Genomic DNA, 144,179 nt, shown 5'->3' on the forward strand with positions numbered 1-144,179 from the left:
TCTGGGTCTTCCTCTGGTTCGAAGAATGTTTCTAAAGACGAAGATGAAGAAGTTGTCTACAGACCCCCAACGGTATCCTTTTCACCATCTGAGGGGGCGTCCTCTGCTTCACCTGAGGGGGAGTCATCTGTACTACCTGATAGTCCAAAATCTCCAGTTCAGAATGATACTCCTGATGCTGATGCTACACCTATTACTCCTGTTGAAAGAGAGTCCATGTCTAGAGATGCTTCCGCTGTCACTTCAACTTTTATGGAACTACTCTTTCCTGAAGACATTTCTAATGAGTTTGTAGCAGAGTCATCTAGTGTGGAACAATCAGCAAATGATGGAGGTGTCAGTATTCACAATCTTTCCGTCTCACTTAATGATATCAGCCAGGAGATACCCTCAAGAATTTAACGCGATCATCCGATCGAGAACATCATTGGTCAGCTGGGCGATGGCGTTAAAACCAGAAGTCAGAGTGGAGATGTCAATACATGTCTCTATTCTTGCTTTATCTCTCAAATAGAGCCCAAGAATGTTGAAATGGCTCTGAATGAACCTAACTGGGTAGATGTTATGCATGAAGAGCTAAATCAATTCGAAAAGCTCGGGTTTGGAAATTGGTTGAGTTACCAAAAGGCAAAAAGTCTCTTGACACACGCTGGGTTTATTGAAACAAGCAGGATGATTCTGGAGTTATAGTTAGAAATAAAGCTAGATTGGTGGTTCGCGGGTTTAGACAAATCGAGGGTCTTGACTACACTGTTTATGATCCAGTAGCTCGCTTGGAGGCTATTTGTATCTTCCTTGCTTATGCCTCCTACATGAACTTCACGGTTTACCAAATGGATGTCAAGACAACCTTCTTGTATGGCAAGGTGAAGGAAGAAATCTACGTTGATCAGCCCCCTGGGTTCGTTAACTCGAAGTTTCCTAATCATGTCTACAAGTTGGACAAGGCATTGTATGGGTTACATCAAGCTCCTCGAGTGTGGTATGCGACCCTTACAAAGCACTTGCTTGAGCATGGATACTCTCGTGGCACTATCGATCAAACTTTATTCATCAAGCATGTTGGTAATGATCAGATTCTAGTCCAGATCTATGTTGATGACATTATCTTCGGGTCTACCTGTCCGCAGCTATGCAAAGAGTTTGAAGGCGTTATGAAAAAGAGGTTTGAGATGAGTTCGTTGGGTGAGATGACCATGTTTATAGGGCTTTAGGTCAAACAAATTTCAACCGGAATTCTACTACATGAAGCCAAGTATGTGGAGGATACTCTTGAGAAGTTTGGGTTTCAAGATGCTAAACCTACATCGACGCCGATGGCCGAAAGACCTTTACTGACTCCAGATACTAATGGCGAATCCGTAGATCAGACACACTACAGATCGATGATCGGATCGTTGATGTATCTTACTGCAAGCCGTCCATACATCATGTTTGTAGTTTGTCAATGTGCACTTTATCAGGCTAGCCCTAAATTTTCACATCTTATTGCTGTCAAAAGAATTTTTCGGTATATCAAAGGCAGCCAAAAATTGGGTCTTTGGTATTCGAAAAATTCCGAATTTGATTTATATGCTTTTGTTGACAGTAATTATGGAGGCTGTGAGCTTGATAGAAAATCTACTTTAGGCAGGTGTTAATATCTTGGAGATAGGCTGGTGTCGTGGCAGTGCAAGAAGCAACACAACGTCTCAACTTCAACAGTTGAAGCGGAATACGTTGCTGCATCTGCTTATTGCTCTCAAGTTATCTGGATCAAACATCAGCTGTTGGATTACAGCTTGAATTATCTAGAAACCCCTATTTACTGTGATAATGAGGTTGCGATTCAAATTGCTAAAAATCCTGTCCAACATTCAAAAACCAAGCACATTGATATCAAAATTCATTTTATCAGAGACTGTTATGAACGTTCACTTATCCGGCTGAAACAGGTTCCCACTGCTAATAATGTGGCGGATCTATTCACCAAGCCTTTTAACAAAGCTCGATTCGATGTGCTTCTGGGATTTTTGAAAATGATTCGTTTTGAGGATTAATTTTTTTTTTTATCTTTTTACTTATTTTAATTTTTTCTTTTCTTAATTCTTATCTTCTATTTTATTTTTGGTTAGATTAGTTTAAATTTGCGCATTTTAGTGATTTCATTCTCACCTATGCACAAATTTAGGGGGAGAAATAAACAAAAACCAAACAAAAATTAAAAGATTTCAAAAATCCAAAAACATTAAAAAAAAATCAGAAAATCAATAATATGTTGCTGATAGTCTTGCTTGTAGGTGATGTGTTGGGAAGTGATATTATCAAGTGATAATAGGCAATCCGAATCTGCGTAACGTACCAAAATTAAATTGTCTACGCTCTGTGTTCGATGCTCTGGTAGGCATGAAAGATTCTAAATGGACTTGACTAGGAAGATTTGAACTTAAGGAATTCAAGGACGTGACAAATCTTGAACTAGTTAGATCTATTTAGCCTGACAATACGACACTCGGATAGGTTGAGCAGAGAGATATACATGAGAATCTACTGGTCACATTAAAAGAACCTGTATCTAGAACTGTGGATTAACTTTTCCTCGATGTGCGGATTTTGTCCTTAATTCCGGTATTGATGGGGTGAATGGGGAATTCCGATAAATTAGGTCTGTAGAAAGTTTTTTTTTCTTTCTTTCTGTCTGTTAGTCATATGTTGCCTCTTCTGCGTGATCGAGAGATCCGACCTGGACTGTAACATATGCAATTCTATCTCTCTGCATCGTCTTTCTATCTGTTAGCCATATACTGTATCCTTTGCGTGACGTACAATCTGACCTGGTACACAGTATATGCATCATTCTTTTTCTCAATCTCTCTAAAACTTCAGTTAGTCATATGTTTCATCCTCTGCGTGATTGGAAGAGATCCGACCTGGGTGTATAGCATATGCATTCTAAATCTATCTTCTCTCTTAATAATTGTCTGGTCACCCGATGTAAGGAGTATTCTGGAAATCCTTGATGACTGGAGCATATCAGGAAGCGGGAAACATGTTCTAGTAAAAGTAAAATTGAACATTTACAGACTATCTATAGATCTTGCTGCTCAATTTAGGTGGAAAACGATATCCCTGGTCGTTGTCAGATAAATGGTCCTTAGGAAATTTATTTAAGAATATAGAATCAAAAGGGTCTTGTCTTTATTAGCTTGTCCAAATTTTATCACAATTTTTCGTGTTTAAGTGGACCACAATATCGACGATCGATCTGACATGGACATGAAGGTAGAGGTACTGAAAAGTGGACTAAGGTTGTCTAACAACTTTGATCATAGTGTCACAAAATTACATTAAACATTAGTTAAGATAAATTTAGTCTTATTTTAATTTTAATTTTAATTTTAATTTTATTTTAATTTTAATTTTATTTTTACTTTTAACTTTATTTTTATAATTGTCAGAATTTAAAATTTTGAATTTTTGAAATTACTTTATTTTTATTTATTTATTTTTATTTTATTTTTATTATATTTTTAAAATTGTAAAAGTTTTTAAATTTTCAAATTTTTATTTTTTAATTTTAATGTTAATTTTATTTTTTAAATCCTCAAAAGTTTTATTTTTGAAAAATATTTGAAATTTGGACTATACCTTACACTGTGTGGACAACAAGTAAAATTGTCAAGGGTATAAAAGGGGGGTTTACAGCCGGAAACTCCTCATCTTCTGATTCTATACTCTTTTCGGCCAAAACTCTCTCCACCCTCTCTCCTCTCGAAAAAAATTTCTTCTCTTTTTGCGAAATCGTTTAGTCCATCTCGAAGGTACAGCAAAACCGACCATGGGAATGTGTTTCATTCATCAAATCGATAGATTTTGGGGCTAAAATCGAACAAAATAGAAACTGTCAGCGTTTACGGTCCAAGCTTACGGCCATGAGTTTACGGCTGTAAACTCCGTTTGCGGACATGAGTTTACAGCCGTAAACCCAAAGTTAACCATAAACTCCTTTTGGTCAAAATTATTTTGGGGCACAAATTAAATTGATTAAATAAAGAACCATGAAACCTTAATTGCTTTAATATATTTGTTTTCTCACTTGGTTCGTTTTAGTGCAGATCAAATGGCAAATTTAAAATTCACAGACATGCACAACTTGGCCATTGTACTAGCAGATCCTCCAGTTGCACATGGAGAATTCAGGTAGATGATTCATGGTCTGAGAGAATGCCACCTAGCCTCTGCTATCACCATAAATACTGTGGTCTATCAGAACATCATAAGGGAATTCTGGCAGACTGCTAAGATGAAAAGAGATGACGATGGAGCAGTCACTGTGGATGCTACCGTTAAGGGATGCAAGGTTGTGATCACTGAGCAGTTCATCAGAGAAACGTTGTGGATTAATGATCAACCTGGTTTTCTTACTGAGATCGCGATTGAAGATGCCCAAAAGATTTTGAAGAAGATGGGGTACGAAGGCGACTCTCCTCCTACTGTGATGAAGCTTCTGCCACATTATTGGAGATTCTTAGCTCATGTGTTCGGGAGCTGCATCTCTGGCAGGAGGTCTGGTGCGGATGAAATCTCATTGAGAAACAATGGAGCCATCGTTTCTCTTGCTGCAGGGTTTATCCTGGACGAGTTCATGGTCAACATCAATGCTATAACCAGGGATACCTTCTTGATGTATCCCAGGTTCATTCAACTATTCATCAACCGTCAATTTCCCGAGATGGTCAAGGAGGGAGAAACTCTTGACATGAAGTCCTTAGGTCCTCACACTGTTAAGCTCATCAAGCAAAATTGCAAGGGAAAAGTCGTATTCCAAGGACTGTATCCGCTTTTAAAGTTCGGAAGATTTGCTGAGCCAAATGAGGCATCCGAGTCTCATGGATACTCTGACAAAGTATCCTTTGAGCCTACTTCCTCAGAAAGAGTTATTTCAGAAGAGGATGTGATCACTGTGTCGGACCAAGAAAGAGAAGAGACAGTTGCTCCAAATGTCTCTGTAGCTGAGGAGCATGATTTGTATGAAGGGTCTTCTATGAGTGTGACTGAGACTAATTTGTATGAAGACCTTGATCTTACGGGCTTTGATAAGGATGAAATTATGACAAACTTTGGAAGCAATGAATATTTTTTTGTCAAATGTCAATCTTAACATGCTACTTGACAATATCAATGATGTTGCTCATCCAGCAACAAAGATAAGGGACTTCGATGACGTTCTCGAGTCAACGCCTATTACTACCGATCAAGTGGTTGATACAACAACTCCCATGGTGACAGTGTCAGGGATTCCTCCCCTTGATGTTATTTCACCTACCATTGAACCACTTCAGAGTGATGATGCAACAATCTAGACCTCACAACCTCCTTCAAAGAAAAGAAGACGTGATCCTAGACATGGATTTCTGGATTCTGATTTATCTCAACGCCTGCCAATTACCCCAACAACTACCCCTGCCATTGTCTCATCAGAACTGTTTAGTGAAGGTCCTAGCATCACCTTTGAGGTTGGTGGCTCTTCTGCTCAAGCATGATTTTCTCCTGCTAGGCAAGATCTTGATGATGCCTCTGTACGGCTCGCCATGCATCTAGCTCAGGAACAAACTTCAATACCTTCTCCTAGAGCTAAAGGAATTTCTTTTAGAGAAGGTCATTCAGGAGAAGATGATTCAGTCATTGATGAGCTTCAGAAGAGAGTAAATGTACTTGATCAAAAGAACATAGAGCTCAATATCCATGTTAATGATCTTTTGAGCGAGAATGTAAAGTTGAAGATTCAAGTTTCTGATCTTGAAGAGGACAAAGCTTTGAAGACCAAGCAAATTTTTGCCCTACAAGAGTACTTTAATCTCCTCACTTCAAGTTACTTTGATTTGAAGAAAAATTTAGAATAGGAACTTGGCACTACTAGAAAAACAACCTTTAAGGACGCACAAACAATGACACACAGTGATAAAGGACGCGCATTTGTACGTGCCCTAAAAACTAATGTCAACTTTCCAAAATTTTAAGGATAGACGACATGCATTTATGCGTACCCTAAAATTAGTGTCAGAAATGAAAAAAAAATGCAGAGGCCGCCTTTCATAAAACGTGCGTCATGTAAATATGTAGCTTTATAACTTTTAAGTGAAATACGCGTTTTAGGCGGGAAATGAAATCGATGAAAATTACCCCCCCCCCCCCAAAAAAAAAAAAATAAACCCCCCGCCTCTTCGACTTAGCAAGAAAAAGCCCTAGGGCCTTCATCTTAATCTTCAGAAGTGGGAATACCTAGGTCGATTCTTCTGGGTTCAACAACAGATTTGTAAATAGCAAACATATATGATTTTGGATCTCGGCCATGATTATGGCGCTTTGGAGCCGGCGATGAGAACATCATTCGTGAATATCTGTCATTTCCTTCTTTCAACATTTCCATATTTTAGTCTTCACAAATCGACAAGGGGCCTCCGCAATCAAGTTGTTTCATCTTCATCTTGCTTTGTTGAAGAGAGCGATAGATACAGAAGCGGTTGAGAGAAGAAGAAAAAAAAGGGAAATCTTATCATTTTTGTTTCATCTTCATCTTGTTTAATTATAAACTAGTTAAAAATTAAATGGTGCATCCTTAGGTCAGGCGTGAAGCAACGCGTGTTCACTATTCAGCAGCCTATGAACCTTTTAACGAACAATTGGATTAGGATTTCCTAAAACAACATAAAAATCCGATCTTTCGTTTCCCCTTCAAGACATCTCTTCCCCTCTCCCTCTCTGGTAAACCCACCAATTTCTCGCTGAAAGCTCGCAGCCTTTGAATCAAGCATCTATTTTGAAATTTCTGTTCGAGGAAGAAAGGGCGAGACAAAGATCTGAACTTTGATTTGAAGAGAAGGAGAAAGATGGGCCTAAAACGCCTTCTTACCCAGGTCTATTTTCCTTCATCTTTTATTTCAAAGATTGCTCTATTTCATCTTTCTTGGTTAGATCATGTCAATTATGCATATAGGTGGGTTATTACACTTTAACGCTCCTTTGAAATCAGTTAGGGTTACATACGAAAAGAAAGAAAACCCTAATTTGAAAGAGCTTTTAGGGTTCTTACAGACCTTCTTCAAGTAGCTTCAACATGGTTACGTAGCTGTAGATTAATGCAATTTGTTGGACATTTTTTTGATTGATATATGTATATGTATATTCTTATATATTGAAATTTGTAGTGTTTTCTTGATCAAGGTTTCTTTGGTCTTCTTGTTACATTCATCAGATTTGATGTACTGAAATTGAAGTGTTTTCATGATCATGGTTCTTTTTGGTCTCACTTGTTGTATTATGTTAAGAATCCGTTTTTGTTGGACAACACTGTAGTTGAATTTCTTTATACTTTGCTTAGCCATCAAATGAATACATGCATGTTCTTACTGTATGATTAGGTAAAATTGGTGAAGAAATGATATAATAAGTGTTAGGAATCAGGATAGTTTAATTGTAGGTCCTAAATGTTGTTAAAAGACAAATTATCAATTCTGGGCACACACTTGTCTGTGATTGATTACAACTTTCTTTACTCTTCTTTTCTTTCATCACTTTTTCTTTTTGTTGTTTGATTGAGAACTTTTCCTCAACCACCACAGCCCAAAAAAGAGTCATTCGGTTCGATACTACTTAATAAGTTTGTTCGCCTTCTTCAAAAATTTGTTTCCGGTGCAAAAATAGGCGGGGAAGTCGACAAAGCTTCATTCCGGGAAACATGTTCCCAGGCGGCTGCACTGGTTCTCTCGACTCTCGTATTGTAAACATACTACCGCCTGTGACTAACATGTTGACCAATTTTGACGAAGTAGTTAAATAAATAAATGTTGGATGAACATTTTCGATTTCAGGATGCGGATTCGAAAACAAATGTGGAGAGCTTCTTGCAACTTCTCCGGCTTCTTTGCTGGTGTCCGGCGTACGTTTCTACAATCGAAGCTATGGAGACTGGTATATTCATATGGACGTGGTTAGTTTCTGATGCTCCTCAGCATGGTTATGGACAATCGATACCAAGCGAGGTCTATTTGCCTCTAACATGAGGTTCTCTGGACCAACTGCCAAGTTAAGGCCTCACCTTCAACCTAGTGAGCCCGAATCACCACCTGAGAAGGATCCAGTTGAACAGATTCTATCACATAAGCTATGGATCGAATTTTTCATTGACCGTTTTGAAGTACGTAAACAATTTTCTATTTGAATTATATACTCACTCTTTTCTTCTCTTATCTTTCCTCTTTGCTTTTACAGGTAGTACGACATGATAGTCTGGTACAACTCTTGCTTCTTGGCAGGATGTTATAGGGGACCACCAAACTTCCATGAAAATTTTCACACCATCCAGCTGCTGCTGGTACGTTTTTCACAGTCATGCTGCTTGGACTTAAATTTTGCACATGCCAGTATGAAGGGAGCGTACAAAAAGTTAGATTGGGAATTCAGCTGCTGGAAGATGGGATTTATCGGTATTACATTCAACTCGTCTTTCTTCATAATATAACATTTTTTATTTTAATTTAAATTCTGAAGTGGAAAACTGAAACCAACTGCAGGGCTACATTAGGCTGGTTTGCTTACGAACCTGAATGGTTTGAACATGATCATGGAAATTTTGCACACATCGAGGCTCAATCTGTTAATTCATTTGTTCACTATCTCCAAAACGATCCAAAAGCACTGGGTGGGGAATATGAGGGATCTTTGCTTGACATAGTAAGACAACAATATTGCTAGTTATCCTGTTGTGTTTTATGATTTTTTATTAACAATGAACAATCTCAGAAGGATCATTGTCACCCTGTTTGGGGACCAATGGAGAACTATGCAGCTTGTAGAGATAAGAGGAAGCAGCTACTTTTAATGTTATGCCAACATGAAGCTGACAGGCTTGAAGTTTGGGCACCAACTGTTAACTACAAGTATTTTCATCAACTGCAATTTTGCAACATGTGATCTATTTTATCTTTTATTAGTTATCTAGTCCATTACATGTTCATAATAAAATACTATATTCTCATGATTTGTATTTTAGGGCCCAAAAGGTGTGTGTCTGTTTTCAAAAGGGCCCACATATTGTTTTACATTTATATTTACTATTTTATCCTCTTCTTTTGGTAGACCTCATGACCGAGTCCCTTTGAAAGACATGAAAGCAGATTGGCATTCTTGCCTTGATAATAAAGTCGGATTCAAGGTGAGTTGCATTATTATTACTATGAAGTTTTGTAGCATTTATTAACTTGTGACTTGAATTATTTATAAAAAAACATTTTTTTGCAGGGTTTTGCTGTACCAAAAGAGACACAAGACAAAGTTTCAAAGTTTTCATTTCATGGACACGAAGCCGAACTTAGACATGGGAGTGTTGTGATAAAACAGGTTACCTTTTTTTCTTCCACTAGTGTTGATAAGTGATAACTTCTCTTTAAGTGTTCATAATTCAATAGGCTTCCAGAAACAAATTCATTTTTTTGGATTTTATGTATGATTTTATTCATGATTTGGTTAATAAAATCAAGGATCCTTTTTTCTTTTGGATTTAATTGGGTAATGGTATATTTGATGGCATGGCATCTCAGGAAACTTCAAGCACGAATAAAAGATCTTGAAGATGAAAGAGCAGAACAAGCTAATGAGGTTGGACCCTAAAAGATGGAAAACCATGACATATTTGTTTGTATGATTGATTTGTTGGAATTGTTTTGCAGATGAAGCAATGCAAAAAGTATATATCTGAACTTGTAATCCATGCAGAAGCTCAAGCTTTACAGTAAAAAATGGAAAACCATGACATATCAGGAACTACCATTGGCCAAGGCTCGTCTACATAAGCTAGAATGAGTAGAATCAAGTCGACAAAAAGAGGTTATCATTATCTAATAATTCATATAGATCCTTTCTCATCTGTTTTTTTTGGTGAATAATGGGATTCTAAGTTAGTTGTGTGTGTGATGTGGATGATGCAGAATTTGATAATGCAGCATTTAGAGCATTCAGCAGGGGATTTGATTCATCTGTTTCAAGGACTATTAAGATATGATCCATTAGAGAGGGTAACAACACGTGCAGCATTAAGACATCCTTTCTACACCATGGACAATCTGAGTAGACGATACTAGCTACTGCTAACAATATCAAAACAAAGTATGTGGTGGTCAATCTAAATCTGCACACAGAAGGAAGGAAGGATGTTTTTGCTGTAGATGTTTTTATTACCTGAGGGTATGTTTTGAGTTCCTACTGCACTGCTATGTGGAAACCCCACCCACACATCTCATTGACCACCTTGAAGTCGAATTTATGTTTAAAGTACAAACAAACAAACAAACAAATGTAGAAAAAGAAAAGAGAGATGATTACAAGGTATGTGAAAGAGGAATGGGCATGGTTATGTTCTTTATCCAAGGTATTTTGGTCTTCTCTTTCTCTCTCTCTCTCTCTCTCACACACACACACACACAAACACATGCATACACAGCATGAAGGATCTTTAAGTTTTTAAACATTGAGAATAAAGTGTTCATTGTATTTCAGTTTATGGAGAGACAGCTGGATTGACTGTGAATGATCCTATTTTACAAACACACTAGGTATTAGTGACATACAATTTCATTGGTATGTCACTTTTTTTAATTTAATTTAATTTAATTTAATTTTGTTCTCATTTTCTGTGCATACGTGCTTCATTTTGAGCAGTTTCTGTGTAGTTGAATGCTGGATTTTGATCTCTAGTTTCCCTAATAATGGTTTGGATTGAATGAAAGAAGTAGCAATGTATCATCATGTCACACCCCCAAACCTGAACGGCGGAAACGTTCGGGGGCGGATGACTTCATGTGGTAACGTAACAAATGAATACATAGTAAAGAAAGCAATACAACCATCATATATATAATTGAAAGTTTACATTTGTCAAAAGTTACATGTTCAAAACTCAATTACAATATGATGTCAAAATACGAGATTAAACTGGCGCCGCAGCATCCCTTCATCAAAAGCGAAATGAATACCTGAAATTACTGATTCCCTGGGACATACAAGTAATTTTGAAAGAGTAGATCAGCATTTAAGCTGGTGAATTTCATAAGTATTTAAGTGACAATGTTTGAATGAACTGAAATGTTTTATCTTCGTTTGTTTGTGGTTAGAAAATCCAATATTTTCTACTAGTATAAAAGTAGCCTTCACTCAAGACCAATGTTTGTTTCTAAAATGTATGTAAATGTAAAAGAACCAATGAATTTGAAAACCTTGTAAATCAATGCATTTTAATACCCCTTGTGAGTTTTATAACCATACTATTGACTCTGAATGCCTATACACAACGTTCTTCAGGCGTTGGAATGTTATGACGTTTGTCACCCCAAACGGTGGACTGCAGCTAACAGTCAGGGCGCGGGTTTGTCAAGCCCGTATAGATCTATACACAAACACCATGCTCCCCCTCCAAGGGATTCTGGTATATAATACAGGACTTGAAATGTGTACTCGAACGTACATGAAGTTAGTGTCTCACAAATCCGTGGTATAAAAATAGATCTACTTGTTAAAATGTTACGTTTGTTCTTGTACACGAAAGTGAACTTCTTGAAATATGTGATTCTACTACATAAGAGTTAGAAATTTGTTTCGTAAAACCATACCTATTATAGTTTCCAAAAAGCATGTCTTGTTTGTTTAGAAACATTGAGAAAAGGAATCGCTTGTTTATGAAAGTATAGATTTTTGGGTGTAGAGTCTAGGATAGACAAGAAAAATCTCAGAACAGATTAGTTTATACATGCATTACAACAACATTATATTTTTAAAAGGGAAAATGCTATTGTGACATATGTTATATATATATACATATATACATATATACATAAGTTCCTTTAAATGTTTATAAATCGCATGTGATTTGAATATATAACAGAATATAAAAGAATTTCTTTATGTAACGCACGATAATACTCGTGTGTTTTACTTGTAATCCCCCCCTTTGAAGGCATATAAAAGTATTTAGACTAATTAAAAGGTTGATTTAGGGGTATGAAACTCACTTGAAAGTTTGAAGATAGCGATATGGAAAACCGGGCAGAGTTTCGTCTCGGGAAACGGATTTTCCTCGGGGTTCTCGGGAATCTCGGGAGTAAAATCGACCTTCGGGACTTGAGCCAAAAAGACCAGAGCTTCGGGTTTGAACGGACACGGAAAACGAGGCAAAGTTGGGAGAGAGAGAAGAGAAATGAACCCTTTCTTTGGAAACCCTCGCATTCTATTTATAGGAAGGCTGGTCTGCCTCGGTACGCGGGGTGTACGCTCGTACGCGCTGCGTACGCGTACGTCATGCATGACCGAAGCCTCGACTGCCTCGGTTCGGATGGGACGGGTTGTTGGGTTCTCGGGTCGGATGGGACGGGTTGCTGGGGAGGTGGGTCGGATGGGACGCCGGGTCGGATGGGACGTCGGGTCGGACGGGTCGGGCGGGTCGGATGGATCGGATTCCTCGGATATGGCGACGTGGACGATCCGAGGCCAATCCTCTCGGTTACGCGGGGCGTACAGGAGTACGCAGCGCGTACTTCGGAGGAGGATGCTGACTCCCCTTCGGATAATATCCGAATTTTGAATTAAATAAATAATTAATTTATTTAATAAACTTCAAAAATCCATATCTTCTTCATACGAACTCCGTTTTCGATGGTCTTTATATCCTCGCGTAGGTGAGACTACGCTCTACAACTTTCGTTTAGACTCCGTCGGCAAATTCCAAAATTATATTTTTATTATTTATTAAAAATCCATCGTGTTTAAGGAATTTCTTAGAAAATTCATAACTTCTTTATCTGATGTCGGTTTTTGCCAGACTTTTTACCGCTGGAATACCATTGTCGAGACCTTCGATTCTCATTTAGGTCATTCCGGCCAAAAGTCGCTCGATCTCCGATTCGAGTTTTTAGCTGTCTGTTGCTAAGCCGAACTTGAAAAAAATCACATCTTCGCTATATGAAGTCGGATTTGGGCGTTCTTTTCACGTACGATTATGTTTCAAAGACATTTAATCATAGAAGGAAATTAAGTAGAACTTATTTATACATGTTATTATGAAGGTAACTTTTTATTATTCAGAAGTGGTTACAATACTTGACCCATTTTGGTCGTTACAAAGAGTTGAAATATCGGGTTGTCACATCATCTCCCTGTTAGAGAGAATTTCGTCCCGAAATTTAAAGTAGCAAAGATGCTAGTGAACATGAAAGAGATGAGGGTACTTTTGTTTCATCTGATCTTCGCGTTCCCATGTGAATTCGGGTCCCCGCTTGGCGTTCCAGCGAACCTTCACGATGGGTATGCGACTTTGTTTTGTTTGTTTGACCTCTCGGTCCATGATTTCTACTGGTTCTTCCACAAAGTTGAGGCTCTCGTTGATCTCGATCTCGTCGAGTGGAATAACAAGAGTCTCGTCGGAAAGGCACTTTTTCAAGTTTGAGACGTGGAAGGTTGGATGGATGTTACTAAGTTCGCGCGGTAGGTTTAGCTTGTAAGCCACTGGGCCGATTCTGGCAAGAATCTCGAAAGGCCCTATGTATCTTGGATTTAGTTTCCCACGCTTTCCAAATCGTATTAAACCCTTCCACGGTGAGACCTTTAATAAGACGCGGTCTCCTACCTGGAATTCCAAAGGTTTCCTCCTTTGGTCAGCGTAGCTTTTCTGTCGGTCTCTTGAGGCTTTCAATCGTTCACGAATCTGAACGATTTTCTCTGTTGTTTCACGTATGATCTCCGGACCTGTGAGAGTGCTTTCAGGAACTCTTCCTCTAGCTAACTGGGTATCGCCAACTTCAGTCCAGCACAGAGGGGATCTGCACTTTCGACCATAGAGGGCTTCAAACGGAGCAGCCTTTATGCTTGTATGATAACTATTGTTGTATGAAAATTCGACAAGGGGTAAATGAATATCCCATGCCTTTCCAAAGTCAATCACACAGGCTCTCAGCATGTCTTCTAAAGTTTGTATTGTTCTCTCACTTTGTCCGTCTGTCTGTGGGTGGTAGGCTGTACTCATGTCTAGCCTAGTTCCCAGGGAACTTTGTAGTGACTGCCAGAATCTTGAAGTGAATCTACTATCTCGATCGGAGATAATGGATATCGGAACACCATGCAGTCATACTACTTCCCTTAAGTAAGTTCTTGTAAGCTTCTCCATTTTGCCAGTCTCCTTGATGGGTAGGAAATGTGCGGATTTGGTCAACCTGTCGACAATGACCCATATGGTATCGAGTCCACTTGTCGTCTTGGGTAACTTGGTTATGAAGTCCATAGTAATCCGCTCCCATTTCCATTCCGGTATCTCTGGTTGTTGTAGTAGTCCTGACGGTTTCTGATACTCGACCTTAACCTTAGCGCAAGTAAGACATTTACTCACGAAGGTAGCAATTTCTGCTTTCATGTTAGGCCACCAGTATAGTTTCTTAAGATCCAGATACATTTTATCTGAACCCGGGTGAACGGAATATCTTGAATTGTGAGCCTCGGTCATGACTACGTTTCTGAAACCACCATGATTTGGGGTCCAGATTCGGTCCATGAGATAGTAGGCTCCGCCACCCTTGACTTCTAAATTCTTCTCCATTCCTCGCAGGGATTCACCCGCCACATTTTCAGGTTGCAAAGCTTCCATTTGTGCTTCCTTAATTTGTGTGGATAGGTGGGAATGGATAGTCATGGTCAGAGATTTGACCCTCCGACCAGTGTATTCCTTTCGACTGAGGGTGTCGGCTACTACGTTGGCCTTGCCAGGATGATAACGAATTTCGCATTCGTAGTCATTCAGTAACTCAACCCATCGTCGTTGTCGCATGTTGAGTTCCTTCTGATCGAAAATGTGTTGAAGGCTCTTGTGATCGGTGAATATAGTACTCTTTGTTCCGTATAAGTAGTGCCTCCAGATCTTCAGAGCAAATACCACTGCTCCTAACTCGAGGTCATGTGTCGTATAGTTCACTTCGTGTGTCTTAAGCTGTCGGGAGGCATAAGCGATAACCTTCCCTCTCTGCATAAGAACACAACCAAGTCCTTGATTTGAAGCATCGCAATACACCACGAAGTCTTCTATCCCTTCGGGGAGGGATAGTATCGGTGCGGTGCACAAGGCCTGCTTTAGTGTCTGGAATGCCTTCTCTTGTTTCGCTTCCCAGTCAAAGGCCACACCTTTCTGGGTTAATGAAGTAAGAGGTTTCGCAATGCTCGAAAAGTTCTTTATGAATCTACGATAGTAGCCAGCTAGACCTAGAAATTGACGAATTTCTGTAGGTGTCTTTGGTGCAGACCAGTTCTCAATAGCCTTAATTTTGGAGGGGTCCACGTGTATACCTTTCTCGCTAACAACGTGACCTAAAAATTCGACTCTTCGAATCCAAAATTCGCATTTAGAGAACTTCGCATATAGTTTCTCCGTTCGCAGTGTTTCTAGGACTTTTCGTAGGTGTTGACTATGCTCTTCCTCACTTCGAGAGTAGATAAGTATATCATCGATAAAGACGATGACGAACTGATCCAAGTAAGGGCGACATACCCTATTCATTAGGTCCATAAATACTGATGGTGCATTGGTTAATCCGAACGGCATCACTACGAATTCGTAGTGTCCATAACGAGTTCGGAAGGCTGTCTTTGGAATGTCCCCCTCTAGAACTCGTAATTGATGATATCCGGATCGCAGGTCTATTTTGGAGAAGTAGTTCACCCCTTGAAGTTGATCGAATAGGTCGTCGATACGGGGTAGAGGATAGCGGTTCTTGACAGTAAGTTTGTTCAGCTCTCTGTAGTCGATGCACATACGGAACGATCCGTCTTTCTTCTTTACAAACAAGACTGGTGCTCCCCAAGGTGAGAAACTTGGTCTTATGAATCCTTTGTGAAGGAGTTCATTAAGTTGACTGGAAAGTTCCTGCATCTCTGCTGGTGCAAGACGATAAGGCGACTTCGCTACTGGGGTAGCTCCTGGAATTAAGTCGATTCTGAACTCGACTTGACGTTGCGGTGGTAATCCTGGTAGTTCTTCTGGAAAGATATCGGGAAAGTCGCGTACTACCGAGATGCTCTTGATGTCCTTCAGTTCTTGACTTGTATCGACGATGTGCACTAAGAATGCTCGACAATCCTTCCGCAAGCACTTTCGAGCTTGGATGCACGAAATGATGCGAAGGTTTGTACTAGATTTGTCACCGTAGACAACTAATGTTTCGTTGTTTGGGAGGTTAAGACGGACTGCTTTCTCAAAGCACATGATGTCGGCGCGAAGAAGGCTCAACCAATCCATGCCGATGATGACGTCGAAACTTTTAATTTGAACAGGCATGAGATTGATTGGGAAAGAATGGCCGTCTAATGTTAACGTACAGCCCATGTATATGCAATTTGTGTTTTCGGTTTTTCCATTGGCCATCACTATAGTGAATGAATTTTCTAACTTGCTAGGTTTAGGTTTAAGTAAATGAATAAAATTTTGACTCACGAAGCTTCTCTCCGCTCCACTATCGAATAATATGCATGCGTATGAATTATCGAGAAGAAACGTACCAGCAACTATAGTTGGGTCAGCTACAGCTTCGTCGTGGCCTATTGCCAAAACTCGTCTAACACCTCCGGTGCCTGCTGCCTTAGGACAGTTTCTCTGGTAGTGGCCCACCTCGCCACAACCGTAGCAAGCCTGCCCTACACCCACACCGGGAACTTGAGTGATCGGCTTCGCGGGTTCCTTGCAGAAACGAGCTGTGTGCCCTTTCTGGCTGCAGTTAGCGCACTGCATAGTTCGACAAGGTCCATGGTGGTGGTAATTGCATTTGGTGCATTTTGGGAGGTTTCCTATATAAGGCTTTGTTGGGTAGGTATTTATAGGGGCTGTAGTAGGTACAATGGCAGCATTTACTGACACAAGTTGTTTCTTCGCGGATTCTTGGGAAGATCCACCCTTCCCTTTAATCCATGCTCTCTTCCTGCCATTGTTGTGGTTGTTGTTGTTGTAGTTGTTGTAGTTGTTGTTTGCTTTCTGTGGTGCTGGTGCAGAAGTGATTGAGTTCTGATGACCTCCATAGTCGATCAGAGATTGTGCCAGTTCCTTAGCACTTTCAAAGGTGTCAGGTTTAGAAGCTAACACGCTTGATCGCATTTGGGGCGTCAGTCCCCAGATGTACCTTTCTATCTTCTTGCTCTCGGGAGCAATCATATCTGGACAAAGGATTGCCAGCTCGCAGAATCTGTTGGTATAAGTAGCGATGTCGGTACCCACCATTCCGAGATTCCATAGCTCGTGTTCAAGCTTTTGAATTTCTCCCCGTGGGCAGTATTCTCTCATCATCATGGCCTTCAAGTTCTCCCAGCTTATGGAGTTCGCCACGATTAGGGTAAGTACTTTAACGTGGCCATTCCACCAAGTTAAAGCTTTATCGAGAAGGGTGAAAGTTGCAAATTTGACCTTGCTGTGCTCGGGGCAGGAGCATATTTCAAAGACTGCCTCCGTCCTTTCGATCCACTGCCTCAGGGCCATCACACCACCAGTACCATAAAACATTCGGGGCTTGGCATTAGTGAAGTCCTTATAGGTGCATTCCCGAGGTGGTCCATGACTCTCGCCATGGTTGGATAGGTGTGTGCCAGATCCCGAGCCATTAGTACTCGAGTTATTGATCTGTGACATGGCAGCTGCCACTGCCGCGGTGACTGCTGCTTGAAACATAACAGCATCAAATTGAGGTGGTGGAGGTGGTGGTGGTATAGGTGCTTCCTCACCGTTGTTTCGCCTTGGATTCCTACGCGGAGGCATCCTTCAACTATAGATTGAAAAGACAAGGATAAGAATTTCATAGAATGGAAAAAAATGTATGTGTCTCATGAACTAAATCGCTATAGTTCAACAACAGATGAAAGTATAAGTCTTAAAATAGAAAAATGAAAGTTATTTGTAAGACTGAAGGTATGAAACGAGTGTTTGGGTTCACAAAGACCATTCAATGTTCGAACGAAATACTCTACATAGTAGTAATAGTGCCACTTATATTAATATAAAAGTTGTTACAACGATCATGAAAATTTGACCCCCATAAGGGTCTCCGATTACAAAGTTCGAGAAATTTAAAGACTTTTAGCCGAGGTCCTAAGCTATAACAAAATTTGAGTCCTAGACAAGCACTACTTGCGTCGAAGGTTGCGCTTGGAGCTTGACTCCGTATCTGATTGCTTTGACTCCATTAGACGCCTATCGAAAGCGGCTTGTTGTTCCCTTAGTTCGGCGAGGGCTGCAATCATTTGCGCTTGAAACGATTCAGCTTGGAATTGGGCGTTGTCTTGCATCTTGTCCAGCCTACGGATGTCAGAAGTGTGAACCTGCACTTCCACGTTGATATCCCGGAGTCGACTAGCTTGTACTCCAGACTGATAGGACTGATTGGCTAACTTACCCACCATTACCGGGAGTGCTCGATCAGCCGAACCTCCGCCGCGGACATCATAGAAGTCCTGGCACATGCCGTAGGGAGGGCGTAGGTTTTGCTGTTGGCTCCAATGGTGGAGGTGACTTCCCCAGACGGGAGTCGGTCCTTGAAAGTTCCTTACGAAGACGGGAGGTTGAATGGGTGGTGGATCGATAACTTCCGGCTCTGAGTCGGTACCGGAGTCATCACCCACTTCTATGGGTTCCTCGTCCTCTTCGGGATCATCTTCGATCCATCCTCCGTTGCCTTGGTTGGGAAAGTAGGGGTCGCCAGGGTGGTGAAATCCAGCCATTTGACTGTACGAGAAAAAGGGGTTATAAGAATTGAGTAAAGCCGGAACATGTAAAACATGTAAGTTAAACTAGTTTAGATAGCAAATACTCCTATAGTATTTAAGTGCTTGTGTTTGATTCTTGTAATGGTTTGGTAAGTTTTGACTTGTTGCTTACTACGATCATTCCTCGATATACGTTGGTCCAATCTTGGGCAAATATAGTTGATCACGCTATATTTGTCCAAAATCTGATTACATATATCGAGTCCCAATCGTAGTGTCAACTTGTCTAAATACTTGTATAGTTGTATAACATGAAAATAGTTCGTGGTATGCATGTATTTGTACTTAAATGAACTACCAATTTAAGTTGAACGAAATGCTGCTTAAGTGTAAAAAGAAAATTTGTTTTGTCAGAGAGTATTAGTCCCTTAAGCATTTATAGTTTGTATATCTTATGTGGTTCGATATACTTAGTTCACTATAAACATTGCTCTGATACCAATCTGTCACACCCCCAAACCTGAACGGCGGAAACGTTCGGGGGTGGATGACTTCATGTGGTAACGTAACAAATGAATACATAGTAAAGAAAGCAATACAACCATCATATATATAATTGAAAGTTTACATTTGTCAAAAGTTACATGTTCAAAACTCAATTACAATATGATGTCAAAATACGAGATTAAACTGGCGCCGCAGCATCCCTTCATCAAAAGCGAAATGAATACCTGAAATTACTGATTCCCTGGGACATACAAGTAATTTTGAAAGAGTAGATCAGCATTTAAGCTGGTGAATTTCATAAGTATTTAAGTGACAATGTTTGAATGAACTGAAATGTTTTATCTTCGTTTGTTTGTGGTTAGAAAATCCAATATTTTCTACTAGTATAAAAGTAGCCTTCACTCAAGACCAATGTTTGTTTCTAAAATGTATGTAAATGTAAAAGAACCAATGAATTTGAAAACCTTGTAAATCAATGCATTTTAATACCCCTTGTGAGTTTTATAACCATACTATTGACTCTGAATGCCTATACACAACGTTCTTCAGGCGTTGGAATGTTATGACGTTTGTCACCCCAAATGGTGGACTGCAGCTAACAGTCAGGGCGCGGGTTTGTCAAGCCCGTATAGATCTATACACAAACACCATGCTCCCCCTCCAAGGGATTCTGGTATATAATACAGGACTTGAAATGTGTACTCGAACGTACATGAAGTTAGTGTCTCACAAATCCGTGGTATAAAAACAGATCTACTTGTTAAAATGTTACGTTTGTTCTTGTACACGAAAGTGAACTTCTTGAAATATGTGATTCTACTACATAAGAGTTAGAAATTTGTTTCGTAAAACCATACCTATTATAGTTTCCAAAAAGCATGTCTTGTTTGTTTAGAAACATTGAGAAAAGGAATCGCTTGTTTATGAAAGTATAGATTTTTGGGTGTAGAGTCTAGGATAGACAAGAAAAATCTCAGAACAGATTAGTTTATACATGCATTACAACAACATTATATTTTTAAAAGGGAAAATGCTATTGTGACATATGTTATATATATACATATATACATATATACATAAGTTCCTTTAAATGTTTATAAATCGCATGTGATTTGAATATATAACAGAATATAAAAGAATTTCTTTATGTAACGCACGATAATACTCGTGTGTTTTACTTGTAATCCCCCCCTTTGAAGGCATATAAAAGTATTTAGACTAATTAAAAGGTTGATTTAGGGGTATGAAACTCACTTGAAAGTTTGAAGATAGCGATATGGAAAACCGGGCAGAGTTTCGTCTCGGGAAACGGATTTTCCGCGGGGTTCTCGGGAATCTCGGGAGTAAAATCGACCTTCGGGACTTGAGCCAAAAAGACCAGAGCTTCGGGTTTGAACGGACACGGAAAACGAGGCAAAGTTGGGAGAGAGAGAAGAGAAATGAACCCTTTCTTTGGAAACCCTCGCATTCTATTTATAGGAAGGCTGGTCTGCCTCGGTACGCGGGGCGTACGCTCGTACGCGCTGCGTACGCGTACGTCATGCATGACCGAAGCCTCGACTGCCTCGGTTCGGATGGGACGGGTTGTTGGGTTCTCGGGTCGGATGAGACGGGTTGCTGGGGAGGTGGGTCGGATGGGACGCCGGGTCGGATGGGACGTCGGGTCGGACGGGTCGGGCGGGTCGGATGGATCGGATTCCTCGGATATGGCGACGTGGACGATCCGAGGCCAATCCTCTCGGTTACGCGGGGCGTACAGGAGTACGCAGCGCGTACTTCGGAGGAGGATGCTGACTCCCCTTCGGATAATATCCGAATTTTGAATTAAATAAATAATTAATTTATTTAATAAACTTCAAAAATCCATATCTTCTTCATACGAACTCTGTTTTCGATGGTCTTTATATCCTCGCGTAGGTGAGACTACGCTCTACAACTTTCGTTTAGACTCCGTCGGCAAATTCCAAAATTATATTTTTATTATTTATTAAAAATCCATCGTGTTTAAGGAATTTCTTAGAAAATTCATAACTTCTTTATCTGATGTCGGTTTTTGCCAGACTTTTTACCGCTGGAATACCATTGTCGAGACCTTCGATTCTCGTTTAGGTCATTCCGGCCAAAAGTCGCTCGATCTCCGATTCGAGTTTTTAGCTGTCTGTTGCTAAGCCGAACTTGAAAAAAATCACATCTTCGCTATATGAAGTTGGATTTGGGCGTTCTTTTCACGTACGATTATGTTTCAAAGACATTTAATCATAGAAGGAAATTAAGTAGAACTTATTTATACATGTTATTATGAAGGTAACTTTTTATTATTCAGAAGTGGTTACAATACTTGACCCATTTTGGTCGTTACAAAGAGTTGAAATATCGGGTTGTCACACATCACTGATCATGACACAACACCGAGAGGTCATCTTTAACAAAATTATCTTTACTATATGTGAATTACATGACAAAAATGTCAAATAACTTATAAAGTTTTTCTTTTTTCAGAAAATCAGCTTATAAAGACTGATCAAGTGAACATACTGATTAGATCACTTATCCTTAAGCAACAACAAAAGTCTGGAACAACTTCAAAGAATGCAAAGGGTGCAGGCACAAATTAGGGTTCAAGAAAAAGGTATTTAACTTTTTTTTTTGTTACACATACTTGTTTTTTATGCTCGCATTCTTGGGATTTAGTATTTATATATTTTTGGGAACGAAACATTACCATTTTCTCCCTAGGGCCCCAGAAAGAGCTGCAGATGGTAGGGTTTCTACTAAGAGGGCATCTGATGAGATCACTTCTCCTTAATTTACCTATTTATATTTGAAATTGAAATGAACCTATTGATCATAAGAAGTTAGTTGAAGAGATGAATTCAAATGCAATGAAGACTTTGGTTGTAGAAGGTCAACAAGTGTTGTTGACCATGGAAGGTGAGGATTTGACTCTAGAACAACAGAAAGAGCTTAATGAAATCAGGAAAAAGAAAAGTATATTAATCTGTGAACCTCAAGAAAAGCACAGCTGAAAGCAGACCAATTGTTCAAAGAAAATTTGATAAGACAAGAGATTTACATCTGAGAGAAATGGTCATCATTAGGGCTTGATCCATCAAAAGCAATGTAAAGGGTGAGAAGTGAGTCAAGGGTTAGAAAGAGGGAGAGGTCATCTAAATCGTTTGTAAATTTTTTTTACAGCTTCTATTGATTTGTTTTATCTTTCCATGGAACGATTATTTATATGAAATTAAATTTATGCAATGGATTCTATTTTTTCTATATGATATTTTATTTTCTATTATGAAACATTAAATACAAATTTAATTTGAAAAATAAGTAAATGTATAAATAATATTTTTTCTAAACATTTAAAATTATGATACGCAAAAATGTGTGTCGTCTTCATTTATGACATGGCCTTTCTTGAAGGGGGGCTTTCTTGATACGCATTGCGTGTCATTAACATGTGCGTCGTAAGGTTATGACACGCGAATGCGTGTCGTCTTCCTTTATGACAGGTCCTTCTTTGATATGCATTGCGTGTCATAAACGTGCGTCGTAAATGCGTGTCGTAAATGAGCGTCGTAAATGCACGTCGTCTCTCTTTATGACAGGGCCTTCCTTGACCCGCATTTGCGCGTCGTCTGTGCCTTTTACGACATGCAATGAGAGTCGTAAAAGGCTGTTTTTCTAGTAGTGTGGTGACAAGTTCAAGACATCCGCTGATGAGTCAAGGATCAATCTGCACATCCAAGCTCACCCCATTGCGACATCTGCTCAAACATCATGTATTGTTGATAGATTTGAAGAAGAGCCAGCTCAAGCTCCAAGTGTTGTAGCCTTAAAACGTGCCAAACTAGCCAAATCTACTGAGAAAGGTCAATACTTGTTTAAAAGGAGCTCAGATCAGAATGCTCCTGCGGATCAACCCATCGTCACCTTTACAGATCTTGAAGGGAATCGTTTTAAAGATATATATGGTGATAGGTCAGGGATCATTTCATGGGGATTTCACGAAACTCTGAACATGTGGATCATGAAACGGAAAAGGGGCAACACTGAATTATATAAAGATGCTCATGACTACAACTCCTGGACCAGGGTTGATCTTTCGGAGTTGTCAAAGGCCCCTTTTGCAAATCCCTCTCAAAACTCCATGGCCACACAGTTCAAGCATTTCTTAGAAGATCAAGTACTCAAGGGTTTTCCTTCAATGAAGACTGCATAGTCAATTATTACGGTATACCCAAGTGTAATTGATCCTAAAACCAATCATCCTCTTCGAACTGTGATATGGCCAGCTACCAATCAAGTGAAGTAGATTCCTATCCTTCAGGATAATTCAGATGGATCTCTGCGAACCATGCAGTATTGGGTGTTTGATGAAAGTACTGCATCTACTATCATCAAACTTAAGAAGGGAGGCATCCGCTTGTATGACAAAAGAGACCTGCTTCAGTTTGGAAAGTGGGATATACATCAGCTGAGCCATCATCTTATTAAAGTTGCACAAGACATCTTTGAGCCAGCGGCCAAAGAGTTTACAACTATGGTTGTGGAGATCATTAATAAACGGATATGGAACGGAGCAATGGGGAAGTCAGATGTGCTGGTGGTCTACAAAGACTGAACTCAAGCTAGCACCAAACCAAGGGGGAGATTGAAGGGTCCAGTTAGTGGTTTGGTCTAGGCTTTCATTGTAATATGTTCTTTTGAGTCTTTATCGTGTTTTGGTAGGTTGATTGTGTGTTTATGGCCCAAGTCCACTATATATATATATATATATATATATATATATATATATATATATATATATATATATATATATATGGGTTGTTTAGGTCATTAATGGTTGTTGATGCCACAAGAGTTCACAGTCACAGAGAGCAAGTTGTACCAGACGTTTACGCAATATAAGCGTGTGCAAGCTTGTTTCAATTCTTTTTCTACTTCGTTTCTTATTCTATTTTATTGTGTGATTGCTTGATCATTGGTAAAGATCCGCTTTCAGGACCTTACAAAATCACATAGATTCAAACAACTTCCTTTTAATTATTAACGTAAATATTACAATTTTTGACCAACATTGGTTACATATTCTATTAATGCCTAACAAGAAACGTAGACGTTACAAAGAAAGTGCATTTTAATAAAGTATTTAAGAAAAGCATAAGATATTCTTGGAATCAAGATCTATAGAGATAGACATAGCCGACTTATTGGTCTAGTAAAAATGCATACACTAACATGATCTTGAAACATTTGAAGATGTAGGATTCAGAGCATGGGACCATGCTAATGCAATATGACCTTATTCTGAACAAGTCTTATTGTTCTGCGATACCTATGATTCGAGATGCATGAAGATTATTTCACATGCTTCTAGTATATGATATATCATGCATGCCATATTATGTACTAGAAGCTACGTGATAAATGCCATTTTATGCATCTTTTAGGGTAGTTTTTAATAGCACTTAGCATCATATTTACGCATTAGCATGTGAATTAGTTTAACAAATATTCGACTCATGTTTACTGTCAAAATTCTCTTACTACTCGCATTTTATTTCTTTATCAGGTATTTCGAGTGGAGCAGAGTTTTGGAAGCAGCTTGGATGCATATTTAGAGCTATAACACCTAAGGAATGTAATGCCAGTGTTCCAGGTATTTTTCATTTTATCATTGATTCCTTAAAAAGATTGCAAAATTGGTCCCTATGTTGGGCGTACGAGATGGGTACGCCGGGCGTAGGTCCTTAACGATGGCCGTGGTATCCCTCGTGTATGTTGGGCGTACGTGTGTGTATGCAGGGTGTACTCAACCAGAGGGAGAACACTAATTTTTAGTGTTTCAACCCTATCAAAAGCACATTATGGCCTTAAATCCTTTCTTACCTCCAACCTCCATCTCTCTTAGACCCCATCTCAAAACCCTAATTCTTGTGTGTTAGTTTTGAAGCTTTAGAGTGACATTTTGGTGTTCTTGGTGGTGAAGGAAGACATTTGGAGTTGTGGTGTTGTTCTCAAGCTTTTGGATCCAGATTCTTCTCATCTTTGTGCAAATTTTGGAGGTATAAAGTTCATACCATGGAGCTTTCTTTGATATATATATTGTTTAAGCTTAGATTTATGTTCTTTTGTCCCAAAACCCCGATCTTTGTGAGTATGGAATACTTAAGAGCTTTTGTGTTGTCCTACTAGACGCTTTCGGGTGTATAGTGTCATAAAAATGCAAGCTTGATCCTTGGTATTCATCCATGCAAGAGTTATGGAAGTGTAGATGATAATATAAGTTAGGGTTTTGGTTTTGAGCTTCCTTTTTCCATGTAAAGGCATAAAGGTTGCAACTTTGTGGCTTTAGATATTTATTAGGCTTAGATATGAAGATTGGACGTTAAGTCTTAAAGTATTAAGACATCAAAAGAGAGTTTGGGCTTTAGGACATTACGCGGGGTATAATCCGGCGTACGCTAAGCGTAATGGGCTGAGGCCCCATAAAGCCCTCTTGTGAGATCGTGTTGTACGCTGGACGTATGGTGGGAATGTCGGGCGTACTTCCAGAAAACCCATTGGGATTTTCTTATTCCTAGGGTCATTATTAGTTTTGGGATTTGATTAGTTGGGTTATGTATGAGAAGGGCAAAATGGTCTTTTTCCCTTAATATGATAAAGGATGATTTGGACAATTGATTATGGGTTAAAACCCTGATTTTAATTAGTACTGTCTTTAGGTTTTGTTTAGTGTGAGGAGTCGTGTTTGTAACAGAGTGTGTGATTTAGTTACCTTCAGTTAGAGTTGAGTTTTCTTACCATACTAGTGGGTCGAAGGCACCAAGGCCAACCCACTGAATTATATGTGTATGATGGATGTATTAGTGTGACTATTACTTATATGATTGTATGGTGTATGCATGGAACCAAATTGGTCTCGGAGTCATTATGGACTCGGGGTTGATACAGACCCCGGGGTTGATTCGGACCTGACACAGTTAATTGCTGTTACACAGGGTTGATACGAACCCATGGGTAGTTACGGGCCTTACTCGACCACGTGCTGTTATATTTATGTGTTTGGTGTATGTGGTATTTTGGGGAAGCTCACTAAGCTTTGTGCTTACAGATATGTTTTTGATTTCAGGTACTTCTGGTACAAAAGGGAAGGGTCCGACGTGATAGTACAACATCTTCCCCCTCATGATTTCCAAACTTGGTGATCTATATTACTATGATATTTTGCGATATTTGAATGTTGTATGTTTTCGAGAAATGTGATGTTTAGAATGATGAGTTGAAAAATGAAAATTTTACTTATGGATTTTGGGTCGTTACAAGGAAGCTGGAAGTTGGGTCAGATTTTGTGAAGCTGAAGAATTCGCGTTCGAAACACACATTTTTAAGTTTAGATGATCGTATTTTTCACCATGCGATCATTCTTTTGATCGTGTTTTATCTTCACAACTTTCCAAGCCAGAATCAAGTTTGAGGACCTCAGTGTGTTTATTCGATCGTGGTTGGACATATAACACGATAGTGTTTTTCATATTTCTTGCTCCAGAAGTCACTGGCTTGTATATAAATTTGACCACTCTAATAAGTTTGAAGGCTAGATGTTCCCAGACGATGAAAAACCCTTCTTAGACGATTTTTTTGAGGCAATTTCTGCTCGTTTTCATCAATTTCAAAAGATCTGAAGGCCGTAGATCATCTGAATTAGTTAGATTAGTAAGAATTAGTAGTTTAATCTTTCTTTTCGTTAGTTTATATCATATTTTTATCATGTCTGGCTAAAACCTCGATTTCAGTTCTGCATAGATTAATACTTTTCATGTAATCAATCGTTAGACATGGTTTTTGATTTATGATTCTATCTAGTGATTTCAGTTTTAATCTTAATGAATGTTTGATTTTAGTTCTTTCTAGCATGATCAACTAATTATGGTTTAATCATTCTAGTTAATCAGTTAATATAATCCATAATTGTTCTAAGCAACTGGTAATAACTAACAAGTATCAGATTGGTTCCATTATGGGGTTTAACTTTGATATAAACCTGAATTTCATATTTTTACGCTTTCGAGCTTGTGAGAAGTATTAAATATTGCTGAGAATTTTACACATATCATAATGCTACTTTTTTGAATTTGATTAAGAGCTAGTTTTACTAGATCGATAAAAAGTTAAGTTTAAATGAAGAGATTGTTTTGGTTAACTAATTAGGTAAAAAGAACTTACTAGAGCTTGTTAGTAGTTTGCAGTACTAATTTAGATAGAACACATCTTAAATAACCATGTTTGTGTTGATTGCATGATTAGGAAAGTCGTGGTAGATCTAAATTCGCTTTTTATTACTACATTTTAATTAGTTATTTTCATTTCTATTTACTTTTTAATTGATTATCAAAACCCCCCTTTTTGTATTTATTTGCTTTTGACTAGTATGTGTCTTACGCAAAGAGACGTTGAACATTAGGCTGTGTCCCTGATGATTCGACCCTGCTTCCCTATGCTATCCTTTAGTGCATTCGAGCAGTGAAATATTATTTGTTTAAGACGCTTGTGTCAGCATGTTAAAGCTACATGTCATATGCTTTGAGCATGTCGATTCATTTTTAGTAGAGTATGGGTGAGAAACACTAGATAGAAGTGAAAAACAATAGAAAGTACTTGAGATGGAGCATGGAGAGGATCCTAGTTTATGGAGGCCTAGATAACAAGATTATTGTTAAGTTAACGTGACTTGATGATTCTCTCTCTCTCTCTCTCTCTCTCTCTCTCTCTCTCTCTCTCTCTCTCAGTTAGGCTATATATCTATTATAAATATAGGTGAATTCGATTGGTAGAGTTCAAAGATGAACATGTATGGTTGCACAATGGATGACATATTTAGAGTATATCGTCACATTAGACGTAGCTCAAGAAGACACCTGGATGTACAGATATATTACACAAAAGAACCGGCATAATACGTTTAATCGATTGGAGTTGAAGAAGTTTATTATAAACTTAAGAGTAGCGCCCAATATTCAAGATCCTTTGGAGATATACTGTGATAGTATATAAGATATAACGAATAACAAAGGATGCAAGAGCAATCAGAGGTATCATTACATTTGTGAGGTCAATCGTGTCTAAGAAGGTTACAATCATGAAAGTTCAAATAAACCATAACTTATCAGACCCATTCAGAAAGCTCATGCCAACAACAATGCATGAGAGTAACATCATTAGCATTAGACTTGGTGATAGTTTTTTATTTGTCTTTTGGTATTTGGATATTTGGAACATCTGCAGTCTTTTTTTTGTATGTTTAATAAATTAATCAAAAGTCAAAACTTTGGGTTTTTTTTTTTGACATGATCATTCCATCCATTTTATCAGACGTTTTTTTTTTTTTCTGATATAAGATTATTAAAACAAAAAAGATGCTAAGTATTGATCAAGAAAGAGACCAAATTGTCACACCCCCGAACCAGACGGCGGAAACGTCCGGGGGCCTACGCGTGACTTCATCTTGTAATATCATCACAATTGTATATAATTGAAAGAAGACAACATCATCATCATGCATATAAAATACAACCAACATTGTTTACATCAAGTACAATATTACATGTTCAAAATATTTAATGTATGTTGATAACAAAATATAACAAATTCCACCATTTCCTACTAACCTTTCTTCTTAACGATTCCCTGAGAATACAAGTTATTTTGAAAAAAACGTCAACATCTATAATATTGGTGAGTTCATAAGCATATTTGAATGAAAAGTTTCGTATTGTTTGTAAACATCAGAAAATCCGATATTTTCTGAAAATGGTTTGGACATGATGTATCAAAATCAAGTATTAATGCATGTGTGTTTCCTATATTTGGAATGTATAAAAATGTAATCCAGATAAAACCTTGTATTTTTCTGTAGGACGTAAAAGATATTGTTTAACGGTTATTACCCAGAAAATCTGATATTTTCTGTTTATAAAGTGTTGTGGTCTCAACCCCAAGACCGAATGACAGTATATGTAAGTTTTTGTATCCACAAGATTTTACAGGTATTCTATAAAATTATGTTGGAGAGGATTTCTAAGTGAGCCGTTTTAGCCATACTTTATTTTTGATGAGTTCGCCTGTCGTGGTGTTCTTAGGCGTTGGTTTGATTGACGGTAAGCTTTGTCACCCTAGACTAGCCTAGTCTAGCTGTAGCGAACAACTCAGGTGTGAAGAGTCACCCCGTATAGATCTATACACAAACTCTCGCTCTCCCTCTAAGAGACTCTAGTTATAACTACAGGCTACGATCATACACTCTAAAGGTGTCAACCGGCAAGTCTCACTAGATCATTTATTGTTTTCCATGAGTATTGAAATTTGCTATGTATAATGTTTTCATATATAAATAGTTAAGATTCGCAAAGCCCAAAAAACAGGTATGTGAATGTATAAGGCCTAACAAACATGTAAGGAAGCAGCTATGACCCACTAAGCATGTGATGTATAGACTGGGCCCAATAAGCATGTTAATGGGTCACAAAGACCCAATTTACATGTAATAGATGTATTAGGCCCAACAATCATGTAATTGAGCCACAAAGGCCCAAATAGACATGTAATGGACATGTTAGGCCCAATATTATGAAATTAACGTTTATGGTCCAGATATACATATGTGAATATTTTTGACCCATTTTATAGAACTTGACACTTTTGGCACAAAATATATTAAATATCATTCCTTTGGCTCATTATTGTAAAGATTTACAATTTTAGCCCATTTTAAATCAAATAACACTTTTCGACTCAGGTTTTATAAAAAATGATGTTTTCGGCCCTTTTATTTTGAGAATTTACATTTCAGCCCATTTTTGATAAAAAGAATAATTCCGGCCCAAATTTTATAAAAATAACATATTTGGCCAAAATTGAGGAAAGTAACATTTTCAGCCCCTATATCCGTAATTTCACATTTTTGGCACAATTTGTATAGAATGACATTTTAGTACACAAAAACCAAAAGTTTTACACTTAAAGCATAAGAAAACCGTAAGGCCCATTATGCGAAAAATTTCACTTTTAGCCCCTTGGAAACTATGAATATTATAAAAATCCATTTTATGTAAAAATTGACTCTTTTAGTCCATGTAAGACCGTAAATGCCAAGAACGTCTCATCTTTTTGGTTATTTTTCAAAGATTGTCCTTTTTCAAAAAAAAATTTAGTTTTGTGTGACTCTTCACATTTCTAACACATTTATCCTCATAGTAAGTTATATAAACTGCTGTAGTTCCCAAATATTATCTAGATCTATGAAGTTCTTTACACAATCACAACATACACTTAGAAAACACACATAAACATGCACAAATACATAGATCTAACACATAACAACTTGTATTCTCCCCAAAAAACAAAGTAAAACCGAAATCAAGGGGGTATGAACTCACTTTGGGGTTTGAATTCTATTTGATAAAGAATGAAGTGGAGATCTCGGCCCTAGCAAGCTCTTTGAAGGATTTTCGAACTCTATGAAGCAAAGATGTATAAATCGAAATGTTATGGTTTAAGAGGAGATTTTTTGAAGAAATAAAGAAGCTAAACCATAGATCCAAATGAGAACTTACCAAGGATGATGATCTTGGTGAAAAATCTCTTGAGAATACCCATAAATCTCAAAAATTTTGAGGAAGAAGGAGGAGTTCTTTTGAGAGAGTTTTGAAAGTGCTTGAAATGAGAAATAGAGGTGGGGTGGTGGGAGTCTCGGCTTAAGATAAGATGAGGGGAGGAGAGGAAGTTTGAGGTGATGTTTGCATGGATATCCACCATGCAAACATGAGGTGTCATATACACAAAATCCCTTCATTTCTCTTTTTTTTGTCTAATATGCATAATTATCTCTATTGGGCCGAGATTTGGGCCAAGGAAATAAGAATAAAATGATTTGGGCTCAACCTTGGCCTTGTTCAAATTTTAAGAAGTCTAACCATATTTTTTGGCCCATTGGGCCTTTATGAAAGTTCATGGCCCAATATTGTAAAAAGGAATGGGTTTATGCCCTATTAGGGTTAATTAAATTATTTATGGCCCAATTGGGCCCATTAGGAATAAAATGAACCATTTAAGGCCCACATGGCCAAAAATGTTAAGTTTTATGAATGTGGTCCATTTAGAGCCCAATTAGGATTCATAGGCCCAATATAGTCAAGTTGAAGGTTTATTGGTCCATTAGGTCCAATAAGAGAATCCTAGTTCATAATAAACTTGAACCGGAATTTCTAGGGTTTTCAACACATAATTGACTATAAGAGATGTATTGAGTGAGCATAGAGCATGATATTCATTTAGAGTACCAGTCATTACACTACATGAATGTTTACATGAGAATAGAATTTCCTAGCGAAAATCCTAGTTGTGACATCATCCCCCCGTTAGAGGGAATTTCGTCCCGAAATTCTTTTGTAAGATAGACTTAAGGATTAGAGAATAGGTGAGGGTACTTTTGCTTCATCTGGTCTTCGCGTTCCCATATGAATTCCGATCTACGCTTAGCGTTCTATCGAACCTTCACAATCGGAATGTGGCTCTAGTTCGTACGCTTTACTTCCCTATCCAATATCTCGACTGGTTCTTCGATGAATAGGAGATTCTCGTTTGTTACGATCTCTTCCAAAGGAATGTCAAGAGTTTTGTCTGATAAGCACTTTTTCAAATTTAAAACGTGGAACATGGGGTGTATATTGCTGAGCTCTGAAGGCAGCTGCAACTTATAGGCTTCCGGACCAATTCAGGCAAGAATCTCGCACGGTCCGATGTATCGTGGGTTTAGTTTTCCCTGTTTCCCAAAGAGAATCATTCCTTTCCATGGAGAGACTTTCAATAACACTCGGTCCTCGACTTGGAATTCCAGAGGCTTTTTTCGTTTGTCAACATAGCTCTTCTGTCAGTCTTGCGATGCTTGAAGTCGGGCTTTGATTTGGATTATCTTTTCAGTCATTTCTCGAATGATTTCTGGTCCCGTGAGAGTACTGGTTGGTGATTTCCCTTTTGATAATTGGGTGTCACCCACTTCAGCCCAGCATAGAGACAATTTGCATTTACGACCATAAAGAGCCTCGAAAGGAGCGACCTTGATGTTCGTGTGATAACTGTTGTTGTATGAAAATTCAACCAAGGGAAAGTGGGTATCCCACAATTTTCCGAAGTAAATCACACAGGCTCGCAACATGTCTTCAAGTGTTTGGATAGTCCGTTCGCTTTGGCCATCGATTTGAGGGTGGTAAGCGCTACTCATGTCCAATTGTGTTCCCATTGCCTTCTGAAGTGACTACCAAAACCTTGAGGTAAACCTACTATCCCGATCCGAGATAATAGACCCCGTTACTCCATGAAGTCTTATGATCTCTTGGATGTAGATTCGCATAATCTTTTCCATCTTGTAAGATTCTTTTATTGGCAGGAAATGAGTGGATTTTGTTAACCTATCGACAATTACCCAGATATCATCCAATTCGTCTGCCGTCTTTGGTAATTTGGTCACGAAGTCCATAGTAATCCTTTCCCATTTCCACTTGGGTATCGTTGGCTGTTTCAATTGATGGGTTTTGAGCATTCTAACACCCCTAAGTGTACATGCAACCCTAGAAAACCTTGGATCTAGTTTGTCTAAAATACATGCAAAATATGATTTCCAAGGTTCATAATCCTATCTAGCATACATGGGAACTTTTAATCTAAAAAGATGGCAAGAATTACATACCTTGTAGTTGATTTGATTCCTTGAAAACCTTGAGAGCCTAGCACCCTAATTGTGATGCCTCAAATGCTTCACACAACACCAAATGCTTTTGGAATGACTTTTGAGAGAATACAAACACTCTAAAAATCGGCCTAGCCCTCTCTTGTACTTGAGTAACCGATTTTGGTGGAGAAGGTGTTACTTATAGTGTGTCACATCTAGGGTTACACCATATAAACCCTAATGTGACATGACTCTTCATTTCCATGACCCATGGGTTTGTAACTCCCATGGAGCATCCATGGAGCATCCTATGGGTTTACCCCTAGTTGATAATCCATGGAGCCTTTTAGCTGACCATATAAGTTATGGATGATTTACATAATCAACCCATATATTTAATTAGTTATCTTTTGATCACTTAATTAATTCCAAATTAATTCTTGATCAATACTAATTAAATAATATTATTAATATATTAGAACTTATAATATATTAATAAACCAGAAGTGTTATTTCTCTCATTTAGTCTATCCAAATGCATGATGCCATGCAACCCAAATGGACCATGCCGGGTCGGGTCAAGTACATACCAAAAATATTTATGGACTTAGACACCTTATCCAACAGTCTCCTACTTGGATAAGTCTAATAACTATAACTGCAAGTATGACTTCAGGAACCGATAAACAATCGTAGCTCTTTCAAGGTCTCTTGGAACTGAGAAGATGATGATATGCCATTTAAGATAAGTGATCATATAATCCTCTGTTCTAGATATCAGCCGGACAAATACATGGAACAATGTCTTACTTATTGTCCAGCAGTTTGTTTCCCGATTTCCGATTTGTTTGACATAGAACTTAATTGAACACATCAACTTAGTTCTGACCGTGCCCGGTACATAGGTCAAAACAAAATCATTGAGGGGCCCATATATCAACTTCTAATCCAAGAAGGAACATATAAACTTCGACTCATATGTTTGCTCTACTACTTGTCAAATTATACACAAAAGCACGTTTTATAACATCGAGTTACCAATGTGTTTTCATACAATCAATGCATAACCAACTCATAGGCAACAAATCATATCTCTAGGTTTGAAGACTTATATGATATTACCGTCTCACGATCACTCGAGATAAATTCCATGAAGTGATACCAGTGAGGGTGGGTTGAGTCCAATGCTCAGAACTTATAAACACGCATGAGTGTTGTAGCCATGTCCAACAACTTAGACCTCTGCAACCTCCTCATGACAATCTTGATTCATACCTACTTCCAACATATGACTGACTGTGGAGATTCGAATAATATGATATACCAAACATAATTATTCGGGAAGTCAAAACATGCAAAAGAAATATAGTAAACGATTGACAAAATATAGCAACACTTTACTCATAAATAAACACAACTTTTATTCATCATCAAATGTCAATTACACTTTACAAATTTCAAAATTATCTAACTACTAAAACTAATATCATCCTTCAGCCCTATGCTCCAAGAATGCTGGAGATGCTTAGCCCGAGTCAGTCCCTTCGTGAGGGGATCTGCTGGGTTCTCATCTGATGATACCCTCTTTGCCACAAGGAGTCTTTCTTCTATTTGATGTCTGATGAAATGGTATTTTCTGTCGATGTGTCTGGATCTCCCATGATCTCTTGGTTCCTTGGCTAAGGCAACGACACTTTCACTATCACAGAAAATTTCCATTGGCTCCTTTATAGCTGGTACAACTCCAAGGTCTCCAATGAAGTTCTTAAGCCATATCGCCTCCTTTGCTGCCTCGCTTGCTGCTATATACTTTGATTTGCAATTTGAATCAGCCACTGTCTCTTGCTTGGAACTCTTCCAAGTAATTGCTCCTCCGTTTAAGGTAAAGACCCATCCTGACTGAGAGCGAAAATTATCCCTATCAGTCTGAAAGCTAGCATCACTGTACCCTACAAGTCTCAAGTCATCACTCCCGCCGAGGGTAAGGACCTGGTCCTTAGTCCTCCGTAGGTACTTGAGGATATTCTTTACCGCAGTCCAGTGTGCCTTACTAGGGTTCCCCTGATACCTGCTAACCATGCTTAAAGCAAATGCTACATTAGGTCGAGTACACGTCATAACATACATGATTGATCCTACAACCTAAGTAAAAGGTACTCGACTCATTTCTGCTATCTCAGCCTCAGTACTTAGGCTTTGTGTCTTACTCAATCTGGTGTTACTCTGGATGGGTAACTCTCCTTTCTTGGAGTCCTGGATGATGAACCTTTTCAGTACCTTATCCAAGTAGGTACTCTGACTAAGTCCAATTAGTCTTTTACTCCGTCTCTCAAGATCCGTATCCCTAGAATATAGGCAGCTTCTCCTAGGTCCTTCATAGAGAAACACTTCCTAAGCCAGGACTTAACTTCCTGCAAATTTGGGATGTCATTCCTATGAGTAGTATGTAATCCACATACAATACCAAAAAGCTAACTATACTCCCACTAGCCTTGACATATACACAAGATTCATCTTCACTCGTAGAAAAACCAAACTCTTTGACTTTCTCATCAAAGAAAAGATTCCATCTGCGAGGTTCTTGCTTTAATCCATAAATGGATTTCTCAAGCTTACACACTCTATTAGGGTACTCTGTATTGACAAAAACCTCTGGTTGACTCATGTAAACATCCTCAGCCAACTTTCCATTAAGGAAAGCGGTTTTGACATCCATTTGCCATATTTCATAGTCATGAAATGCAGCTATGGCTAACATAACCCTAGTAGACTTAATCTTGGATACTGGAGAAAAGGTCTCATCATAATCAACTCCCGGAGTTTGAGAGAAACCCTTTGCAACTAGTCGTGCCTTATAAGTGTGTACATTACCATCCATGTCGGTCTTCTTCTTGAAGATCCACTTGCACCCAACTGTCTTACGACCTAGTACATTGTCAAACAAGTTCCAAACTTGATTGTCATACATGGACTGTATCTCGCTGTCCATTGCCTCTTTCCATTTGGCTGACTCAGGGCCTGCCATGGCTTCCGCGTAACTTTTAGGTTCATCCAGACTTACCAATGTCTCATCACTAATAAGTGTCTCACCTTCCATAGTAATATGGAAACCATAATAATGCTCAGGTGCATTCCTAACCCTTGTGGAATGCCTCAGAGGTACAAACTTGTCAATTGGCTCAACAGGAGTTTCCTCCTCAGGTTGAGTGCTAGGGTTTGAAGTTGCTCCACCACTTGACTCTTGAATTTCTTCAAGGTCAACTTGCCTCCCACTGTTTCCTTGGCTTATGAACTCTCTTTATCGAAAGACAGCCCTCCTTGCTACAAAGACCACATTGTCACTAGGTCTGTAGAATAGGTAACCAAAGGATTTCTGCGGGTAGCCGATGGAAATACACCTCTCGCTTCGAGGTTCGAGATTATCATGAGTCTCGCGTCTCACAAAAGCCTCGCAACCCCAAATCTTGATGTGGTCTAGTTTGGGTACTTTACCAGTCCACATCTCATGAGGAGTTTTGGCAACTTTATTTATAGGGACTAAATTAAGGATATGGGTGGCAGTCTCTAAGGCATACCCCCAAAATTAGATTGGTAGCGAAGCTCGACTCATCATGGAACGAACCATATCCAACAAGGTTCGATTACGCCTATCAGCTACACCATTCAACTGCGGTGTCCTAGGAGGTGTCAATTGTGAGACAATCCCACATTCCCTAAGATAGTAGATGTCACACCCCGAAACCGAAGGCGGAAACATTTCCGGGGTTGACTCCACGTTGAGTATCAAATCCAATGTACATAGTAAGTAAAGTAAATCAACCATTAGATTACATATATGAAAGTTATACATGTGATACATATCATATATAAACAATACGAAACGAGTCTTCTACGCACTTCTTCTTCACCAAAAGAGATCGTCGGGTACCTGTCTAATGTGAACCTGAGAATACAAGCGGTTTGAAAATCAGCATAAAGCTGGTGTGTTCATAAGCGGTTTTGTTTTCTGAAAATGTACGAGTTCCCTTAGTTTTCTGAAAACGTGGTTATCCAAGAAAATCCCATATTTTCTTATGTAAAGTTAGTTTCCATATCCGAAAAGTAAAGTAAACGATGTATAATGAAAACACACTTGTTCTTGTGAATTGTAGTTCAGTTATTTAACTTATTACACTTTTCTGATTACATATTACTGTTACTCAGGAAAATCCTATATTTTCCTATATGTGTGTGTGAGCTGGTACTGATTCTGTTTGTACAAACTGTTACCGATTCCGATTATGTTCAATGTTGTCCCCAGGAAAACCCCATGTTTTCCTGACTGTGTGTGTGAACTATTACCAATTCTGATTATGTTCGATGTTCTTCCCAGGAAAACCCCATGTTTCCCTAACTGTGTGTGTATCTTTACCGGTTCTAGTTATATTCAATGTTCTTCTCAGGAAAATCCCATGTTTTCCTAAATGTGTGTGTACTGTTATCAATCCTGTGTATGCTAACTGTTACCGATTCCGAATATGTTCAATGTTATCCCCAGGAAAACCCCATATTCTCCTGACTGTGTGTATGTGTGTGTGCCTGTCATCCTTGAACGTACATTAGTTTTATTACGTACATAAAACTAATAAATACTCGTAAAGTGTTAATAATTCTGATTGTGAGTCCTTAACCATACTCAGACTAGATATGACTCGGACTAGGGCCAATATCCTTTTTATGACTTTCGTCACCCTTGAACCTTTCGGTTCGGCTGTAGCTAGCAGCCAGGTGTGGGATTGTCAGTCCCGTATAGATCTATACACTCAAGCCACGCTCTCCTACATTCGGAGATTCTGGTTACAGGGTTAGTCCTCCACTATCTCGTGCCATGGAAGTGTTACGAGGATGTGTCTCCAATCTTTAAGATTCCTCTTTACTTTTCGACTAGGAAAGTAGTATTTACGACTAGCTATATTCTACGTACCTGTCCTTTACACTCGGGCCTAGGTGTTTTATGAAGGACATTACACTCGAGCCAAGGTGTTATCTAATGATGACTGTCCTTTACACTCGATCCTAGGTGTATTATTAAGGACGTTACAAATGATATATATGTGTTATCTTATGGTGATTGTCCTTTACACTCGATCCTAGGTGTATTATTAAGGACATTACAATTGATTTGTGTATTATGATTGTATTTATCTATCACACTCGAGCCTAGGTGTATTGTTAAAGACATACAGATGTTTTATGTTTTCTGATGGTGTCTGTCTTTTACACTCGAACCTTAGTGTTTTATTACAGACATTACAATGGTTTATGTGTTCTATCAGTTTAAATGTGAACAATCAAATATAAAGTATACAATACGTCAATGTATAATAAGAATTGAAAATCGGGTTAAAACAAACAACTCTACAAGTTAAAACAGTTTGTTAAAAGGTTTTCAATTCTTAAAAATGTACAATTATGAAACCATTTAACTGAAATCATGTGATTTAGTACAAGATATTCTTGTACTTTTGCTTGTATTCCCCCCCTGAAATCATTGAAAAACCATTGAAAAAGGGTAGGGGTATGAACTCACCGGACGCGGAAGTGTGTTGATTTCGGATGCTAAACGTCGAATCGAGGCCTGATAACACGCGAGGTTCCTATGTAATATGAAATGGCATACAAATATATCTAATTAAATTCATAAACTCTAATTAGATATGAAGTCACACTCCAACGAACGAAAACACCTCAAAACGGGTGTTTGGAGTGACCCGGGTGACATCTACGGACGAGAATTGAAGCGAGGGACTTGGGATTTGAGTTTACTCCCCAAGAGTAAACTCCCTAATGAGTTTACGGCCTAAACACTACCCACACATGAGTTCACGGCCGTGAACTCATGTTGGCAAGGGTTATGGAGCTTAATGGGTCACAAATGGCTATTATCACTTGGAAATGCTTGGAATAATTTTACCTAAGGCTTGGAATGAATTAAAATCACCAAATACAACACTTAAGGGAGTTTATGGCCTTGGCATGGAGCCTATGGCCGTAAACTCTCATATTCCCTTGAATATACGTTTTTAAGGTCCCAAAGTTAATCACATGTGATTCTAAAAATTCCTACAAGCCTTGAAATGATTTTTGGGCACAATATGACATGCTTTTAGGATTTTACGGCCATGGAGCACCTTCTATGGCCGTAAACTCTCAAATGAAGAGTTTTGATGTGTTTAAATCCCTTAAACTATTTTTGGTTGGTTCTATGATTTATTCCAAGGCTTTTGGTGGTGTTGGATGGCTTTCTAACACCTTAAAAATGAGTTTACACCCATGATTGAGGAGTTTACGGCCCAAGCACATGCCTTGGCTATAAACTCATACAAACCCCTCAAAATTCATGTTTGAAGTGTTCTAGGTCCATAACCAATATTTTAAAAATCATATCTAAGTCTTGTTTGAGCCATGGAAGGGTTTAAGGGCTTAAAAACCCTTTAAATATGGGTTTACGGCCTAAGCACCATCCTGGGCCGTAAACTCATATATAAGGCTCTAAATCATGGTTTGAGGCATTCTAATTCCATTTCATAAAGTTATCTAGCAATATTCAAGGTCTAATTGTGGTTTGGAAGGGTTTTGTTGCTCCAAAAACCCCATTTATATGAGTTTACGGCCTAGGACTGTTCTAGGGCCGTAAACTCATGATAATGGTCCTAATCCATGGTTTAAACTCGAATTTGAAGGCTCAATATGATGCAAAATGAGTATAGGAAGGTACCTTGAAGATTTGAGACCTTAAACTTGAGATTTGGACCTTTAATTCTAGTTTGAGGAGAGAGGTTGGAGTGAAAGTTGTAGAATGGAGCAAAAGCTTCAAAATGAAGACTTGGATCACTTTAAATAGTGTCCAAGTTCGGGACACGGTAGAATTCTACCCGATACCGGCGTTAGACGGGGCTTTTGGTCGCACCCGGCCAATTTGCCATAACCCGATATGGTTGATTCTAGAAATGTTCCGATCATTAATATGAGACGTTAGAATGAGTTCTAAGGGTATTAAGACACTCATTAAGCCATAAAATAAAATATACATTAATGACTTAATAAAATGTCGGAATCGGAAACGGCGATTGGATGATCGGAACGAGTTGCGAGTAGGGTTACATTTAAGGATATGAATTTCGGGTTGTTACAGTAGAGGAACTCTAAACTAAGATACTCACCACCTCGATCGGATCGAAGCATCTTAATGTTCCTGCCCAATTGATTCTCGACTTCATGTTTAAATTCTGTAAACCTTTCAAAAGTCTCTGACTTATGCTTGATTAAGTAGACATATCCATATCTACTGTAATCATCAGAAAAAGTCAATTAATAACGATTAGCATCCCTTGTGGCATGTTTGTAGGGTCCACACACATCCGTGTGTACGAGATCCAATAAACCTTCACCCCTCTTACAAGTACCAGTGAAGGGAGACTTTTTCATTTTTCCAAGTAAGCATGATTTGCAACTATCATCTGACTTTAGGTCAAATGATTCCATGACTCCATCCTTTTGGAGTTGGCCTATGCGTTTCTGGCTTATATGTCCAAGACGACAATGCCATATTGATGCTTTATCCAAGTTATTATCATTAATAGAATCAATACACAATACATTATTTCCTGTGTTATCTACAACAAATACAGTTTCATACACACCATCACAAGGTAATGCTTTAAAATAAAGAACGTTATTAAAGAAAGCATTAATCGAACCAACTTCATTATCAAATGAAAAGGTAAAACCTTGTTTATACAATGCATGAAAGGAAATAATATTTCTTGCCATTTCTGGTGAGTAACAACATTTATTCAAATCTAAACTAAACCCACTACTTAGTGATAAAGTATAAACTCCAATCTTGGTGACAGGTAAAGCTTTCCTATTCCCCATGATCAAGTTTATTCTTCCATGCTCCACATTCTCACTTCTTCTTAGTCCCTGCAAATCAGAACAGATATGAATACTGCAACCGGTATCAAGGACCCAAGAGTTAGAATAGGGTGAGTTATTAGATAAGATAGTGTAAATACCTGCATGGTTGGGTTTAACTTTCACATCCTTCACATCTTGTTGGTACTTTGGGCAGTTCCGCTTCCAGTGCGACTTTTCATGGCAATAGAAGCACTCAGCCTCTTTTGGGCCAGAAGAAGGAGTGACGAAACCTTTCTTGGTTCCACTTGAAGAAGAGCCATCAAGGGTCCTAGCCTTGGTACCCTTCGAAGACCTCTTCCTCTTCTTCCCTCTATCTTTCTTGATTGCCAAGACAGGGGCAGAGTTTGGAATAGGAGTAGGAGTGTTAACAACCGACTTACCTTTAAGACTTGTTTCTACGGTCTTGAGGAGTCCCTGAAGTTTGTTGAGTGTGACTTCTTCCTTATTCATGTGGAATTGATCATAGCACGAGGGTAAGGAGTGCAAAATGATATCTATTGCAAGCTCCTCAGGGAAGTTCACATTAAGCTTTAGCAAACGATCCACATACCTTTGCATTTTCTGCATGTGGCTCATGACGAAGTCTCTGTCCTTCATCCTGGTTGTTATCATGGAGCAGATTATTTCATACCGCTCTTAACGAGCACTCTGATGGTATCTTTCCATCATATCTTGGTGCATTTCAAAAGGGTAGAAGTCCTCATAGGACTTTTGGAGTTCTGCTGTCATGGTGGCCATCATGATGCATGCCACTTTGGTGGCATCTCTTTCATGAGTCCGGAAGTCAGCGATCTCTTGTGGAGTAGCAGTGGTCTCATCGATATCCTTCAGCTCCTTATCGAGGACATATTCCTAGTCCTCGTAACGAGTCACCATCCTGATGTTCCGGATCCAATCCATGAAGTTGGAACCATCGAAGATGACCCTCCCACATAGGTTCATGAGCGAAAAGGAGCCGGTAGGGTTTGAGCAAGAAGCCGTGTTGTTGGAAGACATCTGAAAGAAGAGAACAAGATTAGTTTAGATATTAAGAGAGTCCTTAATAAAACACCCAAATGTAATATTAAGGCTAGGATCCAATCACAATATATTATAACTTAGAAAAGGTATGCCGTAATCCAAGCTATAACATATTTGAAAGGTAGGTGAATGACGATTCACCAATTTCCACCATGAAAAACGAAATATAAATATTAGGTTTTTAATTGGTTCTTAGAAATTCCTAGATTCTTTTGAGATTCAATGAACTTTTCAAAGGTATGTTTCAATCTCGAGTGTGTCCTCCAAGTTTTGTGACTGTGATACCGAGGATCACAAAACGAGGTGTGAAGTAACCATGCAAATCACTTGGTACCCTTAAAGTTCATCACTCAATCGATGTGCCGGTTAACCACACACTCCACCGATACTATGATAAACCTTAAGTCACCATTTACCTCCCTTATTAAGTCCAAGTTAGTGTGTCGGTTAACCACACACGCTCCACCAACGACTTAAACAAATTGTAAAGTGTAATTTCATGGATTAGCACCTTATTCACATTTTCTTAACGTAACTAAGACTGGGAATTTAATAAAAACATTTAGTTACTTTATACTATTCATTATACTTTTAATGAAAGTTTATAAGTCCTTGTCCTACCCATTCGGCTAACGACCCTCCACCGATCAAGGAAGCAGTGGGTGAGAGTGCACACCTATTAAACTGCCATTTTATAGGCAGCAACCTTATACCCCCTTATAGACCGGCTTCGTGAATGAGGCCTACTAGCGGTAAGACGACTTGCTCTTATACATACATATATATATATATATATATATATATATATATATATATATATATACATATATATATATATATATATATATATATATATATATATATATATATATATATATACATATTATTATTATTAACTTATAATATTATAAAGTATAAGGGTCGATTTTTACCTTTTAAAAATCTAGGGATTGGAACTAAAGTTTATTAATTGACTTTACATGTTCCAAAAGTTGAGGGCAAGTTTTGTAACTTTACAAAACCTTTCACATTCATAACTTATGAGTTATTAAAATGAAGACTTCATTTTATAACTTATGTGTTCTTTTAATGGTTTTTAACACAAATAGACTTTTGGTTATCCATAACTTGAGGACAAGTTATGGACTCCATTAAAACACATAAAGATCATGAATTAACATTTAAACAAGTAATTCCTATGATCTATTAAAAAGTCATAAGAGCATGAATATTCATATCAAAGTTTCAAGAACATATGAACACATATAATCATGAAAAATTGATATTAGCCATTGTGAATGGATTAGAGCAATCATTACACCATCTAAAACAAGTTTTACAGCACAAAAACAGTTTAGGGTAATGTTTCTAGTCCATTTACAGCAACAAAGCTCCAAAAATTGCTCACTAGATGACAAAGTCGTCAAGTTCATGCAATAACACATAAACTCGGAGAGTTTTTGGCTAGAACTCGTCGAGTTTTCTTGTCTAGACAGTTTTTGGCTTTTGAAAAACAAGTTTGCATCAAGTATTTAACAAACAAGCCTAGGCTCTGATACCACTAATTGGTTTTGAGCATTCTAACACCCCTAAGTATACATGCAACCCTAGAAAACCTTGGATCTATGTTTGTCTAAAATACATGCAAAATATGATTTCCAAGGTTCATAATCCTATCTAGCATACATGGGAACTTTTAATCTAAAAAGATGGCTACAATTACATACCTTGTAGTTGATTTGATTCCTTGAAAACCTTGAGAGCCAGCACCCCAAGTGTGATGCCTCAAATGATTTACACAACACCAAATGCTTTTGGAATGACTTTTGAGAGAATACAAACACTCTAAAAATCAGCCTAGCCCTCTCTTGTACTTGAGTAACCGATTTTGGTGGAGAAGGTGTTACTTATATAGTGCGTTACATCTAGGGTTACACCATGTAAACCCTAATGTGACATGACTCTTTATTTCCATGACCCATGGGTTTGTAACTCCCATGGAGCATCTATGGAGCATCCTATGGTTTAAACCAACTTGATAATCCATGGAGCCTTTTAGCCCACCATACAGGTTATGGATGCTTTACATAATCAACCAATATATTTAATTAGTTATCTTTTGATCACTTAATTAATTCCAAATTAATTCTTGATCAATACTAATTAAATAATATTTTTAATATATTAGAACTTATAATATATTAATAAACCACAAGTGTTATTTCTCTCATTTATTCTATCCAAATGCTTGATGCCATGCAACCCAAATCGACCATGCTCGGTCGTGTCAAGTACATACCAGAAATAGTTATGGACTTAGACACCTTATCCAACAACAATAGTCCCGAGGGCTTTTGGTATTCCACTTTCACCTTGGCGCAAGTAAGACACCTGCCCACGTAAGTGGCTATCTTTGCCTTCATATTTGGCCTCCAATAATGTTGCCTTATGTCCAGGTACATCTTATCTGAACCCGGATGGATGGAATATCGTGTCTTGTGGGATTCATTCATGATTATTCCTCTGAATCCCTCAAGTTTAGGGATCCAGATTTTGTTCATGAAATAGTAAGCTCCGTCCTCCTTGACTGCAATGTTCTTGTCCATCCCATGCAGCGTTTCATTTGCAACGTTCTCCGGCTTTAATGCATCTGTTTGGGCTTCCTTGATTTGCACGGTTAGGTGGGATTGGATTGTTATGGTTAAGGTTTTCACCCTGCAACCTAGATATTCTTTTCTGCTTAGGGCATCAGCTACCACATTAGCTTTACGCGGGTGGTACTTGATTTCGCACTCATAATCGTTTAGCAGCTCAACCTATCTTCATTGTCTCATGTTTAATTCTTTCTGATTTAGAATGTGCTGAAGGCTTTTGTGGTCGGTGAAGATGGTGCACTTTGTACCTTAGAGGTAGTGCCTCCAAATCTTTAGAGCGAAGACCACAACTCCCAGCTCGAGATCATGAGTGGTGTAATTTACTTCATGTGTCTTTAGTTGCTTGGATGCGTAAGTGATCACCTTTCCACATTGCATAAGGACACAACCTAACCCTTGATTCGAAGCATCACAGTAGACTACGAAATATTCGGTTCCCTCTGGTAAGGATATCACTGGTTCACTACAAAGGGCTCGCTTCAGGGTTTGGAAGGCGGTTTCTTGCTTTTCGGTCCAGTCGAAAGACACTCCCTTTGGTGTCAATGTGGTAAGGGGTTTGGCTATGTTAGATAAATTCTGGATAAACCTCCGGTAGTAGCCCGCGAGACTTAAGAATTGACAGATTTATTTTGGGGTTCTCGGGATAGCCCAACCTTCAATGGCCTTTATCTTTGAAGGATCTACGTGAATCCCTTCCTTGCTGACTACATGACCCAAAAAGTTTACACTGCGGATCCATAATTCACATTTGGAAAGCTTCGCGTAAAGTTTTTCAGCTCTTAGGGTCTCCAAGATTTGACGGAGATGTTGACCATGCTCTTCTTTTCTTCGAGAATAAATGAGAATATCGTCGATGAAGACAATACGAATTTATCAAGGAAAGGGCGACAAATTTGATTCATGAGGTCAATAATGCAACGGGGGCATTTGTTAGACCGAAGGGCATCACGACAAATTCGTAATGACCGTATCGTGTTCGAAAAGCGGTTTTGGGAATATCCTCTTCCCAAAATCGAAGTTGATGATAACCGAATCTCAGATCTATTTTTGAGAAATAACTAGCTCCTTGAAGCTGATCAAATAGATCGTCGATTTATGGAAGTGGGTACCGATTTTTGATGGTGAGCTTGTTTAATTTTCTATAATCGATGCACATTCTAAAGGATCCTTCCTTTTTCTTGAAAAACAAGACCGGAGCTCCCCAGGGTGAAAAGCTTGGTCGAATGAATCCTTTGCTCAACAACTCGCTTAGTTGGCTGGATAACTCCTGCATTTTGGTGAGAACTAACCTATAAGGTGATTTGGCAATTGGTGTGGCTCCTGGTATTAGGTCGATTCGGAATTCGACTTGTTTTTCTGGGGGTATTCCCAGAAGATCTTCTGGAAATACATCCGGGAAGTCACATGTCACTGGAATGTCTTGAATGTTTACTTCTTCTTTGGTCTTATCCACCACATGAGCGAGGAATGCACAGTTCTTCTTGTGTAGACACTTTTGTGCAGACACTTTTGTGCCTTGATACACGAGATAAGGCGAAGGTTGGCGCCCGGTTTATCGCCATAGATTTTCAGGGTTTCGCGATTGGGTAGATGAAGGCGAACAGCCTTCTCGCAACACATAATATCAGCATGATGGGGGTTTAACCAATCCATGCCGATTATCACATCAAAACTCCTAATATTTACTGGCATCAAGTCTATTTGAAAGGAGTGATTGTTTAGTATTAATGTTCACCCTACATAAATATCTTTGGTTGTTTCAGTTTTCCCATTAGCCATTTCCACCGTGAAGGCTTTGTTGAGCTTCAGGGGTTGTTGATTTAGTAAGTGTTTGAATTTATTACTAACGAAACTTCACTCTGCTCCATTATCAAATAAGATGCATGCGTACAAGTCGTTAAGTAGGAACGTACCAGTAACAATTGTTGGGTCCTGCATTGTTTTGCCTTGACCCATTGTCAACACTCTTCTTGCTGCTCCTGCCCCCTGATTGTTTGGGGCAGTTATGCCAGAAATGGATGATTTTTCCACACCCATAGCTGGTGTAGTTGACATTGTTGTTGTTGTTGTTGCGGATGTTGTTGTTGTTGTTGTTGTTCGATTGTTGGTTTTGTTGCGGATATGTTCTGCAGTACCTTGCGGTGTGACCCCTTCGGTTGCAGCTTGTGCAGTGCATCTCTCTACATTCTCCCCGATGGTGAAAATTGCATTTACTGCACTTAGGAAGGGTCCCTGAGTATTGCTTGGGATTATTTGGTGTGGATGAGGCTGGAGCATGTGGTGTGGTGGTAGCTTGAGTTGCAGCATGGATAGTCACAGTTTGTTGTTTCTTTGACGATTCAAAGTTTTGTTTTCCCTTCCGCTTGTTGTTTTTCCCGTTCTTGATCTCATATTCTTCTTAACTTCCGCTTCTCCTGTTTTGGCACTATTTTTGTTGTCATGATCATACAATTTCTTGGCCAACCTCTTTGCACTATCATATGTCTCAGGGTTTTCCGCAATGACATTCCATTGGATTGGCGCGGTTAATCCCCAAATAAACCTCTTAATCTTCTTCCCTTCAGAGGTGATCATTCTGGGACACAAGAGAGTCAGCTCACTAAATCTGGATATGTATGCATCGATGTCAGAATTTTGAACCGTGAGGTTCCACAGCTCTTGTTCCATCTTCTGAATTTCGCCTCTTGGATAGTATTCAGCCAACATCATTTCCTTAAGCTCTTCCCATGGCATCGCATTCGCCACAAGGAGTGTCATTGCCTCTACGTGACCATTCGACCAGGAGAGAGCTTGATCAATGAATGTGCAGGCCGCAAACTTGACCTTGCACCCATCCGGACACCCGCAAATTTCAAAAATTGATTACACCTTCTCAATCCATCGCTTTAGGGCTATTACACCTCATGCTCCATTGAAGGTTCGAGGTTTGGCGTAGGTGAAGTCCTTGTAGGTGCAGGTTCGTGTGGTTCCGTGGTTTGTTCCTCAAACTCATAGTCTGTTTCTACGTATTCGCCAGGCCCGACACTGGGGGCTGCCTCCACCACGGGGTCTTCCTCAATTTCTCCGTGGGCCACTAGGTTCTAGTAGAAAAGGACCCCCTGATGTGCTCCATCCATGGCGACTGTGCGAGAAACTGGGAGTGAGAAGGGAGTGTGTATATGAAATTTCAAAATACTCCTATAGTATTTTAATTACTCGTGTTTGAATTCCAAAGAAATTTTGGATACGAGGTATGTTTCTAGGTTAATTTCCCGCCATGATTACCCCCAAACACATGTTGGTCATATGTTGAATAAATATAGTTGATCAAGCTATATTTATCCCCAATATGACTATATAACTGCCCGGGTCTAATCACAGTGTTCAATTTCCTATAGAGACTTTTAATGTTATAGTTTTAATGTATGCACTTTATTCAGAGTGTTTTAGTCCCATTGTATTTATAGTTGCATGTCAAGTATGATTAGATATGCAATTCACAATAAACAATGCTCTGATACCAATCTGTCACACCCCCGAACCAGACGACGAAAACGTCCGGGGGCCTGCGTGTGACTTCATCTAGTAATATCATCACAATTGTATATAATTGAAACAAGACAACATCATCATCATGCATATCAAATACAACCAACATTGTTTACATCAAGTACAATATTACATGTTCAAAATATTTAATGTATGTTGATAACAAAATATAATAAATTCCACCATTTCCTGCTAGCGTTTCTTTTTAATGATTCCCTGAGAATACAAGTTATTTTGAAAAAAGCATCAACATCTATAATGTTAGTGAGTTCATAAGCATATTTGAATGAAAAGTTTCGTATTGTTTTTAAACACCAGAAAATCTGATATTTTCTTAAAATGGTTTGGACATGATGTATTAAAATCAAGTATTAATGCATGTGTGTTTCCTATATTTGGAATGTATAAAAATGTAATCCGGATAAAACCATGTATTTTTCTGTAGTACGTAAAAGATATTGTTTAACGGTTATTACCCCAGAAAATCCGATATTTTCTTTTTATAAAGTGTTGTGGTCTCAACCCCAAGCCGAATGATAGTATATGTATGTTTTTGTATCCACAAGATTTTACAGGTATTCTATAAAATTATGTTGGAGAGGATTTCTAATTGAGCCGTTTTAACCATACTTGATTTTTGACGAGTTCGCCTGTCGTGGCGTTCTTAGGCTTCAGTTTGATTGAGAGTAAGGTTTGTCACCCTAGACTGGCCTAGTCTAGCTGTAGCGAACAACTCAGGTGTGGGGAGTCACCCCATATAGATCTATACACAAACTCTCGCTCTCCCTCTAAGAGACTCTAGTTATAACTACAGGCTACGATCATACACTCTAAAGGTGTCAACCGACAAGTCTCACTAGATCATTTATTGTTTTCCACGAGTATTAAAATTTGCTATGTATAATGTTTTCGTATATAAATAGTTAAGATTCACAAAGCCTAGAAAACAGGTATGTGAATGTATAAGGCCCAACACAGATGTAAGGAAGCAGCTATGGCCCATTAAGCATGTGATGTATAGACTTTGCCCAATAAGCATGTTAATAGCCCACAAAGACCTAATTTACATGTAATAGACGTACTAGGCCCAACCATCATGTAATTGAGCCACAAAGGCCAAAATAGACATGTAATGGACTTGTTAGGCCCAATATTAAGAAATGAACGTTTATGGTCCAGATATACATACGTGAATATTTTTGACCCATTTTATAGAACTTGACACTTTTGACCTAAAATATATATATAAAATATTATTCCTTTGGCTTATTATTGTATAGAATTTATTTTTAGCCCATTTTGAAATCAAATGACACTTTTCGACTCACGTTTTATAAAAAAATGATGTTTTTGGCGCTTTTATTATGAAAATTTACATTTCGGCCCATTTTTGATAAAAACGATAATTTCGGCCCAAATTTTATAAAAATAACATTTTTGGCCCAAATTGAGGAAAGTGACATTTTCAGCCCTATATCCGTAATTTCACATTTTTGGCACAATTTGTATAGAACGACATTTTAGTCCACAAAAACCAAAAGTTTTACACTTTAAGCCTAAGAAAACCGTAAGGCCCATTTTATGGCCCATGATGCGAAAATTTTCACTTTTAGCCCCTTGGAAACTATGAATATAATAAAAACCCATTTTATGTAAAAAGTGGCTCTTTTAGTCCTTGTAAGACCGTAAATGCCAAGAAAGTCTCATCTTTTTGGTTATTTGTCAAAAATGGTCATTTTTCAAGATTTTGTTTAGTTTCTTGTGAATCTTCACATGTTTAACACATTTATCCTCATAGTAAGTTATATAAACTGTTGTAGTTCCCAAATATTGTCTAGATCTATGAAGTTCTTTACACAATCACAAGATACACTCAGAAAACATACATAAACATGCACAAATACATAGATCTAACACATAACAACTTGTATTCTCCCCTAAAAACAAAGTAAAACTGAAATCAAGGGGTATGAACTCACTTTGAGGTTTGAATTCTGTTTGATGAAGAATGAAGTGGAGATCTCGTCCCTAGCAAGCTCCTTGATGGATTTTCGAACTCTATGAAGCAAAGATGTATAAATCATGAAATGTTATGGTTTAAGAGGAGATTTTTGAAGAAATCAAGAAGCTAAACCATAGATCCAAATGAGAACTTACCGAGGATGATGATATTGGTGAAAAATCTCTTGAAAATACCCACAAATCTCGAAAATTTAGAGGAAGAAGGAGGAGTTCTTTTGAGAGAGTTTTGAAAGTGCTTGAAATGAGAAATGGAGGTGGGGTGGTGGGAGTCTTGGCCAAAGATAAGAAGAGAGGAAGAGAGGAAGTTTGAGGTGATGTTTGCATGGATATCCACCATGCAAACATGAGGTGTCATATGCACAAAATCCCTTCATTTCTCTTTTTTTTTGTTGTCTAATATTCATAATTATCTCTATTGGGTCGAGATTTGGTCCAAGGAAATAAGAATGAAATGATTTTGGCTCAACCTTGGCCTTGTTCGAATTTTAAGAAGTTCTCACACATCGTTTTTCACTCATTTTCATTCTGACAGAATACGACTAAAAAAAACCATTCTGACAACATTCTGACATAAATGAGAATAATAATAATAAGTTTATAATAACCTTATAGACGATTTAATTAGTGAGAATGTGTGGTAGTGACAATAGTTATGTAAGATTGAACGTATTTATATTATCAAACAAGATATTTTCTTTATCATTCTCAAAGAATAGCATTGTCCACACGTCCGCACAATAATTAGTTATAATAGAATAACCTAAGCCTATATATATATATATATATATATATATATATATATATATATATATATATATATATATATATATATAGGCTTAGGTTATTGTATTCTAACTATTTATTGTGTGAATATATATATATATATATATATATATATATATATATATATATATATATATATATAAAATTCTTGAACCTATTTCTTGATCATGACTTTAAAAACTTGTAGAATGATAAATTCATGAACCATCAATTGAAGAATAAAAAGAAAATTTACATTAATTCTTATAGAATACGGGTAACAATTGCTAATAATTACATTTATTGTTAAAGAATAAAACTAAAAACACTTTCAAATTAGGAAAAAAAACATCAAAATCTAACAAACACAATAATACATTCTAAAAGAATAATGTTGCTAAGAATCACTTTCAATTTTGTGGTCCGTTCTTCAAGCATCAACTTCTATGAAAACAAATCCAAATGTAGTTTAGAATCCAGTAATGCATTATCAAATTAAAAATAAAACACTAAATTCCTTTGGAAAAATATGGGGACTTGTGAATTGCACCAAAACCAATAACCAAGAATTGTAGAACATGCATACATTAGTCAGAAAATATCCATATTCCATTCCAACATAATTTAAATCAGTGGTTCCATTCCGATAGAATTGGAATTCAAGATTCAATTACCGTATGCATTTTGTTGGAGTTACATCATAATTTTTACTTAACCCGGTCATTATTTGAAAAAGAAATAAAAAAATCAAATCCCTAGCTTTCAAATTGCATTTAGTAAGTAAAACAATTGGAATCACCTCATAAGCCTCGTTTTCTCAAAGTCTTCAAACATTTTCAAATTGAACAAATTAAAATAAAAAAAATCAAATCCATCTATTTCAATATGTCTTTCTAGGAACCGAACGATGAAAATGAGAATAGGGAAAAAGAAGTACCTGACATGTGATTCCACTAATTCAGTTGTTGGTATGATCATAAGAAAAATTGAAAAATGTAAATTTTATAGGGAAAATCGAAGTGAAGCTTTTAAATAGAAAACAAAGCAATGAAAACATACCTGATTGATATTGATAAAACTTTACAAAATAATTAGGAAGAGAAAGATGAAGCTGAAATCACTTCAAACATAAAGTAAGAGAAACTGCTTTAAAAGTGTAACTACTCTCTAAGCACCTGAGAAAAAGATACAATTTGACTCTCGCAATTGCCAAGTTCTATTTATATGCTTACAGTTTTCAATCCAAGAATGGATTGTTTGGCTAAATCATATTGTCTTCTTCATGTGATAACAGTGAATATGTGTATTTCTGAGCCCAATGAAGTTCTATTTATATGCTTATATGTTTACAAAATTAATTACTCCATACAACAAACTAAACAATAGGTCTCACGTATTATTTAGAATTTTTGGTGCATACAACAAAATAAACAGCAGAAGAGGTTCAAATCAGCATAACATGTGGCTTTCGAATTGATTTTGCAAGAAAAAGGACTCTACAAACAGAGTCCATGTATAGATTCCAACATTATATAACATTGTAAGGCTCAAATCAACAAAAGAGGTGGATTTCAAACAACATTTGCAAGGAAAAAGCTTAATGTTACCTGATTCGAAGTCCGTCATCGCTACCCTACTGCTTCGGAGTGGAGGATCGAAGTCTGGTAGTGTGCCGTTGCTTTTTACCACCGATTAGTAGCAGTCGGGTTCACGAGATTGCCGACAAGGTTAAGAAAAAGTGTCGTCGCCTGTAAGTCTCATTTTGTATGTGACGATGACGATGAAGAACGAAAGTCGTCGCTAGGGTCTGCCGCTGTCCGCTGCCTTACGCAGTAGAAATCGTCAAGCCGATGGGATCGACGACGATGGAAGCGAGGATGCGTATAAAGGAGAAATAGGGACTGAATGTCATTTGTGCTTGGATATGATGATACTCTGATAGATTGAAGCATACATTCTTAGGGTTAACCCAAGCTTATCACCGACTTTCAATATCTGAAGAGAGAGAGAGAGAGAGAGAGAGAGAGAGAGAGAGAGAGAGAGAGAGAGAAAGAAAAAGAGAGAGAGAGAGAGAGAGAGAGAGAGAGAGAGAAAGAGAGAGAGTAGGGTGGGTTGTTCAAACACTGATGGCCGCGGGGGCTGGTGGAACATGGCCGATGGTTTCAATTTTCCATGGCTGAGAGCGTTGTTGCCGATCCATACGTTGCCGGATCGGTGGTTATGGACAACAGCCAAGATTTGGTTTTTGGAGAAAGAGGGAACAACTGTAGATGTAAATGGGGAGAAATTATGTTAAAAGTCAATCTACCAATACCATGATTATAAGGAGTATTTGTGGAAGTTATTAATCGAATTACTATATTACCCTTATTTATTTATTTAATTATTTATTGAATTTTGATTGGTCTACAATCATTCTTACCTCCACACATTAATTAGTTAAAATACTTGAACCTCTCTCTCTCTCTCTCTCTCTCTCTCTCTATATATATATATATATATATATATATATATATATATATACACACACACACACACACACACACAAGGCGAATGCCCGCACGTTGCACATAAACACATATATAATTGAAGTATTTACAAATATATGTTTTTTAAATATAGGAATAACGTCGTTGTTAAATTTGATATAATAATTCATATACTAAATTGATATAATATATTGATTATTTTGAATTATATGATAATATATACATCTATTATAAATGCACAATCTTAATTGTTTGAATGACTTCTATCTGCGAGTTATACGTAAATAAAATTAAATATAATATATAGTTTAATGTTATTTATAGTTTTTATTGTTAACTATTTTTTTAAAATTTATTTGCTTAATGTTTTAATTTCTATCATTATAATTATTTAAAACATCAAACATTGTTTTTTGACTTTAAAGGTAACAATATAATCATTTATATAGAGTTATTTTTAACTATTGTTAATATAAGTTAGTTTAAGCTATTTATTTGAAAACTTCGGCCGATTACTCGGAATCGGCCCTCCACCAAGGCGAGTAATGTGAACTCGGCAAAAAAACTCGGATTAACTCAAACTCGGTAAACGATCGGTCAAAAATCGGTCAACATCTCTCTAACTCGGGCCTACTTGGTATTACTGGGTCTTACTCGGGCCTACTTGGTCAAACTCGGTCAAACTCGGTCAAAGGGTCAAAATTATCATAAAAAGAGAAAAAAATCAAGACTTTGAAGTTTAATATGTATAATACACTTAATGATTTATTATTTAACACACACATTTGATTATTACTACATATATATCTTAAATTTTCAGTAATTATTTATGAAGTGAGATATTTGTGTGTATTTCAGTTTTTATGTATTCACATGTATCTAATTTTGTTATATATTTCAATCAAATTATGATTTTAACTTATGATTTTGACATATATAATTTTCCTAAAAATATTTCTACATGAATTACCGAATCCGAGTACTCCCCGAGTACTCGCTACTCCCCAGTCGGCCGAGCAGGTACCGAGTAGCGAGATCTACAACCTTGAGTTCAATATTTATTTAATCTTATTAACCAACTTATAATTATTATTAAAAAGAAATTGAAAAGTCATGAGACTTTCAAATGAATGTGGTGAAAGGAAAAATACTCCCTTTATAATATATATATATATATATATATATATATATATATATATATATATATATATATATATATATATATATATATATATATATATATATATATATATATAAAATACTAATTCATCTAAAAGTTGATAAAATTTTGTTATAGTATTTTATTATTAGCTATATATATATATATATATATATATATATATATATATATATATATATATATATATATATATATATATATATATATATATATATATATATATATATATATATATATATAATACTAATTCATCTAAAAGTTGATAAAATTTTGTTATAGTATTTTATTACTAGCGAATAAAATAGAACTAAAAGAAACTAGCTAAAGAGATAAAAACATTGACTTATCATGTGATCGTATCAATTCATTTTTATATTAGAAATTTGATAAAAACATTGACGGGTCAATCGACGTGTTTTAATCCATTAACTTAAAAGCTTTACCCCATCCAACCATATTGACGGGACAATTTTGGCTAAGAATCAAGATAGTTGGTCAAGATTGTTGAGTGGTTTTAAAAACCGGTTTTTTATTTGAACCAGTATAGTGATCGGTTTTTAGTTCAATCAGTTTAATCGGTTCGACCGTCATGTAAACCGGTTTCTATAATTTTTTTTTTTTTTTTTTTTTTTTTTTTTTACATTTTTCTATACATACATACATACATAAATCAAGATTTTGATGTCCACAAGTTCAAACATTATAAATATAGACATGAAAACAAGTTGTACATCAATATAAGTACATTAAAATAATACATGACAATAAGTTTTACATCATCAATGTGCATTTGAAAGAAAATAAAGTCCTAGATAATATAAACACATCAAAAATCTTCATAACATTTATAATATGCTTTTATTTAGAAAAATCTTAATAGATGCGAAAAAACCATCAAAGTTTATTATGCAAAAAGTTTCAATTTCACGTGTTTTTATTCAATTTAATTGGTTCAACCGGTTTAATTAAAGCTGTTCAACCAAATTTTTGTAAAAACCGGTCAATTCATTCCGGTTCTAAAATAAACATAAATTCGATAATAGTTGAACCACTCTATTCGTCGGTTCCCGATCCAACTGGTTCGACCGGCAGACCGGTTTTTAAAACATTGGGTTCAACACAAGGAATTAGAAAGAAAGTGTTTCTTTTCTCATGTGAGCAAAGAAACCAGAAAACCAGAGAACCAAAGGAAAATGTTCTACTATCCAGACAAAATATATGAACAAGTTCCCTTAATGATGATGAGAATCTGGACCTCCGGGAGCCAGTCTTGCCGGGGCATTTTCTAACATCGCCCTCCTCCAGTAATACTTCAAAATTGGTTCATCAAACCCGTGTTTGTTCAGTATATCACGTGTATCTTCTCTAACTTGCATGTCATAGCCATGCAAAACAAACTCCTGTTTTGAACTCGAAGCACAAATCAACAAACTTCCAGCTGCTATACACATCAAGACAAGAGTTAGATTAGTTACTTTAGCCATTCTGTATATAGTTAATAAGAAGAAGACTTCTTTATATAGAGAGAACGATTGAAGAATAGACAAAAACGGTTAGTGGATAGTATGATCATCGATGAGGAGGAATCACAGATAGCTTAATTAAAGGGTGTCATATATATCTTAAAGGCAACCGGCCAATTCAGGAAGTCATCCAAATTGTAGTGGAACATTGTATGGTTTTATCAAATCTAATTAGTATAATATATGATCCATAAATGTGTATCTTTTTAATAATATTAGTTGCTTTAGTTCAAGTTCAACAAGTGTCGAAAGAGAAGCAATTTTTAGTTAATCGTCTAGTCACCCTTTCTGTTTTCTTCTTCTTTTGGTTTATTTTTTTCACATGAAGTTAATACATGAAACATATAATACATAATATATTTTACTCGCGATTTCAAGTTATATTTGTCATTTTCAACTAACATGAATGTATCGAGTTCTTTGTTTTGTCCTCTTTCTGGCTAATGCCAATCTGCATACGCAGCAGCTTAAAGTTCTTTGTTTTTTGACATTTTCCCTTTGTCTAGCTGTGACGATTTTATCTTCTTTGGTTACAAATTTATATTTTAGTTCTGCTTTATATTAATTACACACAGACATATCTTAAGAGAGTTGTAGTAAACTTAGGGGTGTGTATGAGCGGTTTGGTACAGTTATTGGTCAAAACCGAGCCATAACCATTATTATTGGTTAATGCATTTCGGTAGCCATTAGGTATGGTTAATATTGGTTATGGTTAATGGTTTTTGTCGATTAACGATTTTGGTTAATAGTTAATATTGATGTTCAACATAATATAAATGGTGAAAGTATATTGACATAACAAATGAAAAGAGAATACAAAAAAGTCATCAACACCAATGTTTGTAACCTATCATATAGTAATAGAATAAAATATGTACTTTGATACTCATGAGATAACACATAGTCACATCCAAAACAAAAAAACATTCGATAAAAATATAAAACATTAAACAAAATTGACATTAATAATTTCATATATTGATAATTGATATTATCATTAAAATAAAGCCAAACATCCATACACGTTCAATACAATTAAATCAAAAACTATAAAATAAAGTAACCAAACATTCATATAACGTGTTATCAGGATAAAAAAACCAATCACTTATATACATTTAATATGATGAAGTCAAAAATAGTAAATAAAAAAGCCAAAAAATTCAAAAAAAATAACAATACATTCCTAATATAGAACAAAGTCAAGAAGACTAAAAAATTTAAATTACGTAGAAGTCTTGATTATAAAGTGAAAAAAAAAATCCTTCGAACAAGATTATAAAATCAAAATAATCTTCGATTATGATTAACGGTGTGAGAAGCCTCCGATTAGGATTATGAGTGTGAAGATTAAACTAATTGTGAATAATGTTTACAAATTGTAGAATTAACCGATTAGCAATTACAACAGTAATCAATAATCTAACTCAATGCATGATTGAAAGATTATATGTGTTTGCGTGATCAACCTTTGATGGTTTTTTGATTGCTCATTTGTCTCCTGATAAGTGAGGATTAACGAATTATATTTCGAAAATTTAATGGGTCTTAAATAAGTTTAACTATATTATTTTATATATAATCTCTAATTTTTATATATTACAATATAAAGTTAACGGTTCGGTTAATAATGGTTCAGTTAACCTATAAAACTATAATCGAACTGTTAGTTATCGGTTAACAAAAATTGGAAAATGAACCAATGGTTTTTATAATGGTTCGGTTATTATGGTTGAATTATATTGGTTAATTTGGTTTTGGTTCGATTTTTCGGTTATTATGTTCATCCCTAAGTAAACTGCAACCTTCAAGCTAATTAAGACCATTATTCCCCAACAATCACTACCCTTGCTTTAAATGAGTCCTTAAGTAAACTGCAACCTTCAAGGTAATTAAGACCATTATTCCCCAACATTCACTGCCCTTCCTTTAAATGAGTCCTTGTTACATTGTCATCTAGCCTTTCTTAAATGTGTGCATGCGCTTGTATACATGATTAGATTTGACTTGATCTAGAATGTTGGGTGACAACAAAACAAGTTAAGCACTTCAGACAAAAATCAAAACAAACTTCGGTGAACTTGCGAAAATAAACCTTCTCAAAATGTAAATCAAGTGAATACAATATTTAACGTGCTTCGGTCAAGGTGACCTACATCCACAGACGAACGAGAGAGAGAAGATTTTATTAACTTCTAAGAACAAGTACAATCATACATAAATGTTACACCTCTCTTGAACTCTTAAAACAAGAAAATCTCTCTTGCTTACTAACTGCTCCAAATGAGTGCTCTCAACCTCACAATGATTACTCTTTTGAAATTTATGCATACATATAATGATGGAGATATGTGTCTATTTATACTTGAGGAATCAGACCTAAAACCCTAATAGGCCAAGCCCATTGGCCCATGAATGGTGACAACCAATCATATTCCGCCATGCAATATCTTCTGGAATATTCTTCCATCTTTAGCATCATAGAGGACTTCATAACATACTTGGCTAATCAAGGAACAAGACAGTCCATCTTGCGCCATCATGGCGCAAAATGAATATGGATGGCGCAAGTGGCTTTAAGTGTGGTACAAGAACTTCTAGGTTGGAGCAACATCACCATCTTGGAACAATATCATGTATGGCGCAACAACATACTCCATGGCGCAATAGGAGTACCTCATGGCGCAAGAGAGACACCCCATGGCGCAAGAGAGATACCTCATAGCACAAGAGGGAGTAGATTTGGTGCAATAAGGAATGTCCTTGGCACAACAACATCCTTCTTGGCCTAATCCTTCAATAGATGGCGTAATAAGATCTTGTTGCTCCATATCACTCCCAAGTGCTCCAAACCTCTTCTAGGTGATCCAAACCTCCTTCTACATGATCTGTTCCTTTGATACTTGATTCGTTCCTTTGTCAGACGATCCACTCCTTTCTTAGATGATATATTCCTTTATTACATGTTCCATCAACCCCAAGTGCTCCATTGTGATCTAAGTGCCCCAAATGAACTAAAAATGCTCCATCCAACTACTCCACTTGATTCTAAGTGCTCCATGTTGAACAAGACTTGATACCTCAAAAATCTCCCACTTGAAGGATTGAACAACTTTATCTGCCATTCAAAGTCTTCATCATTCTTCTCAATCCCTCTCCGTCTCTACGCCAACCCCCGTCCTTAAAATCTTGGAAGGGTAGTTGAAGCCATGCATGGCTTCGACTCTTCAGTGGTGTGAATACAACTGGGGGTGGATGACTTTCTTGTACAGTATCATGACAATTGAACAATAGAGATCAAAGCATTACAACCATAATATCGATAATTTAATATTTACATTGAGTTCAATTCATTGTCTTTTTACTCAAAAAACATTCGAAAAAAATATAAGACGAAACACTGCCATGCTCCATCTTCACAAAAACCCATGTGGGTACCTGTCTACTGATTCCCTGAGAATACAAGTGGTTTTGAAAAAGTGTCAACATTTAAGTTGGTGAGTTCATAAGCATTTTGTATGAGAAAGGTATGCCATTGTTTCTTGAAAATGATAGTGTGTTCTTCCAGAAAATCCAATATTTTCTTTTAAAGTGAATTGTAGTCTTAGGAACCCTAAGACTTAAAGTGTATAAGTATTTTTGTACTCTGAAGTAGTATAATGTAGTTTTATATCTTTATAAAACCATTTGAATGCATGTTTCCAGAAATGTAAATTGTATTGTATTTGGAAAATAGTGTAATGTAGTTTTATCTAAATAAAACCATTTGAAGATATGTATGTATTCGCAAACCAAACGTATTGTTAATAACCCTTATGCGTTATTATAACCATGCTAATGACCTAGATGGCCTGTACGACGTTCTTCAAACGTCAGAATGGTACGACATTTGTCACCCCAGACCTGCGGGTCCAATTGTAGCTAACAGTTTAGGTGCGAGATTATCAGTCCCGTATAGATCTATACACAAGTGTCACGCTCTCTTACGGGAGAATCTATTTATAATACAAGAACTTTAGTATGTACGGTGAAGGAATGTCTCACAAAGTCGGGTTAACGGTTTACATGCAGTATAATGAAAAGCCATATTGTAATGTGGAAGTATTATCCTTCCATAGTAGTTATGTGGTGTAAAATAATTATGCCTTTAAATAATTATTTTAGTGTTGTATCCCGAAATGGTAAAATAGAGTGTATGTCTCATAAACTATACCTATAGTTTATAGAAACATTTCGTTGTATTGAAGAGTCTTTTGTATGTACATTATCATTTTTACTATGATAATAAAATGGAATGAAATAATTATATATGTATTTTTATATAATTATACCCTTTTGCTCAACATGCTACAAAAGAGCTAAAGTCTTATAAATTATAGAGTAAACTACACGAATGGTCCCTATGGTTTAGGATAAAAAAAAATAAGTTAAGGACCAAACGCGCAAATTACCTCAAACCATAGGGGTCATTCGTGTAATTTACTCTAAATTGTATTTATAAAGTTTATTATTGTAATCAAATTTGTACCCATATATATATATATATATATATATATATATATATATATATATATATATATATATATATATATATATTGTATGGTTCATGTGAGGACTCATTTTAAAGCGAGGACTCGTGAATAAACCTTAAAAAAATTGAAAAAAAAATCTAAAAAAAATACAAATCATAAAATCGAGCATATATCTATGTCCGGGAGAAAGAAAGTTGCATCATTAAAATTGATCCATCATTCAATTTTAATTTTTTATTTTGCATCTTTATGATCCATGATTCAATTTTAATGATCCAATTTTTTTCTCCCGGACATAGATCTATGCTCGTTTTTATGATTTGTATTTTTTTTAAAATATTTTTAAGGTGTCCTTACAAGTCGTCACTTTAAAATGAGTCTTCACCTGATCCTGTTTCTATATATATATATATATATATATATATATATATATATATATATATATATATATATATATATATATATATATATATATATTGTAAAAATAACAAATGTAATGGTTTGAATATTAATACATGATTTATTGTGTTTTACTTGTATCCCCCACCCCCCTAAAACATAGAAAAATTGTGAAAACTGTAGGGGTATGAACTCACCTCGAGTATGTTCTTGGTTGGATAACGAAGTGAGTGGCGATATTCTTCAAGTTAGAACACGTGAAGATAGCCGCATCCTAATAGATTTAAACACATAATAAAATGTGTAAATTAGATGAACTAACAATTTAAGTGTTGTATAACACTAGATTATGTAAGGAATACTTACAAAGATTCCTAAGAATCAATTAAAGAACTAGTTTTCCTAGGAAGTTTGAAAGTGTTTCTTGGTAAAAATATGAAGATTTGAAGATGTTCTTGGGAATAAAGGTATGAACTTGAAGATGTATGAAGTTGAATTCGATTCTTCAAAGCAAATTGAAGAAACTTTGAGGATGTAAATGAGGAATGTGAATGTGATTTTGGCCATATGTATATATATGATGGTAAAGGTGATGTGACATTTGCATTGGATTGTGTATTTTATCACATTAGTAAAAGTGCCACCAGATAAGATGAGTGATTTCGGCCTATCTCCACTAAAATCACCTTGATTTCGGTCCAAGCTCCAACCGAGAACCAAGGTCTTGGTCTAGCATGTTCTCAGTTCAAGGTAGAGATTTCGGTCTCGTATGTTCTCAGCCAAAGAGATTTTGGTCTGTGCATGAGATTCCGGTCCAACTCAACCGAAATCTCATCGCTTTTGATTCCCAAACCGAAAACCCCAAAGTAGGGCATTAATTATACTTTATGTCTTAACTATTTGACTTGCTTTGACTTTTTTTAACCCAAACCAGCCGGTTATTACATTATCCCCCCCCCCCCCGTTAGAGGGAATTTCATATCAAAATTATTTCTAGAGTGCGTACTCATGAAAAGATGTGGGTACTTTTGTTTCATATGGTCTTCTTCTTCCCAAGTGAATTCGGGTCCTCGCTTGGCATTCCAGCGGACCTTCACTATGGGTATATGACTTTGTTTCGTTCTCTTGATCGTCGTGTTTTCACAATTTGATGTTTTGGATCATTGGTTAAAGAATCAACACCTTTTTATTTGTTTTTATTTTCAACAATTGATTTTTCTGTTTCATGGCCCAAACACGTTTTGGTCTATTTTGTAGTTGAAAAGTGTTTGAAGTTTTGTTCAAACCATTTTCGATTGTGTTTTCATTCAAATAGAATCCTTCTCCCTCACACCTTCATTGTTTTTTTTTTACCAATTTCTTCAATTCCGGAGTCATACTATCACTATTTACTTTGGTGACAAAGACTTGATTTGGAAACACAACTTCTTCTGACTCCTTGAACCTAGGATAAACCACTGAATTTGATTCAAGATAATGTTTTCTTTTTATTTTTCAACTACATGAACCTCGGATCTAACAAGAAGTGATACCCTTAATCTCTAGAGTTGCTTTTATTCACAAGAACCAAAACCATGGGACCAAAACATGTCAAATCTAACCCAAAACTAGATCTACATAAAAAGAACCATTAGGATTGAAGCTTTATACCTCTAAAAGCTTGAAACGGTGAAGAGAGTTATGTATCTTCAAGCTCCAAGCTAACCAACACTCCTCCAATGAGTTTTTCTTCTTCAAAATGCACCAAAACACACCAAAATCACTAAAAGGCTCAAGAATCTCTCAAATGGGGTTAGGATTAAGAGGGAACTACTTTAGAGGGTGGAGGCTGAAGGTAAAATTGGTTTTGAAAAGGTTAAGGCCTTTAAATAGGGTCCAAGATCCAAAAATTAGGGTTTTACTCTGTTTCACGTACGCCCTGCGTACTCCTGGTACACCCAACATACGATAATGAACCTTTGCGATCATTTAAGCCTAGTACGCCCAACATATATACCATGTACGTCCAATGTACATGCCTAAACCTATATCTGTCATAACTTCGAATAGTCATAATTCCCGCATCCTTAATCCATTTTCAATGTTCTTTATATGCTTGGAAAGGTAATGAAAAACCCTACAATCCCATCTAATCTCCTTCTACTTAAAACATTTTGAACTTGAATCCTCAATTCAAGAAAAGGTGTGAAACATCATTTTTACCATTATACACTTGGAATCCAAGCACTAATTAAGAGCTTGGGTCACACGACCTATATAATCCACACCCAAATGGGTCTAAAATCCAAAGCCTTGAAGTCTAGGTCAATCACTTGATCCATTAATGCCCATAATTCCAGAAATAGGAAGGTTCTCGAAATCAGATGTTACACCATCACTATCCTGAAGACTCATAACCAACACCACAACGGTCTAAAGGTACTCAACAATCAACCTACCGACTTACATGAACCCAAATCAACATCCCTCTCAGCACAACACGAGCCATAGCTTTCTATAAGGCATGATTCCTTTCACGTCATAGGATACTACGAATGTCAAACTAGAAGAAAACATAGTCGCACACAACTACAAAATGAGATAGGAGGTTGCACTCTTGTTCCAATTCAAGGGCCATTCACCAAATAAGAACCATGCCAATAAATTCGGACCAAGTGTTCCCTTGCAATCTTGTTCAGTCCACATACATCCCTCCCGATAATATCTAATGAACTTACTACAATACATACCTTCAAGAGAACCCAAAAACAAACCTTGGATCCACACATTCCTTTTTCCTCATGACCTAACCTAAAGGGTGAAGTACCAATAGATCTAACAAAATGAAGAACCTCAATCGTTAACAGAAACATCCTGATAAATGTCTGAAACAAGGTCCTACCCATTGAATGAAACTGAAAAGATTCCACCAATACATAATTAGCTTGATAAAACTTCCAAAGTTATCCAGAAATGCTGTTAAAACCATGGTCGGATCAATTCAAATACCAACCCTATTCACATGAAATTCAAAAATTAGATTTCACGTAGATCCAAAGCCACATCTGAAAAAGTAACCAATACCGCAACAACGTCCGAACTCCTAATAACAAAGGAAAACTACCAAACTCGAGCCAACTATTAACAATACTTCCATAACCAACAATTGAGGGTACCCATAGCCATAAACCAAAAGGTACAATGTATAGATTTTGACGATAGGTTGTCGCATGCCTTGAACATCCATTGATACAACTCAAAACTTTCAAGAAACCTTAGCCCTTCATGATGAACCAAATGGCCCACAATCGAGAATGCATTGTCAACTAATCCACTGATCCAATATACTAATGAACAAATCCCATGTGGAAATACACATACCAAACTCTGAAGTTGATTGACAACTCAACAACTGCTCATCCTAGACTATAGATATCAATATATACAACAAGCTAAAAAATCCCTTAACAACCGATACTAAACCAGAGCAACCCAAAGGTCACATGACCTAAACATTGGAAATCCTGAAAGAAACCACTGGATAAACGAGCTCCTTCTCTAACAACTTCTTATCTCAGAGACAGCTCATGCATTTCTGAGCACATACATTTGATGGAAACTTGCCCTGAACCCCGTTTTCAACAAATCTTGAATCAAAATGTCACATACTGTCACACCCCAAAACCGATGGCGGAAACGTTCTCGGGCGGAGGACGTCATGTAAAGTATCACAACCAATGTACATAGTAAGCATAGTAAACACAAAACATTACATTACATATAATCATTACATTTGTTTGAAAGTAAGGTAGTACAGGCTTTATAGATACACTAGTTTAAACAAAAGTAAAGAAGTGACTTCCATATGCTCCATCTTCTGCAAAAGAATGCGGGATACTTGTTTAATGTTGACCTGAGAATACAAGCAGTTTTAAAATATCAGCATATAGCTGGTGAGTTCATAAGCGGTTTGTTTTCTGAAAATGAACAAGTTTCCTTTAGTTTTTCTGAAAATGAACAAATTTCCTTTGGTTTTCTGTAAAAGTTGTTATCCAAGAAAATCCCATATTTTCTTATAAGAAAAGTTTAGTTATCCATTGATCACAAAGCCTGGTAAAAAAATGTCAACTTATCCCAGGAAAAACGCTTATTTTCCTTAAAAGTTGGTTATCGATCCGGAATGAAACGTACAAGTCTCTACCATACTTGTAGTGTTAAGAGAAGTATTCTGAAAGCCCAGTTATCCTTGTAAAGTGTATTAGTTTTAACACGTATATAAAACTAATAAATAGGAAGTAAACTAGTTACTAGGTTCATTATTACTAACAAGTAAATCTCTGTTATCTAAATTGCGAGTTTCATAACCATACGATAGACTAGATATGGAAATAAGAACTCCAGTATCATTTTATGACTTTTGTCACCCATAGACCTACCGATCCCACTGTAGCTAACAACAAGGCGCGGGGTAGTCAGCCCCGTATAGATCTATACACTCAAGTCACACTCTCCATCTAAGAGATCATGGTTACAGAGGCGGTCCTCCACTCGCGTATCTCTGTGGAGTGTTACAGAGGACGTGTCTCCGATCTTAAGAATAACAAATTTACAAGTAATAATGCGGAAAATCTTGTTTTAGATTCTAGTTACAAAGGTGGTCCTCCACTCGCGTATCTCTGTGGAGTGTTACAGAGGACGTGTCTAAAGTTCTAAGAATAATGATTTTTAACAGTAAATAAATATGGAAAATCATTTGTGAGATATAAAATATAACATTTTATAATAAGTTTCGCAATTAGTTTGAAAACTAACTCTGCAAGTCAAACGGTTGGTTAATACAGTTTCCAGTGTTAAAAGCATACGGAATATGAAACATTTCAAATGAAATAATAAGTTGAGTACAATATTTCCTTGTACGTTTGCTTGTATTCCCCCCCCCCTAAAAACATTGAAAAACACGGAAAAAGGTGTAGGGGTATGAACTCACCAAACGAGAAATGTGTCGGCTAGGATGCTAAATGTCAGTTCGGGGCTTGAATACATGCGAGGTTCCTATGTAATATGAAGAGATACATAATTGTATCTAATTAGACTTTGAACTACCAATAAAGTAAGACAATACACTTTGAGGCGCAGAAACACTTCAATTCAAGTGTTAGGAGTGATCCGGGTAGCATCTAAGGAGGTGTAAGGTCTAGATATGGAGTTTTCTCTTCAAGAGTAAACTCCTAAGGGAGATTACGGCCTAATGACCATATCCACATGAGTTTATGGCCGTAAACTCATGGATGGTGTGATCTTGGATGCTTAATGGTCTTATAACACTTGTGGAATTAGGCTAGGATCAATTCTAGGGCATTGGAAAGGATTAAACCAACAAAGGGACCACTTTAAGGAGTTTACGGCCGTAAACTCTCATATACCCTTTCTGATTGTGTTTTGATGATCCTAGGTTAAGCACAAGTGGTTCAAGTCCGAAGTACAAGCCATGGAAGGAAGTTAGGGCACAATTTGACCAATTTATAGGAGTTTACGGCCCAGGAACCATTCCTTGGGGGGTTTACGGCCGTAATCTCCTAAGGAGGTGGTTTCTCTCATGTTTAAGGTCCCTAACACAATGGTGGTTGATTCTAGACATTATTCCAAGGCATAGGAGGTGTTTAAGGGGCATTTTAACACCTTAAATGGTGTTTACGGTCCTTGAAGGGGTGTTTACGGTCCAAGCTTGAATGTTTTAACGTGTTTCAAATGGGTTTGGACACTCACGAGATCATAATAAAGGTCTCAATTTAATTAATTTAACCCAAAAGTTAACGGAAAAATTGGAATACAAATGGTTTTATTAATGGGAACGACTTACAGTGACGGAATAAATTACGGGTTGTCACACATACCTAAACCGCAGATACCTGTGACCTATTAGACCGAAACCATAAACTTGAATAGATCGATGATCCTCCAAGCAGAATATCCATTTATCCCCTACTAGGGTTCGAACCACCACCAATTGACATTGCAAACATACCAAATCTTAGACCGGATTAACCACATAAATAGCATCCTTGACCCTTGGAATGTATAACACAATGCATGATGTTATTCCTGATAAATACCAAGCAACCTCAAAGAGATTCTGGATCTCAGATGGAGACCTTGGAAACTCCCAAATCATGACTTCCCCTAACATCAAGAATCCCATGTAGATGCAAAAACAATACTGATGATAGTCCATTCATAACATCGATTATTTATCAAGAAGAAATGGACTACCACACACCTTGCATATAAATCCACATCCATCAATTCATCATGAGAATCATTCATAAATTTACGATGCATCATTCTCATAGTCGGGATACATTAAGGGCAACAAAAAAAATTCCGTTCCTGATTCACTTCCTTGATTCTTGAAGCAATTAACTAGCACCTGACCTAACTATATTCGAAGAAAATAGACCCTTGACCTCATCTCAAGGAAACCATACTGCAAGTATCCTCTTGTGCATTCCCACACTGCCATACCTGTTACCAAAGAAAACCACAATTGTTAAGACTCATGCTTGGTCTACACCCCAACTTTGGAAATCACATGTCTACTCTCTTTTTTCTCCGAATGCGAAAAGTTGGAAGCACATAATCCCTGTCGAAGATAGTGTTATCCCAATCCATCTGCCAATTATTTAGCCTCTGGCTGCAATCCTTGAGCCAATCATCACAATCACTTCGTTATTCAGTCCTACGACTCGACTGACACTACCTCGAGCAAGGACCTTGAGACCTCAAAATCAACTAACTTACCTAGGTCTACACCATTCAAAACCCATACTGACATGGCCACTAAGGCCCAAGAAATCACTAGACCAATCCCCGGTATGAACAACCATAACTGATAATTCGATAAGGACGGAAACACACTACAGTGAACCATAATGCCAAACCATACACTCTACCCTCCACCAGCTCCTTAGAATCCCCAAAATCCTCCTCGAGTTGAATATAGATCCGGTGCTTTCAGTAGTAAGAGCCAAATACTACTTTCCACACCTATATGTACTTTCCTCAAGAATCATTCTAGATCCACTAAGTAACTACTCATGTCCACTAGCATCCGATCCAACCACATATATCCACTCTCAAATGAGTACACACTGATAATCTTCCTAGATTCTCCTTCTAGGATCCCTCTTCCGAAAATTCTCTCACAAGCACATTCTAACATTATTCCTAGGATTTTCTAGGGCTCCCTTCACACCACTCTCTGTGATCAGATGTAAAAGAGACTCCGTATAATACCTTCTAACTACCTCACTAATATAATTACATGCCATAAGTATTAAATAATTCTTCGACTGCAAGGTCTCACACTATAATGGTTGGACTCAAACAACAGCTGCGCAATAGAGTTAAACCTAACCTTCTAAAATTTTCTAATCCCTGCAACATGTAACCAAACGTATTCACTTAATAGTTAGTTGATATTATTGGAGTTCTCTAAAATCACAAATCAAGCAACATTTGAGCATCGAGTACTCTAAACCATTACATCACCTAAACATGTCATTCTATCCAACATCTGAAATCCATATTAGCATGTGGTTCCAAAAGCTCAATCAATAATCATATAAAGGCATCTCTCATATCATTCTATCATTCAATCCTGATTAGATCCTTAGCCCTAATCTAGCATGGAATTCTCATATACACATACTAGAACAATAAACATAACACATGTATGTGTATTTTCAGAAATACTTACTTGAGCTCGGTTGATTGCATGCATCACAACCCTTTTATTTGTAGAAACATTTCTAGAATTTTTTTTTCTTTTCTGATGTTTACCAATTCCTTAGTTTGAGTTTAGCCACACCCGAGAGTGTGCCCAGATCCCTCAAACCAAGGCTTTGATACCAACCTGTAACGTCCCAAAATTTCTGAGTAAAAACTTCATTTTAAATAAGTTAATACCATTCATTCATTGTTCCAAAAATTGATCAGAGTTAAAGTATCATAAAAACAGCAGAGTAATTCATAAACATTCAGTGTGGAAAAAATCTCCAAGGGATGTAGTGCGATTAAGCCGAACCCTTCCTTTTGAAAACAGAAGTATGTGAAACCATAAACAAAGAGCCGTAAGCGTAAATCTGAGTGTGTTTCCAAAAATACCACAAACCATACATAACACCTCGCAGCTAAACTGGGTCTGTTTCACCCTTGATCCTATTTTACCTCCTTCGATATCTTTCCACCAGTATGGATCTATTTCACCCCTGATTCTATTACAACTCCTACGATATCTTTCAACCGGTATGGGTCTTTTTCACCCATATGTCTATTTCAAGTCCTTCGGTATCTTTCAACTAGTACAAGTCTATTTTGTCCCATTTCTATTTCAACTCCTTCGCTATCTTTCAACCGGTATGAGTCTATTTCACCCCAGAGTCTATTTCAACTCCTTCGGTATCTTTCAACTAGTACAGGTGTATTCCACTCCTACATCTAAACATACAATCATATCAACAAGAGTCACAAATACAACAAGCACATACATGCATATCAACAAGTGTCACAAAGACAACTATCATCCTACAAACATAATCTAATGGGCTGACATTGTGTAACACCGTAAATTTTCAAATAAAATTTTCTTTTAGAATCACACAATTCTCATAACACATTTAACGAAAATCTCATTTATTTAATTTATAAATCGCAACTCCGATATTATTTTATTCAAATCCAGGATCCTCAAACATAACTCTTTCACTGGTGTGTACAATCAATCCGGTGCCTTCCAACGACCCTGAGAAAACCTGAAGCACATAACACATAACATATAACACAGTAAGCACGAAGCTTAGTGAGTTCCCCAAAATACCACACTCAAAATAATTAGCCACTCGTGGCAGCAACTTTGTAAGACCATCCGGTCAATGTGTCTCAGTGGGACCCCCAGTCCCATGGCTCGTTGGACCCTCTGGTCCGGTCTCTGTGAGGACCTTCTGGTCTCACTGCTCGTTGGACCCTTTGGTCCGGTCTGTAAAGCTCCGCATAGCATAAATCACAAAGACATAATGCATAGCATAAAACATAAGGCAGGATAACATAATACTCAATGTAAGCACATAAGACCCTCCGGTTACACATAAGTATCACTCTAGGCAAAGTATAGCGAGAAGACTCACCTCATACGCTGACCAGTATAAATCTCGTACCCAGACATCTCTAACTAGCCTCCTCCTAACACATAGTTTACACATCTCTAAATAATACTTTGATCATACTCAAATACACCAAGGGCCAATCTTTCTCCCTACTTAACTCTTGAAGTGGATAAAAGACCATTTTAACGCTCCATGGTCTCCATTACACATGGTTGACCCAATCCTAAAGTCAATTGTAGTTAAACTCGAGTCCACAGTCCAGATATGACCCAACTCGGTGAGTGCACCCTTGTGACTCATCGAGTCCACTCACGTTCTCTGAATTTTCATGAAGATTCAGCTTAACTCGTCGAGTTGACCCCACAACTAGCCGAGTTAGCACGCGATTCAGCTCGATCGGGAAAACCTTAACCGACTCGTCGAGTCAGCTCATTGACTCGGCGAGTCTATCCAGACTCATTTTCATTCAGACAATTTCAACCGGATCTATCACTCCAAACTATAGATCTATTATCTCAAGGCTTAATAATCACATAAAGCTTCGATCTTTATGTTCATGCATGATGTTATTGCTCCAAAACTCCATTACATTCCCTTCATGAAGGATTTAGCTCAATCAACCCTCATTTGTACAACTAAAGCTGGGGTATCTAGTCTTCAAGGACCTCACAAGGTTCAGATCTATGGTTTCCCCCCTCAGATCATGTCTCAAATAGCTCATAGGTACAAAGAAGGGGAGTAAAACCCTAAAACTCCCAAAATCATGAAATCTAACCAAAATAGATGAAAATGAGGCAAGTTTATAACTTCTATAGCAGTTCCACGCAAAGAAATGCTAGATCCACAACCCCCATCTCATTTCTTGCTTGAATCATGCTCCTTTCCTTCCATAAGAGCCACCAAATTACTTGATTTCATCATAAAAACTGTCTCATGGCTCCAATGGCAATTTAGGGCTTCTCACAAGAGGTATGAGGCACACCTAAGGTCATAAGTTCCCTTGAATAGGCCCCAACCCCGAAAACATAGTGTTTTCTCTGCCTAGGACCTACTCTGCTAGCCAGTCCTCTGACTCATCGAGTCCACTCATTAAATCCACGAGGAGAACTCGACACGACTTGGCGAGTCAGACCTTCGACTCGGCGAGTCCCTCCTTAAACCTCAAAATTGAAACACAAAAATAATGTACCTGAAAATCCGGATGTTACAAATCTCCCCCACTTAATTTGATTTCTCCCTCGAAATCGCTCTAGACATCACACGGCTCAAAACCCAAAAGTACAGGAAGCACTACCCAAAATGACTTCATACCACACAACTATCATCCTTCAATGGTACCTGGTCCCAAGCTCTCAAACCCCGAAAAAGGACAGACTCAACTGCCGCTACGATACTTCTTCTGGCTCCCTGAATCCAGAGACCCTAGTGGTCTGTCACACTACTAAACTACCCCTCCGATTCTTTAATCGGTCCTGGTCGAACTCCAGAAGGACGGAAAGGTCACAACCCATTAAGGACCCACTGCCTGAACAACTGTCAAAACCCTTATGAAGGAATGATCCTTGAAACTCTGACCTCAAACACAAGAAAAGGCCATTCTCGCTTGGGAGTATACTCTGACATCCAAAGACACAGCTTCCTCCCCAAATCTCCCTCCCAACATCGAGCATCAGGTCAACTCCTGACCTAAAAGATGAACCTTCAAAGGTTATTCACTACAAACCAAAACGTCTCCCGACTTCCTTCTCATGATCGCTTTCTCGACTCATTGCGGCACACAAGTCGTGGAATTCGCTTTACCCCAAGAGAATGCTACAACTCATCTGAAATCGTCTCACCTTTGACCTCTGTCATCTATCATCCCCTGATTCCCTGCAGCTCACAGTACTTCTCATATCAATGAAACGGATCCACTCCGGCTTAAGATATCAGATGGAGGTCAATATTTCTCAAAATGAAACCCACCTACAAATCCGGAACCTCATCTCACCTATTCAATTACACTAATGGATCCAGACTTGAGCTCGAGAGTCTGATTCAACAGTAGAATTAGAAATACACATTCCAATCTGGTACTCATTCATGACCCATAATTCGTGGATTATGCACACATCATCCCTCCAATTTCTTCCGATTACGATAATCCACACCTTCGCTTGGTCTATGACGACTCTCGACCATTAGGGAGACCCCAGTCTCTTCATGGCCTGACCACAAATTCCCACAAACTCAAAGATAAGGCTACTCAAGCCTAGGAACTCTTCTGCCTCATATTCTGACTAGCGAGTACTACAGTTCCCCGCGGAACAACATTTACTGTTATCGACTGTTGAGTGCTACGTCCTCCCCCATAGTCTTGCGATACTCTCGGACTTGTGACTGCTACGGCTCCCTGCAATATCACACACACATACTTTCTCTGTAACCAGTGAATACTACAGCTCCTCATAGTATTATTACACTCTCTCGCTGACTAGTGAATACCACGACTCCCCGTAATATCACAGTCTTCTCCCACTACCCAATGAATACTACGGCTCCCTGTATTATCACGACACTCTATTTCGCTAACTCATGGATGCTACAGCTCCCCATAGCCTTACAACACTTCTCTCGCTCATTGACTCACCATAGGCTCATTCCACGGTTCCTTCTGCTAATCCCTAATGAACACTCCCACCAGGATTCACTTGCTCTCTTATCACCTCATAACCTCATCATCAAGCATCACCATACTGAGTTCACTAACTCATGCTCCACAGCTCTACATAGATAGGTGCTTACACACCCATCCAAAAATAAGCATCAATACTCCTGAAGGCAACCTACCATAACAAAACGCCCTTTCTCGCTGCAATTCCCACTCTTAACTAATTTGGCTTGATGTCAATTAGCCGACGGGCTCCCACCGGAACCATAGATACTTGCTACACCACTTGCCATCTCTTAACTCAAAACTCAAAATAATCTGAATCTAGGACATCACACTCGGATATCTCAGAATACCATCACAAAACTTCATGATGCCTTGTCTCTATCACTGATCTTATACTCACAACATCATAATCAGATACCACATTGCTTTATCGGAATCTCGCAACCAATCTTCCTCTTGCACCACTTGTAACCTCAGAGTATTCCCTTCCCAATTGAACATAGAGGCATCGTCACTAACTCATAACTCGTCTATGAAAACCCGAAGCTCCATTCTCTACTGATCACTACTCATACGGAATTACTCATACTGACTCCGAAATTGATTGACAAATCAATTGCCACCTCTCTGGAGTATAGATCACATTCTATTATATACCCACAAACCTCTGCTATTGCTCTCTGCACTCAGTGACCCAACCGCCTCAAATTCGACATTCACAAACCCGAAAATCCCTAGCCACAATAAATTCTCTAACCAACGGCCACCTGCCGCGGATACACCCATCCTTCCTTAAACACATACTCATAAATCTTCCCGTCTCGCACCTTGCCTCATCTACCGATAACCCAGGTCTCATTTTTCCATATCACAGATCTCCATAACCAGTTCTCTAAACGTACTTGAACGGATCGCTGATCCTCTCACTAGAACACCGAGTCCTCCCCCACTCATGGTTCGAACCATCACCAACTGGCATACCAACAATCTATTCCACATATTGTTTTCTCCCGATATATCGCCCTTGACTCTTAGGACATACCACATAATCATTCCATGATCTTCCTGGTGGAAACTAAGCGTCTCCAAATACCCTATAGCTCATACAAGAATCTCAGAATCCTCCTAACTTGACTGCCTCTAGTCATCTCAATGTCTCAGGCTAACACACCACTAGATACCTCACTGTTCCGAATTAACCCTGACCCTCAGTGTGGAAATAATGCAATATCGCACACCTCGTCTCTGACTCATCGAACTTCCTCCCAACACGGGAATCATCATCAAGGCATAAGGCCTCACTCTCATAACCGATGCACAATCCTAACACGAGGACCACCGCCCTGATATATTCCTCGAAATCTCCTAGAACTGCTGATAAAAAGTATGCCTCTCCCAGGAATGTACTTCCTAGTTCTCTTATATCTCAGTCTTCACTAATAACTTTCTCATGGAATGGGACATACGTTGCCGTAGACATGCTGCTCAAATACTCTGGTGAAAATATCACAACCATATGCTACTCCACAGGGTTTACCTCCAACTTTGAAACTGGAAGCTCAATATCTCTTCTGCCCCTCACAGGAAACCGAAATAGCACAACTCTTGGTCACAAAAAGTGACATCTCCACTATCGGCTGATTGCTCAACTCAGACCGGAATCCCTCATAAAGCCTCGTCCCTACTCGTCCCTGAGTCTTGTGAGTGCAACTGGCGTCTCACCGAAATCTATCGGATACTAACTCGATTTCCTTTTCTAGGTATGCTCCATTGAAACTCACTCATCATGGACCTCTGGCCCCACCCTCTATCACATCTAATCTCAATCTAATTAGTCACAACAGAATAATTGGTAAAACCAGGAGCACTAATCGCCACAAATCATGGTACCCGAACCACGTGATTACCTCTTAGTTTGCTACCTAGAACCTCTGGAATTTTCCTTGTTTCGAGTATGGTTCCTCTACTTTCAGTAGTACGGGCCCATACTACCTGCCACATCTACCCATACTTTCCACACAGATCATTCCAGATTTCCTAAGTAGCTGCTCAACCTCCTCAACCCTTAATCTCGTCATACTGGTCGCTTTCCTGTGAATACTCTCCTCTATCAGCCTATTTATCTGAAAAAGGTCACTCCCCAGGCTCTTCCTAAGTTCTCACATCGTTCTGCCATCAGCTGGTGAAGAACTCCTTATGATGCCAGTCGTCTACCTCCTGAATATTGTCATATTCACTTAGTAGCTGACTCCCATCCTCAAGAGTTCCACAAAGCACGAAGCAAGCAACATTCGGGCATCGAATCATCTCCACTAGCACGTAAAATCACTCTAGGTTACAACTCCACTTACTCTACACACACTCAAAGATGTCACCGAACTCAAGCAACTCTACCCCATGCGGGTATCTAACTACTTCCTCAGTTGGCTCATCAAATGCTCATCTAGGTATCTCTCCTAGATTACTCCTCTACTCAAAGCTCTCTCTCTAAAAGATTCCTGCTGGATACTCTTACTCCACACATACTCAAAGCACATCACAGATAGCAACAACCCCTAGGCTAAGCCATCACAAATCAGGCAATTCTAGCCCAAATATATGAAATACCTAGCCTATCTTCTAGCATGCATCTCTAATATCTCAATAATAACACATAACACAATTAAGTAAAGGTATTCACAAATAAGTAAGGGTATTTTAGGAAATCACCGTTCGGGCTCTAGCTGATTGTACACACTGCTCCATCTCAATTTCTCTTAAACTCTTTCTCTTTAACTCGTTTCTTTTGAAATTTTTTCTCAAATCCCCAGTTTGAGTCCACACATACCCGAAGGTGTATCCGAATCCCTCAAACGAAGGCTCTGATATCAACTTGTAACACTGTAAATTTTCAAATAAAATTTTCTTTTAGAATCGCACAATTCTCATAACACATTTCACGAAAATCTCATTTATATAATTTATAAATTGTAACTCCGATATTATTTGATTCAAATCCAGGATCCTCAAACATAACTCTTTCATTGGTGTGTACAATCAAGCCGATGCCTTCCCACAATCCTGAGAAAACCTGAAACACATAACACATAACATAGTAAGCACGAAGCTTAGTGAGTTCCTCCAAAATACCACACACAAAATAATTAGCCACTCGAGGATAAAACTCTATAAGACTCTCCGGTCAATGTGTCTCAATGGGACCCCCCAGTCCTACGGCTGATTGGACCCTCTAGTCCGGTCTCTGCGAGGACCCTCTGGTCTCACTGCTCGTTGGACCCTTCGGTCCGGTCTGTAAAGTTCCACATAGCATAAATCACAAAGACATAATGCACAACATAAAACATAAGGCAGGATAACATAATACTCAATGTAAACACATAAGACCCTCCGGTCACACATAAGTACCACTCTAGGTAAAGTATAGTGAGAAGACTCACCTCATAAGCTGGCCAATATAAATCTCGTACCCGGACATCTCGAACTAGCCTCCTCCCAACACATAGGTTACACATCTCTAAATAATATTTTGATCATAATCAAATACACCAAGCGCCACTCTTTCTCCTTGCTTAACTCTTAAAGTGGATAAAAGACCATTTTACCCCTCTATGGTCTCCATTACAAATGGTTGACCCAACCCTAAAGTCAACTGTAGTCAAACTCGAGTCCACAGTCTAGATCTGACCCGACTCGGTGAGTGCACCCTTCTGACTCATTGAGTCCACTCACTTTCTCCGAAGTTTCGTGAAGATTCAGCTTAACTCATCGAGTTGACCCCACAACTCGCCGAGTTAGCACACGATTCAGCTCGATCAGGAAAACCTTAACCGACTCATCGAGTTAGCTCATAGACTCGGCGAGTCTATCCAGTCTCATTCTCATTCAGGCAATTTCAACCGTATTTATCACTCCAAACTATAGATCTATCATCTCAAGGCTTAATAATCACGTAAAGCTCCGATCTTTACATTTATGCATGATGCTATTGCTCCAAAACACCATTACATGCCCTTCATGAAGGATTTAGCTCAATCAACCCTCATTTGGACAACTAAAGTTGGGGTATCTAGTCTTTAAGGACCTCACAAGGTTCATATATGAGGTTTCCCCCCTCAGATCATGTCTCAAATAGCTTATAGGTACAAAGAAGGAGAGTAAAACCCTAAAACTCCCAAAATCATGAAATTTAACCAAAATAGATGAAATGGATGCAAGTTTATACCTTCTACAATAGTTCCACGCGAAGAAATGCTAGATCCACAACCCCCATCTGGTTTCTTGCTTGAATCATGCTCTTTTCCTTCCATAAGACCCACCAAATTACTTGATTTCTTCATAAGAACTCTCTCATGACTCCAATGGCGATTTAGGGCTTCTTACAGGAGGTATGAGGCGCACCTAAGGTCATAAGTTTCCTTAAATAGGCGCCAACCTTGGAAACTTAGGGTTTCTCTACCCAGGACCTACTCGGCGAGTCATTCCTCTGACTCGTCGAGTCCACTCATTAAATCCACGAGGGCAACTCGACACAACTCGACGAGTCAGGCCTTCGACTCGGCGACTCCCTCCTTAAACCTCAAAATTGAAACACAAAAATAATGTACCTGAAAATCCGGTTGTTACACATTGGTGCCTTCGAACCTGAGTACAATGAATAGACTCACCTAAATTATTCTATAGAAGCCTAACAACTACCTCAGCAACAAAACAGCCAACCCGAGATTCCTAAGGCCAAACCGAAACCAATCCTTAGTCAAATACTCATTTCTACCCAAGTTTGACCAAAAGTCAAACTGGTTAAAAAGTCAACGGTTAAAGCTAAGGTCAGAGTTGCCAACAATAGCTCTCCACGTCATGGCCTTCCTTGGCCACGTCGTGGGCATAAAATGCTAGAATAGTTGTTGATTCCCCATTCACCATGATGTATCAGCCTAAGGCCATGCCGTGGAAAATGGTTTGAACAACTCAAACGAGCTTAATCCATTTTCTTCCAAGTTCAAGAGCTCCAAAGCTCTGATTTGATCATTTCCAAGGTCTTAATGGATAAAGCTTTTTTACTTTATCAATTACGAAAGTCCAAATCACTAATATCTAGACTTTAAGTCTCAACGGGAACAAAATATGCATCTTTCTTAAGTTAGTCCATTAATTCCATGTCTCCAACCTTCATATCTGAGTAAATATGATGTTTACATGGATACATAACAAGGTCACAAACTTTCAAGATCTAAATTTTATGCACTAAAATGACCAAAAAGTGGTAAATATGACAAATGACTAGATCTATGAAACTATTGAGAAAGTTAGATGCTTTTTACTCAGAATGGTCTAGGAATGATGTAATCTTGCTGGATTTGTACTTGAACTCTTCTTCTATACACTTTGCCACCACCTTGATCTTCAAGATTTAACCTTCTAATGGAGAAATAAGCTCATAAATGATTTCAAGGCTAAAAAAGTGAGAAGAGGCTATGGTTTCTCAAGTAATGATCCTAGGTTATGGAGGCTAGCAATGAGAGGATTTCCCATAAGACATAACACTTAAATAGTGCTCAAAACCGAAGATTTAGGGTTTTGATTTGCCCAGATTATGCCTTGGGTAACATAAATACACCATGTGTAACGTAAATTATGCCTTGTGTAATTCATTAAACCCTCGTTACGCCCTGCGTAACATTAAATTACGCCATGCGTAATCAAAAGTCCATATTTTCCTCTTCAACTTCAAACAACCATAACTTCTTATTTTCAAATCCGTTTTTGGCATTCTATATATGAATGAACAAGTTTTGAAGAGCCCCCACACTCCTATCTAATTACTTTTAACTTAAAAAAACACCAAACAAAATCCTTATTTCATGAAAGAAGTCCGAAACATCACTTTTCCCGTTTTACCTTATGACTCCAAAATAAAAACCAAGGGCTTGGATCTCATAACCAATATTATCAACATCGAATATGGTATAAACGCAACTTTCTTGAAGCCCAAATCCTTTATTTGATCCATTTATTGTCCACAATCCCGAAATAAGAAACTTCTTGAAACAGGATGTTACATATAATTTTAACAAAATTCAATCAAATCTCTCTACCATCTTCCTTACATCCTCCATTAGAGCTTATGATAGGCTTTATACATATTTTTTATGGAGTTTTAAATCTTTAATTTTTCATCACAAACTACGTATAAGAAAATATTTCACCAACAACCTATAGGTCTACATATTGAAATTTAATATAGAAAACCATAGTGAAAGATTTATAGTTTTCATTAAAAATCCGAATAAACCTTTTCCCATAACCCATGAAAAAGAATCGTGCACGTATACATAGTGTAGGTGTCAAATGAAATTATGAAGCCCACTAGAGGTCTAATAAAAACAACACATTCGAAATACATAGATGTTTTGGGATACATCATGAAATTAGAAATAATGAGTTCAAAAGCAATTGGAAAAAGCTAACAATGAAAGAAAATTGTAGTTTTTAATCAAAATGAAGTCAGTTTTATTGGTTCTATACCTAATATTACATACATGACAACTCTATATTCACTTTTTCCATATATATATATATATATATATATATATATATATATATATATATATATATATATATATATATATATATATATATATATATATATATATATATATATATATATATAAAAGAAAGCTCATTATTTCTAAAAATAGATTCAATATAATAATATTATTTCTTTAAGGTGTCGAAATCATTAATCTAATATTACAACTAATTATAAATAAAATAATATTAAATTTAAAACCTAATTGTATCTAATGCATAATAGCTCTTATCATACGTATCTAAAACCTAAGATTTAGCTCTCACCTATCTGTTTCCTTAATTATTTCTCTTGTTCTCCTTGACTTGACTTTTTCCAATTGAATTCTAAGATAATCCGCGACTTTGTCATTAAAACACTTACCAAACATGACATAATGGACGTAATACGTCAACCTATAAATCGTCTGCAAAACAAATTACATCGCTTTATAAGAAATATACTCTCGCCCACTCTCTCTTAAGCTCGGGAGAAAACCTAAAAACACAATCACAGGCATCACCAAATTGAATGCCCACACCACCCTCTAAAACATCTAAATGATTTTTAAAAACCCCTATATTTGGTGCATCCTCTCTCTTTAAACCACTTACAACCTCTCCCCTACCCTGCCTTCCTCGAGAAGCACTAGCAAGGTGGTTATAGAAGCGAAATACATAAAGGATATAACGATGAATTTTTGTGCCAAAGTCGTTATTCAAGGCGGAGATGAAGTAACTGATGTTGATACTTGGAGGGTATGTTACGATGTCGAAGAAGAAGCTTTTACAGAAACTGAAAATTTAAAGTGGAATATGGATTAACATATGAGTGAAATCATCGATAGCTTCTTCTTCGACGTCACACCGGAAATCCATTCTACATCTCTCACACTATTTTCTTAAATGATTTTGTTTCTACTGCTTGTTCATGGTTTTTTTTTTTTTTATGGATTTCAGGTTTTTGGTTTGGCCAGTGATTCATCATAGTTAACAGAAGAAGTGAAATCAGAGTAATTTTGACTTAACCATTGCTATACAAATTCACTCAATCATGGTTTAGCTTTCTCAATTTCGAACGAGTGAGCTCTTTTTCTGTTTCACACCCCCCCTTCTCCCTCTTATCTTTTATGAAAATTTTAGTTTTGTTCTTGAGATTACAATTTTAAAGAACTTATGAATGGTGTTATATGTTGTATATGTTAGGACATAATTTGTGGTTTATACTTTACTTTTGATAGTTTTAGAGTTCTCGGTCTAGGACCGAAAACACCATGTTTCCGGTGGTGTTTGGACCAAAATCACCATGTGATTTTGGTGAGCTTAATGATGCTTTCGGTTGGGTTTTGGGATAGGACTTTGTAATTAGGTCTTGGTATATATATAGTATTGTTTCAGCCGTGAATCGAGTTGGTCATTCTAAGAAGCTGATATCGAGTTTAGAGAGAAAGAGAGAACCGATAGTAATTGAGAATCTTATGTGCCAGACTATTGTTCAATATAGTGTGCATTGAAGATTCAATAATTGTGTTCTTAGTTCGATATAATTGTTTTGCATTAATCATTGAATTCGGGTTCCACACCAATTCTAGTGATTTCGATTGATACACTAGATCGGGTTTTACAATTGGTATCAAAGTAAGGATTGGTATCAATTGAATTGGCAAAATATTAAACGTGTCTTAGAGTTTTTTTTCTTGGAGTTTCTAGTATTTTTGAGTTCTTTTTTATGAAACTTTTGTTGTTGTTCTTCGTGTTCTTCACTGCGTTGAAGACTTTGATCGAATTTGGTCTTAATAAATTACCAATTTCGTATTTTTGGGCGTTTTTGGTCAAGCCTCGGAGTTCTTGGTGACAAACTTCAAATTCTCGGTTAGGTTTAGGAGTTTTTGGCGGTTTGCTGATCGAATTCGGTTAAGGTTTTTCATATTTGACTTCACATTTTCTCTACCAGCTCCTCAGACTCAGCTTCGGAGCTCTCGGTCTCAGCCTTGGAATTTTTGTCGACGAACCTACGCTCTCGGCTAGGTCAGCTTCTCTTCTCGGTAATCTCTGAGTCTTCGGTTAACGTCTCCGGTCTGTATTTTTGGTTCCGCATCTTCAGTTCAGCTTCTCAGTTATTGAGATTTCGGGTAACGTTCTCGATCAAGAAAAGCCGTTCTCGGTCAAGTTTGGTGTTTTTGGTCAGAGAACATTTATCTTGGTTTTCGGTCAAAATCAAATTACACAATCTGATTCTTTTCTGTTGGTAAATAATGAGTTCTTACAACAGTGCCAAGGAGGTTAGTGAAGCCTCATGCTCTCAGTCATGTGAAGGTAAACATAAATAAATATCATGAGCAAAATGAGTTGTTAGTTAGATAAGTTTTCAATCTTAAAAATGAAATCTAAGAAATTAAAAAGGTAAACAAGCCTCTTAAATAAAACTAGATGCTCAAAATAAAGTTTTAATTAGGTAGGGAGGAATATAGCACCAAATGTGTTCATTATTGTTATGCTAAAGAGGTAATTGCCAAATTAACTGTCGAACTTGATGCGATAAAAGCTAAATTTTAATGATGCTGAATTTAACTTTAAGAAATTTGATGTGTCAAGTGAGATAGTTGAATCTATGATAGAAAACAATTGAAATGGAAAGATAACCAGAAAGATAGTCTAGGGTATCATAGTGTTCCACCTTCTTTTAATGATAATTATGTTTATGCCTCTGAGACTATAGAAATAGAAAAAACTTGCACAATATGGCTAACCCCCTGTAACTGCCTCAATCAAGAATGAACAGTCTGGCCCAACTAAGAGTATTAATGTGAACGATAATAATGTTTATACTTCATGTGCAGATAAAGTAACAGTGCAAGATGGGTTCGAGCAGAACAAAAATAATTCTAGTTCTGCTGAAATGCTTCAAAAAGTCGTGATGATAATAATTCCACTGTTGAAAAGTTCAAGCCACAAAATATTGTTAAACAGTCTAATAAATGTGCATGTGCTTGTGCTTGTGGAAGTTCTTTGAAACAAACTTCATTTGGACAAGGACCAAGTCACAATCTTATTTAAGTAAAAAAAACAAACTTGTTTTAACTATGGGATTCCCTATTACATTGCTAGAAATTGCCTACAACGTTCATATGTTCCCTACTATGAACAAAGTTTGCAGAACGTGCCAAGGGGGAGATATTGAAAAAGAAATCCTTCGAGGTCACTTTCACGCAATGGTGATTAGAATGCTAAAAAGGCCAAGAATCAAACTCTCAAGGACAAAGGACATGTCAGACAAGAAACCTAATTCGAGAGATGGTTCAGCCAAACCAAATTCGGTGAGGTCGAATTTATCTCAAGGATTGTCCTCTAGCTCACACTTGCGATTCAAGTCTAAATAAAAAGGTAGTTCCATTCCAATGCTTAAACCTAATTACCAATGGGTTCCCAAAGGTCATATTTCAAAATCATCTAAAAGTCCTGTAACTTATTTATGTTCCTTATCTGATAAACAAGATATGTCATGTGAACGAGTATCATGCATAGATTGTAATGGTAAACCTAGTTTCAAAATGGACTGGTTCCCAAAACCACTGAACTCCGCACTCTATGTCGGAGAGCTCTGGAGGAATATCATCAGACTTTGGTATGTTGATAGTGGTTGTTCAAGGCACATGACATGAGACATCTCTCAACTACACGACTTACAGAACTTTAATTGAGGGTATGTGCCCTTTGCGGGAAGGGAGAAAGAAAAGATCACTCAAATGGGGACCGTATTTAACGGCGTGATGAATTTTGAATATGTTAGCTTCGTTCTGGAATTGAAACACAACTGAAATTAAATACGTTGGTGTTTCTAAATATTGTTACTATCAGATTATCTAGATGCATCTTCAATTGTTGAATTACGGTATGAATTTTCTTGATACTACTGAATTTTTTTTTCTAAAAATGATTTGTTTTGAGGACTGACAAATTTTTTTTTGTATATATTGTATTTTATTTTTGTTTTAGTTAAATTTGTTCATATTTTTCCCTCTGTGCACAAATTTAGGGGGTGAACTAAAACCAAACAAAAATCATATAATTCAAAATATATATATATATATATATATATATATATATATATATATATATATATATATATATATATATATATATAAACACACACACACAAAAATATGTTTATTTCTGTTTTATTTCCTTTTTAGAAAAATCAAAAATCCAAAAATATTTTTACTATTTTTGAGCGTATTTTTATTTTATTTTTTATTCTTAGTTATTTTATTATGTGTTAAGTTTATTTTATTTTATTTTTATTTTTATCTCAAATATTTCATTTGTCTTAAAATGTGAATTCAAAAGAAGAAGAGACTTAAGGAAACTTTGTTAGAATTTTTTGTGCAAGAAGAGATCTTGAAAGGAATTGACGGAATTACACTTCACACTACTTTCACAAGGAGATGAAGGCATGAAACTGTACAAATTATAAGTTAGGCAGTTTATCTCTAAGAACTGTCGTATTCACGAAATTGAAGGCATGAAACTTTATAAACTTTCAGTTAGGCAGTTTCTTTCTAAAAACTGTCATATTTAAGGAATTGAATGTTTGAAACCGTGCAGATTGTAAAAATTGGTCTTGTTAGTTATCACTACCTAAGAACTATTATTAGGGATGAGCAACGGGCCAAACCTGGACCAGACCGGCCCGAAGACCGAAAACCCGAAGACCAAAAATCGTGAATTTTCTTACCCGAAAACCGGACCGTTTTAGGATGTATCGGGTTCGGGTTCGGTCCGGTCCGGTCTCGGGTACTAAACCGGGTTTCGGGTTTTGGACTGAACTAGGCTTTGAAATTGGTACAATGCGGGACTTTACTTAGATCACGTGCAAATGAGGTGTCTACAAAAAAAAAAAAAAAAAAAAAAAAAAAAAAAAAAAAAAAAAAACACAAACCTTATTAACATTTGGAACAAATAAAAATTACACTATTTAGCACAAAAACTCCACTTTTTATAAAAAAAAATGCATGTTTTAACAAAAAAGAAACAACATTGTTAATAAAAAAAACTGCATTTTAACAGCTTTTTTTGTGTAAAAAACAACAAAAACAACATTATTTATAAAAAAACTGCATGTTTTTATAAAAAAATTTCCATGTTTTTATAAAAAAATTGCATGTTTGAACAAAAAATAGCATGCTAGATACATTTTTTCTTGTAAAGTGATAGGAACAAACGTTGATCAAGATTTATAAATAATGTTACAATAAAAACATCAAGTTTTATACATAATGTTATATATAACATTAACTAATAATTCAATATCCTTATCTATATATTTTAAGGAGAAATTTTTTTTCGTTCCGGTCCGGGTTAAATCCCGTATTCCGGGTACGGTCCGGTCCAAACCCGAAACCTGATTAGTGGTAAAAATAAAACCCGAAAACCGGTCCATTAATATGTATATCCGGTCCGGTCCGAGTCCGGTCCCGGTTTTTTCCGGTCCGGTCCGGTCCAACGGGTCATATGCTCATCCCTAACTGTTATGACACCAGGGCGATTCACCCAATTAGGATATAGATATCATTGAACATCCTACCCAAGGTCATGACATTCTTTGTGTCATGAAAAACTGCGGAGATTCAAATGTATTCTTGAATACATTCTTCGTAGGTAAGGAGTTAATGGTCATTGGCACTACGGCGTTGCACCTCATAAGGCATGCTTATCGCTGAATGTCCCGCCAAAGGATGTTGACCTCGTTTCATGCTAAACTGTGGAAATATGTCCTCGAATATTTTTGTCACAGGATGGTTTTGTAAGTTATTCCTAATTAACTCTCATTGGCACTAGAATGGTACACTCAGTTGAGATTCAGAAACCATTGAACGTCTTGCCAAGGGCCAAGTTAACTTGTTAACTTGAAAAACTATATTGAGATCTTTGATCGAGGATATGCAGGGGCTAACATCAAAATAGCCATGAGTAGTTCTTCGATACTCAACAAATTTCAGTGCGTTCCTCCATGTTCACACTGATACTACGGGTAGTCTCCATCTGAGCCAAGGTTAGGTCCTTGAACAACTGTGGTGAGAAGGGTCTTTATGACTCTGTGATCCACAAAGACTTTTAGTCATGGTTACTTTTCAAGATGCATTTGTTATCGACAAAATATATTCATTCAAAGGAACAAGAAGTGAAGATTATTTTTCAACACACAACCTTTCAACCCCAAAAGCAAGGTGAAGCTGCATTTGAAGTTATGTGTCGAATTGCATTGAATCCTCCTCAATCAATTTGCTGCTATCTATGAACTTGCTGAAGTGATCCAGAAGAATCGGTCTCTTTGTAATTATCTCTGAAGTTTTTCAAAGCTGAAAGTGCTGATTTTCAAGAACCTATTCAAGAAGCCTTTTTACCCAATGTGCATTCAAAGAAAATTTTAAAGGAAGTCCAACTATTCAAGGTGAAGTCATTCATGTTGAAATTCATATGTTCATCTTGAAGTTGTGAAGAAATCTAAGATAAAGTTGAAAGTCAAGAACAAAGAGATGATTGAAAAGAAAAGAAAGTTATAAACCAAGGGAGAGATTGTTAGAACATAATTTGTAGTTTATACTTTACTTTTGATAGTTTTTAGAGTTCTCGGTCTAGGACCGAAAACACCATGTTTTCGGTGGTGTTTGGATCGAAATCACGATGTGATTTCGGTGGGCTTAATGATGCTTTCGGTTGGGTTTTGGGCTAGGCCTTTGTAAGTATATATATATATATATATATATATATATATATATATATATATATATATATATATATATATATATATATATATATATAGTATTGTTTCAGCCGTTAATCGGGTTGGTCATTCTAAGAAGCTGATATCAAGTTTAGAGAGAGAGAGAGAGAACCGAGAGTAATTGAGAATCTTATGTACTAGACTATTGTTCAACATAGTGTGCATTGAAGATTCGATAATTGTGTTCTTAATTCAATATAACTGTTTTGCATTAATCGTTGAATTGGGATTCCACATCAATTCTAGTGATTTTGATTGATACACTAGATCGAGTTCTACTGTATATATAGCTAACATTGTATTTTTGAACTTGATTGAGCAATAACTTGGAAAGTTTGTACTTTTTCTGGCACCGGATTGTGGTTCTTGAAGAGGTGTTTTGACAATATTTATGCCATGAAGGCTACCCTACAATAGTCTTATGATTCATTAAAGGGTTTCAAGTTTTATATGATTTTTTTACCTATTTTTAGTGTATTGGGTTTTTGGACTCTTTTTTATTTGAATATTAAATTTGTTTTATTTTAATTTGATTTTAGGTTTTTGGTTGAACTTGGTAAATGCATGATTTCGGCAGATGTTGAAACAAATGCATGTTATGGATCGATGTTACTAATACAGTAACCGATAGTAAAGGTTGACACACATTTTAAGCATATAATACATGATCTATGTTGTTGGATTTGTATAGATATTTTTACTTTCACATATTGTTTAGTTCACGATTGGACTGGTAAAAGCTTCGAGACCTCTTCACAACAGGTATCTTGCGATATGATTTCTTAGTTAAGTGTTTAATTTTAGTAAGTTTGAGTTTTCAATCAACATAAAAAGAAGGATGAAGAGTATCTTTTATTAATATGATTTCATTTATTTGATGGCCTTTAAATTAGCTTGTCTTTACTTTCTTTTTGTCACCAGTTATATTCTACAGTTGGGTAATTGACTGATATGATGGTGAATATATTGACGCCCTTCGACTTTTCATTATTATAACGAATTTTGTTGTGCATTAACTTGTATATAAATTTTCCAAAAATACCCTTTTATATTTTAATATTTCTGATAATTTCTCTTTGCTTGCATGTTCTTCTAATAATCATGTTACTATGTGTGCATAAGGAGCATGTGATATTTATTGCATAAAAAGAGCAACTTGATGGTTATTCAGATTTTATATGTTCATGATGCCCGAAAGTCGAGACTCGACTCAATGCATATGGATGCATAGCCCCACAACATGTGATGATCGGTTTGACTTTTTATTTTTTCCACTCATTTTCTCGAATTGTTGTCAACAATTTTGGTACTTATTATGTGAGGCATTTGACCTCAAATCATTAAATTTTATATGAAAGGTTAAAATTATCATTTATTGATATTCAAACATTTCAATTGATTAGAAAAAGAAACAACTTGAAAGGCTTCTGATTTTTGTCTCACATAATTTGTTTAACTAATCTTTTTCCTTCTTGCGGTGTGCTTTTGCTTCTTAATGTGCTTTCTAAGTTCTAATGAGTTAACTCATATACACTTAAGTTCCTTTTTTCTCATTTATTTCATGATTTAACATTGTTCTATTGTTTAGCAGTTTCATGTTCTGATTGCAACATCAATTAGATGAAGAAATCATGGAATGGGGTAGAACAATAGCTTGATTCAACTATCAAAATACAAATGAAGCTTTCAACCAAAGGGAAGAAGTTGGTCAAAGTGAATGAATGTCTATTATATGCATTTTTAATATTATTTGTGGGGTAGTAGCTACTTCCCTAGTTAGTCTATCTAAGGGGTTATGAACCGAAAAGTGTTTGCTTGCATTTTGTATACTTTATTGCTCTTAATGAAAATAATGCTTTACTGTGAAAGAAATAGCAATGTATTAAAAAAACAAGGTTATTTCTAAAATAACAATATATATTGCAAGTACATTGTTATTTTTGTAAAGATGGATAAAATAACTTCTATCTTCTGATTGTTGTAAGATAGTTACTTTCATTTGCATAAACCATTTTTTTTAATTTCTAAAGAATTTGTTAAATTCAAAATACTTTTACCGACTATTATTTTTATTTGTTAAATAAAAATAATTTGAAAATGATACATGTTAACCGAAACTGATTATTTATGATAAAACATAACTAAAAATGACAGGTAACCCCAAATTGAACGGTTTAACCCACAAGTAAAAGAAACATACATTCATCTCTATGTAACATGTGTTTCATCTTTTTTTTTTTATTTGAAATTAGTGATTTATTAATGTTTTGGGTTAATAGTTTTGGGCCAAAGCAAATACGATTTATTCAAATAGTCCAAACAACCATTTTTAAAAGGGAAATTTTTAGAAAAATTCTAATATTTTCGAAAAAGTTTCACTTTAATCATAATTTTTTTTTTAACATATTTTGGCTCAAATTAACAAAAACAAAAAATCTTTTTTTTTTCTTTTAACAGGATATGACATATTACCGTGTAAAACCAAATATTCAGTACTTTTTTGTTCAATTTTTTTGGGACTGAAATGAAACTTTTCCGAAAATATTAGGATTTTTCTAAAAATTTTCCTTTTTAAAACAACAAATGCACCACTACACCATTTTTTGCTATAATTTTCTATGGAATGTTGATTTAGCAAACCACAATTTAATATATATGGAAGAAAATAACAAAAACAATTATTTTAAGCAAGATTAATACTTAGTATTGAATGGGCTAAGAAAAATATTTCTCTAACAAAAAAAAAACATTTTGGATTGACATTTCGGAATTCTGGAGTCCGGACCAATATTCTGGATTTCAGAGTAAAATTTCTTATTTCAGAGAAACAAGCTCCAGATTTTCAAAAACAAATATGAAATTAGATGACCCATTTCAGAATTTAAAGAAAAAAATTTGTTTTTACCTAAGTCTAACAAATGTTTAAACAAACATAATATATGTGACTTATATACGATATTAGTGCATAAAATCATACATTTTATTGAAAAACAGTGACATGTTTTCAAAAGAAAACTATTCGTCGTCGTTCCTTATACAAGAATATGTGTCTACCTATTAAATGAAATTTTCAAAATCGAAACTATTTGTCGAAAAAACCATCTACCAAATGAAACTAATTGTCGATAACAATATTTATATGTCTTGTGTTCAATAAATATAACATGTTCCTGAATAGAACTAATTGCCAAAAAAAACTGCATCCGCCACTTTGCGCTGACACACCATTAATATATATATATATATATATATATATATATATATATAAGAAAACATTTGAATGCTAGTTATACTTTAAGGTCAAACAAAACAAGTGTTAAATGAGACAACAAATTCATCATATTAGGCTAATTATTTAGCTGGTACCCCATACTTATAATCGTTATTATTAAGTGAGTGAAAAAGTTATGTATAAATCTATACGAGATTGACACCCCAAATGCAGTAGCTAGCTACAACCATAGCATGGGGAACTCTCTAAACTTTTTACGATGTCTGATGAAGCGTCGTGTGTGAGAATATATATTTTGTCAAAAACTCGATTATGAGAACTCATTGTAACATTGTGCGAAGTGCCATAAAAAGAATAATAATATGCGTATATGTACTATATACTACCAATATTGATAGGAAACACCTATAATATTAATTATACAACGTACAACGTATGAAGTATGAAGGCTACAATACCTATAAATAGTATAATATCACTTAGGAGTTAAATGTAACATAGTAATGTAAATCAAATTACTTACAGAACTAGATAAAGTTATGTATAAAGGTATTTTCACGATATAATATTCAAACTTGTGAACTCACCAATATTATGTTTACGTTTTGAAAATCGCATGTATTGGTAGGAAATCAAAAGAAGGAAAATTTTTATCCAAAATTCAAGATGTAAAGTGGACATCATTTATAGAGTAGTATTATATTATGTAGCGTGATATATGTTTGAGGTATGAAATATGGTAAAATTTGAATACCATTATAATCATAGTAGAAGTTATACAATCACTAGTTATGTTATAATATTTTTGTACTTTTCAATGTATGTTGATTGACTGTGATGCACAGAAAGAACGTCGCACAACTCGATGTTACTGTCGCCGGGCGAGGATGTGACATTCGTAGTGTACACAACTTGAGGCTGAGACACACGATCGATAGATGTAGACCTCTAGCAGACCGAATGTTGAACTGATTAACCGACTGTCGAACCGGTGGAAATGAAAACCGGTCACTAGACCGATTTGCCTAAAAAAAATCGGTTTTTAAAACATTGCATATTTGTTACTAATACTATCATCTCTCACCTCTTTGCTAAAATCTTTATTTATCATAATGTCGATGTAGAATATACAGTTGATAGGTACTATAGCGCGCATTTTCGATTTTCAAATGTTACTTTTGGAGGAAGTTTTTTGTCAAGATCGCAACCATAAGGAATAATACCCATCTTGATCGGTTCCCTATGTTTTCGTTTGTAGTGGTAAAAGCTTAAAGAATGGATCAACGTTCAACCACTCATGGAAAACTGTTGTTTATTGGGTGTTGTTAGACCAACCACAATGTGCTTTCAAATGTATCTCAATACCTCTTTCTGAAGTCCAAGTCATTTCCCATTCAAATTATAATGTCGCATAATCTAATAAAAATGATTTTGTTGATAATCATATATTTGCTAGAGGAGATATGGTATTACAGAGATTTATGTACCATAAATTTATATTTATATCGGTAATTTTAATTTGAACGGTGTTCTTTTTAGTATTTTTGTCAAACTAAATAAAGTTAATATAAATTTAGCATATTAGTTATGGAAATTAATTAGTAGAATATAAATTATATATAACCAGACTAGGTGTGAGACCCGTGTATTACACGGGTTTATTAAAAATAAAAATTTAATATAAATATTTAAACATTAAATATTTTATAAAATAATACTTTTATATAACATAATGTAATTTTTTTGGAACATTTATAAAAGAAATCAAATATTCTTTAGAGCATTTATAAGACTTTATTATCAAATTAATAGAATAATTCTCTTTCCTTATATGAAATTTTATTTTAAAAAAATAGAAAATCCTAAAAAATGACAAGTGTAATATAATAATTTTAAAACTCCCACAAAATTACATGTGACAAAACTTGAAAATTTGACAAGTGGCAAAAAAACCTTCATTTATTAAAGAGGATTATGACCCACATATAACACGGAGAACATATATAAAAAAATACATATAAATGCAAAACTAATCCTAATAACTAATCAATGTTTTCAAAAAAAAATTATTAATTTACAAAGATAGATGTTTTATTTGTAAAATTATAATGATTAGTTAAAATTAATATATACATTTAAATATGTAATCGACGTTCTGTATGTTTGAAAATTTTATATAATATAAGTGTATAATTTGTTAATTTAAACTAATCATGTAAAATGTTTCGAAGATACGAACGTTGTTTAAAAATTGAAATCTTAACCATATATATGTGCTAATATTGATTCTTGTAATTGTGATTTACACGGTATAGAGAACATCAACGCTATTTTTTTTTGTTTTAATTTTGCTAATTTTTTTTTCCATTTAATAGTACTTATTATATGTGCTACTATGCCTCTAAAACCTGAAAGAAAATTTTAAGTAAAATAATGACTATAAACAATAATTATTTAAATTTACATCAAGAGACATTCAAACGATAACCAATTCCATCACTTGAAAAGGTTTCAGCATCATCAGCTAAATTGTCGGATAGAAACTATAAAAAATAGTCAAAATGTTGAAAAAAAAACAAAAAATTAACATTTTAGCATTCTTTAGAAGATAAGATATATACTATATAATGGATAACAATAGTATAGAGTGAGTACATTCTTTGCCAGCTTTCTCCATAGCGTTAGCAATAAGTTCACCGATCTCCCTTTCTCTACGCATACACACTCTTCTTTAAGCTTCTTTTTGTTCATAGACGATAACCGAATGATCGTTTATTGTTTATATAATCTCACTGTTATGCAATATGGATGCAAAACATATGTTGCTTCCATCTGCTGATTAAATCTACAAATTTGATTCGTACAGAAAAAAATGAAAGAGGCATCCTAGTTTTCAGATTTTGTTATTTTCCACATTTAATAAACATTTGAATGAAAGCACATTAATATATTTTGGTTAGGGATGATGGAGTCATGGTACAATTGGGAGGTACCATTGGTACCTCCAAGACACCACTCCAGCTTGAGTGGGCTAGGAGGAGTGAGTTATTTATGTAGTTTCACTAATCCGTTTCATCCTCTCTCTCTCCCTCTCTCTCTCTCTCTCTCTTTCTCTTTCTTTCTCTCTCTCTCTCTCTCTCTCTCTCTCTCCTCTTGTACCATGTGTCTTAAAACTTATACCTTAGTTTTTTTGTATTTTTTTTTAATTTAGTGGGTTAAGTGGGTTGAAAAAGATAAAGTTTCAATGTGTTGTGGGTTGGAGAAGATGAAAGAGAGAGGAGAAGGAAAAGCTAATATGGTAATAGGTTCATGAATGATGCTTTCCATATTGAATGGTAAATATAATGTTATTAATTTAAAAAAAAAACGTTTCAATATAATAATCAATAATCTAAAAAAACAACCCCCTTTAACTACACTATCAAATATAATCAAAAGCTTCGATTGTCCATCTAAAGCACTTACATCTCAAAATTTATTGAAATAATCAATGACGTTAAAAAATTGAAAATAATATCTGACTCTTACAATTCCAGACAATGAAAATCATAAATTTAGATCAAATAAAATATTATGACATATTGAATAGACATAATCAAAAGTTGGTAATTATGTTGTAGACATAGAAGGTAATAAACAATAAAATAAACAATTTATATTAAAAGGACCCAAAAGTCAAAAATATTCATTTGTACTCTTTAATAAAGTGTAATATTTAAAGATTTACCAAATTACCTTTGATCATAGATAGGGGTGATCATACCTTGTAGCCATCACATATGGAACATTTAAAAAAAATACAAGAAACGTTATAAAAAAATAAACTATAGTTCTGATATCTCTTCTAGGGTAAATATGATTATTGAAATTAATGTCAACAAAAATCTTCAATATTCAAGTGGTTCTGAATACAACTACCCTCTAGTTTTAGGGCTTTCGATTTCACCTCAAACCCAAGTAGAAACTATCCCTCAAATACTCTTAAAAACATGAAAGATTAAAATATACATAAAAAAAAGATAAAAAGAGGAAAATGAACTTTCAAGTATAACAACAATATTTTTTAGACAATACTACGAACAAGCTAGAAACATGCAAATAGAGATGAAAGAACATCATAATTATATTAACACAATACACTCATTTAGTCTTATCTTTCTTCTTCCCTTATAGGAGTTTATAAAACATTTCTATTTATGATGGATTTCGGAATTACTTTTTTTTAGATATATGAGGTTGCAAAGAATAGAGCAACAAAGAAATGTAAATGATAGGTAATCATAAAAGCCAGATAATAAAATGAGTAATTTCGTTCCAGAAACATGTTTGTGAGACATGGAACAGAACATAATGAAAATTTAATACGATTTTTATATTATATATTGCAATTTAAAATATAAATATAATCCTTCACTTATCTTTGTTTAGTTATTATTATGTATTAAAAAAGGTTTATATTGCAACTTTTATACTAATGTCTTATCTTATTGCTGAGAAAACCTAGATACTCACAATGTTCCCAACCCTAATTTCAAGAGTGTATGGTATACCCATTTATCATTGAGAAAGTAAACTCAATAAGAAGATTCAAACCAGTTAAACGAAAAAATAAGGTTGTGCAATGTTCTTATTATACTTCTTAACATGCTCAAACATCGCAAGTACTTGCATAGCATCAAGTTCACAACTAAAATGTATTCCAAAAACACAAAACGAAAATTAGCAATCTAAGTTCTATGTATCTCTCCTTTGAAAAAACAGAATAATGTGTAATAGCTAAATTAGAAGACAATTTTTCCAAAAAAAAACCCTACTAAGTAACCAAAAGTAATCAATCATAAACATTTTCCAATAAGGTTTATCGAGGTAATCTATTTATATGGTATACTAAAACTTTGTCTTTTATTTGCTATTGAGTCTAAAAGATGTTTTATAATATTAAAAAGGGACCGGTGAATAACTCTTTTTTGAGAACCCAATTTGTGTTTTTATAAAAAGATATTTTTTTACAATAAATCGAAACAAATATCACTATTGGCTTTTGCTGAGTTGTAGGATATGTGGATCACTCACTGGTATAAAGGTTTGAATTCAATCTCTAAATCCAGAAAGAGATCAAATGGGTAAAGCATTATACACATTGACCTCGGGTATATCTTCCATTCACGATTTCGTAAGCCACAAAAAAATCATTGACTAAACACATATCCAAAAAACGTAAAAATAAAAAGTAAAATTGACATATACAAATTAACTACCTAGTGGGCATATCTTCTAAATCGAAACAATGAATGAGATGTAGTGGTGCTATTGTGTCCATCTTTTTGTTCTGAGATACCTATAACTTAAAAAATCAAAATCAACAATACAAATCATAAGAAGAAAAATCGAAGCAGATTTAGAAAACGTAACCATTACCAATCTAAACTTAAATCGAAAAGTTTTATAGATTGAAACTTCATAGTTGAAACGGAATAAAATAAACATAACCTAAAACTTAACCAAAATCGATCTAAAGTATGATCAAATTAAAGTAGAATCTAAATAAAATTTATCTCTATGTCATTCCTAATTCTTCCATGATGATCAAACACAAGATTGATCCATAAAGATCGAATCCCACAAATATATTATTTTTCTTCTTTCCCCTATTTTCTTCTTCAGTACAAAACTTACGTTAGATAAATTATATAAAAAATGAGGAGAGAGTGTAGAGGTATCGGTAATGAGGGTTGCGGTCGGGTATTTTTTTCATTTTATTTTTGGTAAGATTTAATTGTAATTAATAGATTTATTAATTTAATTCATTTTATTTTTGGTGAGATTTAATTGTCATTAATAGAATTCTTAATTTAATTAATTTTACTTTTGATGAGATTTAATTGTTATTAAGAAAATTCTTAATTTAAAGCGTAATATATCTTTTATATATTTGGTGGACAAAAATAAAATGATTGACAAAAATGATGTCAGCAAATAATCCAATGGTGGAAAATATAAGATTGAAATGCAATCAAGGACTTTGATTTCTTCAGTGTAGAATTAAAGTTTTTATTTTAATAATATTTAGAGATGTTTAAACTATTTGAAATGCTTAAAAGAAGTAACTTCGATTAAATATTTTTGGTTAGATTAGTTATTTTTAAAATATAATTATAAATTATATATATATATATATATATATATATATATATATATATATATATATATATATATATATATATATATATATATATATATATATATGTTAATTATTATTCAATATTTATTAATTATACATAAATAAGTTATTTGTTAAAATGATATAAATTAGTTAGGTGATTGCAAAAATTAATATGATACAATTAAAAGTTTAGTGACAATGCATTGATATGGATTGTTTTAACACCTTAAAATGGCTTTATATATGTACTAAACTCCTAAACTATATTTGTCATATTTATCCATTTTGGGTGATTTGGTAAAAAAAACATCACTATGTTTGAGCTTCGATTATGAATTATTTAAATCTAAGAGATTGTTTGATAAATGGTGATTGAGTCTGACTGAGTCAAACTTGGATTGAGTTAAAACAATTCTGAATCTAATCGATGAGTTAGGACTGAATGAGGGATTTTTAAGTGTGATATTAAACAATTTGAATCTCATCGAGTCAGCCCAAACTTTTATGAGAGCCACTAAAAGACATATCAAATAGCTTTAACACAATGATCTAGTCCAATCTTCTTCTTTTGTTGCCAAAAACTTGAAGTTGTCACTTGATCAGATTATCATCGACCACAGTTTGGGTAACGTAGGAAAATAAGGGTAGAATTATTACCGGCAAATGTCCAACATGATCACTTCAAGATCCAAAATATTTATTATCACATCATTATACCAGCCATGTATGAATCTGCCTAGTTTTTCCAACAAAATCTACTACAAAACAATTCATGCACCAAAAAAATGACGAAGTTCCTATAATCCTATCTTTTCTTTTTATAAAAACTGCATGTAAATTTTGTGGTTGTTAGTGAGTGTGGATGGGTGGTGGTAGAAAATGAGGATGAAAATGATGATGAAAATCTTAAAAGGAATTTTAAATGATAATGAAAAGAGAGCCTGCTTATGCAACAATGGCATATTAAAATATACATGACTCAACAACCAAAAAGTAATTGTTTTTAGTTGATGAACAGGCAATGGATGCTATCATAAATTGTCGTCCAAACTCTTTTAAGGACGAAGTTTCTAATCTAACCTTAATCACATTCGGCCTTCACTGGTAGAAGAACGCTAAGCATAAATGAATAAAAGTAATTCTGCGATGGGACCACAAAGGAAGTCCATAGTTCAAACCTACCTCGGCAAATCATAAATATTGCTAATGTTTTGCAATTGACCTCCCATGTGGGTTTTGGAAGAGATTGAGCGGGCACTCAAATGGTGCATCTTACAATAGTATTTTATATAAGACTTAAAACTAGTATTGTCACATCATCATTGGTTAAGCTATAATTAAAAAACCCTTCTAATAGTTAACCTCTTTCAATAGTATTATATATATATATATATATATATATATATATATATATATATATATATATATATATATATATATATATATATATATATATATATATATATATATATATATATATATATATATATATAGGTTCAGGTTTATTTGAGACCATTCTAATTTTGTGAGACCGTGAGACCAAATCTAAAAATAATTTTAAAATGCAAAATAAATGGAAAAATCCAAAAATTCTTTTTTTAAATGTTATTTTCGGAACTTGAATTAACTAAAAAAAATATAAAAAAAATAAAAAAAAATAAAAAAAATTCCGTTTTTTTTTGAAAAATACGTGAAATATTCTAAATAGAATATTTCACTGACATATTCTAAAAAATAATTTTAAAATGCAAAATAAATGGAAAAATCTAAAAATTCTTTTTTTATATATTATTTTCGGAACTTGAATTAACTAAAAAAAATAAAAAAAAATTAAAAAAAATTAAAAAAAAATTCTATTTTTTTTGAAAAATACGTGAAATATTCTAAATAGAATATTACACAGTACATATTCTAAAAATAATTTTAAAATGCAAAATAAATGGAAAAATCAAAAAATTCTTTTTTTAAATATTATTTTCGGAACATGAATTAACTAAAAAAAAATAAAAAATAAATAAAAAAAATAAAAAAAATAAACAAATGCGTCTCACGGTCTCACAAAATATAAGTGGTCTCAAATGAACCTAACCCTATATATATATATATATATATATATATATATATATATATATATATATATATATATATATATATATATATATATATATATATATATATATATATAATTTAAGTAACTTATTCATATTTATCTAAAATGTTTTATAAAACTTCCTTATTTAATTGTTTTCTTAAACACACATTGAATTTTAGTTTTGTTAAAAATATTACAATACATTGTTTCAAAAAGAAATATATTACAATATATCGTTCGGAAAAGTTAATATGAAAAAAAATATTAGGGAATAGTCATAAAAAGATTGAAAAAAATTATATAATCTAATTTTATATTTTATAAATAAAATGTCATTAAATATTTAAAAGAAATAGTTAATTAGTAAATAAATAAAAAATATCAAAAACCAAAATATATTCAAGAGGGTAAAATGAAATATACACTACAAGAAAAATGATTATTAGCACTGACAAAAATCACCACTATAAGTAAGATTAGATACTGGTAAAAGTAAAATTCGCCGCTAAAAATAAGATTAGTCGCTGGTAAAAGTAATAACGGCGACAGGTCGCCGCTAATAAGTCTTTGTTACTGCCCCGTCGCTATCGATTAAAATGTCGCCGCTAAAGCTAATTGTTGCTACTAATAACACAGTTGCCACAAAAGCTAATTATCGCCGCTAATACGTAGTCGTCGGTAATAGTGTCGACAGTAATAATCATTTTCATTTTTTTTAATCAGTCTTTTTTCGGGTGCAAAAAAATTGATATGTAACGACATTAATCATCGAAAACACAAAGACATTAGATGGAGAAAATAACATAACTACATCCAGTTAAGTACCAAAGTGTTATAATTTCATACAAATACTAAAATAAACAATAAAAGTGTTACAAAATTATGTCATAACAAGTATAATAATACACAAACTAATACGACAACGCATCATCTTTGCTCCCCTCATTTCCTCCTTGATCATCACTTTGTGGTTTCCCTTGAATTGAAAAAATGCATAAAGTTCCTTCCTACACGCCGGGGTCGTTGAGCATTGGACGAAGATTTTCCAACTACATAATAAATTACAACATATATAACTATCAACATAAACAAAAACTACCAAAGTAAATTGCTATTTTTTGCACTTAAATACAAGAAATACAAAAAGTAAATTGCTATTTCTTCCACTTGGGACATAAACACAATTACCAAATCAATATGCATTTATTGATGCGAAAGTACATTATTATTTTTAGACTAGGGACAAAAAATTGTAGTGCATTGCTATTTCTTGCACTTGGGACATAATTACAATTACCAAATCAACATGCATTTATTGATACCAAAATACAATACTATTTCTTACACTTGGGACATAAACACAATTACCAAATCAACATGCATTTATTGATGCCAAAGTACATTGCTATTTTTAGACCAAGGACAAAAAACCAACGTACATTGCTATTTCTTGCACTTGGAACATAAACACAATTACAAACACAATTACCAAATCAACATGTATTTGTTGATCATTATATAGATATATGAGAATTTGAAATTAAATAGTCTTGTTTTACAAGAAATGATAGCTTACTTTCTACTTTGTGCTAAAGAACCTTAAATACAAGAAATAACAAAGTACATTGCTATTTCTTGCACTTGCAACATAAACAAATTACAAACATAATTAGCAAATCAACACACACACACACACACACACACACATATATATATATATATATATATATATATATATATGTGTGTGTGTGTGTGTGTGTGTGTGTGTGTGGAGACTTTGAAATTAAATAGTCTTGTTTTACAAGAAATGATAGCTTACTTTCTACTTTGTGCTAAAGAACCTTAAATACAAGAAATAACAAAGTACATTGCTATTTCTTGCACTTGCAACATAAACAAATTACAAACATAATTAGCAAATCAACACACACACACACACACACACACATATATATATATATATATATATATATATATATATATATATATATATATATATATATGTGTGTGTGTGTGTGTGTGTGGAGACTTTGAAATTAAATAGTCTTGTTTTACCTGCAATGACTGTGACTGTGGTGGTGGTTGCGATGGTTGAGCAATTGACATGATGATAGAAGGTTTTCGTCTGATGCCTCTGATATGGCTACTCTGAGAACCTAATACTTTCTCGAAAAAAAAGGACTTTCTTCGGCTAATGTTAAATCTTTTCATCCATTTAACCTTTGCATTTGTTCTAAGAGCTCTTGCACTAACATATTTTGTATTTTCCAAAAAATATGAACAATTAAGTATAAACGACCATTTAGTTATATGAGAAATTTATAATTAAATACTTACTTATTGCTACTCGGTTATATCACTAACAAATACACCATTCTTATCAGTATGAGCAACACGTAACGTTTCAAATATCTTTAGGTTCTGGTCAACAATAAAAATTAGATTATGTTTTAAAGAAATAATTACATATATCGCATGTTAACTTTTTATAGCAAGTACTGCTATACGAAGTCGACCCCCCATCCCCACAGTTTGCGTTTGTTTTGTAGTTCACATACTTTTTTGTTTTTGTTTTTTCTTTCTAAAGCACTTTTGTGTTCTATCAAAAAAATTCTTTTATGTCAGCTTTACGATAGACGATCCCCATTAGCAACTCAACCCAACTCAATTTTTCTTTAGAAAATTAATTTATCTCTCTTGCACTCATACAATCAAATACAATCTAATTTTTTAACCCATTAGCAATCCAACCCAACCCATTTTATATTATAATTTTATATTTATAAAAGTATATCAATATTGGTCTTTTTTATAGAGAAAAATAAATTAAGTATTTTGATTTTTTTTATTTTATTTTATATTAAAGGTAAAGTTTACTTATTAATAAAAGTTAGTTTTTGGTATAAAATTAATTTACTTCCCTCCAATTAGATACATGAAGTTTGCTACTCAAACCCAAGCGAGCACAAGGTGTGGTGACGACCTAGTTCACCAAAGATTGTCCAAGTCATATTTTTTTAATATTCTTTTTTGTCACGAGCGGCTTGCTAAAAACCCTCAATGGGGGTAGTCTAACAGCCTAGCACTCTCTGGATCCACATAAACCTGATCCAAATCAACTTTGTCCATAAAAACAAAAAAAAGTTAGCGAAGTGAAAACCATTCATAATTAAACATATGAGTATTCTTATATAAATATTTGACCCTGATATGTTGTTTTATTGTATCCCTTAATGTGGGGAAAACATTTTTCCAACTTCTTCTATCAAAAGAGATTATCTACCACATTATATTTCCAATCTCACGTGCAGACATGTCTTTTGGTTCTCCTACGGGATCAAATAATGTAATATCCCTATCATAGTCCAAGTTTATTGGTTTGCCCTTATTATTTAGGAACACCTTTCCGAGCTTAATATTTTTGGCTTTTCCTCTAACTCTCCGCGGTGGATCAGCTAAAAATATAATTAAAAATTATTAGAAAGGGTATTTTGTAATAACTGAATAAAAATAGTAAATAAAAATTAATAATACGACTTACCATCCTCCACATGCTTACCAGGACCTCTAGCGCCTGGGCATGGTGGATCACCGACTCCATCGCCCCCATCTCAACTACCCATAACAACAACCATGGTGTAAAGAAACAAGATCCAAATCAACGCCAATACCTAAAAAATTATAAGATATACAAATACAATTTATATTACAAATACACAATACATAGGAATAAACATTTCTATTTAAGCTAGGAATTCAAATAAATTTTTTTTATTACAAATACACATTACATAAGAACTATTCTAATCAGAATCTCCTTCATACCCTTTAATGTCTTCTTCAGTATCATAATCAGAATCGTTCTCATCATAATCAGTCTCGCAATGAGAAACATCATTAACTCTACTGGTTGGCGGAGGAACTTCAATTTCACTCTCTACGTCATCATCATCAACTCTAGTAATTTTTTGAAAGTAAATGTTGAAATCAATAAAGTGAATCATTGGATGAAGAGATATTCTAAACTACGTCAACATTGTCAACACTTTTAGGTGAGCGATTGTCAACATTTTGGACACACTCATTGTAACAAGTTGGACACGATCATCGTTCGATGGTAGATCCCAAATACTTTGATGATTAACATGCTTGACAACACACCAATGGTTATTGCTTTGGTTTGTTCGAGAAGGCTCTTGGATGTAGAACACTTGTTTGGCTTGTGGATCATATATAAGTTAATCATCTTTGTATACTTCGTGTCGTGTGTCGATACTAGTAAAATTATTAACAAAAATAACTCTCACTCAAGTTTTAAACCACTTGCACCGTAATAGTACAACTGAATAATCATGTGTATACCACAACTCTATAATCTCTTCTAACAAGCCATAATATTTCTTGCCTTTCTCACCCACCGCTAGAGCCCCAGAGTATTGTGTTGTGCGTTGTGCGTCACAACTAAGTACCATAAACCTCACACTGTTAACTATGCATGCTGTGTAAGTATAAGCATTCATTTACAAACCCATTGCAAGAGCCGACAACTCTTTGTGGAATTCTAGAGAGTTTTCTATTTTCATTTGATGAACCTAGAAAATATAAAGTAATATGTAATATGTATTCTTTATATTGATGAAACAAATATGTTTGTTAACTTGTATTACCTTTTCATGAAACAAGTTACGAAATTTGCTCTTTTTTTCACTTTAGGGATGTTCATATTTGAATTTCTAACTTTGATAAAAAAAATGCATAGAATTCATAAATATAAAAATGTAAAAATTTAGATAATGAAAGTTAGAGATAAGAATAGTTGTTTGATATATCGTCTAACTTCTTCACTGCTAATTAGTACAAACCTTTACATGTCACGTATTTTCATTAAATTAAGAGTTTTGATTTTAGTTGCGCTGGATGGTCGACACTTAGACTCAAAAATCCAAAATTTTGTTTTTTGCAATGACGACATCTTCATTTCTTTCAGGGAGATTGAATTGAGTCAGCACATCTCAAAGGTATATCGAACAAAATGATATAACTTCTTTAACAACATAATCTTCACCTATAGAACCTTCCGGCCACGCCTTATTTCTCATATAGTTTTTTTATTTTTTTTCATATAACTTTCGAACAGATACACCCATCTGATACATACTGGGCCTCTGACAATCGCTTCATTAGGTAAATGCAAAACTAAATAAATCATAATGTCAAAAAACATTGTAGGATAAATCAATTCTAACTTGCACAAGATTGCAATAATGTATACTCTTTTCTTTCCTTATATCCTCCACCTTTCGTATTCTGGAGTAAAGTTGCTTGAAAATATACAAAGGTATATAATTGGTGTATAAGTGTCTTTGTCTAACAACCCTTTAACTCCAATCAGTATCAAACATTGCATAATAATATGACGATAATGAGTTTTCAACCCAACAATGTTAGTATTGGTACCGTTCACTTTCTTACTGATGTTAGAATAAAAGCCATATGGTAAGTTAACATCTTTTATAAATTGACAAAAGAGTTTTCGATTAGATTTCTTGAAAGAGTATCTTGCATGGGGTTTATGAAACTTGTCACACCTTCATTGTAACCATTCATTTCTCTGAATATTTAGATTTCTCAAGTCCTTTCCTGCATTTGATGTGTATTTACTCTTATCATTCATTATAAGAGTACTTAACACACTCTCGTCCATATTTTTCTCGACGTGCATAAGATCTAGGTTGTATTTTAGAAATAGAGAAGACCAATACTCTAGTTCAAAGAAAATGTTTCGTTTCGACCAGTTCAACTCGAAATCTTACCATCCTATCTCCCAAACTCCATACTTAGTATATTTACCCAGTTGATGAGTTAGTAGATGACCTAGTTGCTCTCGTATGTTGTCATTACTAAAGTTACTCGGAGCGGTTCTTGTGTGACATCCCCAAATTTACGACCATTCTAAATTTCTTTATTTATGCTTTTTTAAATAAGATTTATAATTGCGAAATGGGTCCCATAAAATTTGTGACAATCCGAAATTTTTTATCTTGTAAGCCCAACCAATCAACCAAAAGTCAGACTTAATTCCATTGACTTCTAGCCTTGTGAAGGGTCATTTTAATGAGTTCTAAGCCCAATATATATATATATATATATATATATATATATATATATATATATATATATATAATTTTCCTTCATTTATTCCTCACTTTTCCTTCTCTTGGCCGCAAACAACCCCTTTCTCTCTCGAGTGTCATAGTTCAAGAACACCATTTCCACTCTTTTCACCCTTTTTCCTTTGTATCTCCTTAGGATACAACTTAAGATCTTCAAACACTTGCCAAAACACCTAGATCTTCAAGTGTTCTTCAAGTTTGGGTCGTGAACCACTCATCAAGTTGTGCCGTGAACCAACTTGGGTCGTGAACTCCATTGGGCCATGAACTATCCTTCATTTGGGCCGTGAAAATCCAATCAACCTCATATCTTGTTTCCAACACTTCTTTGGTAAGTTATCCTTGCATCCTAGGTTGTTTCCCAATCACCCAGTAAGGATCACCCCATAATGTTACACTTAACCTCATAGATTTTTTAGACACTTCCATTCTCGTACGATAAACCCTGATAGATGGAACCACTCCATCATAGCAGTCAACAGAGGAGTCAAGGAAAGACAAAAAGAGATTCAAAAAGAGATTTCCAAGAAGTGATCAGCTGGGGAAACTAAAATGTCTTATATGTCACACTAATAAATAATTACCTTAATTGACTTCGTGAGCTAGTGGATACACTATTCACGCTATGTGTTAGAATTATTTCTTTTCATGCAGCCAATATCAGTTATTCAATTCACAGAGATTCATTCGAGGATAGTCTTTTCTGATTCATAAAGTTTATTTTATATAGACTCCCTTTATGAATTGTTTCCAGAACCCTATGAAAGTTAGAACTAGATACACTCGGAACTAAGATAACATTGTCATTCAACTTCCGGCTTATAACCACTGCTATAGACTTATTTCCATCTCATATGTGTATTCTTTTTAGCAAGATGCCTCCACATCGATCAGCGAGACACACTACTCCGATAACTCCAACTCAAACTCCACTACCTCCTCCACAATTCAATCCTGCTGCTCTCCAAGCAGCGATAGCTGCCGCAATGGCTAACTCCATAGGTTGGGAGAACCTAAAGGAGATGACCTTGGAAGAATACTGCCCAAGGGGCAAAGTTCAAAAGCTGGAACAAGAGCTATGGGAGCATAACATGGCCGGATCAGACATAGTGACCTACACTGATAGGTTTAACGACCTAGAAACACTATGCCTCGGGATGGTTACCCCAAAGAGTAAGAAGATAGAAAGGTACATTTGCGGTTTATCTGCCCCGATTCAAGGAGATGTATTGTCTTCTAACCCAACTACATTCGATAGCGCCAAACGCCTAGCCCAACGAATCATTGACCATGGAGTCCGCCATGGCATGGTGGTCTCCGTTCCCGAGCCATCAAAGGAAGGAGGCTATAAATGAAAGTCGGGCACAAAGAAGAAGGAGCGAACAACACAGGAACCCCCGCAGGAGCAACAAATGGTTACCGTATATGCCGCCACGACACCTGCTACTCCAGCACCTGCCAGTCGATATGCTGGAACTCTCCTGAAGTGTGATAGGTGTAGCTACCACCACTCCGGAGTATATCGGGAAATGCCATGCCTGAATTGCCATAGGAAGGTCACAGTGCCCGGTTCAGCAGGGCACCAACACAACCGATCTCCCAAGTTACCGGAGTAGAAATAATACAGGCCTGCTATGGCTGTGGTGAGACAGGGCATTACAAGAGGGACGACCCGATAATGAGGAACTCAGGTGCAGATGGACGGATTCTGATGACCACCGCAAGAGAAACTACCCTGGAGTCCCCAGCAACCAGTAGTACGTATTAGAAATAAGAATTGCTTTAAAATTTAATTTATATTTATATAAGATTAAAACTTGGGGAAATATTCAAAAGTAATTATAATAACTCACTCATCTGAATAAGTCACATCATTCGTAAGAGAACTAAAGATCCATACAGGTGAGCTATGATGGATTTGTATATATATACATCAGGGTTGTGCATAGCTAAGATTTTGGAGACTTAGAGTGAGTAACTCTGCCTTAATTCCTGTTCCTTATTTGGTTGTGGATTTAGGGCAGAGCCACTCAGTTGAACGTCTTATTCATCTTAATTATACATAACTTGTATATGCCAGGCGATCATAGAGGTACCGAGGAGGATCATTATATAGAGTATTGACACTAGTTATCAAAGCACTTTCACTGTTAGTACTCGCTCATCGTGGTACGATTTGTGGCAGTGGTAATATCAAGGAGAAAAGTGAAAGCACTAGAAAGTCTACACATAGTACATTGTCGAGCACACTCAGGATACACCATCGTATAACAAACGTTTCTTTCAAATCGGCCTAACTTTTGTTTCTTTAAAGAGTCCGGTGACATCATTCGTCATGGATTGGCGTGCTACTCACCATACTAAGTTCATATGTTTCCATCGCCTTGACCGTAAAATTCACGAAACCCTCGTCATTCATAATGACAGCTTGACCTAGACCTCAGTATTGTCTTTGGTCTTCTAAAATACCCCGAAGTACTCGTGCGAAGAGTACCTTTCCCTCCGAAACATTTCCCTCCGAAACCTTGCCACCCTATACTCCACAAACCTTCCTGAACTACCACTCGTCTAGCAGATCAAGTTCAATCACAGAGGCTAAGGACGAATACATCCCACCTATCACTATTAAATGTATACACGAGGGTGGTATATAATTAAGATCACGCAGATTTAGTATGTGTGTTTCAACCCTAACTCATGTACCATGTTTGGTTGTGGACCTAGGGAAGAGGCGCACATCCAACCGTCTTACTAATCTTAATTATATACGACTTGTATACACGAGGTAATGATAGATGGACCATGTATGAATCACATCATGAGCATTAGGGCAAAGTTTCCTAGGTCTACGAGTGGTTATTCTGCCATTCAGAGGAGCACAACCTCAGAAGTACTACTAAGAAAGCTAATTTCGGGACGAAATTCCATCTAATGGGGGGATGATGTGACAACCCGAAAATTTTTATCTTGTAAGCCCAACCAATCAACCAAAAGTCAAACTTAATTCCATTGCCCTCTAGCTTTGTTAAGGGTCATTTTAACGAGTTCCAAGCCCAGTACACTATTAGATTGGATGTTGAGAAGTGTTAGTTTAGGATTAGAGGAATGTAATTGATCTGGAAAACCCATCAAAGGGTGTTCACGACCATAAACCCAAGGATGGCCGTGAACCCTTCCTCTCTCTCTCTCTATATATATATATATATATATATATATATATATATATATATATATATATATATATATATATATATATATATATATATATATATATATATATATACTTTTCTTTCATTTATTCCTCACTTTTCCTTCTCTTAGCCGCAAATAATGTTGGATATAGTGTCTAAGTCCATAACTATATTTGGTATGTACTTGACCCGACCCGGCATGGTCCATTTTGGTTGCACTTCACCCGAACAATTTATGGATAATCTTTGGAGAATAGTATAAGTTATGATTTATTAATATATTATAAGTTCTAATATATTAATATAAGATAATATTATTTAATTAGTATTGATCTATAATTAATCTAGGATTAATTTAGAGATCAAAAGTATTACTAATTAAATATAGGCTCCTATATTTATATAGTGTAAGCTAATGCTTATTTGGAATGGGCTAGGCTTGCATGGGAAGTCCATGGATACTCCATGGAGCTTTAACTCATGGATCTCATGGAAATGAAGATACATGGGTATTAGGGTTTACATGGATGTAACCCTAATCCACCACACTATATAAAGGAGGCTTTGGTTCTTGAAATCACACTAGTTGATGTGAGTAAAGCAAGAGGGCTGATTTCAAGATAGTTGTGACTATTCTCTCAAGGTTCCAAAGTTTGTGGTGATTTATGATTCCATTTGAGGCATCCACACTATTGGTGCTAGGCTCTAAAACTCCAAGCAATCAACTACAACTACAAGGTAAGTAATTCTTCTAGCTTTATTTGATTCAAGTTCCCCCATGCCATGCTAGATAGGATAAGAACCTTGGAAAAATAATTATTTGCATGTATCTTAGTCAAACATAGATCCAAGGTTTATTAGGGTTGCATGTACACTTAGGAAGTGTTAGAATGCTCAAAACCCATCAGTGGTATCAGAGCCTAGGCTTGTTTGTTTGATACTTGATGCAAAATATTGGAAAAAAGTTGAAATTTTGCTGTCTGCCTAATGAACTCGCCGAGTCCATGGGGGGACTCGCCGAGTTCATGTGTATCTTCATCCTACTCGCCGAGTAGGTTCGTGCACTCGACGAGTAGGAGCCTCAGAATACAGATTTTCGACTTTTGCTGTTGGAAGTGGACTAGAAACATTACCCTAAACTGTTTTGGTGTTATAAAACTTGGTTTAGATGATGTAATGTTTATGCCAATCCATTTACAATGGCTATAATAAAAAATTACAAGATTTATGAGTAATTTATGATTCTTGAAATGTTCATATTCATGTTCTTGAACTTATGAAGATTAGATGATCATAGGAATTGTTTGTAACCTACTTGGTAGTTTAATTCTTGATCATAATGTGTTTTAATGGAGTCCATAACTTGTCCTCAAGTTATGGAAAACCAAGAGTCACACTTGAATTAAAACCATTAAAAGAACACAAGAGTTAGAAAAATGAAAAGTCTTCATTTTAATACTCAATTAACTTCATAAGTTATAAGAAATGAAAAGTTTTGAAAGTTTACAAAACTTGCCCTCAAGTTTTGGAACAAGTAAAGTCATATTAAAAACTTTAGTTCCAACCCTTAGAATTTTAAAAGTTAAAATTCAACCCTTATACTTATAATATTATAAGTTAATAATAATATCTATGTATAAGATCAATGTCGTTTTACCGCTAGTACGCCTCATTTACGAAGTTAGTCTATAAGGTGGGTATAAGGTTGTTGCCTATAAAATGACAACTTAATGGGTGTCCACTCTCACCCACCACTTGCTTGACTAGTGGAGGGTCGTTAGCCGAACGGGCAGGACAAGGACTTATAAATTCTCATTAAAAGTATAATGATAATACTAAAGTAACTAAACTCTATTGAATTCCCAATCTTAGTTATTTTAGGAAAATGTGAATAAGGTGCTAATCCATGAAACTACACTTTACACTTTGTTTAAGTCGTTAGTGGAGCGTGTGTGGTTAACCGGCACACTAACTTGAGCTTAACAAGGTAGGTAAAGGGTGACTTAATGTTTATCATAGTATCGATGGAGCGTGTGTGGTTAACCGGCACATCGATTGAGGGGTAATACATTAAGGGTACCAACTAATTTGCATGGTTACTTCACACCTTGTTTTGTGATCCTCGACATCCCAGTCACAAAACTTGAAGGGCACACTCGAGATTGAAACACGCGATTGAAGAAAGTTCAATGAATCTCAAAGAATCTAGGAGTTTCTAAACCAATTAAAACCTAATTAAAATTTCATTTTTCATGGTGGAAATTGGTGAATCGTCATTCACCTACCTTCAAATATCTTATAGCTTAGATTACAGAATCCCTCTTCTAAGTTATAAAATATTGTGTTGGGTCCTAGCCTTAATACTACATTTGGGGTGTTTATTAAGGACTATCTCTAAATCTAATCTAATCTATTCCCTCTTCCTTTCAGATGTCTTCCAATAACAATGCTTCTGGCTCTAACCGTACTAGCTCTTTCTCTCTCATGAATCTTTGTGGGAGAGTCATCTTCGATGGATCCAACTTTACTGATTGGATCAGGAACATCAGGATGGTCACTCGGTATGAGAACAAATAATATGTTCTCGACAAGGAGCTAAAGGTACCCGAGCCAACTGCTACTCCTGAAGAGCTTGCTGAATATGAGGTACATGAAAGGGATGCTACAAAAGTAGCATGCATCATGATGGCCACCATGACAGCCGAGCTCCAAAAGTCCTATGAAGACTATTATCCTTTTGAGATGCACCAGGATTTGATGGACCGTTACCATCAAAGTGCTCGTCAAGAGCAATATGAAATAATCTCCTCCATGATAACAACCCGAATGAAGGATGGTGAACCCATCACGGGCCACATGCAGAAAATGCAAAGGTATGTGGACCGTTTACTGAAGCTGAATGTGAACTTCACTGAGGAGTTAGCAATAGACATCATTTTGCACTCCTTACCATTGTGTTATGATCAATTCCGCATGACATATCACATGAACAAGGAAGAACTCACCCTCAGTAAACTTCAGGGACTCTTGAAGACCGCGAAAAGTGGTCTAAAGGGTAAGTCGGTTGTTACTACTCCTACTCCTACTCCAACTGCGGCCAATGTCTTGGCAATCGGGCATGGCAAAGGGAAGAAGAGAAAGAACCCTTCTAAGGGTACCAAGGGTAAGACCCTTGAAGGCTCCTCTTCAAGCAAAACCAAGAAAGGTTTTGTCGCTCCTTCTGCTAACACTAATGAGGCTGAATGCTTCTATTGTCATGAAAAGTCGCACTGGAAGCGAAACTGCCCAAAGTACTAGCAAGATGTGAAGAAGGGGAAAGTAAAACCCAACCATGCAGGTATATACACTATATTGTCTAATAAATCACCTCATTCTAAGTCTTGGGTCCTTGACACAGGTTGTGGTATTCACATATGTTGTGATTTGCAGGGACTAAGAAGAAGTGAGAATGTGGAGCAGTGAAAGATAAACTTGATCATGGGAAACAGGAAAGCTTCACCGGTCACCAAGATAGGAGTTTATTCCTTAGTTCTAAATAGTGGGTTTACATTAGATTTGAATAAGTGTTATTATTCGCCAGAAATGGCAAGAAATGTTATTTCCTTTCATGCATTGTATAAATAAGGTTTTACCTTTTATTTTGATAATAATAATGGTAGTATTGATGCTTTCTTTAATAATGTTCATTATTTTAAAGCATTACCTTGTGATGATGTGTATGAAACTGTATCTTTTGTAGATAATCTAGGAAATAATGTATTGTATATTGACTCTTCCACTTGATTAGATAAAGCATCTTTATGGCATTGTCGTCTAGGACATGTAAGCAAGAAATGCATAGGCCAACTCCAAAAGGATGGAGTATTGGAGTCATTTGACCTAAAGTCAGATGATAGTTGTGAATCTTGTTTTCTTGGTAAAATGACAAAGTCACCTTTTATTGGCACTTGTGCTAGGGGTGAAGGTTTGTTGGACCTCATACACACGGATGTGTGTGGACCCTTCAGAACCGCCACAAGAGATGCTAATCGGTTTTATGTGACTTTCACTGATGATTTTAGTAGATATGGATATGTCTACTTAATCAAGAATAAGTCAGAAACCTTTGAGAAATTCAAAGAGTTTAAGCAAGAAGTGGAGAATCAGTTGGGCAGGAACATTAAGATGCTTCGATCCGATCGTGGTGGTCAGTATCTTAGTACTGAGTTCCTTGATTATCTTAAGGAATGTGGGATTATCTCACAATTGACACCTCCTAGGACACCACAGTTGAATAGTGTAGTTGAGAGGCGCAATCGGACCTTATTGGACATGAGTCGTTCCATGATGAGTCGAGCTTCGCTACCAATCTCACTTTTAGGGTATGCCTTAGAGACTGCCGCCCATATCCTTAATCTAGTCCCTACAAAGAAGGTTGCCAAAACACCTCACGAGATGTTGACTGGAAAAGTTCCCAATCTAGAACACATCAAGATTTGGGGTTGTGAGGTTTTCGTGAGATGCGAGACTCACGATAAGCTCGAACCCCGAAGCGAAAGGTGTATTTTCATCGGCTATCCACAGAAATCCTTTGGCTACATCTTCTACAGACCCAGTGATAATGTGGTCTTTGTAGCAAGAAGAGGATTCTTTCGAGAGAGAGAATTCATGAGTCAAGGAGACAGTGGGAGGCAAATTGAGCTTGAGGAACTTCAAGAGTCAGGTGATGAAGGAACCTCAAACCCTAGCCCTCAACCTGAGGAGGAAACTCCTGTTGAGCCGACTAAATAATCTATACCTCTGAGGAGTTCCACCAGAGTTAGGAATGCACCTGAGCATTATTATGGTTTCCATATTACTGTCGAAGGTGAGACACTTATCAGTGATAACACACTGGTAAATCTAGATGAGCCTAACAGCTACACGGAAGCCATGGTAGGCCCTAAGGCTGCTAAATGGAAAGAGGCTATGGATATCGAGATACAGTCCATGTATGACAATCAAGTTTGGAACTTGGTTGACAATTTACCTGATCGTAAGGTAGTTGGGTGCAATGGATCTTTAAGAAGAAGACCGACATGGATGGTAATGTACTAACTTATAAGGCACGACTGGTTGCAAAGGGTTATTCTCAAACTCCAGGAGTTGATTATGATGATACCTTTTCACCAGTGGCGAGGATTAAGTCTATTAGGGTTCTGTTATCCATTGCTGCATTTCATGACTATGAAATATGGCAAATGGATGTCAAAACCGCTTTCCTTAATGGAAAGTTGGCTGAAGATGTTTACATGGTTCAGCCAAAAGGTTTTGTCAGTACAGAGTACCCCAATAGAGTGTGTAAACTCAAGAAATCTATTTATGGATTGAAACATGCATCTCGCAGATGGAATCTTTGCTTTGATGAGAAAGTCAAAGAATTTGGCTTTTCAAGGAGTGAAGATGAATCATGTGTCTATATCAAGGCTAGTGGGAGCATAGTCAGCTTTTTGGTACTGTATGTGGATGACATACTACTCATAGGAAATGACATCCCGAACCTGCAGGAAGTAAAGTCCTGGCTTGGGAAGTGTTTCGCTATGAAGGACCTTGGTGAAGCTGCCTATATTCTAGGGATAAGGATTTTGAGAAACAGGTGTAAAAGACTAATTAGACTTAGTCAAAGCACCTATGTGGACAAAGTGTTGAAAAGATTCAACATGCATAACTCCAAGAAAGGTGAGTTACCCATTCAGAGTAACGCCAGATTGAGTAAGACACAAAGCCCTAGTACAGAGGCTGAGATAGCAGAAATGAGTCGACTACCTTTTTCTTCAGCTGTAGGATCAATCATGTATGCTATGACGTGTACTTGACCTGATGTAGCCTTTGCTTTGAGCATGGTTAGCAGGTATCAGGGGAACCCTGGCAAGGCACACTGGACTGCAGTAAAGAATATCCTCAAGTACATGCGTAGGACTAAGGACTGGGTTACCCTTGGTGGGAGTGATGAGTTGAAAGTTGTAGGGTACAGTGATGCTAGCTTCCAGACTGACAGGGATAATTTCCGCTCTCAGTCGGGCTGGGTCTTTACCCTAAACGGAGGGGCAATTACTTGGGAAAGTTCCAAGTAGGAGACAGTGGCTGATTCCACTTGTGAATCAGAGTATATAGCAGCAAGCGAGGCTGCAAAGGAGGCTATATGGCTAAAGAACTTCATCGGAGACCTTGGAGTTGTACCAGCTATAAAGGAGCCAATGGAGATTTTCTGTGATAGAAATAGTGCGGTTGCCTTAGCCAAGGAACCAAGAGATCATGGGAGATCCAGACACATTGACAGAAAATATCACTTCATCAGACATCGAATAGAAGAAGGAATCATTGTGGCAAAGAGGGTATCATCGGATGATAACCCAGCAGATCCCCTCACGAAGGGACTGACTCGGGCTAAGCATCTCTAGCATGCTCGGAGCATAGGGCTGAAGGATGATATTAGTTTTAGTAGTTAGATAATCTCAAAATTTGTAAAGTGTAATTGACATTAGATGATGAATAAAAGGTGATTTATTTATGAGCAAAGTGTTGCTATCTCTCGTCGATCGTTTACTATATTTCTTTTGCATGTTTTGACTTCCAGAATAATTATGCTTGGTATATCATATTATTCAAACCTCCACAGTCGGTCATATGTCGGAAGTAGGTATGAATCAATACTGTCATGATTGGTTGTAGAGGTCTAAGGTGTTAGACATGGCTACAACAATCATGAGTGCTCATAAGTTTTGAGCATTGGACTCAACCCACGCTCACTGGAATCACTTCATGGAAATTATCTCGAGTGATCGTGAGACGGTAATATCATATAAGTCTTCAAACCTAGAGATATGATTTGTTACTTACGAATTGGTTATGCATTGATTGTACGAAAACACATTGGTAACTCGATGTTATAAAACGTGCTTTTGTGTATAATTCAATGAGTGGTAGAAAAAACATATGAGTCGAAGTTTATCTGTTCCTTTTTAGATTAGAAGCTGATATCTGGGCCCCTCGATGATTTTTTTTGACCTATGTACCGGGCCCGGTCAGAACTAAATTGATGTGTTCAGTTAAGTTCTATGTGAAACAAACCGGAAATCGGGAAACAAATGTTGGACAATAAGTAAGACCATGTTCCATGTATTTGTCCGGTTGATAATCTAGAACAGAGGATTATATGATCAGTTATCTAAAATGGCGCGTTCTAGTTCAACAGAGTTTAAAGAGCTACGATTGCTGATCGGTTCCTGAAGTCATACTTGCAACTATAGTTATAAGACTTATCCAAGTGGGAGACTATTGGATATAGTGTCTAAGTCCATAACTATATTTGGTATGTACTTGACCCAAACCGTCATGGTCCATTTGGGTTCCACTTCACCCGAACAATTTATGGATAATCTTTGGAGAATAGTATAAATTATGATTTACTAATATATTATAAGTTCTAATATATTAATATAAGATCATATTATTTAATTAATATTGATCTATAATTAATCTAGGATTAATTTAGAGATCAAAAGTATTACTAATTAAATATGGGCTCCTATATATATATATATATATATATATATATATATATATATATATATATATATATATATATATATATATATATATATATATATATATATATATATATATATATATATATATAGTGTGGGCTAATTCTTATTTGGAATGGGCTAGGCTTGCATGGAAAGTCCATGGATACTCCATGGAGCTTTAACCCATGGATCTCATGGAAGTGAAGAGACATGGGTATTAGGTTTTACATGGATGTAACCCTAATCCACCACACTATATAAAGGAGGCCTTGGTTCTTGAAATCACACTAGTTTATGTGAGTAAAGCAAGAGGGCCGATTTCAAGATAGTTGTGACCATTCTCTCAAGGTTCCAAAGTTTGTGGTGATTTGTGATTCCATTTGAGACATCCACACTATTGGTGCTAGGATCTAAAACTCCAAGCAATCAACTACAACTACAAGGTAAGTAATTCTTCTAGCTTTATTTGATTCAAGTTCCCCATGCCATGCTAGATAGGATAAGAACCTTGGAAAAACAATTATTTGCATGTATCTTAGTCAAACATCGATCCAAGGTTTATTAGGGTTGCATGTACACTTAGGAAGTGTTAAAATGCTCAAAACCCATCAAACAACCCCTTTCTCTCTCAAGTATCATAGTTCAAGAACACCATTTCCACTCTTTTCACCCTCTTTCCTTTGTATCTCCTTAGAATTCAACTTAGGATCTTCAAACACTTTCCAAAACACCTAGATCCTCAAGTGTTCTTCAAGTTTGGGCCGTGAACCACTCATCAAGTTGGGCCGTGAACCACTCATCAAGTTGGGCCGTAAACCAACTTGGGTCGTAAACCATTCATCCATTTGGGCCGTGAACTCCATTGGGCCATGAACTATCCTTCATTTGGGCCATGAACATCCAATCAACCTCCTATCTTGTTTCCAACACTTCTTTGGTAAGTTATGCTTGCATCCTAGGTTGTTTCCCAATCACCTTTGTAGTTAGATTTGCTAATTACATGCATATATGTATCAATATATGTTATATAGGACTCGTTTATGTCTCGGGACTTCATTCATGGAACTTCTCATCCTTACGCGAGCCTCCAATTGAATCACCCACATAAGGTGAGTTCATACCCCTATAATCAATATTTTAAATGTTTTAAATGCTTTTAAGGGGGGAATACAAGTTGAACACAATGATAATTGTTTAAATGTTTATCTGTGATAACCATCATATTAAAAGGATTTCTTATGTTGTATAAGTGATCAAATCATTTCAAAAACTCTTTTTAAGTTATGTTACTTTATTGTTTATAAAACTCCGTTTTTAAAGTACGAGCATAGCTCAGTGGATAATCGATTCTTTTCTACAAATTAGAGACAGTTCAAAACAAACATACTAGTAAACTATAATAGGTATAGTTTAGGGGTTCAGAACATACTATAACGAGAAACAGAAAGAACATACTATAAAGAGAAACAGGGAGGAACATACTATACACTAGAACAAAAGGAACATACAATAACAAGAACAAGATAACAATAATATGAAACCACTACTTCACGGCTTAGCAATATACTTGTTAGGTCGTGTTTTGTAACCACAGTCTCTTAGAGGGAGAGCATGAGTTTGTGTATTGATCTACATGGTATTGACACCCCACACCTTGTTGCTAGCTACAGTGGGACTTGCAACTCAACGGGTGACAAATGTCACATCAGTTTCGGCGCCATTAGGTCGTCGTGTTAAACACTAGTCATATCAGTATGGTTACAACCACCTCACATTTTAACCTTAAATAACAAACTGGTTTTAAGGTAGTAAGTGCTTCAGTAATTACTTATACAATATTACTGAATACTTTCATTTTCCTATTACATTCATATAGTGATCTTCTCACATAAAAAGTAATACAAACTATTTTCTAGTAAAGATAGTCTTAAACTTCGGAAAACTTACATCATTACAAAAGACAAACAGAACAGTCGAGTCTTAGTACATTCAGTTAGAAAGGGGCCTATAATTCTAACTTTATGATTCCTCGGTAGATATATCAGGGATATATATTAATTGGATCCGATAGACATTAGGATGTGTGCTTTTCGCTTCATTTCATGTTCCTTGTTTGGTTGTGGGCTTAGAGCAGATTCACCCGTCTTACTATCTATTCGATCTTAGCTACATATGTACTCCGTATACACCAAGTAATCATAAGGAGTACCATGTATAGGTCAGGTCATAACATACAAATTCAATACACCGTTTTCTAGTACAAAAACATACTTTTCAGATAGAACGTTTAATAGACTAAACTAGAAACTTATCAGTAAAGGGTTTAATCCATTTTATTAAACCAGTATAACTTAAAGGACCCTTAGTGGTTAATTCTATAATACCTTAGTTTATACATCAGGGTTATATATACTTAATATCCGATAGGTAGTTGGATGTGTGCTTTCTGCCTCATTTTCTATTCCTTGTCTGATTGTGGGCTTAGGGCAGATTCATACAACTAACTATCCGATCGATATTAGATTATATATAACTAGTATAAACTAAGTGATCATAGAAGGAACTATTGTGGTTACCATTTTTACTAAAGGAAATATATGATTTTCTTAAAGAATGTTAACATCAAATAAAGGAAATATTACAATTAACTCCGTAAGTACGAAATGAATACACCAGGGTTATATACAACGAAGATCTAACAAACAATGGGATGTCTGACTTCCGCCTCATTTCTTGTTCCTTGTTTGGTTGTGGGCTTAGGGCAGATTCACATAATCAATTTTCTATATACTCTAAGTTGTATATAACTTGTATCCTTTTAGTACTCATAGAAGGAATTGTAGAGTCATTTTTACTTTCATTCATTACATCAGAAGATATAGGATTTTTTGAAGGAGCAGGCGAACTTTTCTAAAAAGAACTTTCAACTTACTTTACATCACTAAAATACTTATGAACTCACCAACTAAAATGCTGATCTACTCTTTCAAAATAACTTGTATTCTCAGGAAACTAGTAGACAGGTACGCGCACTGGGATTCAGAAGATGAAGTATAGTAGCTTCATCTATTGTTTTGTTATTTACTTTTGGATTCAATCTTTTGTAAATCACTACTTTGTAAACACTTTAATATTAATACAATGGTTGTTTGTTACTTTGATTACTATGATACATGTGCTAGGATACTAAACATGACGTCCTCCGCCCCCGAACGTTTCCACCGTTCCGGTTTGGGGGTGTGACAGATTGGTATTAGAGCATTGTTTATAGTGAACTAAGTATATCAACCTATAAAAAATATACAACTATAAATACAATGGGGTCAAAATGCTCTGAATAATAAAATATTTTAAGAACATAACAATACTTTATAAAAGTATACATACGTGCTTATACATATATACATACTAGAACAAGTATCACAAGAAGAACAGAACATAAGTATTTAAAGGTTGAACATTGCGGTCAAACCTGGATAGTTATGTAATCATATCTGGGATCAATATAGCCTGATCAACTATATTAATTTGAGATGTGACCGACATTTCTTTGGGAGTGATGCGGTGTTGCAACAGTCTTAAAACTTACCTAACACTATTCAAGGGATTTCAGAAGATGAAGTATAGTAGCTTCATGTCTTGTTTTGTTATTTACTTTTGGATTCAATCTTTTGTGAATCACTACTTTGTAAACCCTTTAATATTAATACAATGGTTTTTTGTTACTATGATTACTATGATACATGTGTTGTGATACTAAACATGACGTCCTCTGCCCCCGAAGGTTTCTGTCATTCCAGTTTGGGGACGTGACAAAAGTATTTTCGAAGAAATGTTTTTTTATTGATTATAAAAATATTGGGATGTCATAACCGATTCAAAACATTAGCATAAACGGAGGCCTTACATCATATTTTATTCTATAACTTATGTTTCCTCGAATCCCTCATTAGGTCCAAACATCAATGTCTTTGTACTGCTTCTTGTGATACAATGAAACTGAGTGGGTCAGGTTAGGAAACCTGGCGAGTACATAGGATTTTCAACCAATAGTAATATATGTTTAACTATGAAACATTTAACCTGATTATCCATCCCCATTTTCTTATTTATTGTTCCCTTAAGGTATTATCCTAAGGATCGTCGTAGTAATCGTTTCTGACAATAGTGTTACAGAGATTTTCCCCCAATACATGTCAATAGGTTTCCTATTCATAAGGATTTGTCATAAGGATCATATTAATCATCGTTACTGACAATACTGTTATATGGATTCTACGCAATATGTGTAAGTAGGGTAGAGTACAACAAATGGGCATGAAGTCCATCAAGTACAGGCTATAAAACTTCATGTGTTCCACGGTACAGTCATGATTAGTCTGGTGGTTGTCAACTATACTTTGCTAATTGACTGCATCGTTGGTACAATAGTACCATTCCTACATCGTTGGCATGCTAGTACCATTTCTACATCATTGGCATACTAGTATCATTTATACATCGTTGGCACACTAGTACCATTTATAAAGATGTGACATCCTATCTTTTCCTACATCTTTTAGCATACTTTGGAATCTGTTACAACCAATGTATCAAATTTATACAATACATATATGATGTAAATCATATAATTTATCTTTGCAATATTTCATCTAACACATGACATCTTTGCACATAAGCACATATAACATTCAATTATCTAAATACTTCATTATCTATGTGTAAGATGAAAGTAACTATGCACTCACTTTATAAAAATGGGCGATTAATGATTCTGACAGCGCTTCGCTTTGTACTTTTAAAAAACCTAGACACAAATAGGACTAAGCCTTAGTCTAGTTCCGTAATCCTGGTGACTATAATAATTATAGTCTAGATTTCTCACTAATACCAATATCCACATCAAGATCTATCAAGTAAGGATTAGCCAGGCGGGACAGTTGGGAGGCAAGATCATTTCAGGATGATAGCTTTTTTGAAATCCAACAACCAAGCCAACGTGACCATTCTAGATACTTCTCCCATAAGTATACCAATCAGTATAATAACATGGAATTACTGATAAGTCTTATTTATAAGTTCATAATAACTACTTATGATTATAAATATAAGTTACACTGAAAGTGATAGAGTGTAGCTTAACTTACTGAGATTTTCCTAACAGAAGTCCAGAGATCGCGCTGGCAGAACTCGGGCCTGTTAGATACTAGATATCGAGCTCTTAGGGGTTGCATGGTTACTCTAAAATGCCAAAAACTAGGAAAATAGGGCTACAACAGAGAGAATTCGAGAGAGAGGGAGAGAGACTTGAAGGGATGAGGGAAATGTTGGATTAGGTGTCTAAGCTCATAACTATAATTGGTATGTACATGACCCGATAGTAGCATGATCCATTGTGTGTTGCCTTCACCATGATTATTTGATAGGATGGATATTTGAGAAAGAGGTTATTTATGATTTACTAATATATTATAATTATAATATATTAATATGAAATCATATTATTTTATTAATATTGATCAAGAATTAATTTGGAATTAATTTAGCAATCAAAAGAGACTAATTAAATATATGGTGACTGATTAAGTAAATCAATGGTTCTTATAGTGTGGGCCAATGATCCATGGTTATTTTGGATGGGATAAACCAATATGATAGTTGATGGAGGTTTAATCCATGGAGCCTAAGTAATATGAAGGGTCATTTGAATTATGGTTTGCAAGGATGTAACCCTAGACTTTCCCACACTATAAAAGGAACCCTTAGTCACCAAAATCGGCCCCATGCATTCTAAGAAGAGTGATAAACGATTTTTTGTGCTAAGTATCCTCTCTCTCAAGTCCTCCTTTGTTCATGGTGTTTGTGAACCATTTGAGGCATCGCATTTGAGGTGCTAAGTTCTTAAAGGCCAAAATTACAAGCTGCAACAAAGAGGTAATTCCATAACTCAATTCTGTGTTGTTTATGTCAATTGTATGCTAGTTTTACGCTTAATGCTTTGGAAACACTATTGAATGTATAATTAGAGAAAACATAGATCCAAAGAATTTAGGGTTGTATGTGCACCATAGGATGTTGTAGTATAGTAAAACCCAATATTGGTATCAAAGCCATGGATAGTTTTCTATTATATTGACGTTGTTGTATTATTTTTCAAAGCTGAAAAATTGTTCTGACATCACCTATTCGATGAGTGTATGATTGGACTCGACGAGTAGGTTGTTTTTTTCCTTGAACTCGACGAATTAGATGATTAGACAACAGTTTTTCGGGATTTTTGGCCTTTTTTGGATGAGGATCATTACCAAAAAAATGTTTGAGTTCACAAAATTTGATTTTGTTGGTATGGTAATGAGTATACTCATTCAATCATAAGATAATTGTCAAAATTTCAAGATTTGTATTAGTTTAAATGATAGACTAATTTCGTTTAAATTGTTGATATTAATTTTCTTGACTTATGAGTTTAACTAAATCATAGATAAATTATATGATAATTTTTTTAGTTGTTAAAATATTGATCTAAATGTTCTTTAAAGTCTTCCATAACTTGTCCTCAAGTTATGGAACATGAAAAGTTTTTCCATAAAAACCACATTAAAGTGATAAGTTATGGAAATCAAAGGTTTTGCAAGAATTACAAAACTTGCCCTCAAGTTTTAGGATTTGAAAAGTCTCAAATTAAGAAACTCTTGTAATTAAAAAGGTATAACTCTTGGGTTCATAAATCAAAAGAATTAATTAAATAGTTTTTAATTTTGAATTTTTTATATTTAAAACCTTGAAGTATTTGAATAGCTTAAATTGCACCTTATGGACTTTATTAAATTAATTAAAGTGTTTATTTAAAAGAGAATTAATAATTCCATAATGACATAGTTTAAGTGTAATTAAATTAGAGTATAATTTATTAATAGATTAAACCATCTAGTATTTTAAAAGTTTAAAAATACACCCTGATACTATATGAAATTAAAAGTTTAATAATTATATATGTATAAGTTAAAGAGTCAGTCTTACCATTAGTAGGCCTCATTCACGAAGTCGGTCTATAAGGGGGGTATAAGGTTACTGCATATAAAATGGCGGTTTAATAGGTGTCCACTCTCATCACCGCTTCCTTGACTGGTGGAGGGTTGTTAGCCGAATGGGTAGGATAAGACATTAATTCTCATTAAAAGTATAATGAATACTTTAAGTAACTAAATGTATTACAAATTCCCAATCTTATTTATTTAGGAAAAATGTGAATTTGGTGCTAACCCATGAAATTGCACTTTGCACCTTACCAAGTCATTAGTGGAGCGTGTGTGGTAAAGTGACACACTAACTTGGACTAACAAGGGTGAAAAAGGGTAGCTTGATGTTTGTCATAGATCAATGCAGCGTGTGTGGTTAACCGACACATTGCTTAGGTGATAAATGACATCGAGAGTACCAAGCTAATTTGCATGGTCATTCACACCTTGTTTTTTATCATCAGTATCCCGGTCACAAACTTCAAGGGCATAATCGAGATTTAAACATGCCATTGAAAAGTTCAACGAATCTCAAAAGAATCTAGGAATTTCAATTCATTAAAACCTAAAGTTCTTTTTCATTTTACATGGTGGAAATTGGTAAATCGTCATTTACCTACCTTCACATATTTTACAATTGGATTATGACATGCCTCTTCTAAATTGTAGAATATTGCGTAGGGTCCTAGCCATAATATTTCATTTTGGGTATCATATTAAGGACTTAAATCAACTAAACATGAATTTCTCCCTTGTAGATGTTTAGTTCAGACAACTATGGTCTTCCTGAATCTTATGGAAAAAAGCTTTCCACATGAAGATGATGTTCCCAGAAATCGTACTTCACTTCCTCCACCTCCTCCAATAGTTCTCCATAACCCACAAGTTCAAAGAATTGAAAATTTCAAGATCACTTAAGCCCTATTGGCTAGCAAACACCAAAATGGAAGGTCTGTGTGTGCACATGTCTTGGAGATGAAGTCACACATTGACATGTTGGGAATGTTAGGAGTCGTTGTGTCTAGGAAGTTGGCTGTTGACTGGGCTCTTCAATCACTTCCTGATTTATATGGTGAGTTCATTAAAGATTACTATATGATAGACCATGACATGTCCCTTATCGATCTTATATATTTGCTAATTGCTGCTGAATCAAAAATGATTTGGCACACTGGTCAAGCAAATTTGATTGGAAGATCTACTTCCCAAATTTCCATGGACATTGACAGTTGTAACATTGGAAGTCCAGGAAAGCTTTCTCTTCCCAATGGAAAGGGATCGACCACAGTCAAGTCATTTGACCAAATGGTTAAGAGAAAGGCTAATTCTGAGATAGTCCCATGTACCATTCCCAAAGAGTCCATATGTTTCTATTGCTAAAAGAAGGAGCATTGGATGCGAAGCTGCCATATTTACCTGAAAGATCGCAAGGATGGTAAAGTCAAAAAGTTTAACTCTACTTCAGGTAAGTCCACTATCTAACACTATTAAGATCCTATTTGGAGATTCTTAATACATGATGTAATGTAATTACATTTTGATGTTTTGTAGGATGAAAGGAATGAAAGGAAACTTAAAGGAAGAGTAAGTTGGTTCTGATCGTGAAGAGATGGATTTCGATTGCATGGTTCGGATGATCAGAATTTTGAGCTGCTGCTTAAGAGTTATGATAGATTGCTTAGGAATAGATAACAACATAGTTTTCATATGTATTTGCATTGTAAGGAAAAGTTTTCCGCAATTTTAATAAATAAAAGATAAATTTTGTTTTTATTTTATTTTAAGTTTCCTTACAATGGCATTTGTGAAAATTGTTGGTTATGTGTTTCTAATGATAGCAATATTGGAAAATGGATTTGATTCTTCCGTTTGTGGTAGTGTCAAGATTTACCAAATAAGGAAGGCTTCTCATCACCCAAGTTTCAGTTGGATAAAAACTTGGAATCATGCAACTTTTATTGTGTGATGAATGAGAACTTCATCTTTGGGAAATTAAGACTAATTCCTTGTTGACATGTATATGTAAGTCAAGTGAAGGACTAGAGGATCATGTACACTTGGTTGTGCGCTGATTAGGTCCTCCAAAAATAAAAATAATACTATTCGTTATGATTTACTAAAGTTTAGTAAATATGGTTATGCTTAAAAGATTAAGTGTAATTCTGAATCATTGAAAAAATTTTAATGTATGGCAGAACGAATAAGAAAAATAAAATTAGGCAGAAAGATAAAAGTTTCTCCAATCAGAGAAGAAGGGATATTACTTGAGTATCGTGTTTTATGATTATCATAATGATTATGAAACCATATCACAATTGATCCTCTAAGGACATCTTAGTGCATTTGTATGGCTAAGAAGAGGAATCATGAATTGTTGAAATGGTTAAATTAAGAAGATAAATCATACTTCGTTCCAAAATCAGGTCTTAGGGTCATACTCCAAGAATGTAACTTGAGTGACATGGTCTTAAGAAAAGTTTATAACACTCATCAAATGTAGAGTAAAATGTTTCTTACTCTTGTACACTTAAAATATGTAAGTTGTGATGTTTTGGATAAAACAAAGACCAACTAAGGCCAATTGTGTCAAATGTTTTTCTTGATAAGAAACCGCACTAACTCTTGAATATTTGTTTGTCAAGGAATGTTTCTTGACAAGAGAATCTTATATGTTAAGATGTCGGTGGGAGTCTTAAGGATCTTGAATAGTTTCAAGAACTAATCAAGAGTAAAACCATTGTTAATCACTAGCACACGAATTGAGGTTGGTAACCTATCGTGTTGATATATTCTTGTTTGTGTGGCCATTCTAGTCACTACTAGAAAACAGTCCTTTAATGACGCGCAAACAATGACACTCGCGGATAGAGGACGCGCATTTGTGCGTGCCCTAAAAAATAATGTTAGTTTTGCAAAATTTGAAGGATAGAGGACAAGCATTTGTGCGTGCCGTAAAATTAGTGTCCAACAAAAAAAAATTCAAAACACGGAGGGCACGTTTCATAAAAAGGGGCGTCGTGTAAATGTGTCGTTTTATATTTTTTTAAGGAAGGGGCGCGTTTTCTTGGGGGAATGAAATCCCAAAAAACTAAACACCCCGCCTGATGCATCTCCTTATTCTCCTTCTAAAATCCTCTACCAAAAAAACCTAATAATCCTTTAAGAAGCTCGTCTTCCACTACCTCTGCTCTCTCTCTCTCTCTCTCTCTCTCTCTCTCTCTCTCCTATTTGCAAGCCCTAAGCCGCCACCACCAGCATCGAACCTCATAAGCTTTAAGAGTTCGAAGTGCCTAAGCAAACACTTCTGCCATCTCAAGATGTCAGTTCAAGATCGGAACGCCACATCGCAGTACATGATGTCATCATCGTCTCCACAAACCGCCGTCAACGGCGGAGAAAACGAATGCGACTAGGTCTGGAACGAAATCAAAGCTGAAGCTCGCCGTGACGCCAAATCTGAACCATCCCTCACCAGTCACCTCTACTCCACTATCATCTCCCACTCATCTCTCATACTCTCTCTCTCTCTCTCTCTACATTTAGGAAACAAACTTTGCTCCTCCACCCTCCTCTACAATCTTTTCCTCAACACCTTCTCCTCCGACCCATGTCTCCTCTCCGACACCATCGCCGACCTACGAGCCTGTCACACCCCAAAACCAATAACGGCAGAATACGATCCGGGGTGGAGGACGTCATGTACAGTATCATAACAATTGCATAATAGTAAAAACAAGCGACAACAACCATTTCATATATTTAGTAAATTTAATTACAAATGTGTTCTGTAAAGTTTCAATAGGCACCAAAAATATATCAAAAATAAGAGATGGGTCTTGTATGTGCTCCATCTTCTCCAAAAGTTGCACCTGTACCTGTCTATATTTGACCTGAGGATACAAGTTATTTTGAAAAAGAGTATCAGCATAAAGCTGGTGAGTTCATAAGAATTTAGTGTCCTTGTTGTATAAAAGTGTTTTCAAACATATAGAATAAAACTGAAAATTATGTTTTTAAGTAGTAGAAATCCCTAGAAAATCCTATATTTTCCAGAAAAGTACTTTGTAAGTTAAACCCTTTGAGTTGTGTGTAAGTATTTTTATTGAAAACCTTTAGTTGTAAAAGTATAGTAATAAATCTTGTGTGAGTAACATAAGTGAAGAGAATTTATGCTTGTTATCAGTAGTAGTGGTGCAAACTTCCATTAGTAATAGATATTTACTTACTTCGGGATGTTAGCTTAGACTTAAGTCTTAGTGTATTATGTTGGATAAAGGGGGTAACCCCTCAGGTGACCAGACTGAAGTAGTAATAGAGAGCCCGATGACCTTCCCGGTCATGCGTAGTGTAGTGATGTAGTGTCACCCCTAAGCCTAGTCGGCTCGGACTGTAGCTAGCAGTCGGGATGTAATAGTGTCTGCCCCGTATAGATCTATACGTGTAGTGATGCCTTCCATCCGGAAGGCCCTGGTCACATAAGGTAAACGTAGTAGTGTGTCTTATAGAGGGATAGTGTGTTATACTCTGGATTCGTGTATTCTTTGGTATTATAGTATAATAGTCTTTTGTATAGTTCTCAGAGTGTTCTCTTATACATGTATTAACTTGTTGTAATAGCCGTTATAGTGAGTATAGTAATAGTAGAGGTAACGAGTAGTAGTCTTAGCTCTACCTATTATAGCTAACTAGAGTGTATGGTTTCCGTCCTTTGAATAACAAAGGTATCGTAGGAGATGAAGACTTTCATATCTAACACTAATATATATGATATATAACTAAGAAATCAACGACAGTCGGACGGATAACCGATACCCTAGGACCACATCAAACAAGAACAGGAAATAAGGTGAGCTATCGGTCCTACGTCCTTCAAGTCTTACTTATATAAATATATTAGTGTAGATATATTTTAAAAAGAAAAGTAATTTAAACGCAGTTTTAAAAGTAGTTTAATAACAATTAAATCTTATAATGCATTTGATAATCAATTAAAACAATTTTATTGGAAGGCAACTAAAAGTGTAGAAAATCCCCTTTTTGATGATAATTGGTGAATCACATATGATTTAATAATAAAACTTGTAGATCGGGTGTGAGTGTCGGATGAATGTTTGGTGTCAAGTAAGGACTTGTGCACCCTTTATGATCCTAGTGACATATGAAGACATATGTTTACAAGTAATTAGCGATTTAAACTCTTATTAAACACATATAGGCATCCTAATGTGATTAAAGGTCTCATAGTTGAGTGCTAGAAGGCTAATGGGTTGTAAGGAGAAAGTATAAGACCTCACCATGGAGTTTACTCTCCTAAAACTCACCTTAAGGGAGTTTACGGTTAGGGACCTTATCCCCCATGAGTTTATGACCGTAAACTCATGGAAGGAGTGTTTTTGAGTGTTTTCAAGTCACATGTGGTTTTAGAAGTGGTTCTAAGGTAATATACAAGGCTATAGGGGTGTTTAAGGTTCCAAGAGTTTACTCCCTTTGAGTTTACGGTCCAAAGACCACTCCTTGGGAGTTTACGGCTGTAAACCCTATGGTTTACAGTAGTAAACTGTTGTACACCTCTTATCTTTGATTCTAAGGCTCTTGGCTTGATCCTAACATGTTCTAGTGAGGGTATAAGGCTCTTTAAGGGACTCAAACTCTTATTTGGCATGATTTAGGGGATTTTACGGTCTAAGCATATGCTTAGTCCATAAACTCTAGTTTATCCCTCAAATGTTGATGTTTAGGTGTTCCAAGTCCGCAATAGCAAGTCCCTAAGCCATACCTTAAGTCTAAATGTGGTTTGGAAGTGTTTTGGGCTTGGTTTGCAAGTTTAGAGGGTGTTTACGGTCTAAGCATGTGCTTGGATCGTAAACCCTCTTTTAAGACTTAAAACGTGATGATTTGGGGTTCAAACACTTCTAGGTTAAGTCCAAAACTCGTTTCTAAGCTTAAAGGGAAGAAAGTTGGGACTTTTGGCCTCATTTTAGGGGTTTACGGCCTAAGGAGGTTCTTAGGCCGTAAACTCTTCATTTACAGCCCTTAAGTTCGATTTTTGGGTTAAAACCACAACAATTAATGTGTAGAACAAGTTAGGGTAGAAGATCTTACGTTTTGGAGGTGGAAACTCGCGGTTTTGAGGCAAAATCAAACTTGATGAGAGAGAGTAGAGAGAGAAAGTGGGTCTAGAGTGGTAAAAGGGTTTCTATGGAGTGTCCAACTCCCCATATATAAGTCTTGGGTGTTGCACCCGGCATACTTCTACTCGATACTAATGTTTAACGAGGTTTAAACTTTTTACTCGGATAAATGGCCGTAAATAAAATAACTTTTTCCAATTAAATGGAAATGTAAATTTACTTGTTTTTATTTATTTTATTACGACGATATCGACATAAAACACAAATAAATAAAACATTTATTTATTTTTCGACCCAAATTTAACGGAACTTTTTATAAAATAAAATTTTCCATTAACGGTAACGGGTTAAAATGACGGAAATAATTTTGGGTTGTCACAGAGCCACCTGTCAACGAGACTCTGCTTGCATCTTCTTCGCTACAACAGGTAAGAGACCATCATTAAGCTTCAAATGATTTCCTGGCGGTCAAATCCGAGAATTAGTTTGTTAAAATCATGGAATTAGAGCCTGGTAGTGCAAAAGACTCAAATGGTTTTTTATTTCTAGTGACATCCTCCAGAAACGCAAAGTGGTGGTACTCAGCCTTTCACAATGTCACCGCCATGATTGGTTTCGGTGTCCTCAGTCTTCCTTACGCCCTATCTTAACTCAGATGGTATCACTTTTCCTTCAATCCAAGTCTTCTCTATAAGATTCTTTTTTGGTTTAAACGATGCACACAACATGTTCGATGAAAGTCCCCACACAAAATCCACTTTCATAATATACAATGTGTTTGATTCAGGGGCTTTGGAATCATAGTACTAGTCCTATCCTGGGTGATTACACTCTACACACTATGGGAAATGGTGAAAATGCACGAAATGTCTCTTTTTCTTTTGCAGGTTATACAATTTATTAAGGCAAAAAGAAACATTTAAGTACTTACTAGAACTGTATCATTGTTTACTCAGAACATGTCTCTTTTTCTTTTGCAGGTTATACAATTTATTGACAATGATGCTCAGGGTAAAAGGTCAAACAATTCCATTGTTGTCATTAAGTCAAAATCAGATCTTAAATACCAAATTAAAGGTATACCTAATCGTTTTATGATGGTTTTATTTGATCTCAAGTCCACAGTGGTTGCATTTTAATTCACAGCAAACTTAACTGCTTTTGTTTCTATTTAGGTAAGAGAAAGATGTCTACTGCTAGAGTAGTTAATGCTTTGAAAAAAAGAGAAAGTTCTTTCAGAGCAGATTTATGTGCAGTTGTTAAATCATTTATGGTATGTGTAAATATTCCATGTTCTCTCTCTAACAAAAGTTCATAACATTTTACTTAGTTGATATGCAAAATGTTTTCCTTCAGGAAAAAAAGGGTAAAGAGACAATCAAATCATTATCCTTAAATGATCTTTTGCTACATGCAACTGAAGGAAATCCTAAAGAAATTACAAATGATGCTAAAAGAACAAAAAGAAGCATGTCTGAACCCTTAGATTCCTTTGCACCTGAAGTATAATGTAAAGTAGGTGTCATCTTTGAGTTCCATTTTTCAGTTTTTCTTGAAATTCTCTTTACATTTCTTGTTTTTATTATTTTTTTTCATTTCCCATTAATGCTTTCCTTTACAAGAAACAAATCCTTTGCTTCCCACATAAATGGTTGAGCATCTGAGGACAGACCTTGGTTTCTAAGGACAGGTGTCATCTTTATTCTTTATCGTTACAAATTTACAAATCTGCCCTTGTTATGTTCCCCAATTATTTAACCCACTATTTCAGACAGCTCATATTGAAGAGATTAATTCCCGGATAGCCAATTTTGTAAAGATTCCAGATTATCTTTCTGAAGGAACAAAATCTTCATTGAAATGTTCAGGTTTCTCAAAGTTATATAGCCACCAAGTATCTTCATTTGTAATTATCCAAAAATCCATTATTATTGTTAAAATTATATTATTATTATTATTTTGTTCTTATGGTATTTTAGGTAGAGTCAATTCAGGCTTCCATTTCTGGAAAGAATGTTGTTATTTCAACCATGACATCAAGTGGAAAGTCTCTTTGTTATAATCTACCAGTTCTTGAAGTATTATCTCAAGATCCTTCAGCTTGTGCTCTATATCTCTTTTCAACAAAGGTCCATTATTTTAATTTATTTAGTTAAAATTTTATACCCTTATTCACTTATATGACTTATTTTCATTTCCTTTTAATGAAAACATCAAATTTTGGTTGGTTACATATTAAAGAATGCAAGAATGTTAAGGCTTTAAACCTTAATTTCTGTGGGCATATCTCTGATGTTGGGCTTGGATGCATTAGTGGTAATCTCTTGTAATGATTCTTTATTGAATTTGAAGGAAATAATCTTAATATTATTGTTTTTTCCAGGTCTTTCAAACTTGACACTTAATATGAATTGTTGTAATTGCATTACTGATGCTTATATGAAGCCTCTCTCGGGTAGCTTTGTAATATAAACTTTATTATAAACTTGAAAGAATTTAAATAAGGTGTATTATTTATGCTGATGTTTCATTGTTGTTTATGTTTCAGACCTAAGAAACTTGAAAGAATTACAAATCTCCAGCAGCAAGGTCACTGATAATGGTGTCACATTCTTGAAAGGTCACTTGAATTATTTCTAGTGAAAGATATTTTTTTTATGTAAATTAAATCTAAGTAAATTTACTTTTTTCAGGTTTACACAAGCTTGCATTGCTGAATATAGAACATTGCCCTATTACTGCAGCATGCCTGGATTCACTTTCAGGTTCTCATTATATTTTCTTTTTTGTAATCTCATTATACAACTAGATGTTTGAATTTTTTTTATTTGACTCGTTTGTTTTATGTAGATCTTGTTGCTCTACTTTTTCTGAATGTAAGCAGATCTGTCACACCCCGAAACCAGAGGCGGAAACGTTCCGGGGCGGAGGACTTCATGAATATCGTAACCAATGTACATAGTAAGCATAGTAAACACAAAACAATACATTACATAGAGTTATTACATTTGTTTGAAATCAAAGTGTTACAGGTGTCATACATATATATCATATGAACAAAAGCAAAGACGAGTCTTCTAATGCTCCGTCTTCTCCAAAAGATGGCGGTGTACCTATCTAAGGTGAACCTGAGAATACAAGCAGTTTGAAAATCAACATAGAGCTGGTGAGTTCATAAGCGGTTTAGTTTTGAAAAGAATGAGTTCCCTTTTGTTTTCTGAAAAGTTGTTATCCAAAAAAATCCCATATTTTCTTATAAAAACAGTTTAGTTATCATTTGTTACCAATTCGATTATGAGTAGTTATGTTAACCCAGGAAAATCCCATATTTTCCTATTAGTTTAGTTTTCCATTTGTTTGCCATTCATTTACGAGTTGTTATGTTATCCCAGGAAAATCCCATATTTTCCTAATCGTTGCAGTTGGTTCTTAATTCTAATTTCGATATACTAGTATCTACCATACTTGTAGTATTAGTTAGGTATTCTGATATCTTAGTTACCCTACGTTCGAATCTTGATTATCTACTTGTATTTTCGAATATTTGGATACACTCAGAAACGTACATTAACTGCATATTCGAAGTTCTGGTGATTTCCAAAAGAGTACATTAGATGTATTTTCGAAACTTTGTCGACATCCTAAGGTGTATGCTTTCGAAACTCAGTCGTTGTCCAGAGGCGTGCATTTGTATTCGTATTTGTATTCGTATACCTATTCGTATTCGTATTCGTATTTGTATTCGTATTCGTATTAGTATTCGTATTAGTATTAGTATTCCTATTCGTATTCGTATTCGTATTCGTTGTATCCTATTGGTACTTTTGTATTCGCATTCGTTCTATCCTATTGGTAGTTTTGTATTCGCATTCGTTCTATCCTATTGGTACTTTCGTATTCGCATTCGTTCTGTTGGTACCTTATTAGTATTATTCTTAGTTTATGATTAGTATAATTCCTTTTACAAAACATAATATGTAACATAGATTATATCACTTTTTAAAGGAATCTATATTTAGTATGATAGTTTACTCTGCAATTCGAACCAAATGTTAGTACGATTTTTAATATAAAAAGCACACATAATATAAAACATTTGAACTGAAAACAATAAGTTTAAGTACAAGATTTCCTTGTACTTTTTCTTGTATTCCCCCCCCCCCCTCTGAAAACATTTGAAAAACACGGAAAAAGCGTAGGGGTATGAACTCACCGGTTGAGGAACGCGTCGGTTTGGGTCCTAAACGTCGGTGCTGGGTTTGCAAACGCACAAGATTCCTATGTATTATCAAAAGATATACATTTGTATCTAAATAGGAATTGAATTATTTATTAGTTGGGGACATACACTTCTAGTCGCGAAAATACTCCATTACATGTGTTTGGAAGGACCCGGGTGGCATTTGAGGATAGATAAAGCTTGGATATGGAGTTTACTCTTCAAGAGTAAACTCTTAGGAGTGTTTTCGGCCCTAATGACTCATTCCCCATGAGTTTACGGCCATAAACTCATGGTGGGGGTGCTTTTGGTTGCTAAATGGCTTTATATCACATGGATAAATTAGTTAGGATCACATCTAGGGCATTGGATTGGATTTATCTCTCATATGGACCATTTATTGGAGTTTACGGCAGTAAAATTGGAGTTTACGACCGTAAACTCCCCTCACACTAAATCCTTGATGTTTTGGCGGTCCTTAATTAATCACATGTGATTTCAAGCTATTTTACAAGTCTAGGGATAAAATTTGGGCACCATTTGACATAGTTTTAGGATTTTACGGCCTAAGACTCCATCTTATGGCCGTGAACTCCTTAGGGGGTTGATTTCCTTATGTTTTAGGCTCCTAACTCGTTTGTGGTTGCTTCTAGATTTTTGTCCAAGGCCATTGGTGTGTTTAAGTGGCATTTAAACACTTGGAAATGAGTTTACTCTCCATGAATGATGAGTTTACGGCCCAAGCATGTTCTTGGGCAGTAAACTCATGTTTACTCCTCAAAAATCATGTTTATGGTGTTCTAAGTCCGAAATGGGAAGCCATAAAGTCAAATCTAAGTCCCAAGATTGGTTTGGAGGGGTTTTAAGGCTCAAAAACCCATTTTATATGTGTTTACGGCCCAAGCATGCTCCTGGGATGTAAACTCATGAATGAAGTCCTTTTTCATAGCTTAAACTCGGATTTGAAGGCTAATAATGCTATACTATGAGTTAGGGAAATTACCTTAATGATTTGAAGCCTTAAATTGATGTTTTTGGACTTAGATCTTTGGATTGAGGAGAGAGGTTAGAGAGAGAGTAGTGAGAGAGAGTAAAAGCTTCAAATGGAAGCTTAATCTCCTTTAAATAGTATCTAAGATTTGGACACGGAGCATTTCTACCCGATACCAACGTTAAACGGGGCTTTTGGTCGCACCCGATTAAGTTGTCATAATCCGGCGGGAATGATTCTAAAAATTTTCAAATCAATAATTTGGGCCAATTTCATGAGTTCCTAAGGGGTTTGGATACTCATGAGATTAAAATAAACATATAAATTTAGATAATTTAGCCCAAAAACGAAATCGGAACGAATTGCTAACGATGTGTTTTTCGGACGAAATGGGTTTCGGCGATGGACTACTTCAGGTTGTTACATTATCCCCCCGTTAGAGGGAATTTCGTCTCGAAATTCAAAGATTATGATACAGATCATGAAATGAAAAGAGAGATGACGATGAATCTACTGCTTCGGGTTTTCACGCTCCTAAGTGGAATCGGGTCTCCGCTTGACATTTCAGCGAACCCTCACTACCGGGATGCGGCTTTGTTTCGTACATTTAACCTCTCAATCCATGATCTCAATTGGTTCTTCCATGGAGGTTCGGTCTTTTGTTGATTTCGGTCTCATCAAAGGAATTGCTAAGGTTTCGTTGGGCAAGCGCTTCTAACGTTTCGAGGCAGTAAAGACAAGATTGATACTACTACCATGTCCTTGAGATAGTCGAAGTCTGTAGTTCACGGTTCCGGTTCTGGTGGGGATTTTCGAAAGATTCAATGCATCACGGGGGAAGTATTTCGCGTTTCTCAAAGTATATCTTGCTTTTCTGGGATAAGGCCTTCAACAAGACACAAGTTCCAACAAGAAGGTACATCTTCATGTGGAAGAGTAGCTAAGGGTCTGATGGTTCTAAAGGAAATTTATCGGTGGGTCTGCGATAATAGCTGGCAGGACCCAAGAATTGACGGGTTTCTATGGGTATCTTCGGGGCCGACTAAGTCTCTATCGCTTTGATTTTTGGAAAGGTTCGCGGGTATGGCTGCTTTGCTTACTACCTTACCAGGGAAAGTGGTTTGACCGAAGGGCACCACTACTAACTTGTAGTGACCATATCGAGCCTTGACCGCTGTCTTGGATACATCATCCTCACGGAGGTTTGGCTACGAGGTAGTTCTAGGGATTAGGTCGATACAAGACTTGACTAGACTTTCGGAAGGAATTCTCGGGATATCATTGGGAAGGACATCAGGGAAAGAGTTGCAAACTTCCTGTTTCCTGATGATCACATGGACGAGGAATGCATGGCACTACTTTCGGGGAAAACTTTTTGAGTTTTAGATGCACGAACTGATACAAAGATTGGAACCGAATTTATTACCGTAGATCATGAGGGTTTGACCAGAGAGGAGATTGGGACGGATGGCCTTTTCAATACCAAGGGTATCAGCATGATTGGGTTTCAACCGATACATGCCAATGATAACATCAAAATTCTTTATTGAAACTGACATTAGGTTAACGAGGAAAGAATGATTACTTAAGGTAAGGGTACAGTTTAGGAATAATTCGTTAGTGCACTCATTCTCATCTTAACCATCTCGATGGTAAATGTTTCGGTTATTAGACGAGGACTATGTTTACGAAGATACTAGTATGAATAACTAATAAAACTTCCTTGACACTAGGTTCGAAAAGGATGTGGGCATAAGAATTGTCGAGAAGAAACGTACCCACGACGATTGTGGGATCAGCGGTTGCCTCTTCCGACTTTATAGCCAGAGCCATCCCAACGTTGTTGGCGTGATTGGTGGCTGCTGCTTTTGGGCAGTTTCGCTTGAAATGCCCGATTTCACCGCACCTGTAGCAGGTCCGATTGAAATGTGCTCCGGAAGTTTGATTGGTTGGTTGGGCTGGTGTCTTGTAGAGTCGAATCGCATGTCCCTTTCTACCACAGTTAGAGCATGACAATTTACGGCATAGACCGGGGTTATGGTGGTATTTACACTTGTCACATAGAGGAAGGGTACCAGAATATATACTGGTAGGTGCTCGAGTTGTAGGAAAAGTGGTAAGAGTAGTAGCGGCTTGGACTGCCACAGTCTTATGCTTCTTGGAGGGTCCTTGTGAACTCTGAGCTTTTTTCTTTCTCTAGAAAACTTTCTTACTCTTACTACTCTCATTCGGGTGTTCCTGATAATCATCATGGTTTTGGGGGTAGGTGCTACTTCCTGGTCCACTGGACTTGCTAGGGTTCAAAAGCGTCATTGCAGTTGTCACAGCAGCAGTTACAGCTGTTTGAAACAAGACGAGGTCGAACGGAGGGGAGTATGGTGGCGTAGAGTTGTTGTTCCTTGGGATAGGTCCTTTCTTTGGAGTCATTTCGATCTAAAATGATTAGGAAAAAGAGGATGTTAAGTCCTCTGAATGAAATCAAGAGATATGAAACAAGAAATATCTCTTTATGACAGATATATAGTTCTATTAAGCGACAAAGCAGGGATGAATTATCAAGGCAGATAAACTATCGCTAAAGGAATGATCGAGGAGCAACGCTTGATTGAGGATTTCTATAACAAAATTGGATCTAGAAATACTCCCATAGTATTTCACTCTTTGTTACGACGATGGCTCGTTGTTTGGGTATTGGGTAAGTTTTAGGCATGTTGGACACTACAGTCACTCCCAAGCACATGTTGGCCGTGTCTCGAATGAATATAGTTGATCAGGCTATATTGACCCTAGACACAACTACATAACTGCCCAGGTTTAACTGCAATGTGCAGCAACCATTTACTTATGTTTTGTTCTACTTATAATTATGGAATCCGACGGTTAGGTATACTTATATAGTTTTGAAAATACTTATATTTTAAAGTATACTTTTAGTTCAAAGCACTTAGGCCCCTTAGTGTTTATAGTCTTATACCATGTAAGGTTTGATATACTATTTCACTATAAATAAGGGCTCTGATACCAATCTGTCACACCCCGAAACCAGAGGCAAAAACGTTCCGGGGTGGAGGACTTCATGAATATCGTAACCAATGTACATAGTAAGCATAGTAAACACAAAACAATACATTACATAGAGTTATTACATTTGTTTGAAATCAAAGTGTTACATGTGTCATACATATATATATCATATGGACAAAAGCAAAGACGAGTCTTCTAACGCTCCGTCTTCTCCAAAAGATGGCAGTGTACCTGTCTAAGGTGAACCTGAGAATACAAGCAGTTTGAAAATCAGCATAAAGCTGGTGAGTTCATAAGCGGTTTAGTTTTGAAAAGAATGAGTTCCCTTTTGATTTTTGAAAAGTTGTTATCCAAGAAAATCCCATATTTTCTTATAAAAACAGTTTAGTTATCATTTGTTACCAATTCGATTATGAGTAGTTATGTTAACCCATGAAAATGCCATATTTTCCTATTAGTTTAGTTTTCCATTTGTTATGCCATTCATTTACGAGTTGTTATGTTATCCCAGGAAAATCCCATATTTTCCTAATCGTTGCGGTTGGTTCTTAGTTCTGATTTCGATATACTAATATGTGCCATACTTTTAGTAGTAGTTAGGTATTCTGATATCTTACTTACCCTATGTTCGAATCTCGATTATCTACTATACTTAGTTGTATTTTCGAATATTTGGATACACTCAGAAACGTACATTAACTGTATATTCGAAGTTCTGGTGATTTCCAAAAGAGTACATTAGATGTATTTTTGAAACTTTGTCGACATCCTAAGGCGTATGCTTTCGAAACTCAGTCGATGTCCAAAGGCGTACTTCCGTATTCGTATTCGTATACCTATTCCTATACCTATTCGTATTCGTATTCGTATTCGTATTCGTATTCGTATTCGTATTTGTATTCGTATTCGTATTCGTATTCGTATTCGTATTAGTATTAGTATTCCTATTCGTATTCGTATTCGTATTCGTTGTATCCTATTGGTACTTTTGTATTTGCATTCGTTCTATCATATTGGTACTTTTGTATTCGCATTCGTTCTATCCTATTGGTACTTTCGTATTCGCATTCGTTCTATCCTATTGGTACTTTTGTATTCGCATTCGTTCTGTTGGTACCTTATTAGTATTAATCTTAGTTTATGATTAGTATAATTCCTTTTACAAAGCATAATATGTAACATAGATTATATCACTTTTTAAAGGAATCTATATTTAGTTTGATAGTTTACTCTGCAATTCGAGCCAATTGTTAGTACGATTTTTAATATAAAAATCATACATAATATAAAACATTTGAACTGACAACAATAAGTTTAAGTACAAGATTTCCTTGTACATTTGCTTGTATTCCCCCCTAAAAACATTTGAAAAACACGGAAAAAGGGTAGGGGTATGAACTCACCGGATGAGGAACGCATCGGTTTGGGTCCTAAACGTCGGTGCTGGGTTTGCAAACGCACAAGATTCCTATGTATTATCAAAAGATATACATTTGTATCTAATTAGGACTTGAATTATTTATTAGTTGGGGACATACACTTCTAGTCGCGAAAATACTCCATTACATGTGTTTGGAAGGACCCGGGTGGCATTTGAGGACACATAAAGCTTGGATATGGAGTTTACTCTTCAAGAGTAAACTCTTAGGAGTGTTTTCGGCCCTAATGACTCATTCCCCATGAGTTTACGGCCGTAAACTCATGGTGGGGTGTTTCTGGTTGCTAAATGGCTTTATATCACATGGATAAATTAGTTAGGATCACATCTAGGGCATTCGAATGGATTTATCTCTCATATGGACCATTTATTGGAGTTTACGACAGTAAACTTGGAGTTTACGGCCGTAAACTCCCCTCACACTAAATCCTTGATGTTTTGGTGGTCCTTAATTAATCACATGTGATTTCAAGATATTTTACAAGTCTAGGGATAAAATTTGGGAACCATTTGACATAGTTTTAGGAGTTTACAGCCCAAGAATCCATCTTATGGACGTGAACTCCTTAGGGGTTTGATTTCCTTATGTTTTAGGCTCCTAAATCGTTTGTGGGTACTTCTAGATTTTTGTTCAAGGCCATTGGTGTGTTTAAGTGGCATTTAAACACTTGGAAATGAGTTTACTCTCCATGAATGATGAGTTTACGGCCCAAGCATGTTCTTGGGCAGTAAACTCATGTTTACTCCTCAAAAATCATGTTTAAGGTGTTCTAAGTCTGATATGGTAAGCCATAAAGTCAAATCTAAGTCCCAAGATTGGTTTGGAGGGGTTTTAAGGCTCAAAAACCCATTTTATATGTGTTTACGACCCAAGCATGCTCCTGGGCCTTAAACTCATGAATGAAGTCCTTTTTTATAGCTTAAACTCGGATTTGAAGGCTAGTAATGCTATACTATGAGTTAGGGAAATTACCTTAATGATTTGAAGCCTTAAATTGATGTTTTTGGACTTAGATCTTTAGATTGAGGAGAGTGGTTAGAGAGAGAGAGTAAAAGCTTCAAATGGAAGTTTAATCTCCTTTAAATAGTATTTAAGATTTGGACACAGAGGATTTCTACCCGATACTAACGTTAAACGGGGCTTTTGGTCGCACCCGATTAAGTTGTCGTAATCCCGCGGGAATGATTCTAAAAATTTTCAAATCAATAATTTGGGCCAATTTCATGAGTTCCTAAGGGGTTTGGATACTGATGAGATTAAAATAAACATATAAATTTAGATAATTTAGCCCAAAAACAAAATCGGAACGAATTGCTAAAGACGTGTTTTTCGGACGAAATGGGTTTCGGCGATGGACAACTTCAGGTTGTTACAAGATCTAATATCTCTGATGATGGGTGTGACAAGTTTTCAAGGATCTGTATCCTTATATTTATTTTTTTCATTAAGTTGTCTTAAAAATCATTAATTTATAACTATGGAGGTCTACTTATATAGAATTGAAGTCTCTAAAAGTGTTGAACTTGGGATTCAATGATATGTCAAATGCTGTCTTGTCACACCTAAAAGGTGAAATCTCTTAACATTCATATGTACTTAACATTCATGTGTATTTTCCAAAAGTTCATACGCTACACAAACTTTTACAAATGCAGGTTTGATAAATTTGGAGAGCTTGAATATAGTATCATTCATCATCATATTACTTGATGTATAACTATAAATGTATAATGAATTTGTGAATTGTGATTATATTACTTTCAGTGGCACACTTAAAATTACATGTTCAAAGGATATCAAGATTCAGGGGATCATAGGACCTTGCACATCTTTGGATAAGGTGGAAATTTAGTCATTTACTAAATTGTTCATTAATCTTTACCAGTTAGTCAAGGACCTGTTGTTACAAACACAGTGATAGGTCAATGGAACACCACATCATGGAAGCTATGTGGGCTTGATAAAGACACTTATTTGACTGTTTTCTTTGATATATCATCAAGTGATAAAGATCCTTCAGGAAATGTAAATCCACAGTTGTATATACAAACCACCACAAGGTAATCACCTTTCTTTTTTCCCCACTTTAAATATGTTTGTTTGAGAATGTAAGGGTAAAACGGTCATTTTGGTACAGATACCAGAGTTTTGATGGGCAACCGAAACTACGAGTTACTACAATCACTAGAAGATGGGTAGAGAGTGCTATTGTTTCAGAGGTAAAAAAAATAGTAAAACACTTTTCTTTATTTGGCTAAAAGACTTATTTACCCTATTCTTTAACAGGAATTAATGCAAGGTTTTGATGTAGAGAGTGTTGTTGTTTCAGTTTTTGTTTGTTTACTCTTCCTGATTCTGTTTCTAAGCTATTAGAGAACTATTACTTTTTTTTATTTCCAGCATGTATTTTGTTTGGATGGAGTTGCACCCATGGAAACCACAATAAAAAAAACCCATGGCAAGAGGATGGTCTCACAGCTGAAAAAATTGTTGTAAGTAGTTAAAACATTTAAGCTACTTCAAAAAAATAAAGTATTTTTTTATGATTCAAAAGATCTTATTAGCTTTAAACATCCTTTTGATGATGTTTACCTAACCACTTAACTATTTTTTTATAGTAATTAAACCATTATACTCTTTTTGACCATTTAAGAAAACCATTTCTCCAATTACTTGGCTTTGGAAAATGTTAAAATACAAAAAAAAAAAAAAAAAAGCAAAACACACTTTCACTATATCATGTAAACTTTTATTTTTTTTATGATTATTATAGAGACTGTTCAGTGGCTAAATCGATGAATACTTTATGCTTTAATATATTTCAATCCTATATCAAAACCAGGTAAGCAGGAGAAATGGTTTTATTAAAAGGTCAGAAAAGTTATAATGATCTAACTACATAATTCATCCCTGTTTCCTTATATTGTTTTTATAGTCCTAATACTATTTTATAACAAATGATTTTCTAAGCAGGATTTAGGACGTCCAAAATCATCTAAGGTATATCTTCATCTTCAAACTTCATATATTTGTTAAGACATGGTGGTGTTAGTGATGAACGACAAGGTTCAGATTCAAAAAGTGTTGTAGAGCTAACAAATGGTTCTTCATGTATGCAATACTCTAGGCATAATTATAATATAAAACTAAAAAAAAAATTTTTTTTGATATATATTTTTTGTTTTGTCTTGCAATGATGCAGTAAAGACTTGGAGTTGAATTTGGCTAAGTCATTCTTGAGTGAGATGGGCCAATGTACAACTGCTTATCCATATAATCAGCTGCTTGGAGCATTAGTCCTAAAGAATTATGAAAGGCACGATACAATCTTACTTAGTTGGAATTTGATGTACAGAGTAGATTAGATGCAAATTTAGATATTGTAAGAAATAGAATTGTATGGCATTAAATTTTATGCAATGGACTGTATTTTTTGTATATGATTTTTATTTCTATTATGAGACATTAAATGCAAATTTAATTTAAAAATTAAAAAATATATAAATATATTTTTTTAGAACATTTAAACTTATGATACGCAAAAATGTGTGTCATCTTCATTTATGACATGGCCTTTCTTGACAGGGGCTTCCTTGATATGCAGTGTGTGTCATAAACACGCGTGTCGTAAGGTTACAACACGCAAATGCGTGTCGTCTTCCTTTATGACAGGGCCTTCCTTGATACGCATTGTGTGTCATAACCAAGCATCGTAAATGTGCGTCATAAATGCGCGTCGTAAATTCACGTTGTCTCTCTTTATGACAGGGCCTTTCTTGACGCGCATTTGCACGTCGTCTGAGCGTTTTACGATGCGCAATGAGCGTCGTAAAAGGCTATTTTTCTAGTAGTGAGTTAAAGTTGACTATGCATGTAAGTTCTATGAGTGCTCAATTGTTTGCATAACAACTTGGAAGCAATGGTAGGCACTTGTGCTGCCAGGTGGCAAGAAATTAAGATCGAACAACTTCAATCAATATGAGTTTGGATTTGTCACTAACCTTGTCTTCTGATTATGGTTATGACAAATTCACTTGGATACGAACACATAAACCATAAAATCTAAGTGTTAGAAGGTTTCTCTCCAATTCATGAAAATATTTGTGAGGAAACACTTTCACTAAGTAGATTTTAAATAGTTAGCAATTGTGATATTTGCATTCGCCAATCTGATTATTATTACGACATCCCTCTTCATAGTTCGAATTGTGAGAAATGGCAAAAGGTCTAAACATTTGAGACTTATTATTGTAAGTTCTAAAATTTTTTAGATACACATGTGAGCTATCTAAGGAAAGGTATATGAATTTGAGAAGCCTAGATTAAAGTCTTATAGAAGCATCTCATATCAGAAATCTGAACTTTGGTAAGAAAGTCAATAATTATTGATTTCTAGAAGTCCAGCTGATTTTTGGGTACATGTCAAAGCTAGTGGGAGCATAAGTGTTACGCTAATAAGAATGTAATTATTATGCTACTAGGAGCACAATTATTACGTTATGTGTTGCGAGTCAGCAATGTTAATTATAGAAAGGGTTTAGGTCATTTTTGGTCACTTAACTTTTGGTTTTTTACTCATTTGGTCACTTAATTATTTTTAAGTTTTAAAAGGTCATCAAACTTTTGATTTTGTGCTCATTTAGTCACTTAACTTTTGATTTGGTCACATTTAGTCACCCAACTTTTAGATTTGTGCTCATTTAGTCACCTAACTTTTAAAATTGTGCTCATTTAGTCATTAAACTTTTAAAAAAATTTAAAAGTTTAGTGACTAAATGAGCACAATTTTAAAAGTTTGGTGACGAAATGTGACCAAAACAAAAGTTAAGTGACTAAATGAGCACAAAGCCAAAAGTTTGATGACCTTTTAAAACTTAAAAAGAGTTAAGTGACCAAATGAGCATAAAACCAAAAGTTAAGTAACCAAAAATGACCTAAACCCTTATAGAAAACAAAAGTTTCAATTCGCAAAGTTACAGGGTTCGAAAAGTTGTTTTGCTATAATTAAGGGAGAGGAATTCATACTTTATTTCAAATCTAAAAGCTTAGATTGAGATTTTAATCAAATCTAGTCAAGGATATATATGAATGTTATGTTGAAAAGATTCCACATAAGGAAATTCTATATATGGAAATGTTTATAGCGAGAGACTGGTAAAGTATCATGTCTTTATGTATCGTATCCCATATGCTTCGGGTATTGGATCGATTAAATATGCTATAACATTAATTTGTTCTAATTATCTAAATGCCTAGGGCATTAAGACAGAAAAGGGACTAGAACAAGATATGACTAACATGGTTAAGCAATTTTCGAGGACAATCTGAGGTTTACCAAAGATTGGTTGCGTATGGACAGTTGGAAGTATATTTTGAATTTTAGAAGGACCATATTGACACACTCTAGAAGAGGTAACTCTTGTTCAGAATTGTAGTCAAAATAGGAATATTGAAATGTTTCCATAATTGGAAGTTATTCTTTAAATCTGTGTAAGATTAGAAAACTTAATGCAAGAAGGATGTTCAAAGGAATGTACTTTAAATGTGAGACTTCGTTTCCATGTAATTGCTCTCCATTGGAATACTTTGAAATGTTTGTTGCAAAGTCTTTATGACTTTGTGCATAGTTATTACCAGAGGATAATTGCATATAAGTTTAAAATCTAACAGATTATAGCGAATGACAAGAATTTGGTATTCTTACATTTATGATATGGATTTGGAATTGTGAAATGAGCATCATTGAAATGTTGTCCATTGATCTATTTCATAAACAAGAGGACCATAGGCAAACATAGTGTGCATGATTGGAGCATGGCATAACTATTGTTTTAATTCAAGTATTAAGTTGATTAATCGAGACATTATACAATGAATAATGTGTAATCAATATGGTGATTAAATAAAAGGTCTTTTATTTATATTCATAAGTTCTGAGACCATAATGGATTCGACTATTCTTGTGTTTCACTTTGCATGTTTTGACTTCCAGAATAATAAGATTATTCAAACTATCTACATTCGATCATACTTCGGAAGTAGGTTTTGAGGCAAGACTGTCATGAATCTGACTGTAGATTTTCTACGTGTTTTAGACATAGCACAAATTTCTTGCAGTGTTCATGAGTACTCCTGGAATAAGATTCGAGTATTGGATTAAACCCACGCTCATCTGAATCACTTCATGGATTTTATCACGAGTGATTGTGAGGCGATAATATCTTATATTCTTAAAACAAAGACGTGTGCGTTGTAGCTTACAAATCACTTGCACATTGATGATGCGCAAACGTACAAGTAACTTGATGTTATAAAACACATTGTTGTGTGTGATTTGATGAGTAAATATAGCAATCATGTGAGTCAAAGTTTATCCATTCCTTTTACCCTTAGAGGGATAAAAGTGATATCTGTGGGCCCCTCGATGATATAGTGATGACACCCTAAGCGCTTGGCTGAGCTTGGACTGATTTAATTTGTTCAATTAATCAGTCGTCATAAATCAAAAATTGGGAAACAACACATGAACAGAGAGAATGATTATAGTCAATGTCTCAGTTCATATGATATCTTGTAGAATGGAGGAATATATGATCCCTTATCTAATGGACGCGTCATTGATTTGTTTAGAGTTCGACATCAGTTTTTTGAGAGCTACGATTGCTTATCGGATTTTAAGTTGCATTGACATTTATAGTTATTAGACTTATCCAAGTGAGAGACTGTTGGATTAGGTGTCTAAGGCCATAACTAT

The sequence above is a fragment of the Lactuca sativa genome, chromosome 5 (genome assembly GCF_002870075.4).
Source record: "Lactuca sativa cultivar Salinas chromosome 5, Lsat_Salinas_v11, whole genome shotgun sequence".
Taxonomy (NCBI): domain Eukaryota; kingdom Viridiplantae; phylum Streptophyta; class Magnoliopsida; order Asterales; family Asteraceae; genus Lactuca; species Lactuca sativa.